The 144179-nt window shown below is 38.4% G+C and overlaps 5 protein-coding genes and 1 long non-coding RNA gene across 10 annotated transcripts; 4 read left to right on the forward strand and 2 right to left on the reverse strand.

Moving 5' to 3' along the window:
• Positions 1–25858: 25858 nt before the first annotated feature.
• LOC148846575 (Pentatricopeptide repeat (PPR) superfamily protein) lies at positions 25859–29720 on the reverse strand. The gene has a single exon (XM_088954385.1). It carries the CDS (start codon positions 28855–28857, stop codon positions 26002–26004), a length of 2856 nt encoding a protein of 951 aa, XP_088810511.1. The 5' UTR covers positions 28858–29720; the 3' UTR covers positions 25859–26001.
• Positions 29721–36023: 6303 nt separating this feature from the next.
• On the forward strand, positions 36024–36606 carry LOC148846576 (uncharacterized). The gene is made up of 2 exons (XR_016102155.1): positions 36024–36158; positions 36368–36606. It is a non-coding gene; the product is annotated as an uncharacterized LOC148846576 (long non-coding RNA).
• Positions 36607–38439: 1833 nt separating this feature from the next.
• LOC148846577 (uncharacterized) lies at positions 38440–81134 on the reverse strand. Of its 3 annotated transcripts, XM_088954387.1 has the most exons (6): positions 80935–81134; positions 80699–80824; positions 55224–56556; positions 54329–54598; positions 40599–40754; positions 38440–38843 (listed from the first exon to the last, which is right to left on the reverse strand). In XM_088954387.1, coding segments are annotated over exons 2-6 (1881 nt in total). In that variant the 5' UTR covers positions 80701–80824; positions 80935–81134; the 3' UTR covers positions 38440–38723. The 3 variants fall into 3 exon arrangements, with proteins under 3 accessions (XP_088810513.1, XP_088810512.1, XP_088810514.1); XM_088954386.1 differs by having other exon boundaries at positions 80699–81122; XM_088954388.1 differs by lacking the exon at positions 40599–40754 and having other exon boundaries at positions 80935–81110.
• A 17710-nt stretch (positions 81135–98844) lies between these two features.
• Positions 98845–106933, forward strand: AAH (allantoate amidohydrolase). Of its 2 annotated transcripts, none has more exons than XM_088953469.1 (12): positions 98845–99403; positions 99936–100033; positions 102049–102152; positions 102220–102304; positions 102408–102524; positions 103470–103579; positions 103660–103765; positions 103868–103954; positions 105903–106133; positions 106229–106354; positions 106432–106593; positions 106676–106933. In XM_088953469.1, exons 1-12 carry the CDS (start codon positions 99280–99282, stop codon positions 106796–106798), a joined length of 1473 nt encoding a protein of 490 aa, XP_088809595.1. In that variant the 5' UTR covers positions 98845–99279; the 3' UTR covers positions 106799–106933. The 2 variants fall into 2 exon arrangements, 1 of the variants encoding a protein (XP_088809595.1); XR_016101929.1 differs by having other exon boundaries at positions 98850–99403; positions 106229–106349.
• Positions 106934–120048: 13115 nt separating this feature from the next.
• Positions 120049–121176, forward strand: LOC148846579 (uncharacterized). Its single transcript, XM_088953470.1, has 3 exons — positions 120049–120576; positions 120692–120750; positions 120869–121176. Exons 1-3 carry the CDS (start codon positions 120183–120185, stop codon positions 120959–120961), a joined length of 546 nt encoding a protein of 181 aa, XP_088809596.1. The 5' UTR covers positions 120049–120182; the 3' UTR covers positions 120962–121176.
• Positions 121177–131973: 10797 nt separating this feature from the next.
• Positions 131974–137411, forward strand: LOC148846580 (zinc transporter 5-like). 2 transcript variants are annotated; one of them, XM_088953007.1, is made up of 4 exons: positions 132098–132888; positions 133241–133390; positions 137041–137135; positions 137237–137411. In XM_088953007.1, the coding sequence occupies exons 1-4, from the start codon at positions 132274–132276 to the stop codon at positions 137238–137240; spliced, it is 864 nt and encodes a 287-aa protein (XP_088809133.1). In that variant the 5' UTR covers positions 132098–132273; the 3' UTR covers positions 137241–137411. The 2 variants fall into 2 exon arrangements, with proteins under 2 accessions (XP_088809132.1, XP_088809133.1); XM_088953006.1 differs by having other exon boundaries at positions 131974–132888; positions 137041–137411.
• The last annotated feature ends 6768 nt before the right edge of the window (positions 137412–144179 follow it).

The raw sequence follows: 144179 nt of genomic DNA on the forward strand, positions 1-144179 counted from the left end.
ATGACGTCACTAGTGCCACATCGGTTAAGTAAGGTGTGAAAGGCAGTAGCACATGTGGATTATGAGAATCCTCGAGTAAAAGGAAAGTCAACCCTTGACAGATCTCATAAACACACGTCGCGAAACCCTAGCAATGTTCCTTAATGACCGACGACGAATCTAATATTCTCTTTCCTAGAAGAAAACGAGCACTTTTGGCACCTTCCTTTTTGGGACCTCGGGATCCCTGCCTATAAATAAAGATCCTCCTCATAACAAAATTCAGTCATTCAACCCTTGATTAACTCGATCATTGGATTCCCTGCTCAGTCATCTCATCACTCCCCTTACCCTAAACTCTTGATAATTCTCTATTCTCGATCTTCCTTCGTCCTTCAAGGAGACCACTCCCACCTAGCCCGACCACCTCCTACTTACACCCTTCAAAAGAAGGCACTGTTCATTGTCCTTTACCTTGAGACTAAGTCGGTTATCTTCAAAGAAAAAGAGAAAATATATGAAATATGATAGAGGGAAGCAATAACTAAAAGTAAAGAAATAATTACACAAGAATGTGTTTCGGATCAAAAGGTAGAAGACAATAACTTCATAGTCTGGAATCTCAAACACCTCAACCAATTCAATCACAAGGTAGAAAACAATCAATAGTGTCTTATTTAAAAGTTTGACATGTAAATCCCCTCTTCTTCTCTAGCCAAGAGAAGCACAAATAAGGGTGAGCATGGGTTGGTTCGATTCAGTTCCTAAAACCTACTCTATAAGGGTCGGTTTTAGGTTTTTTGAACTGGAACCTATCCCATGAAAGTCAACTTCAGGGTTAGTTCTAGGCTTGGCGGTTTTGGGTTGGTTCCAAGGTCTACTCATGGAATTTGTTATTTCTCTACTTTTCCTCCTTTAAAAAAAAAAATTGAAACATGTTCTTTAAAAATTTGGTTTTCAATAAATATAATATATAATTTAGAACTTATATTATTGATGTAGCGTAATCTGGCTACTCCCTGCTAGATACGATCTAGCTGCTAGTAACGACGAGAACTGGGGTTCCTGAAAGAGATGAGTCATAGATCCTGGGGTGGCTCACCCGGCGGGGACACTCCGATGGTTAAGTTAGAACACAGTGGTAGTATAGAGCTTGAAGATGATAACAATGAGAGAGCTAGAGAGCAATGATTACACACACAACAATAAAATAATAGAACGTACCTTCATCCCTGGGGGGGCGGAGTGTTTATATACTAGAGTCCATGCGGGTTGGTGGAACGGTTACTAGATCCCTGCTATGATGGGACTCGCTTGCGTGTTAGGTGGGTAAAATGCCATCAACTAGTAAGACTATCCCTTCCCGTCTGAACTGGGGAGTTGGTGAACTAATGTAACCATTACAAGGTATGGTCCTGTGGGATACAAAGTACGGAGGTGTGCTCCTCGAGGTTGCCATGTGTAGGTCTGAACGATAGGCGAACTGCCTGTAGGGTACCGGGCTGTTTGATGGCGAGCTGATTGGTAGCAAGCTTCTCGAGCTCGTGCTCCTTAGGTCCGTCCTGACATGAATGCCGAAGTGCCCTTGGATTGAGGTGATCCCAGTACGATCTTGTGCTGAGGTATACTTTCCCTGAAGTAGTCCTAACCGAGGTGGTTCATCAGTCCGAGCTCGACCTGTGACAAACTTGGTTCCGTTATCCTAGTCACGATCTGGCGCTGAGACGATCTTAGTTCGGGATACCCTTGGCTCGGGGTATCCGTAGTTCGGGGTATCAGGGTACCCGAGGTTACTTGTAGCGAACTGGTCATGCTGAGCTATCACTTGTTCCATGTCTCGTCCACGTGCCGGTCTGACCATGTCGAGTTATCGTGTGTGCCAAATCACATCCACGTGTCTCCCTGTCACGAGGTTAGGCCAAACTCCCCTTCATTAATTTCCCCCCACTCCTCGAGCTAGGGGTCTTGACCTAGTTTGAGGGGTTCACGATGTGCCAAATGGATTTGGCTCAAAGTCCGGCTGCTCTGTCAGATGGGTCACGTGCAGTTCACGCGCGGACGTCACGCAATCTATTGATTCCACGGACGCCAAAAAATGCGCTAAACTGTCTTCGACCTCGAGGGTCATGCAACTGGTTTTCTTAGGAGTCATTGGATTGCTTTGATCTTGACCATTGCTTCTTCAATTCATTGGCTATAAATAGGGAGACCCGAGACTCATTTCCTTCGCCACAAGCTTACTAGTCTTCGATCTGAGGTTGCGCTTAGCTTCTTTAGTTCGGATTTTCTAGTTCACCACTTTCTTCCAGTTCGGTCGTCCCTCTTTGGTGAGTCTCCTTTCACTTTCTTTTTAGTTTGGTTCAGTTCCATGTCTTCCTTTAGTTTTGATAGTCTTTTAGATGAGGCCGAGGAGGGTACCTCGGCCCAGGTCGGTAGCCGAGACGAGGCTACTTCGGGCCTAGAGGCAGTCCGTGGCCTTCCCAAGGTACAGACACCCCAGCAGGCGTGAGAGGCCTCGGGTAGTCTGGCATCCACCTCTCATCAAGGTCGGGTGCCGAACAACTTTGGCCCTTCAACAATGACCTTGGACTGGCTCCAGGCCTTAGTACGCCTATACAACATTCTGAGAGAGTTCTCCTACAGTCTCCCCTTAGTTAACTTCCCTTGGGAGCATGATCACAACGAGATTGTGATTTTTGAAGAGCAGCTCATGGCTGGTCTTCATCTTCCTTTGCACCCCTTAATTGTAGAGGTCCTGAAGTCTTTCGATATTACCATAAACCAGTTACACCCAAACTCCATCCGCAACGTAGTAGGGACCATTCACTTTTTTTTTAGTACTGTCTTCCCCTCAACCTCGAGATCTTTTCTTCTATTTTCTCAATTAAGAAAAACTCTTCTTGTGCTCTTCCCGAGCATAGGAGAACCTATTACCTGTCTCCTCGTCTGGGCTATAAGCTTTTGCATGAACTTCCCAACAGGATCCCAGCCTAGAAACGAGATTATTTCGTGGTTCGTAACCCTGAGGGGTGGCCTTTCCCAACCCATTGGAGGTCGGCGATTCGAGACTCTAGTGTTAGACTAGACCTGAAGACAAGGGCGACGCTCAAGTCTTTGGGCGGAGCTCGGCTTCCTCTACGCAGACTACCTTGCCGAGGACAAGCTCCTGCAGGCCGGCTTGAGTCCTGGTAGGTCGCCTTGGGTTTTTTGTTTTTTTTAAGGTTTTGATTAGTTCGTGGCTAATCTTATTTTTTATTTCTGTAGCTACCATGTCGGTCAATGCAAAAAGTCTCTTAAGGAGCTCCCGAAAGGGGAAGAAGAGGGTTGTGAAGAGACCGTGCCAGGAGGCTGGTCTTTCATCTGAGGTCTTATTCGTGGAGCCGATCTCCATTGGGCCTCCCTAGGAAGAGGTTTGATCTGCTGCTCCCGAGGCAGTTACAAATGAGGATCACCGTGAGGGAGCTCGCCACCAAGAGCCGGAGAGTTTGCCCGCATCCGTGGAGGCAGGTACTGCACCAGAGAGTACTCCTTCAAGCTCAAAAGAGAGCATTACGAACCACGTGCTCACCATGCGTAAGAGTCAGGATGTCGTCTTCCACAAGAAGTCGTGAGGTGGGCGGAGATGTCTCTGGGCTGTCTTTTGGGACTAGTTGCCAGCCACTGTATGGTGGTAAGCATTCTGCCTTTTTCTTCTCCCCCCCCCCCTTTTTCTCCCCCTTTTGACTGACCTCAGTTTTCTTTTGGTAGGCTAACACTGCTAGTCACGCGCTAGCTTGCCAATCGGCGATCCGTACAAAGGAAGCTTGTGATGCCAAGGCAGAGGTGCAGAAGCTCCACCGCGAGCTGGACCTGACTCGAGGCGAGGTACTTAGAGCCAAAATGGGGGATGAGGCCTAGAAGCATATGATCTTGACCCAAGAAGGGCTGATCTCTGCGCTGGCTGGGGAGAAGGTGCGGCTTCAGTGAGAGGTCGCGAACCTCGAGTTCACGGTCAAATAGCGCACCGAAATCTTCGAGACCGCCATTGCAGAAGAAAGGAAAAAGGCCATCGAGAGCTTCAAAGAGTCCCTAGATTTCAAGGCCCTGCAGGTCAAATACGACTTGTGCTTCTATCGCTATGGGTTCAAGCTGTGCCGGTACCTGGTCTGGCAGAAGTTCCTCGATCTTGACCTTGGCGGCATCATGATGACAGGCTTAGACTCTGGGGTGGCCAAGGCAGCGGACGAGGAGCCCAACTCCCCAGGGGAGGAAAGTGATAACTAGGTTGAAGTGGTGGACCCCTCCGCGTGATAGCTTGTTCTCTCTTTTTTCTTTTTGAATTGTGGATGTACACCCCAGGGCCATTGAGCTCAGGTCATAGTAAAATCCCTGTACTTGAACTTTTTACTAATGAAATATACTATTTCTGAGTAATCTTGAGTGCAAAATAATTCTGTGTGAGTGAGCCCCGAACTAGGCAATTTAATGTATAGGTTACTCGAACTGTCGAGCTACCAAGCTGGCAATGAGTAAGGATAACCATAAGTATAAATTATGTTACTCCGAACTGCACAGGTTACCCTGAACTATCGAGTTACCGAGCTTGGTAATGAGTAAGGGTAACCGTGGTGGAATTTTTTCCGTGTTTGGCCCTGAGCTGTTCACATACAAGGTGTTTGTTTAAGTGTTGGTTCCCTGATGGACCCGGACTACGATTGTTGCCGAGGTGGTATAGACATCGTAGGGTTTATACCTGAGTTGTCTTTACCTTAGGTGTTAGAAGTAGTTTATGCCAGCGAGGCAACCTGGTCTCATGCGGTGCCGAGGTCTCAGTTGGTTCGGCATTTTGGCCCTTAGGCTCTAGAAGCAACTTGTAGTCCACTCCTGAACTTTGCCTGTGCCGAAGAGGCAACTGGGTTTTGTGGTGGCCCTTAGGCTTTGGGAGCAACTTGCAGTCCACTCTTGAACTTTGCCCGTGTTGAAGAGGCAACTGGGTCTTGTGGTGGCCCTTAGGCTTTGGGAACGACTTGTAGTCCACTCCTGAACTTTGTCCATGCCGAAGATGCGACTTGTAGTCCACTCCTGCATAGGTTACCCCGAATTGCATAGGTTACCACAAACTGTCGAGTTACCAAGCTTGGTAATGAGTAAGGGTAACCGTGGTGGAATTTTTTTCGTGTTTGTCACCCCGAGCTGTTCACTTACAAGCTGTTTGTTTAAGTGTTGGTTCCCTGATGGACCCGAACTGCGATTGTTGCCGAGGTGGTATAGACATCATAGGGTTTATACCCGAGCTGTCTTTACCTTAGGTGTTAGAAGTAGTTTATGCCAGCGAGGAAACCTAGTCTCATGTGGTGCCGAGGTCTCCGTTGGTTTGGTATTTTGGCCCTTAGGCTTTGGGAGCGACTTGTAGTCCACTCCTAAATGTTGCTCATGTCGAAGAGGCAACTGGGTTTTGTGGTGGCCCTTAGGCTTTTGGAGCGACTTGCAGTCCACTCCTGAACTTTGCCTGTGCTGAAGAGGAAACCGGGTCTTGTAGTGGCCTTTAGGCTTTGGAGCCAAAGAGGCGACTGGGTCTTGTGGTGGCCCTTAGGCTTTGGGAGCTACTTATAGTCCACTCCTGAACTTTGCCCATGCCGAAGAGGCGACTGGGTCTTGTGTAGTGCAGAGGTCTCTGCCTGTGAGGTGTCGAGCTGCTTGTGAGGTGCAGAGCTGACCAGGTGTCGAGCTGCCTGTGAGGCATCGGGCTGCTCAGGTGCCAAGCTGCTTGTGAGGCACCGGGCTGACCAGGTGCCGAGCTGCCTGTGAGGTGTCGGGCCGACCAGGTGTCGAGCTGCCTGTGAGGTGCCAGGCTGCCTAGGTGCCGAGCTGGATTGATGAATTTCGTTGTTCTTTAGAGACATGCAAGGAACTAAATGTCAGAGGACCCGACTAACCCGGTGAGGTCACTCCAATGGCTAAGTTAGTACTCTCGTAGTAGACTGCGAGCTAAAAAATTACAGTCTGAGAGGTAGAACTTGCTTACTCGTTTCTGGGGCTGGTACCTTTACAGGTCACAATCAGAGGTAGTATCGCCTTAGGTTACCGATGTTCCATGCTTGAGGTACTTGCTTTTCTTCTAGGGTCTTGAACTCATACATACCTTCCCCGAGTATCTGCTTTACTCGGTAGGGGCCTTCCCAGTTTGGCCCAAACTTACCTACACTTGGCTCAGGTACCATAACTTTCCAAAGGACCAGGTCCCCGAGACGGAAGTGTCAGTTTCTGACCCAGGCGTTATAATACTGACCTACTCTTTGCTGGTAGGTTGTGGTCTGGATATATGCGAGGTCTTGTATTTCTTCTACTAGGTCGAGGTTGGTGCGGAGCTCGTCATCATTTCCTTTTTCGTCGTAGGCTTCCAGGCATAGTGTAGGTACCTCGATCTCGATTGGGATTACCGCTTCCGTGCCATAGGTGAGGTTGAAGGGGGTTTCTCCTATGGAAGTCTTGATGGTGGTTCGGTAAACCCGTAGTACGCTGGGCAGCTCGTCTACCCATAAGCCCTTGGCTCTGGCTAAGCGAGCTTTCAGTTCGCGGAGTATGGCTCTGTTCGTGACTTCTGTCTGCTCGTTCACCTGGGGGTGTGCTACCGAAGTGAAGTTTTGTTGTATCCCCATCTCAGCACACCAATTATGGAACTTGATATCTTCGAATTGGTTACCATTGTCAGAAACAAGCACTCAAGACAGTCCGAAGCGACATACTATGCTCTTCCAAAAGAAGTTCTGTACAGTTCAAGCTATGATTGTTGCTAGGGGTTCCGCTTCTACGCACTACGTAAAGTAATCCACTGCTACTACTAAGAATTTCCTCTGTCCTGTTGCTGGCGGGAATGGTCCAAGTATGTTGATTCCCCACTATGCGAAGGGCCATATTAACAAGTTTGAAGTTCTCTTCAGGAGAGAAACAAAACCTACAACAATCAAATCAGAGATGTATCGACAATTACCCAAAATTCCAAAAAAGAAGTGAATGTATGATATGCTAAGCTACGCTAAAATCAAGTTGCTAGCTAGTTAGAGTCTGAGGAAGATGACTCTGCAACTTCATTCGCACAATCACCCTCATTTTCTGAAGAATGTGCATCATCATAATCATCATCCCAAGGGCCATTAAAGACCACAAGTTGGTTACACTTATCCTCAAGATCTCCCTCTAACTTCACACTCCAATACCCTTGAATATCAAGGTGAGTAAGGGCCCTACGCTTGGTAAAGATGGAGAAGTTTCGGCTTTTTATCAGCTATCAAACGTCCAAACCCAAGTTCTTGTCCACAGATGACGGGGCGAATCCAATATCGTTAAGACCTAAGAGAAAGAATGGCATAGAGGAATTAATCAGGATGTCTTGTGGAAGAGTGGTTTCTATGAGAGTTGGAGAGTACATGTGAGAGTGAAATGGCCTGATGGTCACCGGTGCCGGAGGAGAAAGCATTGTTGCCGGTGGTTTCTCTGTTTCTGAAAAACCAAAATATCTAAAAAAATAAGAAAATGTGTGAAAGAGTTCAAATATGAGAAATGGAGAGTACCAGATAATCGCCGGTTGTCATTGTAGGTCGCCGGTGCCGGAGAAGAAGAAGAGAACTCGGGTGAGGGGAGAAGAACGAGGGGTCAGAGGACTGGCTGGTAAAGCACGCAGGAATGTGAAATGTGGAAATGAGAGTTTTGAGATTTGAAATCGGTTTTGGGATAGTTTTGGGGTAACGACCGTCCCGTTAGCCCCGCACATGGGACAAGCTAACTGCGTGCGAAGGGACAGATGGTGGAGCCAGTGGGTGCAGATTTGAACTCAGGAAAGGGTACTCAGGGGGGATATTCATAAATTGGGTTCGGCATCTGTCAACATATTCTATCAAAATTGGTTTCATTATCTCCTTCCTTCTAGTAGATAGTTGTACATACCTTATCTTCTTATCTCTTACTTCTTTCCTTATTGTATCTTCTTTAGGTTGTTGACATTGTCTCTCTATTGTATCCCTATTATAATTAGCTCTATTACAAATAGAACTGTAGCCTATTAAATTGAAAGACATCAAGAGAAACTATTATCTTTTCGATCCATCCTTCTTGGTTTCGTATCATGGTATCAGAGCCTGATCGGATCCGTCCCTCCACTTGAGCTTCACCGGTGCCCTCTCATGAGTGCACGCTATCGTCATCCTGTACACGACTTCCGGTGCACATAGATCAATTCTTATTTGCTTCTTCCTGTACACGACTTCCGGCCTTTGGCTGCTTTTCTGCCTTTGGCTTTTTCTTAGCCAATGCTTTCTCGACCACCTTCTCCTTCTCTTCGGCCGGCTTCTCAGCTACAGGCTTCTTCTCGGCCTTTGGCGCCATCAGAATTTCTTGATAACACAAACGAATTGGGGGAAGATGAAACAGAATTGACTGAAGAAAGCAAGAAAATGAATACGGGTCTAAGCCTGAGTGAGAGCCCCGGGTCTGCCTTGTTTCTTAAAGTCAGTATTAAGTTTTTCCCGTGATTTGTGTTGCTCCAGAGTCTTTTGTTTCTCCTCATGGATTTATCTAAAGCTGCTCAACATATCTCTGATCCCATCACTGTTACCTTCGATGGCTTAAATTATGATTTGTGGTCCCAGGAGATGTGTAGTTTTCTCAAGGGACGCCTTCTATGGCGATATGTGACGGGTGAGATTCCCAAACCTACTAAAATTGCTAATGAAACAAAAAATAAATTTGCTGAACGAGTAGAAAAATGAGACGGAAAAAATCATCAAATACTGACTTGGTTTTGCAATACTTTTATTGCAAGCATTAAGTTGGAATTTTGCAGATATGACTCTCCTAAAGAGGTATGGGATTTGTTACAAGTTCGTTATTCTATTTCTGATGATATGCATCAGTTTCACCTCAATAGGCATTTTCACCGTATGAAGTAGCAACCTGAACAGACCATTCATAGTTATGTATCTGAATTACAAGTTCTTTGGGATCGGTTAGCACACTGTGAACCTAAATAGGATAGTACCTCTGCAGCTACTACTTATTCCAAGCTTCGCAATCGCCAACGTGTTTGGCATCTTTTGATGATTCTCAGGGATGAGTATGAACCTATTAGTGGTACTCTACTTCATCGTAGCCCATTGCCTTCTCTTGAAGTTGTGATCAAAGATTTGCTTTCTGAAGAAACTCACCTAAAAACACTTCGAGATGAGTGATCCTTATTATCTACTGATGTTGTTCTTGCTACTCTGGGTACGTTTGCTACTTCTTCAACTAAATATTCAAAACGGAGTTTCTGCAATTACTGCAAAAAGATTGTTCACACTATTTTTCAGTGCCGCCGCCTGCAAGCCAAAAAGTCATCTGGACAGAAGTCCTCATCCATGGGTTCTCAGGCTTCGAGTTCTACAGCCGCTGCTGCCATAGAGGATTCTTCTGATAACACCTCTCCAAAATTTTCTCTTCGAGACCTCCAAGCCCTTCTTCACCAGCTCCAACCTGCTTCTGGTATGCCTTCTAATCCAGTCTTATCCGTCACTCCAGGTACTACCTCATCATGGTATTTTGATTCTGCCTGTTGCAATCATATGACATCCAATTCATCATTGTTTACTTCCAAGTCCCAACCTTCTATTGCACCAATTGTTCATACTGCTGATAGTTCAACCTTAGCTGTCAAAAGTATATGAACTATTTCAACACCTCATTTGTCACTGCCTAATACATTTTTGGTATTTCAATTATCTCTAAATCTTATATCTGTTGGACAATTATGTGAACTTGGTTTTGACATACATTTCTCAAGTCGCGGTTGTATTGTGCAGGGTCCACGGACAGGGAAGATCATTGGGATAGGCCGTAAGGTTGGGAGACTGTTTGAGCTATCATCTCTTCAATTACCATCTCTTGTTGTTGCTGTCACCTCTAGTATCTGACATTCTCGCCTTGGTCACATTTCTACCTCTAAGTTAGGATCTTTAATTTCTAATGGATGTTTGAGTCCTGTTAAAACAGCACACTTTGGTTGTGTTTCATATTCTCTTTCAAAACATCATGCTTTGCCTTTTACTATAAGTGATTCTGTGCACCTTTTGATCTTATTCATTCTGATATTTGGGGCCCTTCGCTTCATAATACCATGGGTGGTTCACGTTATTTTGTGATCTTCGTTGATGATTTCTCTCGATATACATGGATTTATCTCATGCGTAATAAATCTGAATTACCTGCAATTTATATTCAATTCCTTACAATGATCAAAACTCGGCTTTCCTCTATCATCAAAATTTTTTGCACTGATAATGCCATGGAATATAGAGATTCTATCCTTACCCAATTTCTTTCACAAAATGGAACTATCATTCATAGATCTTGTCCCTGTATCTCTCAACAAAATGGGCGTGCAGAACGAAAACATAGGCATATTCTTGATACTGTTCGAGCTTTTTTAATCTCTTCCTCTTGTCCTGAACATTTTTTGGGGGAAGCAACCCTCACTGCTGTTTATACAACCAATCACATTCCTTCTCCTGTTATTGGTAACATTTCTCCTTATGAATGATAGTATATCCATTGCCCTGATTATCAGTCTCTTCGTGTATTTGGTTGTGCTTGTTTTGTTCTATTACAACCTCATGAACATACCAAATTGAACCAAAAGCATGTCTATGTTGTTTTCTTGGGTATGGTATTGAACATAAAAGATATCGGTGTTGGGATCCCTTTCCCAACGATTCACATATCTCATCATGTTACCTTTTGGGAACACAAAATATTTTCCAGTCTCTCCTCATTTCGAGTTACCACGACATCTTCACATTTTTTTACTGATCCTACTATTTCGTTTTTTCCTGATGATTTACTTGCAGGTCCGACTACTTCTTCATCTGATAGCTCTAACAGTACTGCACAACCTGCAACCTCTCTTGATGCATCTACCTTGGTTATGGATCCTCCAGCTCTGTTTTCTTCTGAGCCCTTGATTCCTCCTGATGAATTTGACCCTGCTCATTCTGATGTTTCACTCCATCGCTTTAATAGGGTCACTAAACCTTCCATTCTTCTTCATGATTTTCATTGTTATTCTACTATTGTATCTTTATTTGAGTCTTGTACCTATCGCGAGGCTAGTGCTGACCCTCTATGATAGAAAGTAATGGTAGAAGAAATTCAAGCTCTTACAAGCACTCATACTTGGGATTTAGTTGACTTACCTCCAGATAAATCCGTGATTGATTGCAAATGGGTCTACAAAATCAAGACTTGGGCAGATGGTTCAGTTGAAAGGTATAAAGCTAGATTGGTAGCTAAAGGGTTCACACAGGAGTATGGCATTGATTATGAAGAGACTTTTGCCCCAGTAGCCCATCTCACTTCGGTTCGCAGTCTTATTGTGATTGCTCCAGCAAAGCATTGGCAGTTATTTCAGATGGATGTTAAGAATACTTTTTTCAATGGTGATCTTTCTGAAGAGATTTATATGCAGCCTCCTTCTAGTTATGATCATCTCCCTAATCAGGTTTGTCATCTCCGTAAGGCTCTATATGGACTTAAGCAGGCGCCTCGAGCACGGTTCTCCAAATTCAGCTCTACTGTTTGTCAGTTTGGTTTTCAATCTAGCACTTATGATCATGCCTTGTTCATCCGAAAGACCTCTCAGGGTTGTGTACTTTTCCTCCTTTATGTGGATGACATGATCATTATTGGCGATGATTTGCAAGGCATTTCCGCTCTTAAGACCTTTCTTAGCAAACAGTTTGAAATGAAAGATCTTGGTCAACTAACTTATTTTTTAGGCATTGAGGTATCCTCCAACTAATCGGGATATTATCTGTCTCAGGCCAAGTATGCCACTGACCTTGTTTCTCATGCATGACTCACTGATATTAAGACAGTTAACACTCCGATTGAGCCTAATACCCATTTGTCAGCCACTGATGGTACTCCTCTTAGTGATTGCACCTTATATCGACAACTAGTTGGCAGTCTTGTATACCTTACTGCTACTCGTCCTGATATTGTGTATGCTGTCCATATTGTGAGTCAGTTCATGTCTGTCCCCTCACACTACTCATTATGCTACTATGCTTCGGATCATCCGTTATGTCAAGGGCACTTTGTTTCATGGACTTCACTACTCCAGTTCTTCCTCTCTTCATTTAATCGCATATTCTAATGCTGATTGGGTCGGTGATCCTACTGATAGACGCTCCACTACTAGTTATTGCTTCTTTTTTGGAGATTTTCTTATATCTTGGCGTAGTAAGAAGCAAACGGTTGTCTCTCGTTCTAGTACTGAAGCTGAATATCGAGCTCTTGCTGACACTACCTTTGAGCTGTTATGGTTACAATGGTTACTCCATGACATGGGAATTACTCATTCATCTGCAACCCCTCTTCACTGTGACAATCGTAGCGCCATACAGATTGCCCACAATGATGTATTTCATGAGCGCACTAAGCATATTGAGATTGATTGTCACTTTATTCGTCATCATGTACTCGAGGATACTGTTCGCCTTATTCCTGTCCCTTCCCAGGATCAGTCTGTAGATATATTTACCAAAGCTCACTCTCCTCTTCACTTTCGTGCTCTTGTTGGTAAACTCTAGATGACTGATACATTACCATCTTGAGTTTGAGGGGGGATGTTATCGTATTCTATCAAAATTGGTTTCATTATCTCCTTCCTTCTAGGAGATAGCTGTACATACCTTATCTTCTTATCTCTTACTTCTTTCTTTATTGTATCCTCTTTAGGTCGCCGACCTTGTCTCCCTATTGTATCCCTATTATAAATAGAACTGTAGCCTATTGAATTGAAAGATATCAAGAGAAACTATTATCTTCTCCATCCATCCTTCTTGGTTTCGTATCAGCATCAATGATGCAATTGATGAATGAAGGAGATGTCGGTGGTGTTGTTCTCCGGTAGAAATAATTGTTAGTTCATGGGAAAAAAACGGATAGTTTGGCAGGCTATCTTGAGTCTTGACTCCTACGAGTTCTCTATTTGATCTTGATATGTTTTTTAGTTGTAGATTGTCTTCTAATAGAAACATTTTCCCCAATTTATATGCGTGTTGGTATTTGAATCGGTAAGCAGCTTTGGAGTTTGGAGGAGGATAATAGAAACCTTTTTCCCATCATTCAAGTTTTGAATCAACCTGTACATTTCAGACTGTATAAATTAATAGCAAAAAGAATAAAAAGATGAATTCATTAACTCATTCTGGGTTTACTTAGAGATCACGATTCAACCATTGAAACATGCAGTGATCAAGTTGAAACAAGAGAAACATTGAGTGAACTCGAGGCTCTTCTGCTTGTTCCTTTTTGGATTTTAGTCGTTCAGAGTCATGGATGTGGATTTTGATTTTTTTAGCAAAGTGTTCATTTCTAAGCTCTGTATAGCCCATTTTCTTAAATGGTTTTTCTCTGTTTTCCTCCATTATTGTTTTGAAGTTCTGGATGGGCTCCTTCTAGTGGACTTAGATTATGTCAACTAAAAATAAAATAATGGAAACTAATAACTATTATAAGGAATGAGTGCTATGTTGTTTAAAATAATTAATCTTTATTTTATTAATGCTATGGTTTAGTAATTTAGTAATTTTGATTAATTATATTAATTTTTTAACAAAAATAATAAATTATTGCTAATGATTAAATGTTTTTAATTTTTTGTTAATGTTACTTAAGAATAAATAAATATTCAAAATTAAGTTATAGCCATAATTAAATTAATCTATAGATTAGCTTTTTTAGTCATAATTAAATTAATATAAGCCTGAGCTCAAGGTTTATGACTTCAGGTTGGGCATTTATTAATTTTAATTAATAGGTTTCAAATTATAGTTTTCTGACAATTAACCAATTAATAAGATTTTAATATGAATAGGGATGGCAATGTTCCTCGTCCTATTGGGTACTCAACATCGGGTTGGGGGTGGAGATTGCCTTGGAAGGGACAACAATTGATAGTGATGCCCAACCGAGGATAGGGAAAAATATGGGGGAGTGAATTCCTTGCCCTGCCCTAACCCCAATTATATATAATATAATATTTATGATACATTTTTTATCTCAGAATATAGTTAAAATATTTTTATATTTTAAAAAATTTCCCTTATTTTAAGTAAATATATTTTATGAAAATAATTTTAATTTAGGTTCCCAACAAAGAACCCGTCTCTGTTAGGAACCGAGGATGGAGGGTCATATTTATCCCTGGTAGGGATCGAGGTCAATGACAAGGATTTGTTCCAAAGTTGGGATCGAGGACGGGGAGTATGGTCCCCACCCTATTGTCATAGTTTTGTAATTAACATGGGCGAGCCTATCCCTATCCCAACACCAGACAAATATTATTATGCTTAGGGTGTGGGCAGGGCTGGGCTACGTAGCTTATAAAATTGTTAATACACTCACTATAAAAACTTGGCTTGAGATCTTTTATGTTTTTGGTTCATTATGCTATATAATGGAGGTAGTTCAACCCCCATAGCTCCTTCCGGTTCAATATTAATAATTTTTTTAAAAATAATTAAAAACCCAAAAATAATGCATGCATGGGTTGTGCATAGATTTGATTTAGTCTAATTACAAATTTCACATTGCTCTTAAGGATGCAACTTAAGGGGTTGGGTCACCTAACCTAAAATCTTAAATCTTGAGCTTGGGTTTAAATTAATTTAATTATGACAAAAAGTTAATCTATGGATTAATTTAATTATAACATTTTATTATTAATTCAATAAAATAAATAAAATAGAATAGTAATGGATAATATGAAAAAATAATTATTTATTAAGTAATTAATAGTAATTATTTTTATTAAAAATTATTAATATAATTATCAATTTTCATTGTTTCACTTTTCCTTGATAAATCCCGTGCATTGCACAGGTCCCCGCTAGTTTGCCAACAAAACTAGAGGTTGAGACTCCAAACATGAATATTTCTTTTAAGAGTTTCATTGTTTACACGTTGAGGTGAAACTAGCACATCACTTTGGCAAAGGGGAGGCAAGGGTGCACTCAATGAAACACAAAACTTCTGTGTGAAAGTTGATATTACCATTATATGTGCATTGTGGTGGTTGATTTTGCTTTAGAAAACAAAATCATGTAATCCGACTGAACATCAATTGGTTGGTCATAACAGTTCCAGAAGTCAAAACTTTGCTGGTTTGGTAATCTTCTTATTCTCATCCTTCACATTAAAAGGATTTCTTAAGGCGGATGTTAATAAGGCCATGAATGATTTTCTTGAGCCTGGCGTATAGGTGCACAAGATGGGGAAGAATTGTGATTGCCAAAAAGAGAGTTTTCTGTATTGAGTTTGATAGAAAGGAAGTAGAGCACGTTTTGGAGATTGGCAGTAGTAACAGGGATTGGGGATGAAGAACTCAAAAGGAGGTCATTATTGGGTAAGATCATCTTTTAGGTCTTTTTGGCTGTCATAATGTACAAAAACAAATTTGAATTTTCTGATAGTCTAAGGGGGTGTTTGCCAACGTGAATGATTTTACTTTTCAAAACAAAAACAATTGCCGCTTTGCAAAAATATATTGATCTTGCTGTTGTGGTAGTTGTTTTTGTTTTGAAAACAAAACCAATCATGTTGCCGAACACCCCATTAGTTTCCCATTCAATTTTGAGTTGGACGCTTGTATATTTCTATATAACTTAGAGAATGCTTTTTCTTTTCTTTTCTTTTCATTTTTCATTTTTTTTTTATGGAGAAAGAAAATTTGGTATTATAATCCACAGAAAACAAACTCAAGATCCAACAAACTAGAGAGCCACTGTGAAGACCTGCCTATCCTCCCAGACCAAACGTGATTTATCAGTTTTAACATATTGAGATACACTGCTGTTTGATTAACCTTCATAGGAACAAAACAAAAAGAAACAAAAACTAAATCCTGAACAACATATTTAATTTTATCCATACAATAGAAACATCCTGAAGGAATACTGTCCGAACTACTTATCAAGAATTTGACTACCACTTGTGAATCAGATTCAATGATCACTGAAGTCCAGTTCTTTCTCTTGGAGAAAAGAAGGCCTTCATATATTACATTTAGCTTCTATTGGGCCATTCAAAATATTATAGATGTTAGACAGTTTTGTATGCCCTTAGCTTCAATCAAAATTGATGTACTTTATGAGTTTATTGTAAATGATTAAAAGTACATATTTGATTCATGTTCCCTTGGTATGTTTCTGTGTATTACCCTTAAACTGGACACTTATTGAGACTCGTGTTAGTTTTGAATGTTCACAGCCAGTGGGTCGGTCTGGGGAGACCTATCCTGACAAGGCTGACACTGTGGTGCCACCAAGTCGGTTGGGGTGGCTTGTCTCAGTTACCAGGGTGAGACCCTAGGCACATACAGTGTGGGATTAATTAAATCTTTGAACTAGACCAGATTTCCAGTATTGCCCTGGACCTTGGAGATTGATGGGCAAAACTAGAAAGTTACACCCGACCCCTAGACTCGATTATGATACTGCACTAGGTGTCGGATCGGGCTGTCTTTGATGTACCAATCAGTGAGATCCTTAGCGGGGGTCAAAACCTGGGTATGTTGGGACAATCCGAGAATTCATCTGAGTGGGTGATCATAGTGACAGAATCAGCCCCTTTGTCGGACAAAGGTAATGATCGGGGATGCACTCTCACTGTTGGAAACCAAGACTGTCGGAAGCCGATTTCAACTGTTGAAATTTTTTTTTGCGAAATATATTTTATATGAGATATAAAAGTATATACATTATGGTTTCTAAAATGTTTGCAAAAGGTTTTAATTCCCGGGATCCATATAAGTGGAGAGTGCAACACTATTCCTTGCAGCCGAGGGAGAGGTCCTCTCTTGTCGTGTAGTGTATGATCATTATGGGCTGAGAGGTTAAGTGTAAGACCATTGAGGATAATACCTGATGGGCTAATCTTGCATCTGCCCATAGTCCCTGGGTGTTACAAGGTGGTTTGGCCCCGGGACCACTTAGGGTAAGTGTTGGGCCCATAGAGCCCATTTGATGGGTTTCAGGGGGTGCACTGTCTTTAACAGTGTATTCAATCAGGCCTTGTAACAAAGGCTGGGCCGAACCCATGTGGCTGATGTGTAGATCAATGCTTGGGTCCCACACCATACAAGGAAGCCCAACTGGGTAGCTGTTAGGAAGGTTAAGTGAGCACATAAACTTAATGGGCCTAAAGCCCATTTCGAACTGGACTATTAATTTAGTTAATTAAAGGGGCGAATTCTGAGATGGATTAGCAGTTAGGATAGGGTCTTAATCCTATCCACTCAGAGAGTCCATATCTGAATGTGATTCAGATCTAGAAACCTCCTAATAAGATTAGGATAAAGCTAATCTAATCTACAGATAAGATAAGGGTTTATTCTTATCATTAGAAGAGAAAGCTGATCCAAATATGATTTGGATAAGCACCTCCTAATGGGATTAGGAGCTGATCTTTTCAAATTAACAAAAGGAAGGAGGGGGCGGCAGCCTTGAGAGAAAACAAGAAACACATCAGATCCTCTTTAGTGCTGAAATCAAGAAGAGAGAATTCTGCACCCTGCGAATACTCTCTTGCCGCCCTGTTTGCCAGTTTGATCTCCACCTGTGGGAGAAGTCAAGATTGGATCTTGACATCAATTCTTTGAGAAAGGATTGAAAAGGGAGCTGTGCTCACGTTCCATCTTGCTGTTTCTTACGAAGGACAGAGTTCTTGGGGAAGAACACTGTTGATTCTGCTCCATCCTGCACTGCGTCATATTCAGTGGGAGCAGTCTTTGGATCCTTCCTTAGGCGTGAACACCTTCGTTGGGAGATATTGCTTCTTTGTATCAGGTATCATTCTCTCCCATTCCTTTTGGTTCAGATCTGATTCAGTTTAAGGTTCAAGATTTATCATTGAAAATATGATTTTCTAAATAGGGAATGTGATTCCCAATTGAAGGGAGAGAAATTTTTTTGAAATTCGCCCCTTATTCCGCAATTTTTGGGCGTCCATGTGATGGATCTCTCAACCCTTCAATAGATACCTCCTGCAGCACAAAAATTAGCATTATCAGATCTAATAATAAATCCATGAATACCCTGATCATATTTCACAGTTCCTCCATCACAGTTAATCTCAAGGAATCCTTGAGGAGGGGGGGGGTTTCCACACAATATCAAAGTTGTTTGGAGGAGTTTTTTGATTAGCCTCATCTTCTGCCATATCTTCACATAAATCTGAGGTTTGCCAAAAAATTTCATGAGATTTATTAATCCCCAGCTTACATCAATGACTTTACCCCTGAAAATTCTTTGGTTCTAGCATACTATATGTAATAGAATGTAACAACTATCCAATTGAGAATATTCATGTGGTTACTAATATGAGAAGCACCATAAACATGGCTAACTGAACCAAAGAGTCACCATGAAGATGAATCTGCCCAAATACCCCGGGGCGAAGCAAAAAGAGTTTGCTTTGACAAAGGGGCAAGGCAAAAACAAATGATCAACAGTTTCAGCATGACAGTGAAACACCACACAGGATAGCTTAGAGAATGGTTACAAGAGAGAATATAAAATTTAAGCTGTTACAGAAGCAAAACTCCAAGAAGCTAGGATTGTATGGTCCAACACATTTTGAAATATTTGACTCATGCATGTTATAGGTTGCTATTTATGCTCCTATGCTACCTGTGCACTGCAATGGCTAAAGTACCATGAGCAGTGGGCTGCATCCATTACATTAAAAAAAAACTAGTTAATTGAATATCTGACATTAAATAATCAACCAAGAGAATAAATTCAATGCATTCCATCAAAATAAACATAAAAAAAAAAGAAAAGAGGCTGGAAATAGATGATTGCAAATATAACTTTTATATTGATTTGTGAAAAGAACAAGTACAATACTGACAAAAAGTTTATCGACTTGTGCAGACAGGACTTGGGCTTTACTTGTTGATGAGTAGGATGGATTTGATAGACAACCCTTTAAATAAGTGGTTTGGGTCTTGTTGGATTTGTTTATCTAGTGTACAACATGAATCCCCATTTTTCTAAATTCAGTACCAAAGCAATTGACAAGTAGCACCATTGCCATAGTAGGCAACAATAAGAAATCCACCAAATAAATCAATCTCATTGTTGAAGATTAATTAGTTTTATGATGTTTTTCTGAGTAGATGTTTTATGTTAGTTGTTAGATAGGAGGTGGGGACCACATTAGTTATATGAGTCCAAATTTTATTATGTTTTTTGAGTGTTATATATGCTGTCTTATGTTTTGCCGCCCTATAAGGGCATAGTTGTCTTTGTACGGTTCTATTATTTTAGTATAAATAATAAGTGAAGGGGGCGGCCAGATTATTGCTCTCTTTTCTTTCAACTTCTCTTCTTCTCCTTCTTTCTTCAAGAAACTAATTTCTTTCATATTTTTTAATTCAGTAGATTTCTACTGTCATAAACAAAATAAAACTCACAAGGGAGATCAACCATGGAAGCTTTCTTTCTATCAAAATTGATAGAGAAGTTCAGAGAAAAGAAGAGATCTCATATGGTATTCATCATCAATCTAGAGAAAGCACTGATCGAATTTCTAGAAAGAAAAGATAGTACAGTGGGTTATGGAAAAGAAAGGAGTGACAAATAGATTTGTGGATATAATTAAGGACGTCTTTTTTTTCTTATCAATAACAATGAATTTTATTCATGACTGAGAAGTTCGGAATTACAAGGGAGGGAGCTAAATTTTCTTAACTCCCTACTATCCAAAGTACACCTAGATCATGAAACAATTACAAAACAACCCAAAAGATAGTGTTTCTATTCACCCCCTGCCTAGCTAGCCCGTTTGCCGATGCATTTGCACTTCTTTTTATCCATGTACACCGAATTTCCATGTCCTTAGTAAGCCACTTGAACATCTTTTCATTGTTGCACTTTTTTTATCAATAACCACATTTCATTAATTAATCATAAAAATATTACAATGATGAAGATAAGCTTTCTTATCTTCTAGCTGGAGCTTGAGCTCCCAAGAACAAAAACGGAAAAAATTACACTTGTGCACAAAACATTAACTCCCTCTCAACTCCTTGCTTAGCTAACCCATCAGCAAAGGAGTTAGTTGATCCCTTCAGTGAGGAGTTTTCTAATATTCATCTCCTTAGCTCTTTGTACTCCTAGAACTACAAAAATCTCAGCCCTGAGAGAATCACCCACTCCAATTGGGCTTGAAAACAAGGCTAAAACCAACCCATTCTCATCCCTAAACACACCTCCAATCCCCGATTGTCCTGGATTCCCTCGACTATCAAAGTTAAGTTTTAAAAAACCGGTTAGGGGGGGGGGGTCCAATACACACTCATTATTGTTTTGGGCTGGGTGTAGTTAGCAATCTCACTCCACTTCTTCAATAAATCATCAAACAGCTCTAAAGATTTCAGCCATTGTACTGCCCTTATATGGATCAAATCTCTCAATTCTTCACTGTCCCTCTCTTCTTCAGAGAAGATCCTGGAATTTCTTTCCTCCCACAAAGCCCAACATACAGCAGCCCTCAAACATCTCCACATGGTTCTTCCCCTTTTCAATCAGCACTTGAAGAAGGAAGAGGAAAAAAGGCTTTGCAAATTTGTTGGAGGATTCCAACTACCCCCAAAGAGGGATAATGCCCACACCCAAATGGACTTAGCAAACTGGCAATTTACCAATAGATGAAAACCAGTTTCACCATCCGCTTTACATAGAACACACCAATTAGGGGATAAACAAGTCTTGGGCCTCTTCTTTTGGAGCAAGTCACCGGTATTGATTCTTTCCAGAAAAGCTTCCCAGCAAAAACCACCAACTTTAGGGGGGATTGGTTTGCACCAAACCTCAGTGACCGGGAAGGGAGGGGTTATAGGGCTAGGGGGCTGACTTAGTACTTTGAAAAAAGAGGCACAAGAAAAGGAGCCAGAGGGGGTGGGGCCCATATTCCAGAATCCAGCTTAGTAGGGTCCAATAAAACATTATCAAGGAGACCAAGGAGGCTCGAGATACTATTCAAGTCTGTATCTCTCACAGCCCTTCTCAAGCCCAGATTCCACCCAAACCCAGAAGATGAGGAAGAAGGGGTAATGAAAGAAGAAACTGGCTCATTCTTAAAATCAGAAAGGGCATACAAGGAAGGAAACAAATCCATAAGAGGGGCATTCCCCACCCAGATTTGTTCCCATAATTTTATGGAATTGCCCGTGTTCAAATCATACCTGATGAGAGGAGAGAAAGTTGGAAGTAGATTGTGAATGGCTTTCCAAGGTGACGCACTTGTGGTCCTGGCTCGAATTCCGGCATCCCATCCATTTTGCTCCATGCCATGTATGCTTACCACTATTTTAGCCCATAGTCTCTCCTTTTCTATTGGGAGTCTCCACAACCATTTTCCCAAAAGAGCCATGTTCCTTTTCCTGATGTTCCCAATCCCCAAGCCACCCAGATTTTTGCTTCTGCACACCACCTCCCAACTCACCCTATAATCCCTCTTCTCCTCCCCCGGTTCCCAAAGGAAATCTCTCATCATTTTCTCCAATCTATTGGATACCTTTGCTGGGATTTTGAACACAGAAAGGAAATTGATGGGTAAGTTAGCTAAGGTAGCCTTGATTAGTGTATCCTTCCACCAAGGGAAAGGTAATTCTTCTTCCAAGAGGCAAGTCTCTTTTCAAATCTTTCCACCACTAGATTCCAGAAACTCTCTTTCTTTGGGTTATCACCCAAAGGCATCCCTAAGTAGGTCAATGGCCATCTTGAAACTTCACAACCCATCAGTTCCGCGCTTTCCCTGATCTCATCCTCCTCCAAATTCACACCCACTATACAACTTTTCTCAAGATTCACCTTTAGATTGGACATTTGTTCAAAAAATTGTATCGCCAATTTCATGCTCCTGATGTACCCCAGATTCCCACCTTTACAGAACAAGATTGTGCCATCTACAAACTGTAAGTGGGTAAGGGGGTTTCCTCCCTCCCGATTGCAGATGACATAATCTCTTAACAGGCCCCTCGAATCTGCTCTATGAATCAATCTCCCTAGAACATCAGCAACCAGAGTGAAAAGGAAAGGAGATAGTGGGTTCCCTTATCTCATTCCCCTTACAGCTGGAAAGAAGCCCACCATTGTCCCATTCACTAGCACTGAATAATGACAGTTCCAAACGCATCCCATGATCCATTTACACCATCTAGGCCCAAACCCAAATTTGGACATAACATTTCATTGTTGTATTTCCAGAGCATAGAACTGTCATCTTTTAGCCAATTCACCACTATTTTAGAATCACCTTCTATGATCAATTTTTTAATATGCATTTCCTTGACCCTTTGTATCCCTTCAAGAGCTCCTAAGATCTCAGCCCTCAGGGAATCACCCACCCAAAGGGCCCTGGATTGCCCATGTTGCTGCCATAAAAAATTCAGTTCGATAAACCCATGAGGTGGAGGTGTCCAGCAAGAACTTGAAGTCTTCTTGGCTAGAATTGAATCCGTAATCTCCTTCCAATGTCTTTTCATCTCATCAACTGAGAACACTGTAAACAAGTCCAAAGTTTTCAGCCAATGTATCACCCTTATTTGTATAGTCTCCAGGATTACTTCCAAGCTTCTCTCCTTATTTGAGAATGTCCTTGAATTTCTCTCCTCCCAAATAGTCCAACATACTGCAGCTCTTACACATTTCCACATGATCTTGGCCCTTTTGGTTTGCCCATTAAGCATGGAAGTGAATAAGCTTTGCACATTCAAAGGGGGAGTCTACCTGCACCCAAACAAAGAAGTAAACCATTCCCAAATAATTTTAACAAACTGACAAGAAATTAGTAAATGGTATCCAGATTCACCATCAGATTTGCAAAGAATACACCAATGAGGGGACAAACAACTATTGGGTCTTTTTCTTTGAGGTAGATCTCCTGTATTATTTTTTTCCAAAAAGGATTCCCAACAGAAAATCCCAACCTTTGGAGGTATAGGTTGACACCACACTTCTTTAACAGGGAATGACAATCCAATAGGAGAAGAACGTAAAAGGGCCTTAAAGAAAGAGGCACAAGTGTAAGCACCCGATAGAGTGAGTGTTCAAATTTTATTGTCCATCTATGATGGCTCCAAGAAAACCCCTTCAAGGGAGGATAATAAAGCTGAGATACTATCTAACTCTATATCCTTGACATCCCTTCTCAAACCTAGATTCTAACTGAAGCCGGAATGTGAGTTAGAAGGTACAAGGAAAGAGGAAACTGGTTCATTTCTAAGGGTAGAGATAGAAAAGGTGCCTGGAAATTGGTCTTTCAAAGAGAAGTCCCCAACCCAAACATGTTCCCAAAAATTAATAAGATTACCTGAGTGCAAATCATACATGATCCATGGGGAGAACAAGGGCAATATGGTTTGACTAGCTTTCCATGGAGATGTTCTTATAGTCCGTGCTAAGATCCCAGAGTTCCATCCATTGTCTGCCAGCCCATGAATACTTCCCACTATCTTAACCCACAATCTTTCTTTCTCCAAGGTAAATCTCCACAACCATTTCCCTAGTAATGCTAAGTTTCTAAACCTTATGTTCCCAATTCCCAAGCCTCCCTCCTTCTTGCTCCTACATACAACCTCCCACCTAACCCTATGATCATTCTTCTCCTCCCTTGGCTCCCAAAGAAAGTCTCTCATTAATTTTTCCAACCTGCTAGCCACCTTATCCGGAATCTTAAAGATTAACAGAAAATAGACAGGAAGGTTAGCAAGAGTAGACCTAATCAAAGTGATTCTCCCTCCAATAGACAGATAATTTTTCTTCTAGTTGGCAAATCTCTTTTCAAACCAAGAGACAAATATAATTAAGGACTTCTATGAGAGTACAACTGATGTTAGAACAACTGTGGGAGAGACATCTAATTTTTCAAAGGGGACTTCACCAAGGCTCCAACACTTGGCCCTTATTTTATTTATTAGTCATGGATGAATTAACTAAACACAATTACGAGAACTCATGGTGCGTGTTGTTTGCTGATGACATTATATTGATTGATGAAACCAGTGAAGGATAAAATGCAAAATTAGATTTATGGACAAAGACCTTAGAAACAAGAGGTTTTAAAATAAGTAAGCATATATGTAATGAAATTTTTACAATAATAGGGATACCTATTATGGTACATTTAAAATTGAAGACCAAGAGATGACTCGGTGTGGCCTCTTTCATTACCTTGGTTCTATAATCTAGAACAAGGAGAGATTAAAGAGGACGTTGCCCATAGAAATAGAGTTGAAGAATGGGCAAAACAATGGAGTAAATATGGAGACTTTTGTAACAAAAGAATACCATTAAGACTAAGAGGAAAATTTTATAATAATGGTTGTAAGGCTATTGATGTTGTTTGCAGTAGAGTATTGGGCAATCAAGAAACATGTCCAAAAAATGAGTGTAATGGTAATGTGAGTGTTGAGATAGATGAGTGGGGAAACTAGAAAGGATAGAGTTAAAAATGAACTTGTACGAAGGAAAATGAGAGAAAATTGAATAAGATGGTTTGATCATGTACGGAGAGGACCATCTACAACACTTGTAAGAAGTGATCTATTACAAGTTGAAGTGGCTAGAAGAGTTAGGGGCAGACCAAAAAGGACATGGTTGAAGTAGTTAAAAATAGTTTAAGGGGTCATAGTTTAACAATGGATTTGGCATTCAATAGAATGGGATGGCAGAAGAGGATTCATGTAATTGACCCTGTATAGTTGGGATAAAGCTTAGATGATGATTACATAAATTTTAATATCTACTAGGTGGCAGATTTCTTAGTCCCGGTGGAACATGGAGCACCCACTATAGATGATCACATCTAATGGTAATGAAGACATAACAATTGAAAAGTCCATTAGAACATAAAATGTGAATATTTATAGCTCCAAACAATACTTTTCCTTCTTTGATCAATGCTCCAAAACAATTTTCAATAGAACCTAATGCAACAAAATTTTGTAGATCCAAACAACATGAATGTTTGAGCTAACAACTTTGAGCATCAAGTTAGTAACTTCTACTGCTTTATAAATCCTCAAACATATATTTGAAAACCTAGTATCGCAATACATATTAAACTGATGAATCAATAAAAAATTGTTTAAACATCATGACACCAGTTTCCATGCTTAAGCACCAAACTGAAGCCATTCAGGTCATTTCAATAACTGATCCAATAAATCCTTTCTCTTGCTTTTTGACCACACCAGAGGCAAAATATTAAACACAGAGCAAAACAATTTTATTTCTAAGGCACAAAAGGTTCAAATAACATGATTTCTCCAGGATGAAATACCAATTTTCATTTTAAATTCTACAAACCACATAAACCTTGTTAGCATTGCTGGTTTTCTTCCAATATTTCCGGGGGAAGAGACTAATTGGAGCAAACATATGCAGAATCATCACCAAGGGATTCCTTGGCATGAACTTAGTGTTTGAATAGACCTTAAATTCTCTTATACCAACTAGAAATAAGTGATGAAGTAAACTTTTGTCACTTGAATGCTAAAACAACAGAAAAAAGGACAAAAAAAAAAACAAAAAACAAAAAACAAAAAGCACAAAGAGTTAACATTCTTGATGACAAAGTACTATTCTTACCTTTCTTGTTTAATTTCTGTTTAATAAGAAAAAAAGAGAAATTTCTAGCCTATCTTTAACCCACAAAAATATTTTATTTGAAGTGCAAAATAAGGATGTTCTCCTATGCCATTAGAAAATAATATAAGAAGCTGGTATAATCTGAAAGTATAGATGACAAGGCACTAACTGACCTCAGAACAAATTTAAGAACTAATAGGTTGGGCCGGTTTATAAATAAATAGTAAACATATTTTAATAGAACTAGAAGTCCAAACTGGTGATTTAATGATTATTCTTCCACAGTGAGAAAGAAGGGAAAAAAACAAACAAAAGGTGGGGGGAGGGGAATCTTTTTCCTAACCATTTACATTTACCAATGGCCTCTGCATGAACAATCACCTTTCTTGAACATATGGTAGCGGTTTCCATCCCTCATAATAATTTCCCTGTCAACCACCTCGGTCACAAGCCTTATAAAGGTATGACAATCTTTGCAAATGCGTAAATTCTTAATTATGCGTATCGGGGCCCTTGATGTTGTACCAAGAAGGCCAAAACCAACTGCCAGCTTCTCACTATGATAAGAAGAACTGGCATTGTCCTTATATGAATACCCTAAACTATCTAGTCTTGCACCCAATGATTCTAACTTTTCATGAATCTCATTTATCTGTGGATGTGATCTATCTCCTGCTTTGAAGACATGGACCTTGTTCCTTATCTCTATCCAACTCTGGCCTGGATTCTTCCTCAAACCCCTCTGCCTCATTAACTGGCGTGTTTGATTGCCTAAATCTGACCTGCCAGCATCGTCATATATGTTTGCAAGCAGCACATAAATTGCTGGATCTGATTGGTCAAGCTCAAGAACTCGCCTTGCCATATCTTCGCCCAGAGCTATATTACCATGTAATCTACAAGAAGCCAGCATGGTCTTGTAGATCAAAGCATCTGCTGTAAAAGGCATGGTTTCTATCACATTTACAGCTTCCTCTAGCCTACCAGCTCGGCCAAGGAGATCAACTAGGCAAACATAATGATCAAGTTGAGGAATCATGCTATAACTTTTGCTCATAGAGTGAAAATACTCAAGGCCCTGATCAACTAAACCACCATGGCTACAAGCATAAAGCACTAATAAGAATGTAATATTATCGGGTTCTATCCCTGCCAATTTCATATCTTCAAATCTTGAGAGAGCAGAAAAGAAATTCCCATTCAATGCCAACCCAGATATCAGGCCATTCCATGACACAATATTTGGCTCAGTGATTTCCATAAAAATTCTGCAAGCATCATGCATGATACCACATTTTCCATAAAAATCAACCAGACCATTTGAAACTGAAATCCATCTGCATAAGCTTGATTTCACTGCATAACAGTGAAGCTGCTTCCCAGGCTCTATTGCAGCTAAGCTTGCATAAGCACATAAGAAGCTGGCTAAGCTAAAGTCATCCATTTTAACACCATTGTTATGCATGTTTGTAAGGATATTTACTGTCATTTCATGATTACCCATGTGATTTATCATTGTGGCCAAGCTAGTATATGTTATGGCATCTCTGTGGTTCATCATGTTGAAGACACGCCATGCATAATCCAACACCTGCAGTCTAGCATAGACATCAATCAGACCATTTGCAACAGTTGTATCAGTATCCAATTTAGTTTTAAGTATATAGGCATGAAGGCTCTGCACTTGATTTAGAGATCCAACTTTATGACAAGCCTTAAGGATGCTTGAGAGGGTGAAGGAATTGGGTTCCTCCCCAACAATTCGCATCTCAAAAAATGCCTGAAAAGCCTGACCTTCAAACCCATGTTGAGTGAAGCCAGCAATTAGAGATGTCCAAGAGATAACGTTAGGTGACAGTATTTCTTCAAATGCTTTCAAGGCAAAACCCACCAATGAGGAGCATTTCATGTACATATCCACAAGGGCATTTCCTACCGAGACATCATGCTCCAATCCAGCCTGAATTACTTTTAGATGGATCTGTTGCCCCAGCCTCAGGTCAAGGATAGAGGAGCAAGCATTCAAAACTCCAGCATAAGTGAAATTATTTGGCATGAATCCACGAGTATTCATCTTGTGGAATATTGCAATTGCCCCAGCAACATCCAGAACTCTAGTATAACCAGAAATCAGGACTGTCCATAGTAAAACATCAGCTTCAGGCGTTTGGATTGAAACCTTCTCAGCATCTCCCGTCCTTTGGCATTTTGAATACATATCTACAAGGGCTGTCTTTAAAATCATATTCAGTTTGATTCCCCACAGTATCACGTGGGCATGAACTAATTTCCCATGGTCCAAACCAAGAAAAACAGATGCGGCTAAAAGTTCCACAAAAGTATATTCATTTGGAGGAATTCCCATCCTAATCATGCGTGAATACAATCTTAGAGACTGAGTCCAATCCCGAGCTCGGACAAAAGAAGAGATCATTGCAGTCCAAGAAACCGTGTCACCATTTTCCATAGATGCAAATATGTCAGAAGCTTCCAAAAACTTGTTGCATTTAGAGTAGAGATTTATCAGAGTACTTCCCAAAACTGGATTTGACTCAAATCCATGCTTTATTATCCGTGCTTGTATGCAAGTTCCCAACTCAAATTCCCCCAAAGAGGAACATGACCTTAAGACACTTGAGAATGTAAACTCATTAGGGACTAAACCAGAAACTATCATCCAATTAAATAATTCAAGTGCCTCTTCATGCTTTCCGCTCCTGACATAAGCAGATATCATCCCAGTCCAGGAAACAACATCCTTGTCAGACATCCCATCGAACATCTTCCATGCTTGTTCCACTCCAAAACATTTCCCATAGAGCGACAACAGATTGTTGTTCAGGAGCAAGTCATCCTGAAGACCCAACTTGATTATGGGGGTGTGGACGCACATACCCTCTTTCAAAGACCTTGAGTTGGAGAAAGAAAGAACCCATGAGCAAACTTCTTTTGAAAGGTAAAACTTAATGGACTCTGGACTCTGTATGGGATGGTCTCTCTGTAAAGTAGAGTACACTGGACGAATCTGGTCAAAATGGGTGTAGTGTGCATAAAAAATGCTTGTCCTGAGAGAAAAAGAGATTACTTGTTGGATTTGAGAATTTGTACCAAGAGAAGGAACGAATAATGGTGAAACATAGAAGCAGGGAGTGACAAATTTGCCGAAACCAACACTATAGCTAAAGCACCAATTCGTTAGAACTCCCATAAAGAAGGCCTATCTAAATTCTGGAAATCTTGAGGTTTCCACATCAAGAATCAAATGTCTTTGGAACATTCTCTAATATGCAACCTATTGGAGAACCTTCCTTTCCAGGAACGCCTGTTGGGGGTGTTATTAAGCTTCTGGGCATCAATGAATCATTCAATCGTTGCTCTCTTACCGACCTTTTAACAAAGAACCTTCCTGCATTGTCGACTCTCCTTGTCTGGTAGAGGACCAACAGAGCACTTAGAGTAGATTGAGCTATATTAGAAGAAGTTTCTGCAACTCTTACAATTGAAACTTTATCCACGAAATAAGATTTAAGATTTGAACATGAACTCCTAGTAGATGTACAGAGGACTAGTGATAAAGGCAGCAGCAGAAAACGTTAAACTGAAGTAGATGAGAAGCGATTCATGATTCCAGCACCCACTCGATAAGAAATCGAGGAAAAGGTGAGGCTTTTACGGGTCGTTAGCTTGAACCGAGATTGGAACTCACGAACACGAACTGAAGAATGGGTTTAATTAGACTCGGAAGAGAACGGAATACTCCGATTCAACAATCGCCGGCCAACGACACGGAGACCAGAGTCCGCTGAAACGATTAAGAACTGTTCAGAAAGAAGTACATGAAGCTCCAACATTCAATGAAGGAGGGACACCTGTCCTCTAACACGTGCGTCCTTTCCTACGTGCAGACATAGAGACGGACTGAGACTGAGACTCCGATCTGTTGTTCGAGAAAAAAAAAATGGTTTAGTTTTTGTGTAGGGAAGGCGGTTTCCTTCTCTCCCACTCTCTCCCGCCGAAACCCCCTTTTCCCCGAAATCCATATCGACGCCGGCGTTATCTCTCCTCCTCCTTCCCTCCTTTCCAGAAAGAGTAGATGACGCTTTTATACCCCTCTCTCTTTCCTTAAACCTGCTCTGTTTACGCCGATTGCCTGCTAGGGCTCCATCGACGGATTCTTCGTTCCTTATTTCGAGCTTGGATCGTTCCAGGTATCATAAGAATTTCTTCTTTGCTGCTCCTAGAGTCATGATTTTTCTTTTTTGGAAATAGGGACCACGCATTGGAGAAATCAAGGCGTCTGAAATACTTGATTGGAGTAAAGACATCAATGGTTTTTTTTGCTTGTGACAATTAGTAATTTGGTAATAAAGATAAAATCAGCATTATTCTCTGTTCAGCTCTATCTTTTTATATATTGACAATTTGACATGTATTCAGGTTGTACCTTTGGTTTCATTGCAAAATCTCAATCTTAGTCTTAAGTTTGGTGTATTCCAGAGACCAACTCAGCAAAATAACTTCCATAGTTCTGAATTGCAATTGAAAGTAGTAGTAATACATAAGAGTTCTAATTAGGTTAGGGATTGGATAATGTATGATGTAATTTTTGTTGATTTTTGACTGATAGTAAGTGGAGTTTCGTTGTTGAAACAATTGAGCTTCATTGAGTTGGCTTAAGTGCCCTAACTGCTGTGGCCAATTTCTTTTGAAAACCAAAGGTCTAACCGATTCCTAGAATCTTACAACATATAGGACCAGTTTACTTGTGAAGACAGTGCAAACAATTAGAATTGCATATCTGGAATTCTGGATTCCCTGTTCATTTGTTAATTGTTTCCAACTAACTACCTGCTTGGGAAGGTAAAAATGTGAATTGTATTTCAGCTTACTTGTAGCTTGGCATAAGAATCTGGATTTTAACCAAAATGGAATCATAATATATTTTTTGTATCAGCAAAAATGGAAACATAATAAATATTTAAAAAATTCCTTGAAGTTTTGCTAAGATACTAACAATTTTAAAATAGAGCAAGTTGAAATCCAAATACTGATATAATACTGAAAATTTTGACATGAAAAATTTTTCAAAATTACTCATGATTGGAATGAAATGTGGAAACTCTTAAATATAAAACCTTTAACAGAGTCCAAAACTCCACCTTTGGCACCATAGTGGAATGCAGTGACCTTGTCGTTCTTTTGATTTCTTATCCATGATTACCATGACCAAAAAAGAAACTCTTTAGCAAAACATAGTAAAAGGAGTCATACACATCCATAAAAACAAAAGAACCCTTGAATTCAGTTGAATTTAGCAGCTCTATGTACTGTAAAGAGCCAACTTCTTTGTTATCTATGGCTTGGGTTCAGTTGAATCATGAGAAATGAAAAGTTGTTATTTTTATCATTTTTCCTATTTCTTTTCTTTATAATTGTGTCTATTATTTGTTTTTATTTTTATTATCTAAAAGTAATATTTGGTTTATGTTATCTTCAACGGCATAATTAAGGAACACATGGAGGCTGGGCATTCATCTTTACTCCAGCTACCCAAGTGACTTTTTGACCATGCAGTGATTACAAAACAGCCCAGAAAAATGTATCTCTATTTACTCCTTGCTTAGCTAGACCGTCAGCCAGTGCATTTGCGCTTCTCTTTATCCATGTACATTGAATTTCCATGTCTATGTCCTTGGTTAACCACCTATACTTCCTCTTTTCATTGCTGTATTTCCACATCATAGCACTGTCCTCTTTTGGCCATTTCACCACCATTTCAGAATCACCTTCTATAACCACCTTTCTTATATTCATTTCCTTCACCCTTTGAATCCCTTCAATAGCTGCTAAAATCTCAGCCCTTAAAGAGTCACCCACCCCAATCGGTCTAGAGTACATGGCTAATAAGTTCCCTGTTTCATCCCTTATCACACCCCCAATTCTGGAAGGCCCTGGGTTCCTTATGCTGCTGCCATCAAAGTTCAGTTCAGTGACGGTCTAGCTGGGCATTCATCTTTCCGTACATGGGTGCTTGAGTTGGAAGATTACAGACCTCAAACTCAAACTAATCTTGCCAGTGCTGGCTTGCCTAAAACTGATAAAATGCACAAATCTGATGGTATATTTGAGGATGAAGATGCACAAATTGGTGACAACTTATCTAAGCTTGACACACAAATTGGTGATAACTTATCTAAGCTTGACAATCCAATTGATATCCAGCTTGATGGTCCAACTGATACCCAACCAAGTGGTCCAGCTAATACCAAATCTAATGCTTCAGTAAATAGGTGCACTCAGTACAAGCATTCTCAAATGCCTGAGGAATGGATCCCAAAAGTTGGAATGGAATTTGAAACAGAAGATGATGCATATAACTTTTACAACAGATATGCTGGAAGATATGGATTCAGTGTCTGAAAGAGTAGTTTTGTATGTTCCAAAGTTACAGGTCAATTGCAGCATAGAACATTTGTTTGCTGTAGAGAGGGTAGACGTCATGCAGACAAGCATGATGTTAATGTAAAGCTGCATCATCCGGAGACAAGGTGCAATTGTGGGGCATTAATGAAGATATCTTTTCAAGAGACAAGTAATAAATTTTGTATTGTATTGTTCAACCCAGATCATAATCATTTTGTTGCTACTCCTAAGGAAGCAGTCATGTTAAGATCACAGAGGAAAATGTATAGCGGACGTGAGAATGGTGGGGTTATTGATGTGGATTTAAAAAATTATTTGTGTTCTTATCGGACGGGAAAAATGACCTGGGGAGATGCAGGTTGTTTATTACATTCTTTCGAAGATATGCAAGTAAAAGACCCCTCCTTTTTTTGAGTGCCGTGAAACACCTTGGTAATGATTTTTAACATTTGAAAACTTTTGCTAAAGATTTTAGCAAGTGCATATATGAATATGAAGAGAAGGAAGAATTCTTGGAGGCATGGGATAGTATGGTCAATAAGTACAATCTCCAAGAAAATGCATGGTTGCAGAAATTGTTTAGCAAAAAAGAGAAATGGGCATTAGTGTATGGCATGGTACTTTTTGTCCCAATATAATCACTACAATGCGTAATGAGAACATCAAAAGTTCTCTTAAGAATTGCCTCAATTTAAAGCATGATTTGTCACGTTTCTTTACCCACTTTGGTCGGATGGTTGATCATAAGCGTAATGAAGAGCTAAAGACAGAATACAAAGCTACTCATTCCACCCCAATGTTAACAAGGGAAGCAGATATACTATGGCATGCTGTTCATATATATACTCCAACTATCTTTAACATGTTTCAAGAAGTACTACAAACTTTGAGTTGTTACATTCTAAATCCTGTTGACCCTGGAACAAAGGTTGATTATAAAATCCGTACATCGAAAATCTGTGAACATGTGGTTACATATGAGTCAACAGATGGTTCAGTCCATTGTAGTTGTAAGAAGTTTGAATTTATGGGCATTTTTATGTTGTCATGCATTAACAATACTCAAGTTTAAAAATGTGGTGACTATTCCTCCAAAGTACATCTTGAAAAGGTGGACTCTTGAGGCAAAAAGTACAATGGAGCATTTTCATGAATCTTTCACAAGACTATTTGATCCAAAAGAAGAAATAGGAAGACACTACAAGGGACTGTGCCATGTGATGAAGTTGGTATCAGTAAGGGCTGCAGAAACTGAGGCAGCTTATCAATTTGTTCCAAGCTCCATGGAGAAGATAATGAAACATGTCAGAACAATTCTAAAGAATAGTAGAACATTGGATGAGCATTCATCTGTTGCATCACAAGGAAATGAATCCATATGCATTGACGACTCATACAATGAAGTTGGTAGCATAAGTGAAAGTTTTGTTAGTGGAGAAATAGATGAGGAAACAGAAGCAATGGAGGGTGAGCAGGAGAAGGTAATATCTAAAGGAGATAAAAGAAAGGAAAGCATTGTATGCACTTCCAAGAAGTCAAAGATTAAGGCCATTGAGAAAACCATTCAAAATTGTCAAAAAAGGTGTAAGAATAAACAATATCCAGAAGGGGATTTTGTTCCAATGCAGATATTTCCTTAGTTTTTTTTTACATAAAATGTCCACATATCCATAATGATTTTATTAAATAACTTTTTAAAACTTAGGAATCTGCAGTTGGTGCAGATATCAAAGGTACAGAATGAAAACAGCTGTTCTAGTGAAATGCCTTTACCAAGTCACCCACCCGGAAGTGCATCCACCAGTTAGTTGTCATAACCAATCTCCTCAGGTATTTTTATAACTCGAATTTATATGCTAGTCTAACATATCTATTTTAATTTGGATAACTTGGTGCTCCTCATAATGAAATCATGCAACCATAAGAATATGAAGTTATGGGTAATGAGTGAACATCTTGAAACTCAAAGACCATGTTCTCCATTTGTCTCTTATGGCCAATTTTCACAGGTATTAATTTTGAATGGTTTAGTTTTGTTTGTGTATTTTTAAATAACTCAATGATACTTGTAAAACATTGGTTTTGATAACTCATTTGAAGTAGTATTTACATTGAACATATGTAGGTTCAACATCCATATCTTTTGCTCGGCCTCGCAAGTCACGTGTTCATATGATTTAGAATCCATGTATCAGCAAGCTACACATATTAGTGTTCAACCTGCTATTCATACTAGGCCTTTGTTAATTCAGGTAGTAATGCACATATAAATTTCATATGATATGCATTTTGGCCTTTTAAGGTATATTAGTTATTATATTTATTTATGCTCTGTTGTTTCAGCCATCAGATGTTTCAATGTTTGGACAACCTACATCTCAAAGTAACCTTCCCAATTTTGGTACTACATCTCAAATGATACAGGTAATCATAACTTAGAAGGGGTATTAAATATATAAAGTTAACTTAGATATGTATGTGTTTTTGTTGTTTGTTGGGGGTGTGGAGTCTGGTTCATAATGGGTGGGCAGAGTTCTTATTTTTGTTTGGTCTGTTTGTTCTCTTGTTTGGCATTGGATGGTTGTCTGCAGTTTTGTTTGTGTTGTTTTTATTTCTTTTTTTGATCAGCAGTTTTGTTTGTGTTGTTGAGATTGGAGCTGTGATTTTTGGTGGGTGGAAGTTTTTTTTCTTCCTTCTCTTAGGTGACTTTGGTCAGCTTTCTTGTATTTTCCTTTTTTCTATTAATAATTTTATTTTACTATAAAAGAACTTAGATATGTATATGTCTTTCCTATACTGGAAAAATAAAGGTTCAAAATTTCAACATGTATTGGCCTGTATGTGGTCACAGACACAATAAAGCTTTGGGGGTTTGGCCTATTTCAGGGGGTAGACAGGCCTAAGACCTACCCCTGGTGTATTAAAAAACTAAAAAAAGGATTGGCGCAAGGTTCAAAGTACTGATACACCCCTTGCACCATATTGGGGTGTATATACTTTGAACCTTGGGAAAAATTACTTGTATTCCCATCAGCTCTTCGACTAGCCAGGTAATGAAACTCTCAATTATTATTTAGGCTTTGCCTCCAATTTCATTAATGCTCATAATTTCTGGTTGCAGTTTTTTAATCTTTAAGTTTGGTCAATGCCCTGGTTGCAGCTTGCAGGAACAAGGAACTGATATTGTTTAAAAACTTCAACTTGATGGGAAGGCAAAACATGTTCTTTGACTTAGGTAGTAACTGATTTATTTGCATTAGAATGATAGATGATGAATGCTCATGGAGCTTCTATTCCCCATTCTTGTTATTACTTTGATTCTTCCTAATCTCTTTTTTTTTTTTTTTTTGAATTTTGTCACCACATTTCACGTTATAGAAGATGGATGAAGATCACTCCTGGGGCTCCCACACCCTTTAGGCAGACTGTAAACCACGGGTATGTGTTTTCTATCCAATTAAGGCGACAAATGTAGAATCTCTTCAAAGATGCAACTGTCTTTGAATGGATCAAAATCCAACTCATTCTGCTTCTCTTACTGTTTTTCCTCCTTTTCTTATTGCAGCTTTTCTCCAAAAAATATCGGGTGACTCCTATTTTCTTTTCCCCAACTCAATGCAAACAAGAAACCAACAAAAACAGTTCAAATGAAGGGGCAACTAATGCAGCAGAAAAGAAACTGTTCTGCTATATATATTCTATTTGTACTATATTCTATTTGTACTACTGTTATCTTTAATATCAAGTTCGTCTCAGAAAGATGGTAAATATTTAAATATTTGGTTGTCCAACAGCTCATCCAGCCAACATCTTTAGATATTACAAGTGGAGCACATTTCTTTTTTATTTTCTAGCTTAGTCAGCTGGATCTTTGTTGAGTGTCTTTTCAATTAGAAAATGAAAAAGGATAAGGAATTATTTGGCTGTACATCAGTTCTCACCTGATCATTAGTAAAGGTCACAATCTTCACTTTTCAAAATCAAATTTTGTAAAACATCAACCACAATCTGGGTAAGGCTTGATGATTGACGCTGCAGATTGTGAGGAGCGTCATGATGTGAATATGAAGCTTCTACTGTATAACAGTATTTCCTTAGTCTTCGTTGATCTTTTGGAAGATAAATTTTGGTCTTTAAGCCTTCCTCTCCTCAACCCCAAATATATATGTTTATATCCTTCAAAATGATCATGTATATAACAGCTTGCTTCAAGTATGCTTTTAATTTCAAGTTTGTATATTATTTCGTTTTTGCTTGCTAGTTCTGATGAGAGGAGGTGGTCTATTGTTGTACAGGTGTGTTTCTGTGATAGCTCGTGAAAGAACTACAGAATCTTCTAATCTGATGACTATGATCTGATGCATGGATAGAGAGATATTAGAAACAAGTTGTTCTGCATCTGTGTGTATAAAATGGAATGAGCTAGTATGAACCTGATCTGCAGGTCATATTGCTAAAGGGGAAAAAAATTCATTTTTGGTTAGCATTTTTAACTTTCTAACTAATCATGCTGACATGGAGTTGCCATGTGGGCCCATAAGGTGTTTGACCCATGTGTTGGTAGAACATGCCCTGTATCTTCAAGAAAATTTGTATTCCATGTGTTAATAGAACATATAAGCTGAAATACCGTTGTTTTGGATCTACCGTTTTTGAAACATGACATCTCTCAAGTAAATATTGCTTCAGTGAGCCATAGCCTTACCAAGATGGGAACATGTCCCGGGTTCGGGTTAAGTGGAGTGCAACTTGGGTCGGGTTGGAGTGGGAATTTATTAATTTTCAATGGGCCCGATTACTGACCCGAATCAGATGGACCACTATTGAATCCTTGATGAATTGGGCTGAGGTGCTGTGGTTAGATCATTTTAACCAAGGCAGCAATAGGAGCCCAACCCAATTGCGGATCCGGCTAATCTCTTTCAGCCCTAATCTAATCTATTGTGATAATGCATGGGAAAAAAAACAAAAAACAAATACAGAGGAAGTCGGGTGGGTCAGTTGCTTCATGGGTTGTGTTTGACCAGGTTAAACCACAGACGGTAGAGTAGAACGATTCCATTTTAGACGTCGATAACACTTGAAAGCACAAGATCATCAGTAGTACCATTTATCTCATGGCTTTCAGTGCAAATATCAGTTGCACTAGTGTAAATGTAAGTGCAAATGATCTGAGTGCAAGATTGGTTTACTTTTGCTTCATATTCGACCTTGTCTTGAATGATTGTGAGAAGTATAGGCAAGGGGAAGGTTTTCTGTTGGGAGTAACGCAAAATGATGTGATCCACACTTCATATGATAGACAGATGGAGAATTAGGGTAGAAGGAAGGTGTAAATTTTGCATCAGTTTTTAAACGTAAAATTTGCTTGCCAACGAGTACAAATGAGACTAATGCAAATTTTGTGACATATAGAAGTAAACCACACTACCACAATCAAACACATAAGAGAAAACTAAATTGTACCACAATGTGTCGGTGCTTAACTGCTTACCAACCAATACTCATGGGCTTTCAGGGTCACCAATACTCTAAATAGGTGAAGTAAAACGATTTTAATTGTTTTGATCATTAATAGTTGATGCGACCTATCCTTTGTCAGGTTATCATATAAAAAAAAAGCAAGAAATCAAGTGTTTCAATTAGAACAATCTTTGTGTACCGATAGTTTGAACCTTGTTACAAATAGAGCCTTAATCACACATGATGAATTTATGCCTTCAAATGTGGTGAGAAACCAAAATGAAATCACCAACATTCTATTATCAAGTTAAAGCATGACCAACATGCATCACTGCATATTTTTCCTCTTTTCACCGTATCTGTTTGTGAAATGACAGATAAAAAGGTCAACATTGTAAAGGGGGAAAAAGTAAAGCTATTTTAGCCTGAAAATTTTTCTATCAATTTTACGTTGTAATAAATGCAGCCTGTATGATAATTGGTTGCAAAGCAAAGATATTTAACAACACTGTCAAAGCCAAAACCAATGCAAGTAGACTAGTTGGGTAGCAATTAGCAAACCAAGCCAACCCCCTCTCCTTTTTTTCGTATCTTTATTTCCTTTGGGGGTTGAAGGGTGAATCGGTGGAGGATCTGTGATGGAAACAGTTTCCACTAAGCCTGCGCTTCTCCCAACTATACAGAACTTGAAGTTGCGTCTGTACAAATTCCTGTGTCAGTTAGTTTTCTAGTGCAAATTCAACTATACTATACTGAGATTTAGGTAAAGGTTCAGTTCAGCTCAGATGACCCCAGTACCACATGGAAGATCTTATTTTAGGAATAAGAACTGAAAGGGTCACAACAAAACCGCAGAAAATAAATTGACACCTCAAAGACAATTCTAGATAGTATGAACTGGAAATGAAAAGAATGGCACTGCTCTATTTCTTCTCTCTGTTACTCCTTATTCACTGTAAATGCTTGTGAGATAAGGTGAAGTATAGTGATGCTATGACAATTGAAAACAAAATAATACAGAAAGGCATGGTTTGCCTACTGGAAATTTTGTGCAAAGAAAACATGGACCAGATAAAAAGGTGTAGAAAGATGGGAAAGAGACTTCTGTAAACGGTATGTATATTCTCTTTTATGTTATTTTCACTCATCGACAAAATTGTTTGAGAAGAAATGCTGACACGTGCCATTTTATGGGGCCATAAGTCCTTCGATTGTGTAGACGAGAGATTCTGCCCAGTCAGCTTTGAATAGCAATGTTTGTAATGTTTGCATCATATTATATCCTGGATCAAGTTTCCTCTGCCAGCCCTACATACACAACAAAAGGATAACAATAAGCTTCAAACTTTAATACATTGGAAGCCACTTCTTTTACATTTTTCCTTAATACTTTAAAATGACAAATATAGTATTCTGTTGATAGAGATTCTGCAATTATTGCATAATCCAGACAAGCACCGCACCTAAAGCAGATCGATAGGATTTCTTTCTACTGACTAGTCATTTATTTTATTACTTATTTGGATGTAGATTATGGATGGGTAATATCCAGAAAGTACATGTGAATGTGTTCCCAAATAAAACCTTCCAGATACCCATTAGAATTAGTGAATGTTTATGACATGTCAACAAATGCAGAAAGTAATAGTTTAAAAAAATATAAAAACTATCCACAAAAACATAAAAATAGAAAGGCTTTTGTGGACTTCATATGAAGGTAATGGTTTCACAAAATAAAATGCCCATGAAAAATATAAAAATAGAACTGATAGGTCATGCTCAAAGAGGAAGATTACTATGGAGAACAATAATAGTGGCTGTGACTTGGTGCATGTGGAAGGAAATAAATCTCAGAATTTTGAAGACAAAGAGGAGGTCCACTGAAGAGTTGATTAGAAGATTTAGGATCTTTACATATTCCTAGCTGGCAACACAGGATCGATTCAAAGATGCATCAGACCATGCTTTTTTCCATATAGAGATCTATGCCAGCTGTTGGAACAAACAAAGGTTGAAGGACCATTAAATTCATTAAGGGGCATAGATCAAGGCCTATTTGTTCGGTCAATACCAAAGGTGCAGCCAACCACTAAGGACAAGACCCCCAGCCTCAATTCTTTTGTATAATCCGGAGGCTGGCTGCCAAAGAGCAGTGGGGCATAGTGGCACCCTTGGGCACCATTCCCAGATCTAGCAGCAGATGGCAGGCCGGGGCTGAATTCAGACCAGACCAGACTCTTCTTTGTTTGAGCTGCACCCACACGTGGACCAGAAGACAAGGCTTTTGTGAACTTTCAACTTGGATTTAACCAAATAAACACCAATGTTTTGAAAAATGACTCAGAAATGAAACTGCTTCTCCTTCCAGGTGGCAGGTCAACAGTTCAACCGTCCAGCTCAAACAGGTCAACTCACGGTGTCATAAATGAAATAATAAAAACATAAAAAAAGATAAAATTGCATAAAATACAGAAATTTTGCAGAAAAAATTGGAAATCTTTAAATATTATATATTCATCATATTAAGCAAAAATAAATGTGATAAATGAGAACTACTGTTATTAATGATGGAAAGGGCAAAGTGCTGACAATTTATCAATGGGTATAGCACAGAACAGAAAGGAAAGGATAAACAGAATTCATGTAGCCAAAACCATAAGTTGGGATAAGGTTTAGATGATGATGATGATGCAAATGGATAAAAATGCAAATAAAAAAACAGAAAAAGAGAGTTAACCAAGTAAACAGTTTGGGGACTAAATGGGCGCAGAAACCTGGTTTGGTAACAGGTTGACCAGTCTAACCAGCCAGTTCGATTGTGGGTTGAAAACATCAATATATGCTGACATCGGTTATTGGCCTTCTGGTGAGGTGAACTGATTGATTTGTAAAGAGCCAAAAAGAGAATGGGGGAAGTTCGGTCTTGGCATATTCTTTTTAACCAAGACTTGGTTTTGATTTACTCACAATTTTTATTATCAGTTTGATTTATTCAATTTCATGGATATGAACATATGTGCCTAGTGCCTCTATTAATGCAAAATCCCAAGAAAAGGAAAGCACCTCAAGAACCAAAGTGGTCACCATCACAGTGCACACATTGCCATCAATATTGACTTTATGATGCCGGACTTGCTCAAGCAAGTGCTGCATGCACTCAGCAGGATGGACAGCATCACCTTCTGGAGTACCCCAGAAATCAAATGACTTCTTTACTTCCTATTAAAACAATGCAAGATTTTTAAATATATACATATCCAGCTAGAAGAAAAGTAGCAAGAATAATGCACAAACAGGCAATTAATATGACATGGTATTCAAGGTACATAAATTTTATCATGCATAGATTACATCATGAACCACAATTCAAATGTGAAATTGTGAATATTGCAAGAATGGGCATGTTCAAGTTATGGATAGGGGTCTCATGACAATGTAGCAAAAGTAGTGTGAAAATAAATCCCTAATCTCCAATAAGTAACAAGTCTTCTGTAATATCATTTCCTAATTAATAATAAGTTTCACAGTTTGTTAATATGAAGGATATACAAGTAAATGGAGGACAAGATCTCTCTTTGGAGCTTCTACTAATACAGTAGGATACCGTAAATAATTAATTAGCCAATGTGTAATTTCCTAGGTTAAAGATGTTCTGATAACTGCATTAGTGATGGGGGTAGATCTACCCTCCAACCATTTTTCAACACGTGGCAACATGAATGACGCTTTATGGCACTTTGTCACAACATGTGGCAAGACCGCAAGACAGCACATAAATAGCAGTTCGGACCACTAGTGGCAACCCAATTTTGGGTGTCCGGATAACAGTTGACCTCTGACCTAGAATGGGTTATGGGTCCAGAAATATACTTCCGACCCAGTCGCCCAAAGCTCGCTTCTGACCTGATCCGTTCAACCCAAGCTACCTCCAACCTGAGAGAGACTCTTCCAACCTTAGTCTGTCTCCAACCTGCGAGACGAGCTCATTCTTACCTCTAACATCAACACAGAAGGGCCGACATGTGCCTTATGCAAGCACAAAGCCACCTGGAGATGCTGGTATCCCACCTCTCCACTTTGCACGGAAGTGGGTGATGCCCGTGGATCACGGACGTGCCGCCCAAACATACCCCAAAAATGGTGGATGTGCTGCCATCAACCGCCTGGACATGCCCACTAAGATCGAACGCATCGCCCTTCATGGCCACGTTTGGCTGAGCCACAAGGCCTATATAAAGGTAAGTTGTCACCATCATCTTTTACCACCTCAGACAGCTTGGCATTCACTGACTTGATCGTTGGAGTCCATAGCCCGGGACATCCACCCGGGCCCTTGGACTTGTTGTCTTTTGCAGCTTTTACCACCAGAGCCTGCACTTGAGTTCGAGGACACTAGTTCCAGCAGGGGTCGAGATTCCACTTTTGATCTTCATCAATTAGCAACTAGAACATCTACATAGATGTGGTGTTTAAACTTTAAAATTGAAGAATGTTTGCTGGTTTACTAGAGAAGAACAAGAAGAGAGGAGAAGAGAAAAGAAGAGAAGAGTGTACGGGCGGCAGAAGCGTTCTTAGCCAGCCCTAGAAGATTATTTATATTAAGATTTGAATAATACAGAAAATGGACTAGAATGCCCCTGATTAGTGATGGGGCAACTAGAGACGAACAATAAAAACAGTTTAGGCCCAATAACTAAAGGCCCATAACAATGAAGAGAGATGAAACATAAATAAGGCAAATAGGCCCACTCAATACAACAAAGAATACAATGGATCTAGAAGCAAGAAAACACAAGTGCCACCTTTTGTTCATTCACCAGCAAGGCATGGCCCAACAGTTCTAACCGAAGCACAACAAAAAGCATTTCATGGGAGAAAAGAAAGAAAGTAGTGATTCTACCAAAAAAAGAAAGACATGAAAGAGAATGAAGGAAATCCTATCTTATTGATGATTCATGAATGCATCCCAACACAAGGGTTAGGGTACCAACAACGTAGAGGGGAGAATGTGAGAAGAGAAAGAGGGTTAGGCAAAATGAACATGAAACATTCCAATAAGAACGTAAGAAATTTGGCCTTAATGAACATCTAGTTCACTCTAGAGTGAATGACATCTGGCTTTTTTGCATCAAGGTCAAAAAGCACACTCAGATGGAATAATGGAAGCATAGATTGGACAGAAGGCCCCAGATTCCCCCTCAATCACTGATATATCCTTTCAGCCACCTAATCACCACCTTCGAGTCCCCCTCAATCACTAAGCATCTGATGCTTAACTCTCTTGCTCTTTGAATTCCTTCAAGAACTGCTAGAATTTCGGCCCTAAGAAAGTCACCCTCTCCAATTGGCCCAGAGAACATGGCAGTAATATACCCCTCCTCATTCCTGAAAACACCCCCTATCCCAGAAGGCCCCAGATTTCTTAAGCTACATCCATCAAAATTCAGTTTTATGAATCCGGCGGGAGGGGGGGTCCAAGTGGGACTACAGTTCCTTTTATACATAGCAGCAGTAGCAACCTCTTTCCACTTTCTCAGCAAGTCTGCCATAGAGAATTCAGAGAATATCTCCATTGATTTCAGCAAATGAGCAACCATTGAAAGTATCAAATCTATTAGGTTTTCTGTTCTTTCCTTATCTGAAAAAATTCGTGAATTTATTTCTTCCTATATTGACCAGCACATTGCAGCCCTAATGCTTCTCCACATAATCTTCCCCCTTTTCTTAGGCCATCCAAAGAAAGGAGAGAACAAGCATTGCACACTCACGGGGGGATTCCAAGTATACCCAAAAAGGGAAAATACCCACTCCCAAACAGTCAGTAACTGGATAAGTAACCATAATATGATAACCCGTTTCCCCATCAGCTTTGCAAAGAATACACCTACTGGGAAGTAAACAGCAATTGGGCCTCTTTCTTTGAAGCAAGTCATTTATGTTAACTCTTTCCAGGAAAATTTCCCAACAAAAACTACCAACTCGAGGAGGAATGGGTTTGCTCCAAATCTCGTTAACAAGGAATGACAGCCCAAGCAGAGTAGTAGGTTGGACTAATGTCTCAAAAAACGAAGCACAAGAGAAAGAGCCGGATGAAGAAAGGGTCCAGACTTTGGTGTCTCCCTTACTGGGGTTCAAGAAAACATTTTCAAGGATGGTTAGCAAAAATGACATACACCCCAAATCTGTATCCCTTATTGCCCTTCTCAACCCCAGATTCCACCCAAACCTAGAAGAAGAATCAGAAGGAACTAAGGAGGAAATGGGTTCATTTTTCAAATCTGACAAAGCAAACAATGATGGAAATTGGTCTTTCGGGGGTAGGTCCCCAACCCAAATTTTCTCCTTTGATTACCGGAGTTCAAATCGTACTTGATCCAAGGGGAGAAAACTGGAAGTAGATCATGAATGGCTTTCCACAAGGATGCACCAGTAGTCCTTGCCAAAAGCCCGGGATCCCAATCATTCTCATCCAACCCATGTATGCTATCCACAATTTGTCCCTTTCCAATGGGAATCTCCACAACCATTTCCCCAATAATGCCATGTTCCTTTTCCTGATATTCCCAATCCCAAGGCCCCCTAGCTTCTTGCTCCTATTTACCACTTCCCACCTCACCCTATGGTCTTTCTTCTCCACTCCTGGTTCCCAAAAAAAATCCCTCATTAATTTTTCCACCCTGTTGGAGACCTTTGTAGAAATCTTGAACACTGACATGAAGTAAACAGGAAGGTTGGAAAGGGTAAACCTAATCAAGGTGATTCTCCCCCCAAGAGAAAGATAATTTTTCCTCCAAGAAGCAAGCCTTTTCTCAAATCTCTCTACTACCGGGTTCCAAAAGCTTTCATTCTTGGGGTTATCTCCTAGGGGGAGGCCCAAATAAGTGATAGGCCACTCCAAGATAGCACACCCTAACGCACCTGCACAATCACTTACTTCCCTTTCCTCCAAATTCACTCCCACCACACAACTCTTACCGAAGTTCACTTTAAGATTAGACATCTGCTCAAAGAATTGTATTGTCAGTTTTAGGTTTCTGATCCATCTTATATCCCCACCCTCACAAAATAGGATTGTGTCATCTGCAAACTGCAAGTGTGTAAGTGGTACTTCCCCCCTTCCGACTCTCCATCCTCTTATTAAGTCTCTAGAATCGGCTCTATGTATCAGTCTCCCCAGGACATCTGCAATTAGAGTAAAGAGAAAGGGGGAGAGTGGATCAACTTGTCTTATTCCTCTCATGGCCGGAAAGAAATCCACCGCAGTTCCATTCACCAATATCGAGTAATGGCAACTCCTGATACAACCCCAGATCCATCTACACCATCTGTCTCCAAAGCCAAAACTTTTCATTACCTCCATCAAGAAGGACCAGTCAACTAAGTCATAAGCCTTCTCTAAGTCTAGTTTGCAAACCACTCCCTTTTTCTTGGATTTCCTAAAATTCTCTGAGCTTTCATTTGCAATCAAAATTTGATCAATGATCTGCCTTCCCTTCCCAAAAGCTCCTTGATTGGGTGTGATAATGGTTGGAAGAACTTTCTTAATTCTTAGAGACAAGACTTTTGCAATTATCTTGTACAGACTATTCACCAAACTAATCGGCCTAAAATCCCTTGGTTGTGATGCCTCTTTCTTCTTAGGGACCAATACAATGAACGTGGAGTTTAAACCCGGATTAATGATTCCCCTCCTGTGAAACTCCTCAAAAACCAACACTAGGTCCTTCACAATATCCCAACAATCCTGATAAAATGCCATTGTAAATCCATCTGGGCCTGGAGTTTCCATTCTATCCATTGAAAATACTGCTTCCTTTATCTCCTCTAAGTCAAAGTTTTTCTCTAACCCCGCTCTGGTTTCTAAACTAAGAGTTGGCCATTCCAGCCCCTCCACCCAAATCCTCTCATTTAGAGGCCTTTCAAAAATTGATTTAAAATAGGTTGCAAAAGCCTCTGCTATTTTTGTTGGTTGGGAAAGAACAGCTCCATCAACTTCTAGCTTAGAAATGATATTCTTCCTTCTTCTAGTGTTTGCCACAGAGTGAAAAAATCTTGTGTTTCTGTCTCCCTCCTTTAACATTTACATCTAGACTTTTGTCTCCAACTTATCTCTTCCTGCAATAAGAGATCCTCCAACCGTTTTCTAACCCTCCATCTCAATTCTCTTTCTCCAAAAGAACCCCTTTCGTCCTTCAAGTCCAGTTCCTCAATCTATTCCATTAAAATCTTCTTTCTTTCCTCCACTCTTCCAAATTCCAGACGGTTCCACTCCTTTATTTGAGATTTTAGGAATTGAATCTTTTTGTTGAATCTCATCCCCTCCCATTCAACTGACAGATTGTGTCGTTCCCACCATTCTCTGATCTTCTCTACGAATCCCGGATGGATCAACCACATATTTTCAAACCTAAAGGGAGCATGTCCACCTCCTCTTAAGTCCTCCTTACACAACACTATAGGCCAATGGTCTGAAGTGAGTCTAGGGAGTGCTCTAGAATTTAGGTTCCCCCCAATGCTCCTCCCAATCTGTTGAGAACAAGAATCTATCTAACTTAGAGCAGATTGGGTTAGATTGAAGGTTGGACCAAGTGTAGATATTGCTTTGGATCGGGAATTCCTTAAGCTCAAAAGTATCCACAAATTGATTGAAATTTCTCATGTTGGTTGTCACTCTTTGTCTGGGATTGTTGCTTTCCTCGGGAATTCCTTAAGTTTTGGGTCAGCTATTGCCACCCACCCTTTGTTACGGTCCTTTTTACACTATTACAAGTTCTTCGCTTGTCTGTAGACAAAAAAAATCTGGGTGTATGGACTTTTAGACAACAAATAAGGGAAATACTTTGCTTTGCAAGGGATGCTGGGGTAATTTTCAAAAGGGTAAAGAGGTCAGCCAACTCTGTGGCTGATTTTGGCAAAGCAAGGGGCCTTCAGGGAGAACCTTTTTTGGGTTGTATTGTAACTTTTGAACTTAATTGGGGTCAATACTCATTTTCTGAGTGGTTGACAGTGTATGATGATTAATTACTATTTTAATGAAAGTCACTGTTTCCAATAAAAAAAAAAGCAAACCTCAATACAACTGATTTCTGCCTTTTCCTTGCTTTACCAAAGTATCAGCTACAATAACTGATCTTAGTATCCAGTTAATAGTCCCAACTCCCTTGCCATCTATTTTATCTCTAACTATATTTCTATATATATAGGATTCCATGTTGTCATGTAATAGCCATCCTACTACAAAATGGGAGCCTCCTTCGACCATCAGATTCCAAAAGTTCCAAAATGCCAACTTCATCCTTTGTTGGATTGCCAGCAGCTCCACCCATGTGGAATCCCCTCAGCCAATAGGACCAGAAAATAGTGCTATAGTATGTCTATTGCTACTTCTGAGTTCTGAATAATAAAAAAATAAATAAAGGGTAAAATCATTTTTTACCCTATTTTTTTATCAGCCCTTTATTACCCTATTTGATAATGTCATTCATTCATTCATCCTAATAAAATATATTTTTAAAAGACAACTAAAATTTTAAAATCATTTTTTGTATGTATTATAATCTAATCTGCTCTTGAATTCTGTTAGGATAAGGATTGGAGAAGTAATAGAAAGATTAGAAGAAGAAGTAAAAGGAGAAGAGAGGAGAATAGAGAAGAAGAATTCTGGTTCAAACAAGAGAAATTAATCACCTCTCTAGTCGGCCAGGTTTAATTTATATGCCTCTATTCAAAAACAAAAAGACTCCTTTACCCCTACTTAAGTATGGGACACAACCACTAATAAAACATTACACATCATCAACTTTAAACATAAATATAAAGACCAAAATACCCCCACACAGTTGACATTAACACTCCCCCTCAAGCTGGTGAGTATATATCATATAGTCCCAGCTGGTTACATATGCAGTCCACTCTCCCCCGACTCAATGCTTTGGTGAACAGGTCTGCCCATTGGTTTTCTATGTTAACATGTGCAGTATCCATCACTCCACTAAGCACCTTCTCTCTCACAAAGTGACAGTCAACTTCTATATGCTTGGTTCTCTCATGAAACACCGGATTAGAAGAGATATGGACTGCAGCCTAATTGTCACAATAGAGATTCATTGGAGTGTCAATAGAATATCCCATCTCCTGTAGAAGGTTTCTCAGCCACACTAATTCACAAGTAGTATGTGTCATAGCTCTATATTCTACCTCTGCATTGTTTCTTGCCACAACTATTTGTTTCTTACTTTTCCATGTCACCAGATTACCCCCAAGGAAAGTACAATAGTCTGTATAGAATCAGCCCAACCAGCATCAGTATATCCCTCTATTTCAAGTTTTCCTCCACTTCTATATATCAAGCCACGACCAAGAGCCCCCTTTAAATACCTTAAATCCTTAGAACTGCACCCCAATGTGGAACTGAGGTTTCTGCATGAACTGACTTACCACACTAATGGCAAATGAAATATCTGGCCGAGTAATGGTTAGGTAATTTAGTTTACCCACCAACGGCTTGTACCTTCTAGGATCTTCAAACTCTTCACCCATATCACTACTCATCTAAGTATTTGATTCCATAGGTGTTTCAACTGGTTTGGCGCCAAATAATCTTGTTTCTTCCAACAAATCAAGAACAAATTTCCTCTGACACAAATTAATACCATGCTTAGACCTTGCTACTTCTATCCCCAAGAAGTACTTTAGTTTACCAAGGTCCTTTGTCTAAAAGTGTTCCTGTAGAAAGATCTTCAACCTATCAATTCCCAACCTATCATTCCTGGTAATGACAATATCATCTACATATACCACCAATAAGATCTTTCCAGCCTGAAAGTCATGACTGAAGACCGAGTGATCAACCTGACACTGTTTCATACCAAACTTCTTTACCACCTCACTGAACCTACCAAACCATGCACGGGAAGACTGTTTAAGTCCATAAATGGCCTTCTTTAGTCTGCACACCTTACCCCGCTACACGACTACCTGAAAACTCACCACACTACTCGAAACTCACTCACCCTTCAAACCACACTGAAATCTGCACAAACCCTAACACACTACAACCTGAATTTTCACCACACGACTTGGAACACATCAACCATTTAACTTACATTGAAAAACTGCACAAAATCACTTACCTAATCACCAGAAAATCAAGCTGCACTCGACACTCCACTGCATCACTCGAATCAGCCCTCTTCTCTCCATCGATTAGGACGGGCTTCCTATAAACCACCGCAAACACTCACGAACTTGCTGACCGGAGGCATAGAAACCTCCAAGGGAAGAGGGCGATCACTCCTTTTCAGCCCCTTTCCTTATCTCCCACTAATGACTAAGAAAAAAAATAAAAAGCCTAGGCTGGATGTGTGAAAATCAGAATTCTGGGCAGACTCAATTTTGTCAACCTGGCTCTGATACCATATTATAACCAAATTTGCTCTTGAATTCTATTAGAATAAGGATTGGAGAAGTAATAGAAAGATTAGAAGAAGTAGAAGGAGAAGAGGGGAGAATAGAGAAGAAGGATTCTGGTTCGAACAAGAGAGATTAATCACCTCTCTAGTCGGCCAGGTTTAATTTATATGTTTCTATTCAAACACAAAAAGACTCCTTTGCCCCTACTTAAGTATGGAACACAACCACTAATAAAACATTACACATCATCAACTTTAAGAATAAATATGAAGACCAAAATACCCCTACACAGTCAACATTAACAGTACGAATTAAGAATTTAAGACCCTAACATGGATTTATTTGGGCTTGCCTCAAGGGACTTGGTAGAAAGGCAGCTCGTAGAATCAGGAACTCAAAATATTTGACATCACACTAATCATTGAAGTAGTGCAATTGGGAAAAAATAAAGATATTTGAGAGTTTTACATCCTCGAATATGTTTTATATGCTATGTTTCATTTTATTTTTAAACTTTCATTTTGAATATGGTTCACATGTTATGTTTATGTATTTTAATTTGAGATGATAGATTTTTAAAAAATTAAATTTAAAATTTTAATTAATATTATGTATAATATTTTTAATATTTTTGATTTTTTTTTAAGTTTTGGCAATTTTGCACCTTGCTTCAAAAAGCTATGTGCCTTGCCTTGAACCTTGCACTTCGGGTGCAAAATGCCCTTTGTGCTTTTTTTGCACTTACAATTTTAAATCATTGCATGTAGTGAAGGCTACTTTTTGAGGATCAATTGCCAAAAGAGCTCAATAGAGGTGGAATTAGCAACAGTACTTCATAGTTTAAAACTAGGGAGGTCAATAGGGTGGCTGAAACAAGACTATCCAGTCTGGTGAAGACTAGTTTTAAAAGTGTATGGTGCATAAAAAGTATAAAGGGGCTTGGTCAGGGGTTTGGGGGCTCCGCCACAGCCCAGCCACCATGCTTCAAAAAGTGCAAATTTTAACAAAGGTTCACACCTGAGCTGAGGGGCTGAACCTGGGCCTAAGAGAGGTGCAGACCTCAAAATGCATTCGTCTGTGGTGTGCCTTTTAAATCACTCAAGGGATGAGGGACTTCTTGTGGGAGCCAATGGAAGAGAAGAAGGATCATCTGATTAGGTAGGAGATAGTCAGCAGAAGTAAGGAAGAAGGGGGATGGGGATTAGGTAACCTAGTTCTTAAGAATGAAGCTCTACTAGGGAAGTGGCTTTGGAGATGACCATTGCAGAGAGAGAGGTTATGGCACAAGGTGGTGAATAGTATTCATGGCTGTTCGCAAAACGGTTGGGATGTCGAGGTATCTCAACGGGCGACTCTTTCAACGCCCTGGAAGGCCATACACAGAATCCTTCCCCATTTTCTTAATCTGGTCAGGTATGATGTTAATTCTGGAAACAATGTTTTTTCTTGGGAAGACATTTGGGTAGGCAACCAACCACTTAAAGACCTTTTTCCCTCTCTTTACTCTCTTTCCCTTTATAAGAAAGAGCCGGTTTCCAGTTTTTTTTCCTTCCCAGCTTCTTCTGTGGCCCTAAACTAGGATTTGGTTTCCGTAGAGGGTTACATGATGATGAAAGTGCTTGTGTTTCAGAATTATTGTCTTCACTTGAGTCTATTTGTTTAGATCTCCTCAAGCCTGACACAAGAATTTGGACCCCTAGCCCGAAAGGATTTTTCACTTGCTCCTCTTTCTTCAAGTCCCTTTGCTCCACTTCTACACCCCAGAACTTCTCAGTTAAAGAATTCTGGACTAGACCCATTCCCCCAAAGATTGCTGTTTTTTGTTGGGAAGTTTATTATGGTAAGATTAATACCTTTGAAAACCTGCAAAAGAGGAGACCAAAATAATGCTTATCCCCTAATTGGTGTGTTATTTTTAAATCTCAGAATGAGGACTGTCACAACTTACTGATCTCTTGCTCCTTTGCTACAGCTTTATGGAATTGGAGTTTTATGTTGTTTAAGTGTAGGTGGAACCTACCACCTGATACTAGATTATTGTTTAGTCTGTCTATCTTTGAATGGCATACAAAGAGAGTGAGAATTATGTGGAAGAGAATAAGAGTAGCTTTGTTGTGGATGGTTTGGGAAGAAAGGAACACCATAGTTTTTTGTGAAAAAGAAATGAGCTTTTCGGAAGTTAAAAAATGTATTCTGACAAGGGCAATTTAGTGGTTGAAAACTCTAAACCTCTTTGATGCATACTCTTTTGATGACCTATGGAGAAGCTAGTTAGCAGTGGCTAATACTTCTACTAGGAAGGACAGACATGTGGTTGAATGGAAGACACCGGGGGAGGAGTTTATCAAGCTGAACTTTGATGGAAGTATCCGAGGTAATCCAGGACCTTCAAGCATAGGAGGAGTGCTGAGAAATAAAGACAGTAGCATTATATCTTTGTACTTAGGTCCTGTGGGTGTGGGACACTCTTTAAGGGCCGAATTACTTGTTGTTGTACAAGGAATCCAGCTCGCAAATCAGCTAGGCATAGAGCATCTGATTATTGAAGGGGACTCCCAGGTGATAGTGGGTTGGTTGAAGGATCCGGACTCTGTGATATGGGGTTTTAGAGATCTTATTAAAAAGATTAAATGGCTAACAAGGAATATAGCAATTAGAGTTCAGTGGGTAGGCAGATCAACAAATTCAATGGCTGATTCACTTGCAAAACAGGGGGTTCTTCAAGCTACTGTATTTTGGGCTTCATGTCTTTTGTACTTACAATTCTGTAACTAGTCTTAAAGGAAAGGTCGCACCTCATGCCTTTCCATGGGATGCATGTAACTCTTATTTGATGGTTTGATAAAATCTTACTCATTTATCAAAAAAAAAAAAAAAGACACACAGACATATGATAAGAGAAGCTAGGAATATGGCTAGGGAGATGAAGAACACCTTTGTTTGGACATGAAGATCAGTAAATGTAAAGGTTGATGGTCTAGCTAGACAGGGCACCAGTAGAGACCAACTGTTTTGGGGGATCTCGGATAGAGATATGGAATGATACATGTAATGTAAGGGACCATCATAGGGGTAAGCTATTAAGAGTTATTAGGGAGTTCTGGGCATTCATTGTAACTGCTTTTTATATATTTACTCTTCTTCACATATTAATAAAATTGAGCAAAAGTTACCAATAAAAAAATGTGTGACAGTGTGTCCATGAAATGAAGTGAAATGCCTCAAGATCCAATACAAGTTCTTTATTTTTGTTTTTTCTGTCGGGGGGGGGGGGGGGAGGGGGGAGATATTTTGATGTGGAAAACTGATGATAAAAGTGATGAGACAGAGACTCAGATAAATGTCTTGACTCTGTACTTCATAGCTCATAATGAACAACACTTCCTTTTTAAGATTCTTCCTCGTCTGGAGAAAGTGTTAGCTGAAAGAATGAAAGGGCTTTTGAGTAGTGTGATTTCTGAAAACCAATCTGCATTTGTTCCAAGCAGGCAAATGCCAGTGTTCTAATAGAAAATGAGCTTATTGACTCTATAGGGAGGGAAGGTAAACCTGGCTTGATTTGCAAGTTGGACATCGAAAAAGCCTACAGCCATGTGACCTGGAGATGTCTTGATTTTGTGCTTGAGAAGATGAAGTTAAGGTAAAAATGGAGGAACTAGGTTAAGGTTTGCATTACTTCTCCAAAGTTCTTTGTACTTATTAATGGGCAAACCACAGGTTTTTTTGAGAGCTCCAGAGGAATTAAGCAGGGAGATCCCCTCTTCCCCCTGCTATTCATTTGTCTCATGGAAATGTTTTTTCAGTCCAGCAAGTTGACTTCCTCGGCTGGGTTGTGGAAGGTTTTGAAATTTCTCCTGGAGGGGGAAAGTCCACTTCAGTTTGCTGATGATTCATTATGCTTTACTGATGCTTCCCCCGAGCAGTTGGAGCTAATATTAGGTATCCTCTACTGGTTTGAGGTGTTGTCGGGTCTCGAAGTGAATTTGGGCAAAAGTTTAAATCATCCCAGTGGGGCAGGTTGAAAATTTGGAGGAGCTGACTGGTGTGTCAACTTGTCAGGTTGACCATCTCCCAGGAAATACCTTGGGCTTCCTCTAGGGGCTAAATGTATTTCTTCCTCTATTTGGGAACCAATAATTGAGTGAATGGAAAAGAAACTGTCGTCCTGGAAGGCTAAACATCTTTCTTTTGGGGGTAGAGTGACTCTAATCAAAAGTACTTTATCCAATCTCTCCACCTACTTTCTCTCCCTCTTCCAATCCCTCTCAAAGTGGCAAACAAAGTCAGAGAGTTTGCAGAGAAACTTCCTTTGGAGAGGATGGGACGAAGAAAAGAAAATACACTTAGTTAAATGGGATCAAGTGTGTTTACCATTCCTGTGGCTGTTTTAGCATCAATCTGGGCTGAAAGAAATAGTCGAGTCTTTTATAACACTTGAAAAAGTACAGAGGATTTAACCTGGAGTGCTATGTACCCCAGCTGCTCAATTCTCAGTCTTTTGTGGAGTTTGTAAGCTGTTTCTTTTTTTCGTGGTTAGAACTCTCTCTGCCAGAAAATAGTTGTACTTCATTCTCTCTTTTGATAAAATTGTTACCTTATCTTTTCAAAAAAATAAAAAAAAAAAGGTTTTTGATCTGAGTAGCAGTTCTATGGGTTGAGCAGCAGTCATGAATCTCTCCATTGTACCAAAGAATACAGAGATCTTTCTTCCTGATTTAGTTCAGCCTTCTACAGAAATAGAGGATACGGCAAATCAACTTCTGAAGAGTCATGAGCATAAAAAGTTACTAAAAAATATGAAAGGATGAATAAATGACTGCACCCATACTTGGAAGTTGAAAGCAGTTTTTAAAATCGTAGTTTCTATTTTTTTTAAGAAAGAAAAAACAGTTCTTTAGGGAGTTTTCTCTTTTCAGAAGGTCCATACTAAAAAGTTTCCTATCTTGTTTAGGAAACTGTTATTTTAAGTGCAGTACTATTTTCCCAGTTCTTATTCTTAAGAGTATCTAGGAGTCTAATTAGAAGCCAGAATAAACTCATTCTAGTGGAGTCACAGGATTTTTACAGAAAGTATAACCATTGCATCAGCTGAGAGTGGTAATCTTTGGTTGCTATTTTTCATCTTTTTCATTCTTTGGCAATTCTTTGTCAAACTTCATGTTGTCTGTCCCCCTTGTATGTAATCCCCTTAAATATCAATTGAAATGATATACATTAAGCTACATTAGAGTTGTGTCAATAAAAAGCATATTGTTTTATGGAAAAAAGACAGATTTGTGAAAGAAATGTATGACTGTATGGTATAAGAAGAATATGTTCCATTTGGTAATGAAAACCAACATGTTGCCCCCTAGAAGAAATATTACTTTATTATGAATTACCTCAATGAAGGCCTCTGGATTTGGGCAGCTCTGTTGTTTTGACAATCTCAGAGTGCATTCTGCAGCAGTACGGCCATCGCGAAGGGCAACAGCCTTAAAGAACTCAAGCAAGTTCACCCGATCATTCTTAGAGAGCTCAGTCGTCATGCCTACATCAAGGAAGATGACATGAGGCTTGGATTTAAAAATCCGTTTAGGTGTAGATTTGTTTTCAGCTACTCGAACAAGGATATTTCCAGGATGCATATCTGCATGGATAAAATTGTCCACCTGTAAAAGGAATATGAAATGTCAGAATATTATCACAATTCAATAGCTCAAACTATACAATCTTCTGTTATAGAGACTAGTAAAGCTCACATTGAGAGGTTCATTATCAGCATCTGAATTTCAGAACCACAATAGAAAGGAATCAAGCACCATAAAATTGATAATACAATCCAAGTTTCTAGTATGCTACCAAAAGTTATCTGTGTGCAGGTATGCACCTGGATGGGTGAAGGGAGGGAGGAGGAAATATCCAAAGGCTACACAAAAGAAGATAGAAAAACTACATAGAGGTATAAGAACATAATTTATGGAAACAAATGAGATAAAATAATGTTCAGCTTAAATGAGATAAAATAATGTTCCTGGTTATGATCTGGTTCTGTAATTTACAGATGGGAAGGAGAAAACAAAGAAGAGAAAAAATAATAGAAATTTTGAAGAACGTAGAGGTGCAAATCCCTCCCTAGCACTGCTAAGTCTTCTATTTATTTATTATGCAAGGAACAGGGACCAGTACAATGACAGGATTACCCCTACTACAATGAAGCATACTTGTTATACTAAAACCACATCAACCACATTCCTCAATTATTATTTATACAGCCAGAGTATAATGAAATTTTACCAGAAGCATCTTAAGAAGTGCATGAGTCCCTATGTGAGCAAGAGCACTTTTAACTCGATTATTTCCCTCCGTCTCATCAACATAGTGGGAAACATTTTCCCCTTGCTCGTAAGTCTCTACTAAGACTGCAGGGTGCACAAGTGGATATAGTGGCCTTGGAAAGGATACATCCTTCCATCTTCGGAAGTTATATATAAATCTGTTTAATTGAGCAGCTTCCCTTGCAAGATCAACTTGAGACATCATAAATACAGCAAATTGTTGCACACTTTCATCCAGTCTCAACCACTTTAAAGTAGGGATGAAATTCGAGATTTTGGCAACCAAATTAATTATCATAAAATCCCTTCTAATTGCTTCACCAACACCAGGATGCCTAACTTTTACAGCAACAACAATGGGCTTGACTTGTTGACCAGGGTACCGAAATCTCAAAGAAGCTTTATGCACTTGAGCAATACTTCCAGATGCTACAGGCTCCTCTTCAAAATCTTCAAAAATTTCAGGAAGCTTGCGACCAAATGCCGACTCAATAGTTCTCTTTGTGAAGGCAAAGCTGTGTGCCGGTGCTTTGCTGTGAAGCTTGGAAAGTTCAATGCATAGATCTCTGGGGAAGAGATCTGGTCGTGTGGCCGCCCACTGGCCCCATTTTATGAATGCTGGGCCCGCTTTTTCTAGTGTAAAACGCACAACCTGAAGCCAAACTTTCCGAAATTGGGTTCCAAAACAATCAGCAAATGGTGCCATTGTCATGGTGGGCAAGAATAAAATCGCCAAATAAAACGATCTCAGAAACACAATAAAACCCTCTAGGAGAGAGAACATGAGTGAGGTCAAGTAAATATGTCCATCTTGTGCATTAGCATAGAATGCATTTCTGTGGGACAAGTGTTCAACATCTGCCCAAGTTTTCTGTGCCCAAGCTACCTCTCCAATAACAAAGGCAAAGACACTAGGTGCTAAAACGTGTGATCTGCTCAATGCCAAGCTCACAGCACAAGCAATCCTACTAATTGATGGGAAAGCTGGACCTCTATAAGAACATATTTGTGAAAGTCTTCTCCAAGCATCTTGGGCATGATGTGTCATAGCAGTACTTGCTGAGGAGACAAAGTGTCTTCTGGTACAACCATTGTGGTATAAGTTCCCTTTGGCCTTGTACAATGTAAATGAAGCATATCCTCTACTAGAAGATTTATACTGTGAGTATGGTCTGCATGAATAGGAAGGTGGTTGATGTCTAAAAAGTGCCCCATGGTTATTTATTTCTGAATAGCTGCTTCTCTGGCTCAGAAGGAGGTTTGCAACTCTCCTAATGTTAAATGTCAAGGACCTGCATTTCAACAATTTGTCAGACATCCACCATGCAGTTTTTTATAAGGTGAAGTACATACATTGGTATCAAAAAGAAAATGGTCCTCTATACAATGAGATGTTGTACATGTATAATCTATTTAGGGACCTCCAAAAAGTCCAACCTCAAAGAAGAAGAAGAAAAAATGGCATATTTAAATACATTGTGTATAGACATCCAATTCCTAAGTTCCTCTAATACCAGATTAACACCCCTGCTTCAGATGTTGATTTTTTTATCAAAAATTCTATTGTACCAAATGGCTCGCTTTTTTATCAGTAACTGAAAATTTTATTAATCAGTAAATTGTAGAGTAAGAAAGAGTGGATCAAAGGTCAGCCTCAGTAACCATCCTTATAAGATTAGTATCAGGTACAATTCCTCCCTGCTCCCTTGGTGTACTATTCCCCAATAGATTGAATTCCTTCTTACCCCATATTTTTCCGGCCCATCAGCTACGCTATTTGTAAACCTTAGTTCCCATTGGATAACTGCCCTCAATCCCTTTAAAAGCTCTTTAGCATCTCTGATTTCACATCTGTGCTTCCACGGCTCCTCCTCGTTACTTCCCAACAAGCCTGTTATGACCTTGAAGTCACCTTCTACCATTAACTTGCTGTACCACATTTCTTTGGCCTTTTTTAAATCTGCCAATACAACTTTCAAATGGCCCACATAATCGCAAGTGGTATAGTTGATCAGCAAACTTTCGCTTTCTTGGACATACCAAATAACTCACATATCCCCAGGCATGTTTTACAATAGTGGATTATAAATAACTAAATTTAAACCACATAACATAAAATTTCTTAAAAAAGGTTGTTTCTTTCAGTCAATCATATAAATTCCATCATCTACCAGTGTGCTGATCAAATATCAATAATGAAACTTCCATGTTTTAAATTTAAGAGTACAAGTGAATTGACAAATGAGAAGCTATTCCTTCTTAGCTCTAGGGTAATGGATAGAGAAGAATCAAAGGGATTTCATATGACAAACATGAGAAGATCCTGCAAGCTGATTTGTATCTTCTATCTATTTTATTTTTTTATAGATATTTTCTTTTCTTATTTATAGATAGAAAAACAAACTAAACAAATAAATAAAGCCTCCTGGAGATCTTCCAATTTTCTACTAGCAGACCTCCTAGGAGAGTTAATCTTCTCCCCACCTCCATAATTTGATGGGTGTAAGAACCTGGTTGAGCTGGCAATAGGAAGGGCTTCCCTCTAAGCTGATTGGACCATTTTCTGGATCATCAAAAGGCCCATGAGGGATACTAATTCCACTAGTGGAACTTATATATCTACATATGGGGGGCTCGAGTTGCCAATAAGTCATTGTTCTCACTTCTTATCGAAGGAGTTTCAATGTCTGTAACTCATTTGTGTAAGTGGCCCTTGATGATTGGCGTATTACCTTAATGAGGTTAGAGGTTATGGAGATATTGACCTTTAATTCAGTTCAGATAGAAGGACGTAAATGGAACAAAACTTCACAGACAATTGCTAACGGATACACTAGAATCTGATATTGATGGTTAATCAACTACCAACCAATATGTATCTCGGCAGTTTTAGTATAAGCTGAAAATGGAGAAACAAGAAGTTTGGCACATAGATAATATAAAATTATAGTTCGATGTGATAGAAATGATAGAAAATGATTGGATTTGTTGGAAACATGTTAGTTCAGAAGATATGTAGGTTCAAACACTACTGAAAAAAAAAATAAAAAAAAAAAATCTGAATGAATTTGGGAGGAATAGGCAGAAGGCACGGAAGCTTTTTTCTTTATTTATATTGCACATAAAGAAGAAATTTGAGATGAAAGTTTCATATGGATAGGTTTTGCACTTCCATATCAAAAAATGGAGTCGTTTGGTTGAATTTCTGAAGGCATTTTCAAAAAAAAAAAAGGCAAGAGTGGATGAGAATCACAGGGAGTCAGGGACCCCTCTCTGCTTGTGGGATTTACATTATTGCCATAGGTAATACATGTAGAAAACTTGTTTTGTTTGACTGTCAGAATCAGAAATGTCAATGATTTGACTGAAGTATCATGGTGTTGATGATATCACTGATGGCAATTCACATGACATATGCAGGTAAATTATACGAGTTCAGAATTCTGAATCACTACTGAAGGTGAGGTCATTATCCCTTCAAAGCAATTTCTTGTAATGTTAATTGAAGATCGAGAATACAATTGACGTCCTAGAGTACCCATAGGTGGCTTCTTGTCAAACAAAATCCTTAAATGGAAGCAGAGAGATTTTATAGATAGTTTGGTGGAATAGAAAGAGGATGTTCAGCAGGAAGTTAGGGATGCTGAGTTGGAAAGAGAGAAGAGTATTTGATGTAAACAGAGCAATAGGTGCTAATTCCTAGGTTATTTATTCTTGTTCTCATTTTGCAGGTCCATCCCGCAAAATAGAGGAACTACATCAACACTCAAGGCACTAGCTAAATCCTCTAAGGATAATTATAGTCTTCTAATTATTTAGGTAGTGTTAGTTTCATCAGTAGATTTATGATAAAGTTATCATCAGTTATGTAATGGAATTCTGTTCATTTTCTTTCCTAGTCTTTCATCTGGTTTCACTCTATTTCATACTTAACCCCCTTTCTTGCTTCCATTTCATATAGATTTCAGCTTGGACCTTCAGAATGTGGTGACAGCACCTTTTCTGTTCATGTAGCAGTCCATTTTTAACCATACTTGATCCAAAATTAGCCCTTGTTTCTTTTTCATTCTAATCACATTTTTGTCCTTGTTTTGAATAGATTTGCTTATAGTTGCTTGCTGTTACTATTTCAATGTTAAACCTCCTTGTTTATGCCCAGCGCTATTGGTTGTTACATTTAATCCAAGGATCAAACTGAACAGGTTGGGGGCCTCTGTTCTACCATCAACTTGTTAAAAATCTTTTTTTTATCAGTAACAGAGAGAAAAAAAAAAGATTTCATTAATTAGAAGAAAATAGGATTACAATAAGAAGTGGGAAAGAAACCAGCTTTAGAAGCTATCCCAATTCAGTATTACATTTGAGCCCAAAATATGTGTTCTATGCACCCCTTGCTTGGCTAAGCTATCTGCCAAACTATTGCAGTTCTCCACACCCATCTCACTCGGATTGACATGTCCTGTGACAGCCATTTGAATCTTCTGAAATCATTCCTCAAATGCCATGCCACTCCCCCTTAAACAGCCACTTAGCCACAGTTTTCGAGTCTCCCTCAACAATCAGCCTACTAATACCCAGTTCTTTTGCCTTCTCAACCCCATAAACTGCAGTCAAAAACTCTGATCTTGCCACATCACCATGTTGAAAAAAATCATCCTAATCACCCGTATTGAATTTTTTTGTGGTGAGGGTGTTGGTTAGTTCAGACCTTGTATTGTGCCAAATAGACTTGAAGTATGAAACTAGAAAAAGAAAAGAGAAACAGTAAATGTGAAAAGAAAACCCTTGGACTCTTCACTCCGTATGTAAAAATGGTGGAGGTGAATATGGAAACCATATGTACAATGTGCAATTGTTCACAAACTAGCCTATAAGAAGTGATGGCAATACAAAATGAATTTAGGAAGGTAAGTGCTATTTAAAATACCTAAAATGAAGAAATTTGAGATAAATAAATATTTTGCTTCATGACTACAATGGGATGGGAGTGATCAACCCATCATAAGTTCAGATAATGATGACTATAATTCCTGAAGCTCAGCCTCCTAGAATATTTCTGCTAGGTTTTCTACTTCTCCTAACTAGGAAAAGCAAGGATCACCCCTTCCATTTTAGGTGGCTGTCACAATTGTGGCCATTTTGGTTGGCTGGCTCTTTGTCTGTCAGATGGGTTTTGAGGGGATCTTCTGGTTCTTGTTTTTCTTTTCTGTATATACTTGGTCTTGGGTTCTCCCTGATTGGATTAGAGCCTTGTTCATGTATTCTTCACATGTGGAGGGCTTGTTTTTGGTGCAAGCCATGGGTTGATCGCTCTTCATCTCCTTATTTGTTCAGCCATTCCTTCTGCTGTTCATATGAAAATGAGTACAATATATGCATTCAAATGAATGTTTGTAATGCATATGTTTATTACATAATTTTTTATGGATTATGTTTATTACATAAATTATACGGCATTTTGCATATTAAATGATAAAGTTTGGTGTAATGGCAAACCCATTTATGTTTAGAAAATAATTGCAGATATGGTGAGCGAGACAAAAACTTAAATGTTTCTGACCAATTTGCCCTTGATTGAAAAACCCACCCATAAGACCATTTGTATTCCCTCTTCTCACTGTCTCTATAACAAAATCCTCTTCTCACTATCTTCAAAGATTTGAGGAAAAAAACTTCAAGCGATATATATATATATATATATATATATATATATATATTAAAACCCTTTTCAAATCTTTCATTAAAACCCAAATTGGCAAAAAAGTAACAAACACCAAGGTCTGCCCTATGATCAGAGAATGGTTAAACAGGGTTTCAGCAACCCTCACCATTTTCTTTATTATTTAATCAGTTAGTGGTGAATATATAAACTTCATCCTCCCATCTGACTGCTACTGATCCCACTCCGAACCCACCAACATAACACATAAATAGACTCACTTTTATGCTTTTTTTCTTTTGATCAGAGAAGAGATTTTTTTTATTAATTTAAAAACAGGTTACAAGTGCTTTAGCGACTTTGCAGCCCATAGTACAGCAATGTACAATTTGTCCCAGATTACAAGGATCATCATCTCTCTATTTTGATACAACCAGATACAATTTGGCCCAAATAGAGTAGGCCTATCAACTCCCTGTTTTGCTAGAGTATCTGCCAATCCATTTGTTGTTCTTTTAACTCACCCAAATTTAGAGTTAAAACTCTTTGCTAGATGGTCAATCTCCTTGAATGCAAATCTATACTTCCAGGGTGTTGAGTTTAATTGCTTAGCCCAAGAGATGACCAATAGTGAGTCCCCTTCTACTTCCAGCTCTCTAGCTTCTAATTGCACTGCTAGTTTCAAGCCTTGTAAGAGTGCCATTATTTCTGCCTAAACTGAGTCTCCATACCCAATTGGTCCTGAGAACAAAGCCATAACTTCTCCAAGATCGGCTTCAGTCAGTGCAAGGTCCGTTCAAACACCGCTCGAACAGCCTTTTCAACCTTCCACTGGGAGTATCTCCATACCTATGTACCTTATCTCATGGGGAGATATTCCCAATGCAAGGCCATAAAGGCTGTTTGAACGGGCCGTGCACTGACTGAAGCCAAGTTCAACTTCTCCATGATGATTTCTAAAGACTCCCCCTATACCTGCCCTCTCAGGCATAGTTGTCAAGGTGACACCTAGGCAACAAGGCGCCCTTGGAGGTTCGCCTAGCAGTTTTGTATACTGTCTTATAAAATACTTTTATATTGTTACTTTTTTGAGATTATAATTATAAAATAGACATTATTAAACAAAATATTCATTTTTTGTGTTTATAAACTAATTCATTTTTATTATTTTCTTATTTTTAGGGTTTAATCAACACAAGCATTGCTAACTGCTGTATTGAACCCTCAAAGACTTCAGAATTTGAACCAATAAGTAAGGGGAAAACTTAAAGTTTTGTCTAATCAACACATTTCTTCTTCCACCTTTTCTTTTCTTCTTTTCCTATAACAAAAATAGGGGTTCAGTCCCCATGTTTTTTCAATTTCCTTTTCTTTCTTCTTTGTCTTCTCGTGAATATGTTGATTTTCTAGACATAAAAAGGAAGTTTATGTCTAGAATATGTATTAAGGAAAAGGAAGTCCCCATGGGGTTCAGTCCCCGCGGATAGTTATTAAGGAAAGATGGTTATGGAACCTAGGGAACTACCTAGGATATGTATTTTTCACTTAAAAAAATCCATCGCCTAGGCGACAAGGCGCCCCCCTATTGCCTAGCCTCACCTTGGTGCCTTGAAAACTATGCTCTCAGGGTTACCAAAAGAGCTACAACCAAAGTTCAGCTTCAATTTATTTGGCTTTAGAGGTTTCCAATCCATCTTGATAATTTCTTTGTGTATCCATTTGTGCCACTTCCTTCCATTTCCTTATTATTTCATTTGTTGAGACATCTTTGAAGATTTCTACAGTTTTTACCTAGTGTGCGGATCTGATTTTTATAGTATCAATTACTTCCTCCTTAGGTCTGCTCTTCTTATTGAAAATCCTTTGAATTCTTTCTTCCCAAATGGTCCATACCATAGCTGCTCTTGTTACCCTCCATAAGCATTTTCCCCTTTTCTTCTGTTGCCACAAGAAGTTGGAGCTGAATAAGCTGACATCTTGTGGGGGCATAGTTGTCAAGGTGACAAGGCACCCTTTGAGGCTCGCCTCACCAAATCGCTAAGCAGTTTTGTACTATGTATCGTAAAATATTTTTTTATTCTTTATTTTTTTACATTATAATTATAAAATAGGCAGCATTTAACTAAAATGTTCATTTTGTGTGTTTATATACTAATTTCTTTTTATTATTTTCTTATTCGTTAGGATTTAATCAATACAAACATTGCTAAATGCTGTACTGAACCCTCACAGACTTTAAAACCTGAACCAATAAGTAAGGAAGAACTTAAAATTTTGTCTAATACTCTAATCAACACATTTTCTACTACTTTAACATTAACTCTATACTTTTTCTTGTGAAAATTATGAATAATTATTAAGGAAATATGGCTATGGTACCTAGGGAACTACCCTAGGATCTATGTTTTCTATATAAAAAAATCCATCGCCTAGGGAACTAGGCAACAAGGTGCCCCCTGACGCCCAGCCTAGCCTTGGCGCCTTGAAAACTATGTGTGGGGGATCCCATCTGCAACCAAGGAGTGAAGAGCAGTATTCCCAAATGCAAGACACAAAAGACGAGATTAGTAAATGAAGAAAGGTCTCACCACGAGCCAAAGTGCCAAACAGAGGAAACAAACGTGAGGAGCGAGGCACTTAACTAGCCTTCTTTTCCGTAGCATGCCACAAGTGTTAACCTTTCCAAGGAATACTTCCCAACAAATAATTTGCACTTTAGGAAGGATTGGTTTACACCGAATTTCTTTTACCGAGAAATTCTCTTCCACAGGTTCTAAGTGGGTAAGAAGCTTGAAAAAGGAAGCACAAAATAGACCACAAGGGAGGAAGACCAAACTCTGTTGTCCAAGGAATTTTGCTCCAAGAAGACCTCTTCCAATTTTGAAAGTAGGAGAACTAGGTATCCGCATTCATTATCCCTCAAACCCTTTCTAAAATCAAAGTCCCAGTTTAAAACAAGCTCTGAGGATAAGCCGAACCTAGCAATAGCCTTAGCCTTATAGTCTGACAAAGCATAGAGTACAAGGAATTGCAGTTTAAGGGGTAATTCCCCCAACTAAAGGTCTTCCCAAAAAAGAACTTTCTTTCCACAACCCACATCTCAATAGATAAAATTAAGAAAAGTTGGAAGTACCTCAAGAATTACTTTCCAAGGGGAGTTTGAAGCCGCATGAGGCACTAGTTTTGCATCCCAGCCATTGTTCACTACACCATGGATGCTTCCAATGACCTTATGCCACAACCTTTCTCCTTCTAGGGGAAATTTCCAAAGCCATTTTCATTGGAGAGTTGTATTCCTCTTAACCAGATTCCCTATGAATAGGGTTGAATCAACCTCTGAACACCGAAACAACCTAACAGAGATCACCGACGTGGTGATTCTAGTGAACAAAGGAGTGATGAACCAAGATAGCCCATTGTCCTCTGTAACAGCCTAACAAGGATTGACAACTATTCTTCTATGCGACGAACCAGGATCGCTGATTGTCTTTGTCTATAACAGTGATGGAGATAGAAAAAAAAAAAGAAAAAACAATAATGAAAGAAAAGGAGGGAGAATGAGAAAGAGATAAAACAAATGAAGACTTGGAGAGATGGGAAGATGGGGAGGAGTATTAGCGACATTCTTCTTACCATCGCTGCTTGTGAAGCATAGCAGGTGTGCCACCTTTGAAAACGAAAGAAAAACACTTTTTAGAGAAAAAAGTTCTCTCTTAACTTATGTACACACCCCTTTCAAAAATTAATAAAAAATGATTGATCCCCCAACCCCTGTTTTCCTTTTGCACGCCATTAAGCCCCATTTTAATTTGTTTATTTACATTTTTTTCTCTTTTCTCTTTCTTTATAATTCTAATATTTTCTATAAAGAAACTAAGATGATTCTTTATTAATTTAATTTACTTTTTTTAATTTTTTTATCATTTTCATTTATTGGTTTACTGTTTTTTAATATTTTGTATTTATTTTATGGTGTTTAATTATTTTATTAAAATATTCGTAATATTTTAATTATCCTTAATAGTATATTTATTTTTATTTATTGGTTAAGAAATTTTTTATATTTTATGCTTTTTAAATAATAAAGGCAAATTTTATATCTTACATTGTTTTTTATTAGTATTATTATATTTTATACTTATTTTATAGTATTTTTAATAATATTATTTATTATTTTTACTTTTTAAAAAATATATATTATTTTTATAATATTAATCTTTTTTATCATTCTTTTAATGTGTACTTTAGTCATTTTCATTTATTTTTTTTATTTTAATAACAATTTTGAGGGGTAAATTTGTAAAATACACAGTTTTCAAACATTACAACATTCAGATTACTGAATAACTCCACTATATTCAGATGTTTGCAAAAGTGGAAAAACAAATTTTCCACTGAATGCTTTCAGAGATTTTCCAGAGGTATTTTTGCTTTTCAGACTTCAGACTTCAGATTTACTGCACACCACCTTATTCCTCCTTGATCTTTAGATTTACAGTTTTACACACATGTTCCCATTTTACCAGATGATCTTTCTTTTCATCTCCCGGCCACTTTCATGCTTTTCTTTTGCAAGTCTGGTAGTCAGTGTGCCACTTCCAAGTCAAGGGTTTCTATCTCTTCCTATACTTCAACAATCTAGGTTTAAGTCAAGCTTGTGCAACCATCTATCTTCTTTCTGTCTAATTTATTTATGCATTTCAGACCATCTTGAAATACAATGGAAGCATCCGGTTTCAATAGTACATTCCTGTTATCAAACTAGAAATGTAGCAAGGTAGGTCCCACAGAAAGCTATGAAGCCATATTTGGTGAAAACCCTGGGTAGCAAAAAATAGGCTCACATGAGCTGAGAAATCAACTTACCAGTGAAGCTATTTTCATAGCTTCTCAGAAGCGGCTCAGTCAACGCAGCTCAATCAACGTTGAAGCCCTCCCAAACAGGCTCTCTCTCTCTCTCTCTCTTTGTTCCTATTGAAACTTAAATATAGATGCATTCTTTTTTTTTCCTTGTTCTTTTGGTGGATTGTTAAAGATACTGTGGTCTTGTTTTTGAGATGTTTCTACCTTGATGACTTCTTCAATGTGGTTGTTCCCTCCAAAGTAATGCATGTTTTAGATAACTTCATTCATCTCTGTTAGATTAGGTCTCTTCTGGAGACCATTTTTCCATGGCTGAAACAAACCCTAGATTGAAATGAAGAAAGCTTGGAGGATCACCATTAAAGGTATAATTTCAAGATATTTCAACAAAATCTTATCACATACTCAAGGGAGTCAAGGAGAGACATTTTCTTTTATTCTGCTCTACTTTGAACTCTATCACTGGAAATAGCATGATAAGAGAAAGAGACAAGGGAATTTTTCACTTTTCTTCCTGCTAACAGTTTTAACATTATTTTCCAAATGTAACCAAATTTGTCAATTTAAGAAACTTCCTCATCTATTTTGCAAATTGTCCTAAATTATAAGACTGTATAAAGTCGCCTAGGCAGTCAATCTCCTAGCCCTGGTGCATCAATTACACAAGACAACCATGTCTGAAATAATGAAGAATAAGAAATTGAGAAGACCAGGGCCATCTGGCCAGGGGGGTTAGGTCAGCCGGGTTTATCGAAGGTTGCCCTCAAGGAATCACTTTTGGAATGCCTGAGAGAGCTTAAGTTGGTGCCATCTGGCCAAGACTTAGGGGGTGGGTGTCGAAGCAAGGAAGGGCCTACTGGAGTTAAGCAGAGAGTCTTCTCTGCTGGGGAAACCAATGGAGGGAAAACGGGTGTGGGTACCCAACCCAGAGAAGTTATCCCACTTGAGCTAAGAGACCCTAATGACGATGACTTGAGACCTAAAGTATTTTATTCAAGGGGGGATAGTTGAGGAGAGGGTCAGCCCTCACCCTCGAGTGATCCAAACTGGCTGAATGAATCAGCTCAGGTCTTAAGAGAGAATTTGATGGGTAGGCTCTTTAGAGGTAGAGGGATCTTTGGAGGAAGGACCACGCAAGGAAATGACTCAGTAGTTGGCAAGGGTGTTGGAGTTGGCTTCACAGTTGGAGGTGATTGATTCTGGTTTTCCATCACTACCATTGATCCCAGTGGAGGTGGAGCCCACTGAAGTCATGCACCTAGCTGTGGTTGAACGTGTGTAGGCTAGTTCAAAGTGCTGGTTGCAGGCAATGCAGGTGGAGGGGGGGGGTGTTGTAGCTCCTTTAGCAGCAAAGGAAAGTAAGGGGGGTGAACAAGAAAAGGGCAGGCATAGATTCTTCTTCTTCTTGGGTTACTTCCAAGATGTTGGGTTTGGGCAAATTCCTAGGGGTATCAAGTGAGCGTTTGTAGGAGACAGCAAGATTTCTGGAAGGAATTGAACAGGGATTGTTGGAGGAAAAAATAGAAGTTAAATGCTAAAACGGGAGAGACCTCTCTAAGGAAAAATAGGGAGATGGTGTGGCTATCGTGGGGGTTAAACGATAAAGCGGGAAGGGAGGAAGGGGCTTCTAATTAAGGGGGGTGGAAGGAAGGTATAAGGTGAGGTAGGCAGGAGTAGGGGAGAAGTTTTTCCTTTCTTCTTGTGGTTTTCTATGGAGTTGAAAGTTTTGTCTTGGAATGTGAGGGGATTGGGTTCATGGCAATTCTACCCTACCTGGCAGGTACCCGCCCCAACTAGGAGGGTTTTTTGTTTGAAAAACGGATTTGGGGGGTGCGGGTTTTGGGATTTTACAACCTGTACAGGTACGAGTAGGGTATGGTATTAGGCAAAACCTGACTCTCCCCAACCCGCATATTGTTGAAAGACACATGAAATTGTGTATTAGTTATTGAATTTAATAATGTTTTTAATTTTATGTGAAGGATAATTGATAATTTATAATATATATGTTTTCTACATATTTTAATCAAATAATTAGAAACTTTGTTGTTTGTTCATGTTATGTTACTTGTTTATTGCTTATATATAATAGGAAAAAGTAGGAAAATAGATGCAAGTCCTAGACCCAACCTGCCAACCCAGCCCGCCCCACCCTCAAATGCGGGGAGGGTTTTCCATTTTCATGTGTGGGGAGGGTTCAGATTCTGAAAATCTAACCCGCTACAGATTTTGGGGAGGGTACAGGTTGGGAGGTCTAGAAATGCAGGTAGGATCTAAATTTATAAAACCCTTCTCGAACCCACCCCATTGCCATCCCTACATATGGTGGTGTTTGATCTTCTAAAAAGGTGGAGATCCGAAGTGGTGCTCTTTCAGGAATCAAAATTAGATCTAGTTGGGCTGCCGGTGGTTAGAAGTATTTGGGAGCAGGGGCAGGTGAGGTGGGTTGCCAAGCCAGCAAGGGGAAGTGCGAAGGGGGTGTTGACTATGTGGGACCATTTGAAGTGTACGTTGTTATCTTCTCATGTTAGGGAATTCTCAGTCATAGTAGTGCTTGAATTGGAAGGGGGGAGTGTTTATCAAATCACAAATGTTTATCGTCCAATGGAAAATGAAGATAGAGAGAGGCTCTAGGCTGACTTAGCAGATGCCAGAGGCATCTGTACCTATCCCTGGGCGATGGTGATTTCAACACTGTTAGGTGTAGGAGGTCCAGGGCTATGGGGCTGCTTGCTGATTTTGTAAACCGGTTTAAGCTAATTGATCTTCCTATGACGGGAGCGCAATTTACGTGGACAAATAACCAGGAGAATCCAATTCTGGTAAAACTTGATAGATTTCTAGTCCCACCGGGGTGGGAGGATCTCTTCCTGGATCTGAAACAGGTAGCTCTTCCTCAACCTATTTCAGACCATACTTCCGTTCAGCTCTCTTGTGGGGCTCAGGTAGCCAAGAAAGCTCCTTTTAAAATGGAGAATGCCTGGTTTGAGGAGGAAGATCTTATTCCATTGTTAAGAGAAAAATGGTTTGAAGTGCAATTAGAAGGGTCAAGCTCCTTTATTCTTATAAAAAAGATGGAAGTGATTAAACAAGTCTTGAAAGTTCAGAGGGTTGACAAGTTGGGTTGCTTGGAATCAGAAAAAAGAAAATGTTTAGAGACAGTTAAGGAAGTGGAGTTAGCCAAAGAAAGGGGCACTACTTTTGAGGAAGACAGAAGTAGAAGGTTGTTGGCCAAGATGGTGATGAAAAAGCTAGCTTACAAGGATGAACCAATGAAGTAAAATGGAGACAAAGAGCAAAGGTCAACTAGCTTAAAGCAGGTGATAAAAATTTGGGTTTCTTCCATAGAATGGCAAATGCAAGGTACAAAATAAACTCGATTTGCAGGTTGGAACATGAGGAAAAGGTGGAGGAACAGTGGCTGGAAATGAAATCCATTGCCACCAAGTTCCTTTCTGACTTATTTAAAAAGGGTTGGGCTAGAAAACCATTGTTGACTGGTATCAATTTCAAGAGGCTCTCGAAGCAACAGAAAAGAGAGCTAGAAAGTCCTTTCTCAGAATTTGGCAGGTGGTGAAGAATTTAGACAGTGATAAATCCCCAAGACTAAACAGGCTGACAAACCTGTTCTTCAAGAAGTGTTGGGAGGTGGTAAAAAGCCAATGTGTTGAAGGTCTTCCAAGTTTGCCGTTGTAGTGCTTCCCTGGAGAGGAGTCTGAATGCAACATCCATTACCCTTATTTCAAAGTTACAATGGGCTACAAATATCAAAGACTTCAGGACTGTTAAAATTCAGGTCTGCCTTAGAGTTCGGCCTGACTGAGTTCAGTTATGTAGAAGAAGAAAGAGTGATAGAGAAAGAGAGAGAGAGAAAGAGAGAAGAGAGAATTCTGGTTCGAACTGAAAGAGTCAACCCTTACTTCTCCCAGTGGGCCAGTAAGTATTTATATTATTATTAAAACATAACTGAAAAGACCTATATGCCCTTACTTAAGTTAAGAGCACATGTTTCAACACAACATTACAGATCAGCAACATCAATCAAGGTATAAAGACAGAAATATCCCTACGCTAACACTCCCCCTCAAGCTGGTGAGTATATATCCCAGCTTGTTACATATGTAGTCCACTCTTCCCCGACTCAAGCCGTTTGTAAATAAGTCAGCCCACTGATTTCCTGTATTAACATGTGTAGTGTCTAGCTCTCCATTCAGCACCTTCTCCCTCACAAAGTGGCAGTCAACCTCAATGTGCTTGGTTCTTTCATGAAACACTGGATTAGAGGAGATATGAACTGCAGCCTGATTATCACAATAGAGCTTCATTGGAGTGTTAATGTTGTACCCTACTTCCTGTAGAAGGTTCCTTAGCCACACTAATTCACAAGCGGTATGCGCCATAGCCTTATATTCTGCCTCTACACTGCTTCTTGCCACAACCGTCTGGTTCTTACTTTTCCATGTCACCAGGTTACCTCCCAGAAACGTGCAATAGCCTGTAGTAGACCGCCTATCAGACATAGAACCGGCCCAATCAGCATCAGAATACCCTTCTATTTCAAGTTGTCCCCCACTCTTGTATATCAGACCGCGACCCGGGGCCCCTTTTAGATACTTCACAATTCTCAGAACTGCATTCCAATGAGGAACCAGAGGTTTTTGCATGAACTGGCTTACCACACTAACTGCAAATGAGATGTCTGGTCTGGTAATGGTTAGGTAGTTCAGTTTGCCCACAAGTCGTCAGTATCTGCCAGGGTCTTCAAACACTTCACCCATATCACTGCTTAGCTTGGTATTTGTGTCCATGGGTGTTTCAGCTGGTTTGGCACCCAACAAGCCTGTTTCTTCCAACAAATCAAGCACATACTTCCTCTAGCACAGGTTAATCCCATACTTGGATCTCGCTACCTCTATCCCGAAGAAGTATTTCAGTTTACCCAGATCCTTTGTCTGAAAGTGATCCTGCAGATAAGTCTTCAGCCTATCAATACCAATGTTATCATTCCCACTAGTAACAACATCATCTACATACACCACCAACAGTATTTTTCCTCCCGGAGAGTCATGACTAAATACAGAATGGTCAACTTTACACTGTTTCATGCCAAACTTCTTTACCACCTCACTGAACCTACCAAACCATGCTCGAGGAGACTGTTTAAGCCCATATATAGCCTTCCTTATTCTGCACACCTTACCATCCTCCCCTTGAGCAACAAACCCTGGAGGTTGCTCCATGTAGACCCCCTCGAGTAAGTCACCATGCAAAAGGCATTCTTGATATCAAGCTGATATAGTGGCCACTCATACATGGCTGCAAGAGAGATCACAACACGAACTGACCCTTCTGCAACTAATCGCGCTTTCAGGCATTCAACACTACCATCAGGCAGATACTTAACCGTATAAACCCACTTAAAACCAATACTTTGCTTCCTAGGAGGAAGAGCAGCGAGGTCCCAAGTATGATTATGATGAAGGGCTGAGAGTTCTTCTTCCATGGCACGGCACCACCCTGGAGAGGCAAGGGCTTCCTAGACATCTTTAGGAACAATAACTGATGATAACATGGTAACAAACTGGCGATGGGAAGCGGAAAGGTGAGTAAGAGAAACATAATTAGAAATGGGATGAAGGGTGCAAGTACGTTTACCTTTCCGCAAAGCAATGGATAAATCAATCTCAGATGCCAAGTGGGGTTTTGGTGCCGGATCCGTCGACGGAGATGTTGCCAGAGGAGTAGTAGCCAGTGCACGTGGGCGATGTGTATACACATGACGGATAGGTGGGCGTTCAACAGGTGGTGGCACCGGAGGCAAGGATTTGGTCACAACTGGAACAAAGGGAGGAGGATCGACAACGGGAAGTGAAAGGGGAGGAGGTGATGAGGAAGAAACATCACCAGACCCCAAAAAGAACGGAGTAGACTCAAAAAAACTGACATCAGCACACACAAAGGACCGTCGAGAACCAGGATGGTAACACCTATACCCTTTCTGGGTCCGAGAATAGCCAAGGAAGATGCACTTGATAGAACGGCCATCAAACTTGTCATTCCTAGGACCTAGATTATGGACAAAATAGACACACCAAAAAACTCTCGGCATAAGAGGGAACGGAGACAAAGAGGGAAACAAGACCTGAAACGGAGACTGACCATCAAGGATGAACGTGGGCATCCGATTAATCAGAAAACAAGAGGTAAGCACTGCATCACTCCAAAAAGGTTTGGCAACATGCATGTGATGCATTAGGGATATTGCTGTTTCAAGGAGATGGCGATTCTTTCTCTCAGCCACCCCGTTTTGTTGTGGGGTGTAGTTACACGAGGTCTGATGTATAATGCCGTGTTGGTCCAAGTATTCCTGAAATGATGAGGATAAATATTTGCGGCCATTATCAGAACGAAAAACTTTGATGTGGGTACCAAATTGGTTACGAATTTCAGCATAAAATTTTTGGAAAATGGTAAACAATTCACTTTTTTCTTTCATTAAATAGAGTCACGTCATCCTTGAAAAATCATCCACAAAAATGACAAAATATATGTATCCATTATATGACATTACTTTATAAGGACCCCAAACATATGAATGAACTAATGAAAAAGGACTCGACACACGGTTAGCAACCCTAGAACTAAAGGGAACAGATGGTGTTTCCCAAACTGACACGACTCGCAATCCAAAACAGAAAGCTGACTCAAGGAGGGAACCAAGGACTTCAAGACTTTGAGCGACGGATGACCAAATCGGCAGTGCCACTGGAGAGGAGAAAGAGATGACTGGAGAGCTGTTGAAGTTCTACCACCACCACCGTCAAGATCATACAATCCACCTGCTTCATGCCCTCCACCAATCTTCATCCCCGTCTTGAGAACCTGAAAGACACACATAGAAGGATAAAAGGTAATGGAGCAGTTAAGTGATTTGGTCAGCTTACTAACAGACATAAGGTTAAAAGGCAATTTAGGAACATACAAAACTGATGAGAGGGATACAGGATCTAGGTCAACATTACCAACACCACAAATTGAGGATGTGGAACCATTAGCAAGGGTGACAGATTGTGATATTGAGCAATGAGATAAGGAGGAAAACACACCTGAAGTTCCAGTCATGTGATCGAAAGCTCCAGAGTCAATGATCCAGGGATTGGGTGTAGATGCCAGACAAGCCATACCTGAGTGAGCAAAAGTCGCCATATTCTGTTGTGATTGGATAAACCTCTCATAATCATCACGGGGAACACTCACCATCTCCTTCATGGGACCATCTGTGGATGTAGGAGGCAATTAGTCAGATGAATGATTATCCTCTTTAAAGCTGGAACTTGAGTCACCGTTCGCGGCATGATTGGCCCAGGTTGAGGGAGGACCATGTAAATCATAACAATAGTTGATGGTACGTCCATCCATACCACAATGAGTGCACTTCCTCGGGCCTGAACTACGTCCTCTACCACGGGCTCCCTGAATATCTGCTCCCAGTACAACCACCACCACGATTATAAGTAGACCCACCATTGCCACTTCGGCCATATGCAGAACCACTACCAACACCATGGCCAGACTGAGCTCCCCGAGCTCCACCTCTACCACCACGGCCTTTCGATGCAGCAAAGGCAGATCTATCTGAGATATTAGAGTTCTCAGTAGATTCGATAGAAATCCTCCGAAGTCGAGCAAATACCTCTTCTAGGGACGGAAGAACTGATCCCCCTAATATCTGAGCCCGTACTGGTTCATATTCAGACTTTAGTCCCACCAAAAATCTAGTCACATCAAGTTGCTCTCTCTGTTGTTGTTGAATCTTGACATCAGAAGTGAGAGGATGATAGACATTCAACTCATTACATATGTTCCTCATGTTGGCATAGTACTCCTCAAGACTCTGATTGCCCTGTTGCAGATTAAAGTACTCTTGATAAAGCTGATAGACTCTGGTTGTATTGTTCTGCCCCGAATACAATTTTTTCGCATGGTCCCACACGTCTTTGGCAGTATCAAGGAACATGAAGTTCACACTAATCCAGGGTTCCATACTGTTCCACAACCATGTGATGATCTGAGTGTCCTCTTGCTCCCAATCTTCATACTCGTGAGAGTTAGAGGAGGATTTCTCCTCTCTGATATGTTTTACCTTCTTCTTTGCCTTTAGAAAGACTTCAACGGATTTAGCCCAAGGCACATAACTCTCTCCATTTAACTTAATGGAGGTCATCTAAACATTCAGGTAGTCTGTAGGCACCATCACACTAGGTTTATAATCATTACTGTCTCCCATTATGTTATCATCAATTTTGCACACTTGCTGAATTCTATTATCACTGAGATCTGCACACTACACACCACTAGGTCACACCTGTCACACTGATTGCAGCACTAATTGTTGCTGGAATGTGTGCTCTTTACACCACAAACCCTGCTCCTACAACTACCTGAAATCTCACCACTATATGATCATATCTCTTCCTTCAACATGCACAAAGAAACCAGCATAAACCCTAGCACTTACTGGCCGGATCACTGGCAAATGGTCTGAAATACACCTCCTATTTAATCCATAATAGATATCAAGAACTGAAATCTCTTACCTTATCGCTGAAGTAACACCCATGCGAGCAGGAGAGCAGTCCACACACAACAGCCGCTTCACACACAACAGCCACACACAGTTCGGCCCTCTATTCTTCCTCTACTAGGAGAGGGCGATCTCAGAAATCACAACAACCGACCACATACGACCTGACTGGAGGCATAGAGACCCCCAAGGGAAGAGGGTGATCACTCCTTTTCGGCCCTTTCCCTTATCTCCAATCGAACACAGAAAAAAAAGAGGAAAACCCTAGATAGGGTGCGCAGAGAATGAACCCTAGGCAAGCAGAAATCTAGGCAAATTTAACCTGCTCTGATACCATGTTAAAATTCAGGTCTGCCTTAGAGTTCGGCCTGACTGAGTTCAGTTATGTAGAAGAAGAAAGAGTGATAGAGAAAGAGAGAAAGAGAGAAAGAGAAAAAGAGAGAAGAGAGAATTCTAGTTCGAACTGAAAGAGTCAACCCTTACTTCTCCCAGTCAGCCAGTAAGTATTTATATTATTATTAAAACATAACTGAAAAGACCTATGTGCCCTTACTTAAGTTAAGAGCACATGTTTCAATACAACATTACAGATCAGCAACATCAATCAAGGTATAAAGACAGAAATACCCCTACGCTAACAAGGACAATCAGCTTGCTAAACAGCTTTTATAAGATTTTGGCAAAGGTGTTAGCAGAGAGAATGAAAAATGTGCTTAGTAGTGTGGTGGCTGAGAACTAGTATGCTTTTGTTCCAGGGATGCAGATGCTGGACGATGTTTTGTTCCAATACAGCTGGGTGAAGAGGAGTGCCAACTCATTTGCGGATGGGTTGACCAAGCAAGGGGTGAATAGGGAGTCTGTCTTTTGGGCTAGTTTTTAATTTTTTCTCTTTGTATTCTGTTATTGGGGAACTAAGATATTTTATCTCCCCTCTTGTATCCATAATCCCTCTTTTCTTTTAATTTAATGGAGCTGGTGTTATTGATGAAAAAAAAGGGAGGAGAAACCTGGTCTTATCTGTAAATTGTATTTGGAGAAAACTTATGATCATGTTAACTGGAGATATTTACGTTTTGTCCTTGATAGAATGAATTTTGGTCAGTTATGGAGAAACTGGATTAAAGCCCGTATCACCACTCCTAAATTTTCTGTCCTTATAAATGGTCAATCGGCTGGTTTCTTCAAGGCTTCTAGGGGGCTCCACCAGGGAGACCCTCTCTCCCATCTTCTTTTCATTTGTCTAATGGAGATCTTGACTCTTTTAATCATTCAGGTAGGGGAGGTTAAGCTTTGGGAAGGTTTTAAGGTGGTTCCTGGAGGTGAAAAGTGCAAGTCCTGCAATTTGCTGATGATACTCTTTTTTTCATTGATGCTAAAAAAGAGCAGTTAGAAGTTCCATTGGGTGTCCTTAGTTGGTTTGAAGTGGTGGCTGGTTTAAGGGTTAATTGGGTTAGGAGTTGTCTGTTACCAGTGGGGAATGTGGAGAATGTTGACTCTCTAGTTGAAGTCCTTGTTTGCCAAGTGGGCTTTCTTCTGACTAAATACCCGGGTCTTCCCTTGGGAGCTAAATGTACCTCTTCTCTGATATGGAGCCTGTTTTGGAGTGTCTGGAGAGGAAGTTGTCTTCCTGGAAGGCTAAGTACCTCTCCCATGGAGGTAGAATCACTCTTCTAAAGAGCTTTCTAGAAAATCTGCCCTCATTCTTTATGTCCCTCTTCCGTATGCCAGGATAGGTGGCCCAAAAATTTGAAAAATTGCAAAGAGACTTCCTTTGGAATGGTTGGGAAGAGGAAAAAAAATCCACCTAGTGAATTGGGATCAGATTTACTCTCCAGTGGATCAGGGAGGGTTGGGGGTTAGGAGGTTAAAGATTTTCAATAGTGCTCTCCTTGGCATGTGGATTTGGAGATTTGGGGTGGAGAGCTTTAATTGCAGCCAAGTATGGTTTAGACAGATGGGACTGGATGACTTCCTCATCTCTGCCCTCCTTAAGCTGCTCAATTTGGAAGAAAGACTCTCCGCTAACGTTTTTTGTAGGGGGCTGAGCCCAAAACTGGGTAATGATGAAAGGTTGGTTTTCTAGAAAGAGAATTGGTTCAGTAGCTGCCCCCTCTCAGAGATCTTCCCACAGCTGTTTCAGTTAGCTGAAGATCAAAATGCTATGGTTGCAGAGTGTTATGAGTATAGTGGAAATGTCATTGTCTGGAGCCCTTCTTTTCGAAGGAGTTTTCAAGACTGGGAGATTGCAGTTTAGTGGAGTTGTTAGATCTTCTTTCAGGCCAGGAGGCAGATCCAAGTCAAGAGGATAGCTGGAGTTGGAACTGGATTGCAATGGGCTATTTTCAGTCAAATCTTTTGCCCTTAAGCTGGTGGATTGTAACAGGGGTACAGTCCCAGCCCCAATAATCTGGAATCTAATATCATCTTCAAAAGTAAATGCCTTGGTGTGGGCTGCTGATCTGGATAGATGCTTAACCAAGACTATTCTGATCAGAAACGGGGTGCAGATCCCTGACCAGAGTTGTACTTTAAGTGGGCAGAATGTAGAAGACACAAAGGAAGATCTATGGACAGTGTTTGATGAATTCCACTCTAGAGGGGTGATCAACCCAGGGCTGAACTCCGCTTTTATTGCACTGGTTCCTAAGAAGAGGAATGCATGTCACCCAAAGGATTTCAGGCTGATCAGCCTAGTCAACAGCCTTTATAAGATTATCACCAAGGTACTATCCATCAGAATAAGGGAAGTGCTCCCAACAATTATAACAGATAATCAAGGAGCCTTTGTGAAGGGGAGATAGATAACAGATCAGATTCTGATAGCAAATGAGAGCTTAGAGGTTTAAGAGATCCAAGAAAAAAAGGTTGATTTGTAAACTGGATTTGGAAAAGGCTTATGATTTGGTGGATTGGTCTTTCTTGATGGAGGTAATGACCAATTTTGGTTTTGGGGATAATTGGTGCAGATGGGTCTTGGGTTGTATCAGGAACTGCCATTACTCCATACTGGTAAATGGGACAGTGGTCGATTTCTTCCCAACCTTGAGAGGGATTAGGCAAGGAGACCCCCTCTCTCCCTTCTTATTTACTTTGGTAGCTGAAGTTCTGGGGAGACTAATTTATAGAGCAAATTCCAAGGGCTTAATCAGAGGTTGGAGAGTTGGGAGGGAGCTTGTGCCACTCACACATTTGCAATTTGCAGATGACACCATACTCTTTTGTGAAGCAGGGGACCCTAACAGGGTTAGAAATTTGAAGCTCACTATACGACTTTTTGAGCAAATGTCAAACCTTAAGGTGAATTTTGATAAGAGTTGTATAGTTGGGGTAAATATGGGTGAGGGGGAGATCTCTGAAGCTGCAGACATCTTAGAATGTGCAATAGCAAACTGGCCCCTTAATTACCTTGGTTTGCCATTGGGTGACCCTTAGAAAGATGAGTTTTGAGTTCCGGTTGTGGAGAGGTTTGAAAAGAAATTAGCAACTTGGAAGAAAAACTACTTGTCTCTTGGAGGGAGAACCACTCTAATCAGGTTTACTTTAGCTAACCTTCCTGTTTACTCTTTGTCAATCTTCAAGATTCCAACAAAGTTGGCTGGTAGATTAGAGAAACTAATGAGAGACTTTCTCTAGGAGTCGGAGGAGGAGAAGAAGGACCATAGGATGGGGTGGGAGAGTAAGAGGGAGGGAGGTTTGGGTACCGGGAATTTAAGGAATAGGAACTTGGCTCTTTTGGGGAAATGGCTTTGAAGGTTCTCATTGGAGAATGACAAACTTTGGGTGAAGATAGTGAAAAGTATTCATGGGGTTGCAGCAAATGGATGGGACTCTAGGATTCTGGCAAGGAGTACAAGAGCATCTCTTTGGAAAGCTATTCAAGCTATTCTACCTTTGTTCTCTCCATGGATCAGGTATGACTTGCACTCAGGCAATCTCATTAATTTTTTGGAACATGTTTGGATTGGGGAGTCCTCCCTAAAAGACCAATTCCCAAGCCTTTTTGCCCTTTCCACTTTTAAAAATGAACCGATGTCTTCATTCATTGTTCCTTCTAATTCTATTTCTGGGGTCGGCTGGAACTTGGGCCTACGAAGAGATATCAGGGACACAGAGCTTGATGGTATCTCATCATTGTAATCCATTCTTGAAGGGGTGTTCCTAGAGCCAACAAAGGCAGACAGTAGAATTTGGACTCTCACCCCCTCTGGTTCTTTCACTTGTGCCTCTTTCTTTAGCGTTCTCACACATTCTTCTTCTACGGGCTTGTCTTTCCCTATTAAAGAGGTGTGGTGTCATCCTATACCTCCTAAGGTTGGGAGTTTCTGTTGGGAAGCCTTTCTAGAAAGAGTTAACACAGCAAATTTACTTCAAAGAAAAAGACCCAATAGTTGTTTTTGTCCTCACTGGTGTGTCCTCTGTAAAGCTGATGGTGAGTCTGGATATCACTTACTAATCTCCTGTCAGTTCACTAACATCATTTGGGAGTGGTGTACTTCTTTGTTTGGGTGCAGGTGGACCCCCCCCCCTTCGAATGTGCAAAGTCTATTCACATGTATGCTGTTTCGGCCAACAAAAAGGGCCAAGTTTATGTGGAGGTGTATAAGGGCTGCAGTCTGTTGGACTATTTGGGAGGAGAGAAATTCACAAATATTTACAAATAAGGAGAGAAGTTTGGAAGCAATGTTGGAGGTCATCCACATTAGGGTTATATACTGGATGAAAAGTTTGGCTCTGTTCGCAGAATTCTCAGTTGATGAACTGCAAAGAAATTGGAAGGTGATAGTAGAATTTTTCCAATGAGGAAGGCCTCAAATGTTTGTTGGATCCCCCCACCCCATGATTTGTTAAACTAAAATTTGATGGAAGCAGCTTGGGCAATCCAGGGTCATCCGGAATAGGAGGACTAATAAGAGATGAACAAGGGAAGTTGTTAGCTATGTATTCTGGACTAGTTGGAGTGGGAGATTCTTTGAGAGCTGAGATTCTTGCAGCTCTTGAAGGGGTACAAAGAAACAAAGATATGCATATTAACAGGTTGATCATAGAAGGAGATTCTGAAGTGTGGTAAACTGGCTGAAAAAGGATAGTCTTAGACTTTGGAATTACAGTAATGAAAAGAGGAAATTCAAGTGGCTGACTAAGGACATGGAAATCCAATACAAATGGGTAAAAAGAAGTGCGAACTCTTTGGCAAATGGTCTAGCTAGGCAGGGGGTGAACTGACATTCTATTTTTTGGGCTGTCTTGTAATTTATGTTCTTTTGATGCTCAATGGTTGTTCTTGGGAGCTAAGATTGTTTAGCCCCCTTGCCCTGTAATTTTCTCATATTTTTAATATTAATTCAATCCACAGTTATTGATCAAAAAAAATGTAGAAGACACAAATCGTCTCTTCATCCACTGCCGTGTGACTTCCCGAGTCTAGTGGCACTTTATTTCTGCTTTCAGTTTGGGTTTGGGTCTTGCCAAAAACTGTTCTGGATCTCCTTTGGAGCTGAGAGGTTCATGGGCTCTCAAAGTTTGTCAAATGTGTTTGGAACACTATTTGGGCTGAAAGAAATAGAAGAACTTTCCAGCAGGTTTCTAGGGAGGCGGAGGAGTTGATCTCCATCTCTTTTGGAAAGCTGGTGTCTTGGATCTCAGCTGCTTACTGATAACGGTATTCAGCAGTATAGTATGGTGGCTCTTTTGGGGTCTAGAACCATTTGGGAGATGTAATTTTGTAATTCTGCTCTTGTTTTTGCCCAGCCAGGGTAGTTTCCCTTGGGGGACTGTTGTATTTTGTTTTGTCTTTTCAATAAAAGTTATCTTACCTTTTTCGGAAAAAAAAAATGAGAAGACCAGGGCAGTAGAACATAAAATGCAACAATATCTGTAGCTTCGAACAAAATGAATATCCAAGCAAAAAGCTTTAAATACCAAGTTAACTTGGAATCTTTTGCACCCAGTACTTAAGAAATTTTTAACCATATATCTGAAAAGTATGTGGTACAATAGATGTTCAACCGGCAAAATAATCAAATGTTGGCTCAAACATCATAATGTCAACTTGCCAAGGCAAAGGAAATTGGTAATTCAGAACCAGTTAAAGAAATCAATTCTCTAATGCTGTTCAAACATAATTCGTGGTGGAAAAAAGGCGCAATATTAATCACATGGCTAGAAACGTTTACTTCTAACACAAAGAAAATCATTATTAGAATGGTTCATATGGTCAATGAACATTCAACATATGCAAAGCTCTGGCATCAAATCCGTATCGATCAAAAATCAGAAATCAAGCTACTCAGAGTAGAAAATGGAAAAATCAGAAATCAATACATCTTACATCGTGAAGCTAAATCTTCTCTGGCATTAAACAGATTATAGTCTTCCTGATCGATCATTCCTCGATGGCATAGCCACGAAATTCCAGAGTATAAGATAAACAAAACCAGAAGTTCGGGGTGAACGACTGCAACCCATAAAAGAGGTTCAAACCAAACGGAACAAAGCTCTGGCAGAAGCCACAAAGAAATCTTGAAAACCTCCGATTGGGAACTACGGCAAGAGGGCGAAACCAACCTCAGAAATCAAATCACAGACGGAGTTGGTGGGGAGATATAATTCACGTGAACCACGCCGGCGAATAGCAGAGTTTAGCGAGTCTCCATCTTCGCCTCCATCTGCGACTCAGCTCATCAGCCTCCGGAGTCGCCTCTGTCTTGTCCTTGAGAGGTACCAAACTTCTCAAGACGACTGGCGAGTTCGGTGCCTTAGAATCCACACCAGCCGTGAACTCCCCAAGTTTCAACTTTCCACGTAGATTGCACGCAGTCGTTAGATTCGGCCACATCAGCATACGGATCTCCATTTCCAGTTCTGGAACTGCTGCAGCTAAATATGTCCCAACAAGGTTCCAACCTTATCTGACACCGCCCATGTACGATGGAACGAGTTAGGGCTATCAATGGGTCGGATCTAAATCGGGTTTAGGTGGTCTCAGTCCCAGACTCTTAATCGGGGCAATCACATTCCTAAAACCGGATCTATTAATAGTTGGTTCCTCACCCGATAGATTCACTTATACTGAAAATTATATTTATTCATTTAAATAATAAATTAAAAGGAGAATGACTGATCAGTCTAGGTCAGAATTTTGTAAGCCCACCGTATGAAGGGATGAATCGTAACTGTGAATTCTGCAGTTTATGGGATGGGCTACTAATAAATTACGGGGGACTGTCATTCAGAATTCTGCAGAGTACTTAACCCTAATTTAAATTTTCATTTTAATAATATAAATTTAATAAAATACTAAATTATTTATATGTTAATAAATTAAACATTTTAACTAAATGCCCCTTGCACAGGTTAAGACATTGCACGAGTCAAAGGATGCGTGGCACATCCTCACGGTGTGTGAACAATGTGAGCATGTGCTTGCAGTGACCAAAGCCGAATTCCCCCCACCCCACCCCACCCCCACCCATCAATTCTTGTCTCTATTCCTTTCCGAGACCGGACCAGCTCCTCACATAAAACGCCTAACATCGACTTTAGACGCACATCCTACCATCATGCATCGGAAACATCTCCCTACTTATAAATTATAATTCACGGAAGATATTCCAAAATACACGGTGGATGTACCTCTGAAGCGGCCATGTCAGGAGCAGATTCCGTCACCTCCTTGTCGAGAAGAATCAAACCTTGACCGCCCTAGTACGGTTCATGGTGAGATGTGTAGTGTCCATCGTTCATGTTGGAAACGTTTTGGGAATTCGCATGAGTTTTGCTGGGAGTAGATCCCAACTCCCATATCCATCAAAAGAATTGGAGAGGACAGATTCAATCCTCACAAATTATGATTACATCGTTCTCACGGTTCTTTTCAGCTGCACATTACGAACATCTTTATATTTGTATATTTATTTGTGAGGAACAAATCCCATCTTAGAATTTGAAAGTATGCCTTGCGTGTTGACATATGTTGTAAGGTGGGATGTGGTGTATGGTTTTAACTAAGATTCTAATCTGACGTCAGTAAGCTTCCGCCCGGCCCCACTCCACGAAGACAGATAAGAGAAAAGAAGAAAACATATGGAATGGTTAGTGTATGACCACGTCTCGGTATCCATACCATAAAAGTGGATCGTGATAGATTCACCTTCGGTTGATAGCGTCCTCTTTAAGCTAAAACCCTTTGATTGAGTTTTGCACAACTAGGGAATGATATTTTGTGTTGATAATATAGGTTCAGGATGTAGCTTGAGTATAAGATTCCCACTTTATAGATGGTCCTATTATCCTTTTTGTATACCCATACATGACACCGATCCCCCTAATTTGGAAGTTCCAATCAAACATTGGATTCAACTTTCTTTTAGTTGAAGTTGATAGAATTGGAAGGGTGTCTAAAGGCAAAGTTAGAGGCGTAAATCCGGTCGTGCCACCTGCGGCCCAATATGGCATGATTGTGTAGGTCATGCTAGGCCTGGGGTTTTATTTTCATGTGTTAGGTTGGTACGATATGACCGAGCAGGTTGTGTTATTTGCGGCACGGTCCATATATATTATTTATATTATATTATATATATAATATTTAGTATATAATATATTAATAAAATAAACAATTATTAATTTATTTAATTATTGTATATATAAGCAATTGTATACATCAACATTCATATAAAATTAAAATTTTAAGTTTTTTTCAATTTTTTTAAATAAATAGCTTTGGCCCTGTCCATGGCCCGGCTTGACCCACAGACCAGCCCGGCCCATGGTAAGACACGGCATAGTACGGGCCCGCATGGACTTGGGATGTGCTGGGCCAACTCTCCAAATTATCCCAATGAAGGGTGGCATGGCCTACAGACCAGTATCACACAACCTGCACTTTGCACGACTTGTTTTACACCTCTTGGCAAAGCTAAAAGTTGAAAAGTTGAATGTTGCACAATCCACAAGTAGGGGATATTGTTGGTTTATGGTTGCAGCATAGAAGCATCACAAGTAGCAACGAGAACGAGTAGGGGTGAGCAAAAAAAACAGAAAAACCGAATTGAAAAATCGATTAACTGAACCAATTGGTTCGGTTTCGGTTCGATGTTTTTGAAAAACCGAAGGTATCGGTTCAGTTTCGGTTAACCAATATAAAAAACCGACGGTTAACCAAACCGACCGGTATACATATATTCTATATATTTTATATATATTATATTATAAATTAATAAATATGCATTATATATATATTTATAATTTGTTATTATATATTTATATATTTTTTATAATATATATTATAAAAGTTGAAAAACCAAAAAACTGACGATTAACCGACTAGTTTCAGTTATCGGTTTTCCAAAAACCAATAGTGTCGATTCAGTCCTAAAAAAGGTTCCATGGTTCGGTGAGCACCCCTAATAATGAGTCTTAGTCATTACAATCCTTTTAATACCTATGAAAATTATGCTATTGCAGCAAAAAAAAAGAATGAATTCTAACAGTCTATTAATTTATTTTATTTTAGTTTGATTGTGCAAAATGTATGGTGCATGAATTTCACGTGAAACTAAAAACTATAGGGATAAATAGACTGCACTCCATCTCAGGGTTCCGAATTCCACTATATATCTACAACAATTCAAAATTTCAAATACTTTCACCTAAACATCAATACCCACCCATATATTGGCATCAATTATGAGTTAGCACCTACCCCAACTGTAATATGGACGTGGACTAAACAATAAAAACCCCAAAACTTTAATCAATAATATGAGAGTTGAATATTTAATGTTATTAATATTTATATTAAATACATTTTATAAAACGAAACCAATAGAAGGTAAATAGACTTAAGATTTCAAATTTTGTCATCATATGTTGGATATGAAGCATATCATATCATATCCTATCCGCACAGTATTAATATATGGTTTTTAAGGCTTTGAGTCAAAACTCGTTTCTTTTTTTTTTTTTTTTTGAAGCAGCCCTTTGGCTAAATTCATTGCACCAAATCCTCTTCTTGTACAGGAATAAAAAAGTCAAGAGGTAAGGGCCAAGTAGTGATCCTACACACATGACAAGCAAATTTTGCAATTACATGGGCAGCCCTATTACCTGTACGAGGGATAAAGGAGATTAAAACATAATGAAATTCTTGCAAAAGATTCATGCAATCAGCAATAACTGTGTGAAGTCACCAAGGGACACCTCAAGAGGCGTCCAACAGGATATATGTTATCTTTTGCGCATCTCCTTCAATGTGAATATGAGAGAGGTAGAGTTCCTTTGCCAATTGGAGTCCAGCTTTGAAAGCTCGCGCTTTAGTAATGTTAGGATCTGTCCTTTCCATGCAAATGACTACTAAATACAAAACTTCCAGTGTGATTTCTCAAAGTAATGCCAATCCCAAAAAAAGAATTTGTATTTGCACCATCAACATTAATCTTTAAGAATGGGTCAGAGGGAGGAGACCATCTACAATGATTGCTGATAATTTGGTTGTTTTGAGAGGCAAGAATGCTCTCCCTCCTTTTAAGTGAAGTCAATTCCTCAATATGTGCATGATCCAATGAAATAGTTTTAACTCAGTTGAAATCTTTATTCTATATTGCCTTCTTGCATCTACTTTTCCAACAGTGCCAAAGGATTATAGCAAATTTGTTGAATAGACCAAAATCATTCGTTGGATTATCTCTACTCTGTCCCACCAAAATGGCATCCAACCAATAAGGGACCAATCTGTTTTTTCCTCCGTGCACTTGGCTGAAACCAAAATGTCTTTAATATGATCGGTTGAAGACTTTGGACCGTTGAAATAATCATCAATATTGAAGTTTTTGAATTTACTTCTTTGAATTTATCAAATATTCTAAAGTATGTTTTAGTTAAAATACTTTAACTATTAGATACAAATTTTCCTACTTAATTACAGTTTATATTTTTTTGATAATCCATTATAGTTTATACTAATGTCCTCATTTTGCAACTAAACCAATTAGTCAAATTTACCCTATTACCTCGACAAATTTCTAAGTTGTTTAAACCTAAATCACTATTTTGCAAGAAAATCATTGGTCATAAACAAGATGACATGATTAGTTGAACTATTGATTAGGACATCATTTTTCCTTTTCTTTTCTTTTCTTTTTTGTATTTTTAGCCAATTTTAATCAATTTTACCAACACATTGCTTGTCCATTTGACTTGGCTAGTTGAACCATTAAACCATTTGACTTGGTTAATGAGGTCATGAATTAAGATAGTTCCTTTTTTACTTGATTTATAGTATTTTACTTTCATCATTACTAAAAAATTACTTATGACACTTATTTTAATTTATAATATTATGGATGTGTCCATTTTTTTTACAATATTTATATATTTCTATACTTTTTATTGTTATCTATTTTAACATTTTATTTTTTTTTTAATTATGACACATGGGTTGGCCCATTTGACTAGGCAAAGGCAATTAAAATGATAATCCACTAGTAGGGTGGAGAAATAGTTTTGTGTTCAATCCATATCTAAATTTTGTATATATTTCCATCGTTAATAAAATAATTCTTTTTTTTCTCACTTATTTGTATTTTATATGACAAATTTATATTAGAGATGTGTCCGAATATTTTCTATAAGTTCCAATTTTTTTTTTGTTTTTTGTGTTTCGATCTTACTTTTTAAGATTTTTCTTATTCATTTATAACATCATGTGTTGACCCATTTGATTCAAAATGTTGAACCATTGGCTTGCTACTCAGACAAAAAAAAAACAATTTTGCTTATGGGTTGGTTTTAAGTTTTTTATTCCATTTCCATCATTAACAAAAAAAACCTTATTTAAAACACATTTTTATTTAACGTGATTAATATATAATAGTAAAGATGTTCTCTATTTTTATATTTTTTATTTATTTTATTTTGCAAAATTTTATTATCTATGACATCATGGATGGTTTGACCCATTTGACTTGAGTAATTGAATCACTAACCTACCACTCAAATTAGAAAAATGCATGTGTTTTGGCCTGGTTTTAAATTTTATATTTCATTTCCGTCATCACGTACTTCTTATTTGCCACACTTATTTATATCTAAAATGATGAATATAAAATATTATAGAAATGTCAATTTTTGTATGAAATTATTTATTTTTTAACCTTTTATATAATTTTTAAAAATTTATCATTTATTTTTGGCATCATGGATTAACCTATTTGACTCAGGTGGTTGATTGGTTTACTTGCAACCCAGATTAGGAAAACTTCATTTTTTTTAATATTTTAAAACTTAGATTTTTATAACATTAAAAATATTAGGTGTATAATTAATGGAAACTTTCTTAAAGTATAATAGTGTAAGAGCATGTGTAATGCATGTGTGCATTGAAGTATTAACCATGTATCATACATGGTATTTGGATCTAACTTTTATGACTTGCACATAGAGGCAAGTATTGATTTTATATATGGTATACATACGAATAAATTGCATATTAGTACCCTATATTTCGGTGTAGTCTCACTTTAGTAGCTGAACTTCAAAACATGTCATTGCAGTACCTAAACTCCAAATAACTTCCAATTTAGTTTAAACATTATACCCTTCGATTTTTGAATAGGCGAGAATTATGGTGGCAACATTGGCCCTCTTGGTTGCTACTCGCAAACCATCTAAGAGCACCACTTTGTAAACAAAACGATAGCTTCCCTTGTTTAGTTCATTGAATCCTTAAATTGATTAGTAGCATCCTTTAGTTCTAAGAGGTGAAACACTTGGGTTTCCCTATGCATGGAGCCATGCTTTGAGGGAGCTTATGGATCAATATTGATGTTAGCTTTTACCTTTGATGTACATTGGATTTCCCCTCATTTTTTCCTTAATTTCTAGTTGCAATTACACATTGAATAAGGAATCACCTAATCAAGATCAAGGCGAAATCCAACACAATAGATCCAATTATGACACCCAATATCATGATTTGGTGTTGTCATTACTTCAAGAAGAAGAAGAAGAAAACCCATAGACATCTTGTTCTAGAAAAGAAACAAATCGTACAGACTTTGTCAATATCTTCGATTCATATACTAGATGGAAAGAAGCCTTTTGAACAATTCAACCCACAAGGTGAGCAAATCTTCAGCTCTTTTTGAATGCACAAGCTTGAAAAATCTAGCACATTGAGCATGTTGGCATTGAAGGCAAACTTCCCCTCACCACATGAATCAATCATACAAAATCCTGAACTGCACAACTACAATGGTGCACTATAACCTGGTTGTGATGCCCTAAAGGGCTTGAACCCTCTAGTAGTCTAGAATGAGATCAACTTCCCAAACACCATAGGTAGTGAAATCAGATAAAGTGATCACCATAAACCCTAAACATTTAGGAATCAATGACACATTGACACTATCCAAACGCTCAACCCCATGATCGTCTTTTTGAATTCCACAAAAATGGTGAGCATTGGAAGTTAAAGCCTTTTTGTTCAAAAATGTTTTATCTCTTTTGCAATTGCTCATTCAACCTTGAATGAAATTAAGGAAGAACTTTAAGTTTTAATGGATTTAAAGAAAATGAAAAATGGTTTAAAATTTATGAGAAGTGTAGTTATGGCATTTTTAAAAGTTTTAAGTCACACATGTCATGCGATATAGATAATGGACAAAATGCTAACAAGTAACAACAAAGATGACTAAATTGGCAGTTCTTAAGAGTTCAGGTAATGCAATGTCATGTTTTGAAGTCCAGGTACTAAAATGAGACTATCCCCAAAGTATAGGGCACTAATTTACAATTTACCTTATAGATATTTAATTAATAGAATTTAATGGTCATAAACAAAAATACCTTAAAACATAGGATTAAATGTGAGAAAATGAGAGTTAATACATTGAACTTCAATTTATTGGTTATAAGTATAAATAGTTTTTTCCTACACGTTAGATTGGTTTTATTCAACAACTCAAAACTAGTTACAATTTACTGTCCATTGTCTAAAAATTTTGCTTTTAATATTACAGTCCATATAGTTTTTGCAATAGGTTTGATTTGGTAAGTATAAATAGTTTTTTGAACCATACTTCTGAAAAGTAAGACATGGCTCGTGTATGGAACATTTTTGGTCTGATTTAGTAATAAGCCTGTGCCCTTCTTTTTTTAATATTATAGGCTCTACAAAAGTAAAAAATAAAAAGCAAATTTGCCATTTTTAGATATCCGATATGTAAAAAGAGCTTTTTTTCTTTTTCAGATGTCAAACTTCAAATTTGTTAAATGCCATCTAAGTAAGCAAAAAGAAGGGTATAAGATCACATATATAAGAACCAATATTGGATGAAGCAATTTAGGCAACATGTGAGCAACCATGTTGCAAGATCTGGGAGGTTATTTGATTACTCAAGAGTTTGTGAGCTTTAGGGGTATACACATTTTTAAATTGAACCGCTCCCTTAAGTTTTTGCGAAGTGTCAAACCAAAACCAAATCAAATCAATCGATTAATAATTAGTCAATTTATTGACTGGTTTAGTTTTCTAGCTTTTTTCTAGGTTAATTAAAAACCGAGCAGGTACTTTCGATTTTTGAAAAATTCCAAACTGAAATCGAATCAATTAGTTCAATTAGCCATTTTTTTTGTTCAATTTGTTTGATTCAGTTTGGTTTTTCATGATCACCCCTATTGGGATTTAATAAACCCCTAGAATCGATAGAAGAATTATCCTCCAATAGTTTAATCCTTCCCAAAAGGTTGTTGCTTCTGATTTCAATTACAAAACAATGTCGGACTGTTTTAGAGAATAATCCATCATTGGCTTTACCAAATTTGAAGTAGGGGTGAGCATTCTTCTTCTTTTTTTTTTTAATTTAAAACCAAACCGAAAAAAACTAAAATTTTTAAAAACCAATTTAATCAAGTGGTAAATCGAAATGCACCAAAATCGATCAAAATGAACCAATTTTTTTTTTGTTATTTCAGATACTTCTATTAAAACCAAACACAGAGCAAGCAAATTCTAAGATGAATTCTTGTTTCTAAAGAAATAAAAGATAAAAGAGGAAGAATAAAATCCTCATATTGTAAAGCCATTTTCATTGATGGTTATCAATAAAATCTTTAGTAGAAAAAGCTTGTATCAAATTGGCAATCTGTAGCCATTGTTGGTTGATAATAAATTAAACTTCTGGCTACAGCCTGTAGGGTAGGATAGTTAGTAGGGGTTTTAAATTACAGATTCACACCCTAAACTCGCGAGTCATGGGGTGGTGATGACAAACAACAAGATAATGTACACAAAACACTGAGCATAAGGACTGATCAAAAACATGTATGATGTAAACTGAGTTCTAGATTTTGGGTTCTATCAAAAACAGAGAGGAAGAAGAAGAAGAAGAAGAAGAAGAAGAAGATGATGATGATGATTTGTTTACTTGTAAAGTTGTAGATGAATGTGAATACCTTACGCCTGAGCCCTAAAGAGAACGATAAGTATTGAGTCTTTACTTTAGTCTTGGCCCTTGGCCTCTGGGTCTTTGTATTACTATATCTCTAAAAGACTAAAACTGAAAGTTTTTTGAGCTTTGAGTCTTTTTGACTCAAAATAGGAGACTAGGAGAGGAAGAAGCCAAGAGCCCAAGACAACGGTAGAGTTCTAGTCTTTTATGAAAAAGGAATGCATGCAATAGAGTTGTAGCTTGTAGAGGACAACAGTCAATGGCCCAACGCCCTAACCTATTCGTTCGACTATTCATATTCCACACTCTACAGTCTATTGACTCCACTCCACACTAATAGAGATGGCTCTTTTATTTTATTTGACTTTTGAGTCTTACCTGTTGGCAAACATGATATATTGATATATAACAGGGACTGTATAAGGTCCATAGTATTTATGGAGAATTGAAATAAATTTCTTTAGGTTTGATGTCCAAAAGTTTTTCTTCTCTAGACTAACCACTTCAAATATTGTCATTGTATTAAATTAAATACTTCATGATTGACCCAGGAAAAGAGGTGTATCTCCTTGTCTTATTATTTTTTATATTTTTCCCATTATTTATGAAAGTTAGTTGTATCCTAATAAAATCTTACATCTATGTAAAACAAAGGAAAATGGATGATTCCCTTGTAAAAAGGATGACATTTTGAATCAAATTAAAGAAATCACATTTGCATTTGGTTGAAATGCAAATTTATTTGCAGTGATGTAAAACTATGGTAGTGCAAATTGTAGAGAGACTAGGACGAATGGGCCTTAATCCTTTAGTGTCATTCTTATTAGTTCCTTCTTGTTATGTTTTCTTATTGGGCCTTTAGCTTCTGTTTCATTTTTTAAGTGTATTGTTGATGTGGATGCCTACTTAAGGGCCTCCTTGTAAGTTATGTAACTTAAATAGGTTTAATAAAAGATCATAGTAGGGGAAAGAGGAGATTATCGAACTCCTCCTTTCTTTTTCCTTTCTTCTCCATTTTCCCTTCTTCTTGTTGTCTTCCTCTTCTTCCTTCTTTCTGCTCTAATCTAAATTTTTCTGTTAACCTTATTGGTCTGAATCACATCTTGGTATCAGAGCAGGTCTTCCTTCGTTTTCCCTATTTTCTTTTTTTTCCCATACATTTTTTTTCTAATCGAAAGGTGTATGGAGTAATAAATTGTTGATCAATCAGAGATCTTGTTTGCCTAGTTGGTAGAGGATTTGGAGAGTTAGAAGTTGGCCAAAAATTGCCAAGAAAGTGGAACTGCAAAATTTTTCCCAAAACCCTAGCCGACTAGAGAGTTTCTAGTTACAAGTTGAAGAGATTGTTTGGGTGTGGTGCTCAAGGCTTGTAGGGTTTCTTTTTATCTCCAAAAGTGGGCGGCTGCAGTTGGAAGTGGTTTGGATTGCTTTGGTTTGAGTGGCTACCTCTTCTCTCTTTCTCCTTAGAGGCTGGGTATGGTGAAACCCTAGTTTTGGGACTTTTGAGTGTTTGACCGACCTTAGTTAGGTCTATAAAGGCTGAAAACATTATTATTATTTTTTCGTTTGATTGATGGAGCAATCTAGAAAGTGAGATAAAGCAGATCCAGGTGTTGGTGTTGGTCTCGTAGATTCTACTCTGAAAGAAGTGACTACAATTAAACTTGACGGAACAAATTACCTTGCTTGGGCATAATCTATTAAGATCTATGTCCATGGTAGAGGTAAACTAGGGTTTCTCATGGGTAGTAAGGTGATGCCGAAAGAGATTGATCCTATATATGAGAAATGGATGCATATTCTTATATATTTTAGCTTCAAATTTCACCTTATTCCTTTTGAGGTGTTGGACCACCCGTAGAACTGCATCACAATATGTGCACAGAATAGCAAAGCTCAGGTTGTGTTATAGTAAGATAGATCAATCTTCCTACTAGACGTCGGTATTTTTCTCGGTCATCAAGCAACTTCCCGTCGGCCAGTGCGAGCCGATGATTTTATTCTATGGGCAAATGAGTTGGTTTAGCTCCCAACAATCCTATTTCAGAAATAATATCTAGTGCATACTTTCGTTGATAGAGATAAATGCCCTGATCTCCTCTATCGACTTCAATGCCAAGAAAATACTTCAACAACCCAAGATCTTTCATGTGAAAGCACCAACTCATATACTGCTTGAATCAGTGCATCATCTCCCCATTGTTTCCTCCTACAACAAGATCATCCACATATACCAAAACACAGAGTGTAACTCCTTCCTTATGGTAAGTGAATAAAGAATAATCTGAGTGTGATTGAGTAATCCATACATTTTCAAGGTCGTGCCCAATTTGGCAAACCAATTTCTGGGTGCCTGTCGTAATCTGTACAAAGATTTTCGCAAGCGACATACCTTTCTTGGATGTGTAGATGAAAACCAGGTGGCAATTGCATGTACACTTTTTCTGCCAGGTCATGCAAAAATACATTATGCACATCCATCTGATGAAGCTCCCACTTTCGTGCTGCCGCTACAGCAAAAATACATTTCAACCTTCTTTACAATTGTTATCCATTACTTAAACGCATGCTATCTTAATTATGCTTTTCTAATTAGATTATGTGGTTAATTTCTTCTAGGATGTTACGACCGGTTCCGTGATGCCGTGACCAGTTCAACAATGCCGCATGTTTCATGCACAGGCTCTGGCAACCCTATGCGCACACTCATTCCCTGGCCGATTCCAGGATGACACTGTCAATTCCGCGATGGCATGGCCGGTTCCACAATGCCGCATGCTCCATGTGAAGGCCCTAACAACCCCAGGCGCTCTCATTCCCTAACAACCCCAGACACACTCTCATTCCATGGCAACTCCAAGCACGCTGATATCACCTGGCAACCCCAGACTTGCACTCACATCCCCTGGCAACCCTAGGAGGGCTCTGACAACACCAGATATGATCTCACACCAATCCATGAATATAGATGCTTTATTATCTGCAAATGCGATTGTCTAAGAACTAAATTCAAATCACCACACATGAAGGACCTTGCCTTCTTAAGGCACAGCAATCCTCGACCTTTATATGGGTGGCAAAATGCAATCCCCCTATAAAGTAGCTCAACTTCCAAACTAAGGGGCACATATGATTTCCCTTTCTATAGTAGTTGTCAATTAAAGGCCGATTACACTTGCGATGGTACTCGATTGTGATTAACTTCCAGAATACTTATGAAAAGTACTTATTTGTGACAGGATGCACAGTACAAAACGACCAACTGTAAATGATTTGATTAACCATTCGACATTTGCATTGATACAAGTTACAATAAAAACTCATAGACCATGCAACTTCCAAGCTACATCACACACAACTTTGATTCAGACTCTTTTCTACAAACTAACATGCGATACAAATTTTATTACAAAATCGAAAAATTCTTGACGAGCGACAAAGTTGTCTTGGAAGTCATTGCGAAGGCTCTTTCATATGGAGCTCTAATATAATGGGAAAACTTTCCTCTACATTTAAAGTTCTCTATGCATGAGAACCTGGAACGTAATACTCCAAGGCCGATAACTCACTGATAATGCGATAAAGGCACTAGCACAAAATAAATTAAAGCACTTAGACATTGGCATAAGAAAAAAGTTTCATCTATTCTTTCCACAAATGTGATTTACATAATGTGTGGCTATGAGTGTCCATATAAGTCCAATCCTTTTTCATATCAACTATATTTTCTAAAACCTTGCCCATGCACCTTGAAGTCCATCAAATCCTTCACCTTCACTTTGTATTTGGCCACCACCTAACTTAAGTGTTTCTCGATAGAAGACATTCTATCAAGATATAGGGGGGTGAACATTAGAGTAGCCAACTATTCATTTCACTTGTCTCTTGATACAATGACTTCTATCAAGAAACAGGGGGGCTAAAGTACAGAAAGTATTGAGCTATACTTTATAAAATGCTCCTCCAAATAATTTTTTTTCGCACGCAAAAACTTGCAGAGCATCTCATCAAGAACATGAACGATCACCAAACCTAATGCAAAAAGATTAGAATGCCACAACATCTACAAAACTGTTCCTCATCGCCCCATTGCAAAACCCCAAAGCAAACACGATGACAAAAAATGTTTATCAGTAAGTCCCCACTTACCGATAAGTAGGGGCTAATGTAGGTGCATAGTGGTCACTTAGACCAACAAAGTACAGAGTGTGTCAAACCAACGCTATATGGACGCCTGCAATGAATTTAGAACCCATCGCATGTTTGCAATGAGTTCATTGCAGATCCACGATTGCGATAAACTCATATCTGGGACAGGTCGCAATGAACTTTGACTAGCACGAATCTGCAATAAAGATAAGACACACGCTAGTCTGTGATGAACCCCAGACACAAACGGATTTGCGATGAACTTAAACACACGTAGAGTTGCAATGAACCTGACACCATTACAGAATCGCGGAATCACAATAGATCGGGAATAAATGCCAGTTACACGTACGTCTTTTAATTACGCATGCGGGTTTGATACGTCCACCAAATGATGACATCACCCACACCACATCAGTTTTATAGAGTCGTATATGGAGAGAATCCAAAAGGGATAAGATTCTCTGATAATGATCCCTTAATAATCAAATAAAAGGAAATATCTCATTCTCTAACAGAAAATATCTTCTTTCCTAATCGGAAAGAACTTCTTCTTGGATAACCTTAACTTTCTATCTATAAAAGAGGGAGAGCAATTTTTCCCTAGGGACAACACAATATGCAACTTTGGCCTAGGATTTCTCATAGGAGACTCCCTTCTCTCCTCTCTCCTTCACTCTTCCTCATGTCCTCTTTCTTTCCCATCACCATCTCCGAACTTTCAAAGAATTGACCAATTGCAGGAATCCACGATGAAACAATTGTTATATGGCAAAAGGCATGTTGGTTAAAAATAGGCACATGGAAACAAAGTAACATGGAGACACACATAGACCTATTCTCTGCCTCATTGGTTTCCACACATTAATGTTTGTATCGTGCACTATACTATTGTGTATTGCAACAGGGCTTGACTGCAAGTTGGGTTTTCTAATTTCAACAATCTCAACATTAGGCTCGGGATAGGGTTTTGGTCCACTGAAGATTTAATTAACAAATTAGCAATTCAATCCAAGTTACATATCCTATGCCCTAGTTGTAAGAAGATTCTTTGACTAGTTGGAGATTTTTTTAACCCCTTCCACAACAAAAAGAAAAAGCCAACAACCTTCACTCCAAAAGAGGCTGAAGACATGTCCAATTTGGAAGTAGTAGATGGTTGTTCGGATTCAACCGATTGACCAGTTTTTGGTTAAGCGGTTCAACCATCTGGGTCAAATTGTTTGACCCGTAACATCATAAATAAATTTAAAAATATATATTTATAAATAAAAAAAAATAGTATAAAATTAACTAAAATAAGAAAAAATACAAAAAATAAAATTATCTAAATACAAAAATCGGTTTTGTATTTTTGAACGAATCGGGGAGTTGATGAAGAAGCTCTTCTCAAAGGCCTACCCATGGATCTTCGTAGAGACATCAAGCGCCACCTCTGCTTGGACTGAAGGGGCGTGCCTAACGCGGGAGGGTAACCCAGCGAATGAGATGCTCTTTATCATCCGATGCTCCTTTGAGTCTAATACTACCAATGGTGGTCGTACGGGGTTCTTTAACTCATGTCGGTGGACCTGCTACAAAATCAACGCTGGCTGCCATAGATGAAGCTCACCGCCATTGTCGATCACCGTAAATTGCCGTCGGTTGCTGTGTGTCTTTGTTGGACGCCGTAGATCGTAGCCGTCACAGGTGGTCGGTTGGGTTGGGTGTAAAGGCTGAGAGGAGGGAAGGGTTAGAACAAAAATGGGGGTCGTTCTAACCCTAACCATTAGTAAGATTTGGGGTGGGGACATGAAAGTCATTATATTTTTTTTGTTTTTTCTATATTATTTAAATCGGCAAAAATAAAAAATATAACTTGCAAACCGCTGCCCGGGTCGAACGGTTTAGTGATTCAACTGCCTGAGTCAACGGCTTTTTGACTTTTTCAATGTTTTTCAGGAATTTCCGGTTTATAATATAACCAGACCTGAGGGCTGATCATTTATCGTTTTTCTGGTCTAACCATCCGGTCTGGTCCAGTTTTGAAAATCATGACAAAAAATAGAGCTTGCTTCTCTTATGCTTAGCCTAACCGTCTAGGTAAGGTCTTTCTTCAAATGTACTAGTTACCTTGTGTGGTAAAGTGAATTAATAAAAAACAAAAAAACAAAATTCTGACTTGTTTATTCGGACCATTGAGTAATGCAATACATGGCCCCCTCTGCTAGTTATTTTTTTATTTTGAGAAGTATTTACAAGAAAATGATTGATGGGACTTGTGAATAACTTACATCTAAGCCTATAAAATCAAATAAGCCCAATTATTAACATGGTTGTTGGTTTTGGGTCTGGTATTTACAAACATGGTTTAGGACTTGATCTATATTATTATGAATGTTTTCAACTCGCCATTGATCTAGCTGGTTGATCCGTTTGAATTATCACCCGGTTAGGACTCAAGGTCCGGTTTAGTCAAGACTTATCAGATGATAAAAAATCGTTGATTTGGTCAAGAATAGTTTGACCCTATCGGTTCGACCATTAATCCGTTTAACCCAGTGACTAGGTTGTGGGTTGCACATTCGATGCATGCAAAATTTTCGAAGGCTAACTTTGCACTTCACTGCCCGATTGTGGTGAATTTTGTTTTTGATTTTAGGTAACTTTTCGGGATTTATGCATCCCAAGGTGCCATACCTACCCCGCTATTTTAATGAAAAAACCCTTTTTTGGCTTAAAATTTCAATTTTCAATATTTTTATAATAAAAAAATAAAAAATTGAATTAAAAATATAAATTAAATATAAAATAATACATAGAACATATCTAAAACATATTTATACATTAATTATTGCTAAAATATATATAGGCTATTTGAATTGGTGACCCGTGACCTAGAGGCAAAAATGATTCGACCTTGAGTTGGGATCGAGCCTAACTTGACCCATCATAGGTCTGACCCATTGACAACTCTATGCTTCGTCATTGTTTCAATCTATTATTGACCTATTCAGTTGGACCGGTGGCTCAGTCATAGTTATAGTTTGGGTCAACTTATAATTAATCCAGTAATCCACTATATTACAAAAAGAATTGACTTGGCCAATGATTCATCGCTCCAGTAACCCACTTGGCCCATTTAATGGATCATTACTTCTTGTATTGTTTTAAAGCAAAATCTATGATGCATGAACCACAGTGTGAATCAAAGAAGTGTAAACTAGGGATGGCAATTTCCCCCGCAAAACCGGGGACTCGCCCCGCCCCGCCCCAAATGGGGCAGGTTTTTCCCGACCCTAAACGGGGATGGGGTGGGGACGGGGGAAATATTTTTTTCCCCGAACCGGGGTTGGGGTGGGGATGGGTTCTGTTTATACTTCCCTGAACTTGCCTCAAATCCGAAGGTAAAATTAGTAAAATTGATATTTAAAATATCTCTAAGTTTTCCCTAAATTATTAAAATCATAGAATCCCATAATTTCATTTTTGAAGTATCCCCAAATTATTATAATTCAATTCCTAAATACCCCTAAATTTCTATATTGTATGTGTAAATTGTCCACAAAATAAATAATTTTTAAGAAGTTGCCTTGGAGTAGAGATATTTCGGGGATTACCCATCCCCAACAAGGAGTGAAATGCCCTGCCCCGAACCCGCCCCGCAATTAGGGACGGGGCAAAGTATCTTGACTATGGGGCGAGGACGGGGAGGGGGTGCCCTGCCCCAAGCCCGCCCCATCGCCATACTGTAAACTAGTGATAAAACATGTCATAATTGTTGAATCATGATTAACATCTTCAACATTATTAAAGTTTTGATATTTGCACATCTTATCTTATAAAATGTGACAGAAAAAAATAAAGGAGTTTTTATGATTCAGTCCATCCCTAGGTGGAGCTAGGATTTCCTAGAGGTGGACTGAATCCTACCCGTGGATTGATGTCAAATTCACGAATAGGATGTGATTTATAAGGGGCTACTAGTAGACTAGGAGGGGGCTGCAAAAGAAATTTCTCGAAGAATATGGGGATTACAGTCCACAAATCCCAAAAATAAATAGATGATGTTAAATCTCTAATGTGATAATTTTAATTTAACTAAATATTTATTAATACACCATAATTGTCTTGCAACCCTAATGAAAAGTAATTAGACGAGTCGTTTGAATTTATTGCAAATGTGTGGAATTTGTTGAGGGGTGCAAGCTATCGTGCTAAGACTTTTTGCTGATATGTATTCGGCAAGGGAGGGTTTTATTGAGATGTCAAAGAGACGATTCTTGAATCGTCTTACTGATCTTGAATATATTATAAATATAAAAAGCTGATTTCTTTTTGGGATCTCATACAATTATCATTTTATATATTATAATAATAAGTTAAATCACTTTAAAAGCCCCATCAACCTATATCTCGATTTTTTTTTTTTTGTGTTTTAAAAAAAAAAACAGGCAAAATGAAACACTGTGAATTGAGGCCTACTTGTGAAATGGTGGAATGCTTGTGAAATGCTCCGATACCAAACACCTACTTAATTCTTATGGAACCACAAACTTTTGGGCCTAATGCGAACCTGGGCCAACGCACAAAGCCTAAGCCCGAATGCTCAAAAATTTTCGGGCCAACCGGGCCGGGCCTCAGGTCCACACCACCATTATTTTATCATTCTCCTCTCCACTTCAATCGTCACTGCTTTGCAGAAACGCAGAATTACAGGCTCAATGGACCACGCAAGTAGTGGGATCAATCAAGAAGGAAATGCCGAAATGCCCACATACAAACAAAACAAACATCAAATGGAATCTTTGGTATTAGCCACCTTTTGTGTCCACGTAATCAATATAAAATACCCAAATTGCCCTCTTCTTCATTAATAAGAGAGAGAGAGAGAGAGGAAGAGACGTGTTGAAGCTCGAGACTTCCATCTCTGGTGCGGTGAGTGGTGGCCATACATACAAACTGTCGCACCGACTCCTCGGCCACTTTGTTGGAAAACAAAACAAAATGAAATGACGAGATTCACTGACCTTTCCCTTTGCCTTTAGGTCCAACACCAACAGGCGTCCCACATGCTGTGATTTAATAGAAATGGCGGTGGAGCTCGCACTGCAGCGTACGTTAACCACCCAAAAAAAACAAAAGAAAGTTGCATTAGCTGTGTTTTGTTGCGGTCTTATTCATGATCCGTGACTAAGATACGCACCATATATAAAGGGCGAACAAGATTCTAGAATCACAGAATCGGTTGCAATCAGCGGCGACGTCTGAAACCACTCGTTCCACCTCCTCCTCCTCTGGCTGCTGTTCCCTGCTCTTACCAGCAGCAGCAGCCATGGCGTGTTGTACGGGAAAGGATAACGTTTCTGTAAACGTAAACTTGACAACTACTTCACTTCTGTCTCGGTTTCTTGTTCTCTTTATTGTTTCATCCATTGCCTTTGCGTCTCATTTTACAGGTAAAACGGGAGAAAGGTGGTCCTTGGTTCCGGGAATTTTTTGGATCGTCTTTGTGGAATCCGATTCGAATTTTAACAGATTTTCTTTATTTCCCCGCCCAGTAACGATTTTTTTTTTCTTCCAGTATAGTATCGTGGATATTGTTTTTAAATGTTTTCGATGTTCTTAGGCTGGTTTTTCCAGGGAATATTGTTTACCATATTTTGGGCAAAATGCAACTTGAAATCTATGTAAATGTCTTACATATTTCTTGTTTCTGTTGCTGGACTTGAGATATTGAGTCTGTGAATGATGAGTTCTAGCCCTTCATTTTCGTTCCATTTGATTAATAATTTAATACCAATACTATTTATTTTGGTGAATAGTTTTCCATTTCATGCCTTCTATTGGCACTGTTATGATTGCTGAAAAGTGAAAACAACACCGAAAATAACATCAATGTTGTCATTATCAACGTTATATCTACCTAGTACTTTGAAGTTCAGGGCAATAGTTCTTTATTTATTTTTCTGACAATTTCTGTTTAATAAGGGGGCATTGCGCTGGATGATGCAAAGACCAGGAAAAATGGTTTGTTTCCAGAAATTTTAAGAGATGAGGCAGTTGCTAGGCTCAAAGAACTCGGAAAGGTATTAGAACAAGCTTCACTCTGTTAAAGTTTTTGCCTCAATATTCTATTACTTGTGAGATGGATAAGGCCATAAGAGTATTCACAGAGAGAGAATCTTTGCATTACTAACGTGGAATCGTATAGAGTTTTCTCTTAATTTGTTGGACAGTTGAGATATATTCTTCTTTCTGTGTATAATTGGCCGAGCATCAATCTTTGCATTACTAAGTGTTATTCAAGATGCTTATATTAGTTGCTTGTGACCGGTAATTGGGAAGACTATTTTATAGCTTATGTGATTCCTGGAATATGGTTCAGTGGTAAAGGGGAACTTGCATTTACCGTCTGGATACTGAGCACTTCTGTTTGTGTGCCACATATATTTTATAAACAGGAATCTTACAGTAGTGCATAAACTGAACGTAAAGTAATGGAATCATCTGAATTGTAAAATTGTACACTTAATGCCACTAAAGTAAAAATAGACATGCTAAATTTCATCCAACGTTGATTAAAGAAAATTGGGGCTGCTCATAGATAGGATTTAATCTGTAAATCTGAATCTGGTTCGTCTAAGTCATATTTGGACATCCATTTAATTAACCATAATCAAATTTGAAAATAATGATCCATTTATTAATCAGGTTGACTTTGGGTTTTGCTTGATCTGATCTATTAGGACCAGTTTTACATGGACACTGATCCAACACATGTCCAGGAGTCTGACTTATCAAGACAAAGAAACAAGGACATGCGGACACATTTATAGAAAAGTATAAACTATTAAAACAGTTCATATTTTGATGAATTTAACATTGTAAACCTATAGAAAAAGATCTAAAAGAACATTTTTGTCAATAACATTTTATAAGAAATATAATCTGTTAATTTATGTTGAATAAACAAGGAGAAAAATAAATAAAAATATCACATAGAATTTCCTTCAAGGACCATGCAGTTTTGGAGTCCAACGCATATCCAACACAGACACTTCATCCACTTTGGAGAGTCCATGTAACATTGGCTAGGACGTTATTCAATTATATATAATTATATAATATGTATACATGCATATTGACTATTAAACCATTTTGAATTTTACTTTAAAGTTACTTATGATTAATTGGGACTTGGGATTTAGATAAACCTATATTTGTTTTGTACGGGTTTATTGAGTTTCAAATCAAATCAGATATCCGAATAAATAAATGGATCAAAGTTGAATCTTGTTTCATATATCTGTTAAATATCAATAGAATTTGGATATTCTGGATGCTTATAGATTGGATTCAGATTTACCTTTATTTGAATCCAACCTGATCTGTTTGCAGCCCTAATCAAAATGAAGCTTGTGTCATCATGCTGGTGCTTCAGCTTTGTATTCTGACAAACTAAAACACATAAGTTGCATGAAATGGATATAAATTCATGAAGGTAAGTAGATAATAATAAAATATCAGCCTTCACTGTATGGTTAGAAAGGGATACACTATAGTACAACCTTTAGTGGGTTAGAGAGCATATAATCTAAAGCGATAGTTTAGATAAGAAAGTTACTGAAATTGACATATGTTTCTCGTTCCCAGTGCCACATAGAAGGATGAGCTTGTAAGTTGTCCAATTTCTTACTCCACGTTGCTACTGGTTATACTGTTCAATTACATTAAGATATTATAATTCTATAGCTGAATAACTCTAATTCTGGAACAGATCATGATGAAGTTTGATAATTGCTTTATTTGTAATCAAATTGCTAACACCATGAAATTCATTTTCCTCTGGATGGATATCCATGATGAAGTTTGATAATTGCATTGTTGTATCCATGATGCATATCCAAATTATTAATATTTCAAATGACCTGATGCTAAACTGCAACTTTGCTATATCCAAATTCCTCTGGTTCTTTTCTTAACTAAAATATAGGTACCATATATAACAATTGAAATGGCAAAGTCATTTTTCTGATGATATTTTAAGGATTCACTATATGTATCAAACCATATGCCCACTACTTTTTATTCCTTTTAACAGGTAACAGATGCCGAAGGATATCTTGAGCGAACATTCTTGAGCCCAGCTTCTGCAAGAGCTGGGGATCTTATTCGGAGTTGGATGGAGGAGGCAGGCTTGAGAACGTTAGTTTCATATCTCACTTTGTTCCTACAGTGTTTTAGCAATTATTGATATCCATGTTGATTTTAGGTGGGTGGACCAGATAGGCAACATACACGGTCGAGTTGAAGGAATGAATGCAAGTGCTGAAGCTTTGTTAATTGGTTCTCATTTGGTGATACATCTGATCTCTTTCTTCATCCTTTTCTTTAAGAATGTTTTATATGAAGTATGCTTTCTACATCCTTCTGGCTTATAGTTACTTTATATTCAAACAGGATACTGTGATTGATGCTGGAGTATATGATGGGGCATTAGGTATAATTTGTGCAGTGTCTGCATTGAAGGTTTTGAAGTCCAGTGGGAAGTTGGGAAAATTAAGTAGACCAGTGGAGGTTAGTGGTGTAGTTGGATTCTTCTACTTTTATCATGTTATCTGATGGTGAAAACTTGATTGAGTTGTCCCTTATATTATGTTCTGTCATATGGATTTGGTTACTCTTTTCCAGATTGATCTTTTCTTCTTAATTATGAATTACTAGTGGTTTTGTTTATTGAGTTTAGTAACAGTAATTCAGTAAGTGAGAGTTTTTGAAGGTTTGTGGAGACCTCAGAAGCATTCTTTTGTTGTTGCAAGTAATCTTTTGATGGGTTGGGCTTTGGCACTTGATGATATTAGCAGCATTACATGTGGAGGCTTTCTGGAATCTTGAGGACAATAAGATTTCTATGTTTGTACACATTTACAGACTGGGCATGACCTCCCATTAAATGGTGAAAGAATGGATTTTTGTATGATTACAGACTTAGGGGCCGTTTGATAATAGTTGAAGTGGCTGAACTGAAAAGCTTATAGCTTTGTCTTTTAGAGATAAGTTTTGAAGGAGCTTGTGCGCTCCTTAGTGCATGAATCTGAAATTGGGTAGATTACTATACCTTTGAATATTTTATTATTCAATTATTTTATCTTCTAAAAGATAAAATAAAAAATCATCCTGTTCAGAAACTTCAGCTGTTATCAAATGGTCTCTAAGATATCTAAAGATGCAATAACCTTTGAGCATTAAAAAACCTCATGAACAAGTAAGGAAGAATAGAAGCGTTTATTTATATTAAAGAAGTGATCCAAGTGATACTTGATTTAGCTGGCATGCTTTCCTAGTTCACATGCTGTTCTTCTAAACTTTGAAACGTATGAGGTCCTGAAAAGAACTTACTTTTCTTGTACTAGTATTACCTATCATATGAATTGATAATTTAAATCAGTTGGAACCTTGGCTGCATGATCATTTTTTTTTGAAGTTCAACCTTATTTTTGTATTATTTACTGTAAATTGCAGGTGATTGCATTTAGTGATGAGGAGGGTGTTAGGTTTCAATCGACGTTTTTAGGGAGTGCTGCTATATCTGGTATTTTACCAATCACAGCATTGCAGATATCTGACAGGAGGTAATTTAATTATCTGAAAACACATACCTCTCTCTAACAATGCTCTCAAGTACTAAATTTGATATGCAAGATTTATTCAGTGGTGTGACAGTGAAAAATGTTCTTAAGGGGAACTCTTTTGAAGCTACAGAGGAAAGCCTTCTTCAGATCAAGTATGACCCAAAATCAGTCTGGGGTTATATTGAGGTACTTCTGCTAGTTGTGTTTATCCCACTGGGTTATTTTACTGTCATATTAAAACGTGAATTGTTCAAAATTTACTTCCCTTTTGTCTCATGGATGCCACAGGTTCACATTGAGCAAGGCCCTGTACTAGAGTCACTTGGCCTTCCTCTTGGGGTGGTAAAAGGTATAGCTGGACAGACACGTTTAAAGGTATCTGTCACATTTCATTCATATATACATCACATTTTTGTTTCAACCATTCAAATTAAATGTGAAGTGGACGTGGAAGTAAAAATTATGCTATTGTCAGAAAAAAATTTAGAGAGTTAAACCATTTTGTGAAACAAGGTATATATTTATCAAACAAATAAAATTCTAAGAAATATGAAGTGTAATTGATATCTGGTAATAGGTCATAATGTCTTGTATAATCATGGAGACAAGGTGCTAGTTAAGATTACTGGGTAGGATACATCTAAAAGCGCATATTTTCTTTATCTTCATTTGGTTATTTGTAAAGAGTAAGAAATTGAGGAAATCCTGTTGATGGAATTAAAGTTGGGCAGCTGAAACTGTAAATTTAGACTGGGATAGGGTGTTATCTGACTGAAACATGCAGTTGAACTAAAAAGAAGAATTATGAGATAGAAATTAGGCCATATCTGCTTTACAAAGAAGAATGTTTCACTTAGCTTCAAGAAAGAGTTCACTAGTTTGATATTATAATTTGCTTTACAAGTTGCAGTAAATCCTAGGCCTACTATTTATAGTGAGTCCTGTTTTTGTTAGGTATAGTCTTTCAGAAGATAATTGAATTGTGTAACAGAGTTAGGATTATGGTAATTAACTTTACAGTTAGGTTATGATTTTGGTCATTCATTTTTCTAATTCTATAACTATGTCAGTGCTTGGTAGATAAGGTGTGAGGAACCAAAGATAGATCTTGTATCCAGGTTATTGCAGCAAATACTTGGCATATTTACAATTTGACAGTGTCTATTGTTTTAAAACACATATAGTATGCTGAAATTCATATCAAAATAGCCCTTTCCAGTAGAATCTCATTCTTTTTTCTTTTCTTTTCTTTTTTGAGAAAAATGCATCCCATTTGATGCTTTCTTTCCTTCCTTGACCACTGTTCCCTCATCAGTATCATTAACACATGTTTCTTCATTGTTTATAGTATCACTAGGTATATTTCCTACCACCTTCTCTCATAAAAATGACATCAATTCCACCCTTCTATCTAACATTATCTCTAGTTTATGACCTATTAAAGATAGACAAATACATGTTGACTTTCACTATTGAAGAGCAACTCCAATTTCTTTCTGAACTTAAAATTTGGTTGATGACGCCGGAAATTATGGTTCTTTAGAGATTTTTCTGGATCAATGATGCTTTTGGGTCATTAAAGATTGTAAATCACATGGAAAGTTGTGTGGATTGCAGGATGTTTTTTATAACAAGGTTATCGCTACTTTCTATTAGAAGTTGCTGATGTAGGACAGTTCTTTGAAGTGATCCCATGGGTAGTGGGCTCAATAAAGTGATTAGGTTTATAGCTGTAACTATGGGCAGTGGGCTCAGAGAAGGGATTCCAAATCTTAATTATTAGGCCTCAAATCTCCATGACATTCTTCTGCAACTGTAACTCAAAGAAATGGGTAATAATCAAGGAATATTATTATTCAAGGTCTTTACTCGCACAGTATTTAATATTTATCTAATAGAAGCTCTCGATTTTCATCCAGATAAAACTACCAAAATCTCTCCTTAAACTCAGTTCATCCATCTATTCATAGATTGAAGAAAAAAGATTTCCTAATCAAAGATATTTTGGACAAGTAACTAATATCTTGAGAAGATTCTACTGAATCTAGAATATAATGGGGATTACAAGTAAATGAAATTGTGGAATGATTTTTCTCTATGAAATGGGTTAATTTCTTTAAAGAATAAAATTACATGTTTTCTGAGCCAATCAGGGCACTTCCCTAAACCTATATAGCAAGAACTCACTAACTTCGTTGTGGAACAAAGTTAGAAATTAGACTAACTAAATAAAACAAAATCCTAGCAGAATAGTTAAACATTTTTTTTCTAATCAGATGCCACTCAAAATTAATCGAGTAGCTTTACTTGCAAACATTTTCAGGTTACAGTAAGAGGCTCACAAGGGCATGCTGGAACTGTTCCAATGTCTATGCGTCAAGATCCAATGGCTGCTTCTGCTGAACTGATTGTATTGTTGGAAAGCCTCTGTAAACATCCTGAGAATTTTATCTCATACGATGGCCATTGCAATGGATTTACAGCAGAATCTCTTGTTTGTACAGTTGGAGAAATATCTACCTGGCCAAGTGCAAGTAATGTAATTCCAGGCGAGGTAATTACCCAGATCTCTGGTTGCTCTTATCGTCATCTTTTTGTTTGATATGTTTCTCTAAAATGAAGAATGGTACATGAATTTTATGGTTGCAGGTAAACTTTACTGTAGATTTACGTGCAATAGATGACATGGCACGAGAGTCTGTTCTGTTTGAATTAGCAAACCAGATTTATCAAACATGTGACCGGCGCTCAGTTTCTTGTGTCATTGAACGTAAGGTCTGGGAGTTCCACTCATGTTGTATATCTTTACAGTTTGCATAGTCACTGACTTCATCTAGCTTGGGTCATTTCAGCATGATGCAGAAGCAGTTATATGTGATCCTGGACTCAGTTTGCAACTGAAATCAGCAGCTCATTCTGCAATGAAAAGAATGGTGAGTGAGATTCAAGATGAAGCTCCGGTGCTGATGAGTGGAGCAGGACATGATGCAATGGCTATGTCCCATTTAACTAAGGTTGGTTTCCTTGTTCCTCATATGGGATGAGTTAAGCATGATTCTGGTAGTGTTAGTGATGTCTGCACTGCTATTTGATCAGGTTGGCATGCTGTTTGTTCGTTGTCGTGGAGGAATTAGTCACTCCCCTGCAGAGCATGTTTTGGATGATGATGTTTGGGCTGCAGGTTTAGCATTTTTTGCTTTTCTTGAAATGCACTTGTAAGTAAAACAATGTGCTTCTGATCTGCATAGTTGTTTATATAGCATGTACAGTAGGTCTTTCCGGACCAAATGTAAAATTGATGGAACACATGTTGGAATTTCATTATCAAATAATCCTAGTGGATGGTGCTGCGTATGTGCTAATGGACCAAGATGAAGTTACTGGTGAATCCACTAGATTTTCCCTTTATCATATTTTAGTGGATCTTTCTCTGCAAACATGCATTATCACAGTTTCAAACTAATGGAGATTGGAGAATTTTCCTGCTTAGAACATATTGGCAGATCTATTTTTTAGCTTTTTCTTACAGCAACATGTGCTTGGTTATACTTTTGGTCTCTTTCTTCCTTTTAGATTCATTAGCTTCTTTCTGAGATTCCAAAGAGGCTGAACTGATCTGACCAAGCACATATTGTTGAATCACTTTTGTTGTCTCTGAATGATGTAATATTAGCTTCGCCAACAAGCTGTGCTCAGAGCAGATCTAGGTAATTTGCATTTCATTTTGTGAAATATAAGCATATCCTCTGCATTTATCGGTTAAACATACGTTATATACAAAAACAATCTAATTGCATATTTATTGGATTGAATTGTGGTCGGATTTCAATCAAGTGATTTGAATATTTGATGGATCTGAACTTGGATTTTAATTCTGCTTAATTTAATAGGATTTGAATTAGATCAACATGAATATTAGATCCATTGACAACTCTATCACATCCATTTTACACAACATCATGGTGAATATTTATATAAATCTGAACCGATAACGTATGCTTGATCATTTAACCAATTTCTTCTATTGACCCACTGTAAAGTGGAATTTGATGGCACCATCTACCTTCATTTGGAGCACATAACATGGTCCTCTCTTCAACTATTTTGATTACCTTACACAAGGTTTATTCCTCTATTATATGGCTGGATGGTGATGCTTAACATGAGATGATCCTTCTGAGGTTGGTGTTTCTAAACATGAGTTTGTAAGTGGAAACTTTCTGTGGATTTATTACACTGTTTAGGTTGCAGACACATTTCATCTTCTCAAACTACTTCGCAACAGTCATCCCTGTTGTTTAAGAATCCTTATTTACATGATCAATTTAAAAATTTTGCATGATATCTATCCCATGAAATAAGTTTTATCCATCCCCGAGCAAAAGCTAACCTTCAAATAATAATTAGTGACCAACTATTTTACATGGGTGCATGTTCAAGTGTTGATACTCAAGAAAGACATGGGATGTCTGTTGGAACCCAAGAGACAACCCATAACACTTCAGCCCAGTCCCAGGCCCAGGCTCCAGTAGCTTGATCAGCAGACAGATGATGTCAACCAAGGGAGAGTCATGCAAAGCACACCCCCTCTCAAATTTGTTTACTCAAGAATGTCACCCCAATTAGAGTGTGTAGATGAGTTCCCTCGGTTGTAAAAGGCTATAAATAGCTAATTGAATTGAAGAATAAACCATATCTGAATTATTTTTTTTTTCCTTCCAAATCTCTCTCTCTCTCTCTCTCTTGCTCTCATCTTCCATTTTAGGATGCACATCTCCCTCAAAGCAGCTGAACTCAGAGCAAACATATCAACTGGTATCAGAGCTGCAATCCAGGATGACTCACACCAGATCCATGTCATAGGAGGAGAGAGTTGATCGGATCGAGGTGGATCTCCACAAGATGGCTGGAGATATGAAGGATATCAAAGAAACTCTCTTAGCAGTAGTCACTCAATCCGAGAGGATGACAACTTCAGACAGTGGCCCAGTAAGGAGAGTGATACTGAAGGATCGAGTTGTGTAAGCGCTCAAAGAGGAGGAAATGTCGTTAGACAGATTGTCAAACTTGGTTTTCTAGTATATTCAGGTGAGGATCCAATTTCGTGGATATATCATGCCAAATGATACTATGTATTTCATGAGACTCTAGCTTCACAGTGAGTCTTTATTGCCTTGACCCACTTGGATGGTGAGGCTATCATGTAGTACCAGTGGTACCACAGATCACATCCACCAAGGCCTTATGTGTTAGATTTGGCCCCTCAGGATTTGAGCACTTTGTTGAAATGTTGTCTAATCTTAAACAAACTAGATCTATTAAAGAATCAAATCGAATTTGACAGGTTGGCAACCAGGGTTCATGGTTGGCCAGAAAAATCTCTCGCAAGCTGTTTTATCGGGGGGATCAAGGGAGTACATTCGCTTAGAGGTGAAGGTCATGCAGCCAACCTCAGTGATGACTGTGGTTGGGCTTGCAAAGCTACAATAGGCCATTAAGACTCCTCCTTGAAGTCAGAACAGGGCATGGGAAGCCTGTTGGTTCCACTTATTTACCATTTAAGAAGCTCTCATGGACTGAAATGCATACCTGACCTGAGAAAGGCCTTTGCTATAACTAAGATGAAATACTCATGCTGGGGCACTGCTGTAGGGCCCAACATATTTATCTTTTACAAGTAGATGAGATGACTGAAGAATCAGATGGATGTGAAGTGGAGAATCACACTAGATCTGATAAAGATGGTATGGGAAGCGATACCGTGAGATCTCACTTCATTGGGCTAAGCTCCCCACAGACTATGAGAGTGTTGTACCTGATCTTGGGCTGCGAGGTATCAATTCTTTTTTTTTTTTTTTTTGATCAATACGAGGTATCAATTCTCACTAGTGGGAGTTCCTTGAATTTTATCACCACTATACTTACTAAGCGGTTGGTTCTAGCTGTAGAGCCCATTTCTCCCTTCTCAGTCCATGTCATTGATGGAAACTATATCTCTTATGATGGAATACGTAGAGTGGGCCTAAAGATTAAAAAAAATCAAGTTTCAGTGGACCTCCATCCCTTGGACTTCACTGGTGTAGATGTGGTTCTTGGAATTCATTGGCTCCATCAGTTGGGCCCAATCTAACTATGGACTTCAATTTAATGGCCAGGAGATACATCCAACCAGTAATGGAAAGAGAAAAGCTCAACCCCACTTGAGGGAATGGCTTAGTTACTTAGATTGTGATACATGTTCAAAACCTTAACGGTGTCATAATGTTTTCATCATCCAACCTCAGACCCCAAATGTACAACAGCCATAGTTGTCAAGGATGTCTAGGTGGGTGGTCTAGGCAACAAGGTTCCCATGGAGGGTGACCTTGCCCAAGTGCCTAGTTTCTAGTTGCTTTTGTACACTTTTGTATGGGAAAATCTATGATGCTGGAAAAAGATGGTACCGAAAGAGTTTTGACCAATAAAAAACCCACCTGTGAATTTTGATAAATTCCACTCGATTGGTTAACACATTTATGATACTGGTTGATTGGTTACAAATTTTTTGGATATCATGTCTTTCTGGTATCATAGTCGAAGCCATATAGTGATATTATAATATTACAATATACATTATTACACTAAATTATTTATTTTTATAATTCATATACCAGTTTCTTTTTACTATTTTATTATTTAGAGTTAGATCAAGACACAAGAGCAACCAAAGTATGTTTCCTTCTTCCACCCCTTTCTTTTCTTCTTTTCCTGGTAAACAGGGTCTCCACCTCTCCTCCCTTTCTTTTTTCTTTTTTTAAGACATAAAAGGCTCAACCCCTTTATTGTATGTTTTTTCTTTTTTCTTGTTTTTCTTCTTATGAACATGTTAATCTTCCATGTTTTTCTTCTTATGAACATGTTTTCTATGGAGTTTATACTTGTTTGGTCCTATTTGGTGAAGGTTATTGATGATTATCAGGCCCTGTTTGCTTGCAGTGTAAATCTGAGCCAAACACAAAATTTGCACCCGGTTCAGTTTTATATCTGTTTGGATCAAAATTTGTACTTTTTGCTCAGTTTGGAAGGAGTGCAAATACAAATATGTACAGTGAAAATACTGGTTTAGAAATACAAAACACAAGGCTTTGTACTGTACATATTTGTATTTGCACTCATTCCAAAATGAGCCTTTGCCTCATTTGCACCCTTTGGCAATGCAAAATTTGCACCCCAAAAACTGATGCAAAATTTGCACCACCTTCCCCTTACCTCAATTTACTCTCATATAAAGTAGTGACCTATCATCTTGCTTCCTACCTCACTCCCAAACAAATAACCCTCCTACCTCCATTCTTTTTCCTATAAAATGGGGACTACTTCATTAGTTCATTTTACTTTGTACTTCATCTCTCACAAACAAATAAGACAGTTAAATCTGAGGCAATATACCTTACCTTTCTTAAAAAAAAAAAAACATAAGTAAACCAGAATTTAATTTGTACAGCCTATTTCTACTCCCATGCATTTACACCAGTGCAAATGAAATTCACACTGCAAACAAATTGAACCTTATTGAAAGATGATTTTCTATGAAACTTAGGAAATTACCCTAGGGTTTAGGTTTATTCTTTTAAAAAAATCCATCACCTAGGCACCTACGGTGACAAGGTGCTCCTTAGTTGCCTAGCTTCACATGGGAATCTTGATTCCATGCATCATAAGCATACCAATGCTTGGTGCAATGGTAATACCTCAGGATGACAAGTGTGAGAATTCAGGTTTGTGCTTGACACCCATGTAGATAGGACTTGCATTGGGTAATGACCTATCTGTTTTCAACAATTTTATATACATGTACATTTTTTTTACAGGGATACCGGCCATTTACATTTGATATGTCAGAAGAAATTTTTGTATCGGTATTTTATGCTAGGGAATCACACTATATAGAATAGAAACTCTGGCCTCTTTGTGCTAAAAATGCTGAACCTCAGTCTGTATCCAGTCCACTCCTCCCAAGACCTTGGGTTGTTAGGACAAGCATTAGGTAATGAACTTCTTTAGAAACCTAGGATGTCATTTGCTCAATCCTTGTCTGTTACTTGTTTTATGGATTACTTATCACTATTTTAGAATCATGTTTTTGGCTTGGTAGGAAACTGCATTGATTTCAATGCATGCATTTCCACTTTTTTATATACCAAAAAGGGCAATATGTGGGAAATAGAAACTTGGGATGTCTTTATCTCAATCATTGCCTACATCACATGTTCTATAGATCATCATCTATCATTACATTAAAGGCATGTAAGAGGGTGCAACAATCAATGTTAGAACATGGGAGAGACATCAGAATTTATAGTCATGATGGGACTTCACCAAGGCTTAGCACTTAGTGCTTATTTATTTGCACTAGTAATAGATGAATTGACTAAACATATTCAGGAGGATGTCCCATTGGTGGTGGTTGTATCCTGATGACATTATTAATTGATGAAATCAACGAGGAAGGTTTAAATGTAAGACTACATTTATAGTCAAATACTTTGGAAACAAGAGGTTTTGAAATAAATAGGAGTAAAACAGAATATATGCAATGTAAATTTAATATTTAATAGGAGAGCAAATCAGGGTACACTAAGGAGAGGTTGAGGAGGATTTCTCCCATAGAATTGGAGCAGGATAAGCAAAATGGAGGGGTGAATCCAGAGATTTATATAATAAGCAAATACCAATTAGGGTAAAGGGAAAGTTTTATAATGGTTGCAAGTTATAAAATTTTATAAAATGTTGTTTGGAGCAGAGTGTTCGATAGTTAGGAAACTACATCTCCAAAGATGAATGTGGCAAAATTACGGATGTTGAAATGGATGAGTGGGAAAACTAGAAAAGGTAGGGTCAGAAATGAACTTGTCTAAAGGAGCAACATAGAAATGATTTCATTAATTAAAAGAAAGCATGGTTACAACGAGAGGTTGTGAAAAAAAGAAAAAGCACAGCTTTTGAAAAGCTGACCCAACCCACGAATTACAATTGAGCCCAATACAAATGAGTTCTTTGTACCCCTTGCTTAGCTAGACTATATGCCAATCTGTTGGTTGTTCTCCTCACCCATTTAACTCGGATTTTCATGTCCTTTGAGAACCATTTAAATCGCCTGAATTCATTCCTTAGATGCCATGTCACCCCTCTCCCTTTTTCAACCAGTTCACAACAATTCTTGAGTCACCCTCGATGATCAGTCTATCAATACCCAACTCTTTAGCCTTCTCAACCCCATATACTGCAGCCAATAGTTCTGAACTTCTGATCTTGCCACATCACCTTGTTCAACAGGTCCTAAGTATATATCTATGATATTTCCTTCCTCATCCCTAATGACCCCCATGCTTGAGGACCCGGATTACCCACACAACTCCTATCAAAATTCAATTTCTTCCAGCCACATATTGAGGATGACCACTTCACAACAGATTTCTATCTTCTAGATGATAAGGAAGCAATAACACCCCTTGCCCTAAAAAAATCTTCAACCTTAAAATCTGAAAAAAGTTTTTTTTTCCTTGTGTTCCACTCTTAGAGTTATGATTTCTACCAAGGATTCCTTGCTTATTTCTCTTTCTTCAAATATTCTTGAGTTTCTTTTCCCCCAAATTGTCCAAAGCGTTGTTGCATTAGTACATCTCCCCAAGACCTTGCTCCTCCTTTTAGTACAACTAAAAACAGTAAGACTAAACAACCCTTCCAACCTGTTAGGAGAATACCATCTGCATCCAAAGAGGGAAGAAAACCAATTCCAAATAAAGCTAACAAAAGGACAAGAGATTAGGAGATGAAAGACAGTCTTACCATTTAACTTGCACAGGACGCACCAGCTAGGGGACAAACACCAAGCTGGTCTTTTTCTTTGAAGCAAGTCAAAGGTATTAGTACAACCATGAAAAACTTCCTAATAGAAAGCACTGATTTTTTTGGGGATGGGAAAGCACCAAGCTTCCTTGACTGGGAAAGAAGGAGAAGGGGAGGTGGCTACCAAGGAATTAAAGAAAGATTTTACAAGAAAAACAAGCCATTAGGATTTAGTCCCCAAACCCTAGAATCCAAACCACCTTCTCCCAGAAACACTGAATTCAACAAGTTTAACAACTTAGACACACAAAGAATTTTAGATTCAATGAAGTTTTTGTTAAAGCCAAGGTTTTAGTTCAGCCCCGAAGGATGAGGGTGCTGGCCTAAGAAGTCAGAAATAGGTCTACCCTTAAACTGGAAAGAGTAGAAAGAGAAGGAAACCTCTCACCCAGAGGGATATCCCCAATCCAAACATCCTCCCAAAACCTAATTTTCTGACTCAAAGCCAAATAATACCTAACATGATTTAGAAAAGTAGGAAGAATCTCATGGATGGCCTTCCAAGGAGCTGCGGTAGTAGCTCTACGGAGATAAGCAACATCCCATCCTTTGCTTGGAATGCCACGAATACTTGCAACAACTTTGTGCCATAATTTCTCATTCAAATTGGGGAACCTCCACATCCATTTGCTAAGGAAAGTTAGAATCTTCAACTTGACATTACCAATTCCCTATCCCCCTTTTGCCTTTAATTTCACCACCTTCTCCCATCTAATCAGATGATCGTTCTTTTTTCCCCCAACTGCTTCCAAATAAAATACCTCATGTCTTTTTCAAATTTCCTCACTGGAAGGTTTGCAAGGGTGTACTTATTAAGAGTTAATCCCCCCTCCACCCAACTAAGAGCTTCTCAACCCTCTCCACCATTGGGGTCCAAAAGCTAGTGGATCTAGGGTTGTCACCCAAGGGTAGCCCCAAGTATCTTGTAGGCTATTCTCCCTCTCACATTCTAGAGAACTTTCTATTGCCCTCAAATCATCTTCTTCTATGTTGATTCCAACAATTAAGCTCTTAAACCAGTAATCCTCAAGTTGGACAACCTCTCAAAGAGTTTCATCACTAATTTCAAAATTTCCACCTCATCACAGAAAATTAGGATATCATCTGCAAACTGCAAGTGAGCAATCAAAATACTATCTCTCCCAACAATCAAAAGCCCTAGGACCACATGGTTTTTCAATGACTTTGTACCAGAAATGTTGGGATTTTTTGAAAACAGACCTCTTGGAAGTCTTTAATAATTTTTTTCACAAAGGGGAGATCTCCCTGGGTAAATTCCACTTTTATTGCCTTGATCCCAAAAAAGAATGGGGCAAAAACCTCAAAAGACTATAGACCAATAAACCTAATCGGAAATCTTTATAAAATCATCTCAAATGTCTTGTTTGAGAGGTTGAAGATGGTCCTTCCCTTGGTGATCTCTCCTTTTCAAGGGGCTTTTGTGGAAGGAAGACAGATTGTGGATCAAATTCTGGTGGCTAATGCATGCATGGTAGAAAAGAGGAAAAGTAGAATGAAAAGTCTAGTTTGCAAGGTGGACTTAGAGAAAGCCTATGACCTAGTAGTTTGGCAAGTGTTGTTGGAAGCCCTACATAAATTCAGGTTTGGGCCAAAGTGGAGGAAGTGAATCAAGGGGTGTGTTAGGTCAGTTCATTATTCAATTCTTATTAATGGAGTGGCAAAAGATTTCTTCCCAGCCAAACGTGGTTTAGACAAGGAGTTCCACTGTCTCATTTTCTTTTCACTATACTGTCAGAGGTTCTAAGTAGGTTGGTGATAAAGTAGATCTACAGGGTTTGATTAGGGATGGAGAATTGGAAGAAATCAAGTGGTAGTCTCTCACCTCCAATTTATTGACGATACAATTTTGTTCTGTGAGGGTGCAGATTTGGAAACAGTGAGAAATCTGAAGCTGTTGATTGATGAATTTGTGGGACTGAGGCTTGAAATCAACTGAGGCAAAAGTGGGATTTCAGGAGTCAACATGGACGATAGGGAAGTGCAGATTTTTGTTGAGGTTCTAGGTTGCGAGATTAGAGATTGGCCAATAGTTACTTAGGTTTGCTGTTGGGAGGAAATCCTGTAAGTAACGAGTTTTGGAAACCAGTGGTGGAAAAGTTTTGCTAGGAAATTAGCCTTGTGGAAGAGGAATTACATATTTTTGAAGATAAATAAAGAAAAAATTTTATAACTAAAAAGAAAAAAAAGTACAATATAACTAGGTGACAAGATGTCATCCCCACCAGAATACAAATGAGACAATACAAAAACCAAAAAAAATAACGAAACTTTCAGTATCAAAACAAACATCCACAATCCTTTTATGAATTCAGAGAAGTTCAGAAATTAACACCAAAGTCTTCTTTCTTCAGCCCTTGAAACTTTGGAAGCAGCAGCACCCAACCAATAACTGTCGAACCGATGACAGCCACCACCTCTTCCATTCTTTTCTTTGTCTCCTAAAAGATTCTTCTGTTTCTTTCCTTCCAGATTTCCCAGCATACAAAGGGAATACAGGTCCATAAAATCTTAGTTTTAACACCACTTGGGTTCTTGCCAACAACTAAAGATTTCATCTGGATCTGACATAGAGCATCTGTCCACCTTGAACAGCTTGAAAAAATAGGACCAAACTGGAGTTGTAAAGCAGCATTGAAGCATTAGGTGAAGAACATCTTCCTATTTTTTTTTTTTTTTTGAGCAAAGGTGAAGTATAATTGTATTGATGTAAAAGACCCTTTGTACAAAGAGAAGCTGTACACACCAAATCAGAAGGACCTCAGAAAAAGGTCATCCTCAAAAAATTACAATCAGAAGTAACCTCTTTAAAGTCAGTAAGTATAGACAACCAACTTCTCACACAACCTAAAGCCGTACACCTGCTTGGGAACTGAAAACCTCTGAATTTTAGTTTCTCATGAGTTAATATGCAACCTCTAGCAATCAACTAAGCAAGGGCTTCAGCCCTTGGTGGCACTGATGGCCCCCAAACACCCCTAACTGGCACAGCCTCCACCTGATTTCTGATTAGAGCCGTATGCATGACTTGACTGTGAACTTCACTTCCTTACACTCTTTCCATAATTTGATCTGTCAACAGCTCCAAACACTGCACCTCCCAATCGATAAGAGGTCTTCTGAAATTTGGATTCCAAACCACAGCACCATGAATTACTTCATAGCATTCTGAAATAGGCACTTCCTTCTTGCCTAGATTGTGTAACCTTGGGCAGATTTCACAGAATTCCCCAACCCCCGACCAATCATCTTCCCAAAACCTTGTACTACCACTCTCCACTTTCCATGTATAAAAAGGAATCATCAAAGAGTTAAATCTCACGATCCCTTTCCATACACTAATTCCATAGAAGTGTCTCACTTCCTTTGAATCCCACCAAAAGTTCACCACCCTATTCTTACAAGTCACCACTCTCCTCCAAAGGGCCTCCCTTTCTCCCCAAACCAATAAAGCTCTATTGAAGATTCCGATCCTTCTCACCCTTAACCCCCATCTTTTTTAGATCTGTACACCACCTCCCATTTAACCAAGTCAAACTTCTTTCTCTCAGCCCTTACATTCCACAAAAGTTCTCTCTGAATTCTCTCAATCTCTCCCACCATAGCATCTGGAGCCTTTGGTAAAGATAGATGGTAAACCGACAGATTTGAAAGAACACTTTTTGTCAAGGTTATTTTCCCCGTGAAGGATAGGAATTTCCCCTTCCAGCCCGCTTTTGTCTAAAACAGGTTGCCAAGTAGATGCAGAAGCAGCTCTAGCCCCAATTGGAAGTTCAAGATAAGAAAAAGGAAATTCCCCAATCAAGACACCCCATGGCCATAGAACAATCTTCAGGCACCGACTGCTTGATATCTTCCACCCTATCATTATTCTCTTACTTAGATTAATCTTAAGACCTGATAAAAATTGGAAGCACTTGAGGGTACTTCTTAGAGAATAGGCATGCTCAACTGATGCACCAATGAAAATTACAAACGAGATTTCCTACTCACTTTTCCTACCCACTCTCTACCCGCCGTGAATTGCAGCCACACATCTCTATTATGAATTGAGAGATGTGTGGCTGCAATTCACGGCAGGTAGAGTGAGTAGGAAATCTGGGTTCTGAAAATTAAGGTGTCATCAGCATTTTGCAAGTGAGAGATGATTAAATCTTCAATTCCAACCCTGAACCCTGGTGTCATTAGCATATGGTATAAAGTGGACCATGTAGGCCCTCCATAGTGCAGCCGGTGTTAATAAGTCAGTTTTGGAACCGATTAAAGAAGTTGGTGATGACTTCTATCATCCATTTCCTAAAATCATGGGCATGGATACATGTATGGGTCTCCCATTTATTATGCTTGTATCCTGCATTTGTATCTATTTAGTATTTGAAGCTAAATTTCATTTCTCAAGACTCATGCCTTGCCAAATTTAATGGAATTTCTAGCATGTGAAGATTTTATGTTGGTCCCGAAAACAATACCCTATTTCTAGTAGTTGACTACTTCATGAAGAGATTTTGTAGTAGTCAACTACCATTAGTATCTTGTTCCTAGTAGTTGACTTCTACATAGAGATTTCCTAGTAGTCAACTACTACCTTAACAGAACTCGAAGTAGTAGCAAGAATAAGTTAGAAATAATAGAAAATATCAAGGCAACCAAGCAAAGGCAAATAAAACAAGCACCACCAAGAATACAAAGGATTTATGTGGTTTGGCCTTACCACCTATGTCCACAGGAAAGACGAAAACTGTCATTCACTATGAAAGAAATGAAAAACAATACAGGTACCTTGTGGCTTGCAACCCAAACCAACCCTTAACCCTTGTACACCCATTCTCCTTTTCCTCTCTCAACCCCCAAAACAAAAACAAAATAAAAACTCCACTCTTACACCAAGAGCACCCTCTCTCTCTCAACCCTACACACAAAAGAAACCTTTTATATGTAAAGTCCTCTTTAACCTAAGGAGGGACCGCACCAACCGTTAGATTGGATCGCTAAGATACTACTAGGTTCGAGTTTGAGCTCGAGTTCGACTCAATTATATTTTCTGGTTCAAGCTCAATTCGATTAAGTATTCAATGAACTCAAGTTTGGCTCGAGAGCTCAAAAATAAATATATTTGTATATTTTATACATATGATATTTGTTTATAATATATAGTATATTCTTCTATTATACAGAATATAAAAAAATATTTTTATATATAGAATATAAAACATATTTTATAATATTCTTTATAATATAATTGTAGAGAAGATGGGTTGAATGGCCCATAGGCTGTTTGTCTTATTTTATCTTTTTAAGTTCTTTGCTGTAATGGGCCTCAATTTGGGCCTTTATTTCTCTTATGTTATGTTTTTAATTATCTGCCCAACCAGGGGCCTCTCTGTAAATTACTAAAGTTTAAGTTAATGAAGTAGGATTAGGGGTGTAAGAGGAGATTATGTTCAAAATCTCTCTTTGAACCCTTATTGCCGCCACCTTCTTCTTGAAACCTGATTTCTGCTACTCTAAATCGATTCTCTACAATATTTTGAACAGTCCTTTCATTTCAAAAGGCTGTTTTTCTTCTTGGTATCAGAGCGAGCTCTTCTCTTTTTCACCTCTTTTTTCCCATTCATAGTGTGTGTGGAGAATTGAATTGGATGAATAGTTAAAGAAACCTGTTTCAGCCCAGTTGTTAGTGGTTTCTGGAGAGGAGACTGTTTTTGTTGTCCTCCTGAAAGCTTCAAGCGTGTTGCTCGAAACCCTAATTTTCTAGAGAAATTTGATTGCGGGCTCCAATAAGGAGTTTGACCTGGGCGCTCAGTGATTGAAAGACTTCTTATTCTTCATCTTGAAGATTGATTCAAGTTGCTTGGTGTTCTATGAAGTCTACAAGGTGCGGTTGAGTTTTCTCTGTTTCTCCCGACTTCTGGGTTTGACGCAGTTAGCAGGTACAGCTGCATAGAGGTTGATTCACAACCCAGTTTTTCTTCTATCTTCATTGATTGTTATTTAAAGTTATTAGAAGTTACTTTTGAAGTATTTTAAGAAGATGGACCCTTCAGAAGTTGAAAACAAGCATGTTGCTGAATCCAGACAGGTTCCAGGAGCCTTTGTTGACTCTTTACTGGCTGCGACCACAGTCAAGCTAGATGGAACTAATTATCTGGCTTGGTCACAATTAGTAAAAATTCATATCTGTAGTAGAGGCAATGGTGTTATATCTCCGGGAGCAAAAAGGCTCCCCCGAAAGATGATCCATCCTATGAAAAATGGATGCAAGAAAATTATACTATAATTGGATGGCTCATGAACTCAATGCAACATCAGATTAGTCAACACTATTTGTGGATGAATTCAGCAAAGGAAATATGGGATAGTGTTGCTGAAACCTATTCCCAGAAATTAAATGTAGCTAGAGCATACAAGCTGAGAAGTGATGTGAAGAATTTGAGACAGGGGGAGAAACCTTTACTGTTTATTTCTCAATACTGAAATCTCTATGGCAAGAAATTGATTTGATGGAAACTGTAGCCTGGGAAAGCACTAATGATGCCGAGACCTATAGGAAACTTTTTGGGAGAAACAAGGTGTTTGAGTTTCTGGTAGGGCTGAATCCAGTATATGATATCACAAAGCAGAATATCTTATCCAAGGATAGTGTTTCACCATCTCAATCCATGTTCAAGGGGCTGGTCTAAATGATCACTTTGCTAATATGGGAGTGAAACCTAAGGGAGTTACAGGAAATCTAGTTGGCTCAAGGAAGAAAGAAATTATTTGTGAGTACTATAAGAAACCAAAACACACAAAAGACAAGTGTTGGAAATTGCATCCGGATCTTTTTCCCCTTCATTTTCAAAAGAAGTCTGATAATATGAAGGCATGGAGTGCCAATATTGTTGCTGGTCCAGATAGTGACAGATGTCTAACTGAAGAGAAGATTTCTAGTGAGCAGTTAGCAGCTATGAAGGCAGAGTATGAGAAGTTTCAAAGAATGATCAGTCACCTAGAGGGTGTAGCCTCTACTTCCAACCCTCCAGGAAATTCAACCTCTTCTTCATTTGCTCATTCAGGTATACGGGCTTCTGCCAATCATGCAACTATCTCAGGTAATCGTAGGATCCTTTGGATTATTGATTTTGGTGCTTCTGATCATATGACCAGCCTTTCCCACTTTGTTTGTTTCTTATGATTTACTCCTTGGCTGTGACAAAATCACCCTAGCCGATGGATGTCTTGCTCCTATCTCTGGAAAGGGAACCATCAAGGCTACAAACTCTTTGGTACTTCCTTCTGCTCTTCATGTACCCAAACTAAATACAAATTTGTTATATGTAAGCAACCTAACTAAGTCTTTGAATTGTTGTGTAACATTTGTTTCCTTCCTACTGTATTATTCAGGATCTGGAGTCTCAGAAAGTGATTGGGAGTGGCCATGAGGTGAACGGAATATATCTATTGGACACTCCTGGACAGGGCCATGGACAACCTTGAAAAGCTGCTTTTGGATCTACATCTTCAGAGTTTTTCAGTTGTGTCATGTTATGTCATTTTCGTTTGGGTCATTTTTCTTTTTCTGCATTGAGTCATTTATTCCTAGAGCTATTTAAGTGAATTAATTTGTCTAGTCTTCATTGTGAGTCTTGTGAGTTGTTAAAACATTGTAGAAGCAATTATCCTTCAAGTAATAACAGATCTTCTCCATTCCATATTGTGCACTCTGATGTGTTGAGGCCTTACCACTTATCTTCTATGGGTGGCTACAAATATTTTATCTTGTTCATTGATGATTTTTCATGATTCACTTGGATATTTTTGATAAAGTCCCGTGATGAAGTTCCCAGACTTGTGAGGCAATTCCATGAATTTGTTCTAACCCAGTTTGATACTAGAATTAAAATTTTCAGATCCGACAATGCAAAAGAATGTATTGAGAAAAACCTAACCTGTTATTTCACTGATTTGGGGGTTACTCACCAAAGCTCCCGTGTTAGGACCCCAGAACAGAATGGAGTTGCTGAAAGAAAAAAATTGGCATATTGTTGAAGTTACAAGAAGTATTCTTTTTGCCTCACATGTCCTTACAAAATTTTGGGATGATGCTGTTCTCACTGCAACCTACCTAATCAACCATATGCCATCCAGGGTATTGGAGTTTAAGTCTCCCTTCAGTTTTCTTCATCTGGGCAAGGACCTTTTTCCTATTCCACTCCGTGTCTTTGGCTGCACTTGTTATGTACATATATATATATATTTTTGATCAATAAAAATTTCATTAATTCACCAAAGAGGTTACATAAGGAAGACAAACACACTTATCTTCCAAGTACAACCAAGAAAACAAAAGGATAGGTAAAGACAAAAAATTACAACTTAGCCCAAAACATTGAATCCCTTTTTGCCCCTTGTTTAGCTGAACCATCAGCTAGAGAATTGGCTGATCTTTTGACCCAACATATTTTAATTTCCATCTCCCGCACCAGCCACTCAAATTTCCTCCTCTAATTACTGTACTTCCATAAACCATTGCTGTCTGTATTCAGCGACTCTATCACCACCTCCAAATCCCCTTCAATTAAGAGTTTTCTGATGTTCATCTCCTTGGCTTTCTGGACTCCTTTCATAACTGCAAAGATCTCAGTTCTAAGGGAGTCACCCACTCCAATTGGGCCTGAGAACGAGGCAAAAATGACCCCATTCTCATCCCCAAAGACACCCCCAGTTCCTAATTGTCCAGGGTTCCCCCTACTACTCCCATCAATATTTAATTTCATGAACCCAACAGATGGAGGTGTCCAAGACACACTCATGAGTGTGTCCAAGACACACTCATTACTGACTTGGTCTGTGTGCACTTTGCTATTTCACCCCACTTCCTCAATATGTCATCCACTGTGTAACCTGTGAATAGTTCCAAAGATTTCAGCCACTGTACAACCCTAAAATGAATGATAGCCTTCAGTTTTTCCACCCCTCTCAACCGCTGAGAATATCCTAAAGTTTCTTTCTTCCCATATTTCTTCACCTCACAGGAGCTTTTTTTTGTACATATTCCAAGTGTCTAGAGACATAAATTTGAACCAAAAGCCCACAAGTGTATTTTCCTTGGTTAATTCCCCCACACAAAAAGGTTGTTTTGATCCGAAGGCTGGAACTCGGTATGTCTCAATGGATGTCACCTTTGATGAGCTTTCTCCGTTTTATGATTCTTCCCAGGAGAGGCATTGTCCAAAGGGGGAGAATTTGTCATAGTTGTTTGCTCTTCCCCTTCGTGTCCCAGTTGAGCCTTCTTTTGAGCCTCTAGTTCGTGTCCCAGTTGAGCCTTCTTTTGAGCCTCTTCCTCCTTCAAATGAGTCAAGGGAGGATCAACCATTTCATTCTCATTCCATTGTTCCTATCCCTCATCCATTACCTCCTTGTCCTCTTTTTAATCCCAACTGTACCAACGACAGAGAACTAGAAGTGAACTGGTTGTTTCCCCTACACAACATGAGCCTCCTGCACTTCTAGTCATAGAAGAGACAACAGGTATTGATATAGCCCCTTTGGAGCCATTCTTCCCAAACCTTGATATCCCTATTGCTATTAGGAAAGGAAAAAGGAAATGTACTACACATTGCATTTGGAAACACCTTTCTTATAGTTTGCTCTCTCCTTCATATTTTGGCTATCTTTCTTCTGTTGCTTCTAACCCAATACCCAAGTCTGTGTCAGAAGCTCTTACTATTCCAGAATGAAGGGATGCTATAATAACAGAAATTGATGCCCTACACAAGAATTACACTTGGGAAGTGGTTGATTTACCTGAAGGGAAGGAACTAGTAGGTTGTAAGTGGGCTTTTTACCATCACATATCATGCTGATGGCACCATTGAAAGGTACAAGGCTAGGCTGGTTGCAAAAGGTTATACACAGACATATGGGATTGACTATCTGGAGACCTTTGCTCCTATTGCAAAGATGACTTCTATGAGAGTTTTGCTATCTTTGGCTGCACACTCAAACTGGCCACTTTACTAGCTGGATGTAAAGAATGCATTTCTGAATGGAGAATTACATGATGAGGTCTATATGTCTCTTCCTCCAGGGATGTATGAAACAGATATGAAAAGGAAAGTCTGCAAGCTTAAGAAGTCTCTTTATGGACTTAAACAGTCCCCTAGAGCATGGTTTGAAAGGTCTAGGGCTGTCCTTGTTAACTTTGGCTATGTATAGACTTAATCTGATCATACCCTCTTTGTGAAGAGGAGAGGATTTTTGGCTGTATATCTGATTGTGTATTTTGATGATATTGTTGTGACTGGTAATGATGTATTAGGGATTAATGATCTTAAATTTTTTCTTCATACAGAGTTTGAGATCAAAGATCTAGGGGAGTTGAGATACTTTCTTGGCATAGAAGTTGCTCGATCTAAGGATGGGATCCTTATCTCTCAGCGAAAGTATGTATTTGACTTGCTCTCTGAAATAGGGAAGATTGGTGCTAGACCAGTTGCTACTCCTATTGATACTGCTCACGAGAACCCTGGCCATGTTTATTGCAGTCACACATGGAGAACATCTCATCCTCTGCATAGTATTATGCAAGGGGGAGATGCTCCCAATTCACGGAGGGTGGTGTATTATGAGTAGGCGTGGGCAGGGTTCTCGTGGGCAGGAGATCCGGAGTCCTATTGATATGAGTCATAAATTCTCTGTCTTAGATGGAGTATTGTTGAAAGATAAGGGAGTCTTCCAGAGGCTACTTGGGAAACTACTCTATCTATGCATGGCTCGACCAGACATTGCATATGCTGTCAGTTGCATTAGTTAGTTCATGCATGCTCCCAGGGACACTCACATGGTAGTAGCATCCTGGAAAGGGAATTCTATTTGCTAAGCATGGTCATATGAAACTTGAAGCCTACACAGATGCTGATTAGGCCAGAAATATTGATGACAGAAAGTCTACCTCTGGATACTGTAGCTTGGTGGCAGGTAATATTGTTTCTTGGAGAAGCAAGAAACAATCAGTTGTTACCAGATCTTCAACCGAAGCTGAATGCAGAGCCATGGCTCATGGAGTTTTTGAATTGCTGTGGTTTCGATCCTTGATGGAGGAACTGGGTATTGAGCATGATAAGCCATTGATGTTATACTGTGATAATCAGGCTGCCATCAACATTGCTCACAATTCAGTGCAACATGATAGAACCGAACATATTGAAGTTGACAGACACTTCATTCGAGAAAGAGTGGTTTCTGGAGAAGTTTGTCTACCTTTCATCACTTCTGAAGGACAGTTAGCTGATTTCCTCACCAAGGGCATTCCCAAGGCTAAACTTTAGCATGATATTGGCAAGCTTGGCATGATTGACATCTATGCTCAGCTTGAGGGGGAGTGTAGAGAAGATGGGCCAAATGGCCTATAGGCTGTTTGTCTTATTTTATCTTTTTATGTTCTTTGCTGTAATGGGCTACAATTTGGGCCTTTATTTTTCTTATGTTATGTTTTTAATTATCTACCCAACCAGGGACCTCTCTGTAAATTACTAAAGTTTAAGTTAATGAAATAGGATTAGGGGTGTAAGAGGAGATTATGTTCGAAATCTCTCTCTGAACCCTTATTGCCGCCACCCTCTTCCTTTTCTCTCTTCTTGAAACCTGATTTCTGCTACTCTAAATCGATTCTCTGCAATATTTTAAACAATCCTTTAATTTCAAAAGGCTGTTTTTCTTCTATAATATATATGACAGTTTTATAATATATAGTATATATTTTTTATATATGTATGTATTAATTGGGCCAAGCTTTTTATTGGTTGAGATCGAATAACTAATTGAACTTACCCCAAGGTCTGAACTCGACTCGAGCTCGATTAGAATCGAACTCGAATTGAGCCTAATCGAATTCAAGCCCGAACTATTCCATTAGAGCTCGATTTGATTGCAGCCCTAGTTTCATCCATAGAACCTGCCTTATATACCATTGTTCGTGTGGTGCTGTGTCAAAAAGTTCCATTCTTTGTTTAATATGGGGAATTTGTGTCAAAGAAATTGCAGTGCATCAAAGGGGACATTGCTGCAAGGGTTTTGGCATATAGCTGAGTTTATTGCACCAAACTTTATGTAAAGCTTTTCCATGTGTCATCTTCATGATAGGGAAACCTGTATGATGTATGGTAGTAGGCCCTTCTTGAAATATATTTGGGGTTTGGATGTAGACAGAAGGATCAAGCCCATAAACCATGGCAAGATCGTGTTGGCATTGATGGAAGACGAATGATTCAGTGTAATTGTATCAAACATGAAATATGATTATCTTGTTCCCCGTAGCCAAGGAATTTTTTTTTCTCTATTTTTATTGGGGGGGGGATAGGGTGCGGGAAGTGCGCCATCTGAGTTCTCTCTCTCTCTCTCACCCCTCTTTTGATCTTTTGCCATTTGCTTTTATAGATTGGAAAATTCTAACATATACTGTGCCACATTGAACATGAAGAAGATACCTTGGATAAACAAGAGAACAACTATCAAATTATACAACGATTTTTTTTCTGTTTTTCTAGCATCCTAGATCTGCTCATTCAGTGCCGGCTTTTGGATATCAAGTTGTAGAAAGGCTCTGGATAATTTAATATTATAGATAATATGTTGTATGGGTTTCTTGATATTAGCTTACCAGTTACTGACATACGTGGTTGCGCATTATCCATGGTGTCTTTTGTGGAGCACTTGCCTGTTTATTTACTGGGCCTCCAAGAAAACTTTCTCCATTTCAATGTTTGCCACATACATAGAATAGTAGTACAGTACCAACAGGGAAAAACATCTTCAACTCTCCATATGCTACTGCTTAAATTATAGCTTTGCTTTGCTTGTTACAATTCAATAAATGATATACTATGCTGCTCCATTATTATTCTGCGAAGTGATGTTAGAGCTATGAGCTCAGCTGCGTTACAATATTTATTTTGGTGTTTCACAATCTTTTCATTTTGTGAAAGTAGGAAATGCACCCTTGATGGCCTTTTGATACTACTGGGACCTCTGTTACTGTTGCGTTCATATTTAAAAATAAGGGTGATTTACAAAGCTGTAACAATTATTGTGGAATTTTTCTTTAATAAAATAATTACAATGGAATTAAGCTCATGAACCACCACTATGAAACTTTTGGGGAGAATAATCAAGCAAAGGTTTCGACATGTAACAAGTATACCAGAAAATCAATTTGGGTTTATGCTAGGGAGATCAACAATGTAAGCTTTTTTCTATTAAAATGATTGATAGAAAAGTTTAAGAGAGGAGAGATTTTCATATAGTTTTCAATTTTTTTAGAGAAAGCACATGATGAAGTAATATAGTGGGTTTTGAAAAGACAGGAGTTCCAAATAGGTATGTGAAGTTAAATAAGGATACATATGAGGGTGCAAAAACCGATGTTAGAACACTTCTGGGAGAAGACGTTAGATTTTGCAATTACAATGGGTCTTCACCAAGGGTCAACACTTAATTCTTATTCATTTATACGAGTCATAGATGAATTGAGCAAAACATATTTAAGAATAAGCCTTGTGATGCCTGATGTTTGTTGATAGCATATTAGTGGATGAAACTTGTGAAGGATCAAATGCAAAATTAAACTTATGAAGGATCGAATGCAAAATTAGATTTATGGACAAGTACATTAAAAGCAAGGGGTTTAAAATAAGTAGGACTAGAACAGAATGTATGCAATGTAAATTTAATAATAATAGGAGGGCAAACTAGGATACACTTAGGATTGAAGACCAAAAAATAATATAGTGTGATATCCTCCATTACTTTGGTTCTCATGACAAAGGGGAGATTGAGGAGGATGTTGCTTATAGAATTGGAGCAAAATGGGCAAAATGGAGGGGGTGCATTTGGAGTCATGTAATAGGCGAATACCATTCCAGCTTGAAGGAAAATTCTATAAAATAGTTGTCTGTCCAACTATGTTATATGGAGTAGGGTGTTGGGCAGTTAAGAAATAGCATGACCAAAAAATGATTGACAGAACTGTATAATCTTTAGATGGATGAGTAGTAAAACTAGAAAGTATAGGATCAGAAATGAAATCATACAAACCTAGGAGTAGCTCCAATAGGTGATAAAATAAGAGAGTAGACTGATGTGGTTTGGTCATGTGCATAGAAGACTATCTGCAATTAGAAGTAATCTGTTACAAGTTGAAGGGGTTAGAAGAATTGTGGGAAGACAAAAAAGGACTTGCTGGAATTAGTAAGAAATGATTCAATTGTCCATAATTTGATGATGGAATGGTAAAACAGGTTTCATGTAAGTGGCTCTATATAGTTGGGACAAGGTTTAAATGATGATATTTTTAAACAACGAGCCATTAGCATCAAACGATTGTACATGATTGATTATTTATGATCGCGTCTGTTCAAGGTAGTTTTGCGGGTTCAGAAATCAAGGAATGGTGGTTCGTTGTTTGAATTGTCCAGGATTTTTTTTCTTTATTTTTACTAGGCAAAATTAGATGGGCGGTCTTGGTACTCATTAGGGGAGAGAGAAGCACAAGAAGGGAGCCTTAATATGGAATCTTGGGTCAGCTTTGTACACTCGTGTGTGTTGGTATAGTGTGTAGCTGAGTGGTGGTGAAAAGTTGAAAGTCAATATGAAAAGCAAAAAGGATTGGATCACAATCATACAATGGGAACCCGAAACCTCAACTAGTTAGTTTGCTCACTGTTCTTAAAAGCCCATTACGGTGTGGCCAAGAAAAGTATTGAATTACATTTCAAATGTTGCCAGTTTTAGACTTTTGCCATCTTAATCTGTTAATACTTCCTTTCTGATTTTATTTAGTGTTTCTTTATTCTCAAGATTCTCTGCTACTGTACTGTCTCTCATAGATTGAAGAATTACAGAATGATAGAAGATTGGGATCATATCACATGGAACAAGAACATTTTATTGCTTAAAGAAATGTAATCATTTATGGGTAATTTAATCTTATGAATTACTAGTCTAACACGTTCCACTTTGATGACCAAAATGCCCTCTAAAGAGAATGTATAACCTTTAATTATCAACTCTTAATCTTTATTTTTTTTAATCCTTTCCTCTCTTGATGGTCAGTAAGAGAGAGAGAGAGAGAGAGAGAGAGATTGGTGGACAAAAGGAGACGAATAAGAGAAAAGATTTGGACCTTCCATGTCTCGAGTCTATGGAGGATAAAGATGAGAAAGGCCTTGTTGAGTGGAGTACCGTTGAGTGGCCACGATGTGCTAAGTGGTGCTAGTATGCTTGCTCTTGGCCTTTCCTTTTTCATTAGACAAGATACTATCTTAACATGAATGGAGGTCACCCGTCTTATCTAATATTCTAATGTGGTTGTTCCTCTGTTATCTTTGACACTATTGTCCATACCTTTAGGCAAGGATGATCTTTGTCATGGATAATGCCTTATCAATTCAGAATAATAAGAAAAAATGCCAAAATGCTATGAAAACAGTGAACAGAAAATGATCAGGAAAGGCCATAAGGGCTTTCTTGTAACATGCATGTAACAAGCTTCATCAACTTCCTTTCTTTCCTAAGGCTATGATAGCGAGGAGAAGCTTTGAATTGGACACAAAGGCCCCAAACCAGTAAAACATCTATCTATTAATGTAAATATGATGAGGTAGTAGAATATGTGGCCGCCTAGCCTTCGGTCCTGCCCTCTCGAGTCTCGGCTGACAAGTACTAGTTGTGGACCTCAAAATTTCTTATCTAAATACGTGGAGGCCTTAAAAATAAATGGACTTGCTGTTTTCTGTCGATCAGTTCCATCAAAGCTTATCAAAGATTTAACTATTCCTAGTGCCTCAGTTTTTTGTTCACGTATTTCTCCAACGTTTTGGTGGGATCAAGTGGCAAAAGTGCGACAAGCCTATACAAATGTTGATGGGTTCTACTAGTGCCTTTAATTCCTCTCTTAAAATTGGGTTTATTGGAGGAAACACCAATTTATTTTTGAGCATGGCTTCGGGTCAACCATTTTTGACTATATGGCGATAGATCATAGACATTTAGCTTGCCTTTATTCAAATGCCAATCATCCTCTCTCTCGTGACTTTGTCTGTGTGTATTCAAGGTTAATCATCTGGATTAAGGCAAAGGCATGTCATTGAACAATGTTTGTATTGTTGTTTACCAAAAAAAAGTCAGCATTAATTGCTTGGTTTCCAAGAAAAAGAAACACCATAAAAATTTCAGTTTAACAAACAAATAACAGTAAGAGTTTGGTTCAAGATTTCATTTTAGTATATATCTATACTACTACTAAAAGTGTCAATGAGAGTGAAACTTTTGTTTGAACAAAATGTCACAATTTTTTAATTTGGTCACTTTTTAATTGTAAGGTGTAATTCAAAATTTTGAACAACTAATTTTCTTCTCACTCAAATCACCATCATTAAGTCTTATATTTAAAGTATTAACTCCCATACATTCATTGAATCCTATTCTTGATTAGAATACCTCTATTTTTGAAATTGGTCCCTCTTTAATTGTAAGGGAACAAAATGTAATTTGAATTATTACATTTCTCCTCATTCAATTCACTCTCATTAAGTATTATGTTTAGAATATTAACTTCCATTCTTTTGTTCAATCCTATATTAATTAACCATTAATAATTGTCATTATTGATGATAGAACAAAATACAAATTAAAAACCAACCCAAAAAATGGAATTGTTTTCCTATTTGGTGGTCAATCAATAATTCAATCTTTTGGGTTAAAATGTGTCAACTCTTGATGTCATAGTTAAGCAATAATAAAAGTAAAAAAAAAGATGAAAATACACAAAAGTAAAAAATACAAAAATTTTATAAAAAAATATTTGAACATTTCTTTAATATCATATATTCATCATATTAAGTGTGACATCTAAGAATAACTTTTATACATAAAAATATAAAAAATAATTGTAAAAAATTTTGGAAGCATCTTATTTACTATCATTATAATTATTATAAAAAATTGTCACATGCAAAGCACGTAAGAGTATATTTTTGAAAAACACTTGTACTACTTGTCATGGTTTATATGGAATTGTATGAGTGTTTGTATGTAGTGATACATATCTTGCACATATATGTATATATTATTAATACTAGTGTAAGAGCATGTGCTATGTACATATGTACGAGTAAGTGTTAACCATATATGACATGGTATTTGGATATTTAATTTTTATGATCTACATCCACCGTGTATAGTATAGATTTATATTAATATAAAAATACATATTTTTACTTTAAGAATCTATCATATCTAGAATCCAAATTAATTATTGGTATATTAAGTATTCTATGAAAATTGTATTTTCTTTTAAACTTTTTTGAATTCAATGCATTCAATTTTTTCTTGTTTGATTTTGAGGACATTCAGATTTAATGTGTATTATAAGAAAATATAAATGTTGACAGAACTTTCTTACAAGGTTGCCAAGGCAAGGTTTTTTGTATTTATTGTTGTAACTAATGACTTTATTTTAACCATAGGAAGGGAAGGTTAGCTTGTTTTTTTTTTCTTTGTTGGTAGGAAAGAGGTTTAATGATGTGGTCAACATTCATTGATAAATTGATCTATTTAGGTTGAGTGCTATAAAGTCATCAGAAGCTATGGGTCATCTATAAACATATAAGGCCTTGTTCGTAACAACACAATTTACTTGGGTAAGTACACTTATCCATGTTCCTTTGATTTTCAGGATTTTTAGGTAAATAATAAAATGATATTTCTATTCACAAAAAATAACTATTAAAATGGGTAAAGGGGCCATTACTTAATGCAAAAAGAACATAAAAAGTTGGTCAATAGGAAAAAAATTATTCATTGACCAACTTTCCTATTCATATTTACATGTAAACAAATGGGGCCTAAGAGAAAAGAAAGAAAGAAGGGAGAATGACGGATCAGTCCAGGTCAGAATTTTTTATCCCCACTGTACAGGGGGATGAATTCTGACAATGAATTGATGCCAAATTCATGGGCAGGATGTGGCTTATTGGAGGGTGGGGGGGGTTACTAGTAAATTATGGAGGCTGTTATTCAGAATTCTGCATTGGTTTGTAGTGTACTTAACTCAAGAAAAGGGGAAGAAAAATAGAAGGTTGAAAATAAAAAGAAAATGCTCCATGCGTCAATGCCACTGAGCTGAGAATACCCTCAACCCGTTCCTCTTACCAGATAAAACTGGGCTATGCAAACTGTTCGACCTGTGTTTTTGAAGTAAATCCAAGGGATTATCCTGTGGCATCTGATAAATCAATCTGGGTTGATTGATGAATGCTTTTCCTTACAGGGAGAAACCACAAGGCCGACACTCTATCTAGATAATAAGGCCTATTCCAACGATATCTTATAAAATAGAGCGCCAGTAATGCAATAAATCAATAACATATTATCAATTTATCACAAAGGACAATTACGGAGTTGACTTTGCCAGTTAATATAATGAAAACCTATGCACTGAAATCCTAAATACTCTATTTTCAATTGCTTGTATGACAACATCGTCATTTTGTGTCCAGTCCACAAACATTTAATAATCTTCGTCTCAGTTTAAATTCTTTTATTATCTTAATATTCACTCACTTAACCCAACGCTAATTTCTACCTTTTTCTGTTGACAACTGAATTCAAACAACTATATTCCTATTCTATTTTTCACCTTCCTCGTTCCTTTGCTTATATAACAGCAAAGCCCTTTGCGTTTCATCATGCATCTTCGCAGTATTTGATTCAACCCTTCACCTTCTTCAATACCCATTCTGGTTGTCACCATGAGTAGGCTTCCAACTTGTTCATTTAAATTCTTGAAAATCTCAACTCTGCTCCTCCTCCTCTTCCTTGTTCTTCTTCCTTCCTTGGTATCTGGAGAGTGTACATGTGATGCCAAAGAAAAGAACCATGACACAGGGGAGTCCATTAAATATAAAGTAGCTGGTATTGCTTCAATTCTAATTTCAGGTGCAATTGGGGTCTGTATTCCAGTCTTGGGGAAGGCAATCCCAGCTTTACATCCTGAGAATGATATTTTCTTTATCATCAAGGCCTTTGCAGCAGGTGTGATCCTAGCAACTGGGTTCATACATATACTACCTAATGCGTTTGAGAAATTAACATCACCATGCCTCAAAGGGAAGGCATGGCAGAATTTTCCCTTCACAGGGTTCATTGCAATGATGTCTGGAATTGGGACGTTGATGGTGGACACTTTGGTCACTGGTTACTATAAGAGATCAAACTTCAGTAAGGCTCAGCCACTGAATGGAGATGTGGAGAGAGCTGGTGAGCCTGCGGATCATGTTCATGTTCATACACATGCCACACATGGTCATGCACATGGGTCGAATTCAACTTCTTCAGATCTTCTCCGGCATCGTATCATATCACAGGTATTCTTCTTTTCTCTCGTGATTTTATTCCTATTTCATTCCAATGGGTTGTTGGAAAATCCTGTGTTTTATCTGGGTTTTTAATTGTTGGTATTGTTTCTATAATTTTTTCTTCATAAATCGTGGTTTGCAGTGAATAATTTTCAGTATTTTTGCTCTATTTTCTTCTTTGTTATATTTTTCAGTATTTCTACTCAGATTTATATGGTTCCCTATTTTTCTTGAATATAATAGATTCAGATTTCAGAGCTCCTCCTACTTTTTCTTTTTCATCCTTGAGTTCTTGTTCCAGTGGTTTTGAATTTTATCCTAAAGAGCTTCATTATTGATAGATCAATAGTTGTGGTAACAGGTTCTGGAGTTGGGGATCGTGGTACACTCTGTGATTATTGGGATTTCATTGGGCACTTCTGAAAGCTCTTCTACAATAAAGCCTCTTATTGCTGCTTTGTCCTTCCATCAGTTTTTTGAGGGAATAGGACTTGGTGGTTGTATCACTCAGGTATCAATTCTAATAGCACTTACTTTATTCTGTTGATCTTCTCTGATCAGTTTCAATGTATCCTTTTAACTCTTCTTCAGAACCACCAGTTCCTTCCTATGGGGGAGTTGGGGAAGTATCTTATCTTATAATTAAGCTGTTACATCAGTTGCACAGAATCATTCTTGAACACTGTAACAACTTGGTTTAGTTCCTTTCCAAAAAGTAAAGTATATGGAAGACAAACATCTTGGGTAAAAAACTATAAAAATCTAACAATAGAACTAAAGAAATCCTTGTAACTGTTCTTAAATCCTCAATCATTCTGCTCAGCTAAAAACAAAAACCATTACAGTGAAAGCTAAGCAACTGACTGAAGATGAAAAAGGACACACTAGCACATGGTTTCATCTGCAGGGTCCTCTTTACGGTTTAAAGCTTTTCCTTTTAGCCTTTTAGGCATCTCTTTCAGTGTGAGAAAGATGGTTCCAGAGTTAGTTAATAACTCAAAACTATCTTAGTAGATGAGTTTGAAACTTTTTGGGGATACATGCATGCATGGAGCAGGGTTTACTTGACACCTGGTCCCCTGTGAGCACGATCCTGTTAGAAAGCCCATCTTCCCTACTTCGATGTATGCCACGTGTCAATTCAAGTGGGAAAACACGGACTGGATTGGGTCAGCCTTTCCCCATAATTTCTACTTTGAAAAGACAGCATGTATGCATGGAGAGACAAGTGGGGCAGTATCCTACGATTATGTTAATACTTAACAGAATAGCACAGGGGCTCTGGGACCTGTTTTGGAGGTTTATGCAGTTGCTTCTTTGACTTTTTTAAATAAATGCCAAAGCATGAAGAAGCCAATCATGCACGTTTGGTGAGAAAGAGAAATTCAGTGTCGGCTTCTTCAACACTGTTTGGAGGGATATCCTTTGGCCACTTCTTAGCTTTGGTGAATTTTAATCTTCAAGACATAAGAAAGCCATAAAGCAATGTTTGGTTTGAAAAACTATGGAGTCAGAGGTGGTTATTCAATCACTTAAAATTATTCACCCCAACCACCTTTTTTGTAGCTTTGCTTAATTTTCGGTGTTTTTTTTTTTTTTACTTCAAAAAAGCATTGTATACACAAAGCAATCTGAAAATCAGTTTTAAGAGATGTATTATGTTATGCTTTATGCATGGGTATGTTGGAAAAATTAAGATACAACATAAATACATTAGGGAGTCAAAGAAATCCCAAAATAAAATACATCAATAAGACTTAGTCTAAGTTGTAGATGGCTATAAACAAGCCATATAGTATATACACATAAGAAGCATATGCTTTGATGGTTTATGTGAAGTTTCTCTTAGAAAACCAATATAATACAATTATTATTAATACTAAAAAAAATAAAGATTTTGATAATTTATCAAAATAAAAAATTTTTGACACAGACATTAACAAGAGAAAATTCTGGAAGTCAAAATTCTTGTTATAAGGGTTTCTTTGTTGCTATGATTGCTATGTAATTAAATCTTGTTATAAGGGTTTCTTTGTTGCTTCTTAACAAAGGGTTGTAATAGCTTGTGAGAGTCCAGAGTCATCCGTCATCAAGTAGTAGGACCTGGGGTCATAAAACTGACAGATATGCCAATATAAGGAGGGTTGTATCGTCACGGTTCACTCACATAGCCCAAAGTCTGATTTTTTTTTTTTTCAATTTTATGTGGTTTTCTTGAACTTTTTCATACAAATATTAAAATCCTTCCTATCTTTTCAGAAAGGACTGAAACCTCCCTTATTAGGTGATGTCATTGAACAAAATACCTCCTCCTCCATTAGCAATCTGTGGAGATCAATTTGCATATGACGTATATTAAATGTGGCTGAAATTTTTTCAGTTTCCAATTTTAACTCTCCATGGTCCCTTTAGCAAGCAAGAAAGGAATATCAAAGAAGAATTGAATATCCTTGCTTCTAATTATTTCTGATGGACGTTGAAACCATGATGGCTGAGGTATGAATGGGATGATCTAGGAATGAAAACAGTTTTCAATTGAGTAAACAAAATCAAGCCTAGTGTTTGATCTTTTATCTTAGTCAAATATGATTACTACAAGTAGAAAGAAACATTTGGGAAATGTTTTCTGGTGGGATTAGAAAGTTTACAGGTCACTTTTCTAGTGAGAGAGATTCCATTGTTTTGAAACTATGCATGACCCCGTCCTAAGTACGGACCCATGATCTGAATTATTATTTCATTTTTTTTCTAAATATTCTATATTAGAAATTTTGAACTATCTATTTGTGGTAGTTTTAATGGTTCTTATTATATGCTTCTTCTTCGGTTGAGCATGCATTTATTAATTTAAATATTTTGAAAGAGTAATTTGAATTTTAAATTTTATTTGAAATATAATTAATTAACTACTTTTAAAATATTGTTTTATGAAAATTAAAGTGCCACGTGTTTGAATAGAAGGAGGCTTCAGCCTAACTACCACCTTTCTTTAATATATAGATAATAGATTTGAAGAATGGAGGGAGTCTAGGCCATGTTGGCCAATTTTGTTGGTATAGCATGATGGAATGGCACAAAAAATTGGCCATTCTGGCTAGGGGTACAACTCGGGTTGACCTAAATTAATATTTTACACTATGTCAGATTCGGGTTTTGAATTGGTCCATTCAAATTTTGGTAAAATCTAAAACCTATCAAACCCAATTCACCCAAGTTGCACTCCTAAATTTCCAGCCCTGCCCTATATCGATATATATTTCCCAAAAACTAATATGTATTGTATTGTCTGATATATATATATACCCCAATCTAAGCTTTTAGAAGCCGCAAAATGGACATTTTGATGAAACTATCTCACTTAGCTTCTCCAAAACAGCTCAATCAATGCAGAAGCCCTCACAAATAGGCTCTTAATAACAAAATCAATTGCTTGACTCTTTCCATATGCTAACTCTAAATTTGTTAAAAACAAGACGTGTACAATGGACTATATACCCCAATCCAAGGTTTTTAAAACCGATTCGGACAATGAACTGGTCAGGGGTCTGGTTTCCGGGTTGAACGGTTCGACTGTTCGAACCGAATGGACGGCCCATTCTGACAAAAGAAAAATAAAAAACAGTCAAAATCATTGAATCCAGATCAACGATTTACTGACCAAATCAACGTTTTTAACAAAAATCTAGTTTTGAGAAAAATCAGAATCGATCACTTAACCATTCCCCTTTTTCCGATCCGACCATCTGGTCCGGTCCGATTTTGAAAACCATGACCCAATCACAAAAAAGTGAAAAACACTCAGCTTGTTAAATTGAGAGTTGAGACAGGCAGACAGCCTATGAAATGAGCCCTTAGATTACTTGTAAAAGAAGTTGCTTGGCTCAACTACCACTGGTTCATTCATTCTCTTTCTATTATTATTGATATGACGGTTAATATATATATATATTTCTGAAACAAGCATCTCTAATTGTATATTTTTATACTATTAAAGAAATAGACCAGCTTACTAGTTGACAATAGAAGAAAAAAAAGGGTCAAGTGGTTATGTTGTTTACATCAGTGATGAGGCTGAAGGCTAAATAATTTAGTATTAATTTTGAATTGCAGTTATAAGATAAAGAAACATTGTTATTTTTTTTTTGCAAATGCTGTCTGCAGGCGAGAATCAAGAGTAGTGCGGTGGCAATTATGGCAGTCTTTTTCTCTCTCACCACCCCAGTTGGGATCGTTGTGGGTATAGGAATAACAAATGTGTATGATGCAAATAGCTCAACCTCTCTCAGTGTTGAAGGGGTCTTTGACTCTGCATCATCTGGGATCCTGATTTATATGGCTCTTGTTGATTTGCTTGCAGCTGATTTCATGGACCCCAAGATGCAAAGCAATGGAAGGCTTCAGATAACTGCTAACATCTCACTTCTTTTTGGGGCTGCTTGTATGTCTATCCTGGCCTATTGGGCTTGATTGTTCCTTTCAACCCAATATATAACTATACTACTTCCATTAATTCATGTCACTATTTTAAAATATATAGATTATTTCTTCTTATTCTTCTGTATTATATAATACTAGTTGGAACCCGTGTGGCACGGTCTTTATAACGCAAAATTGAAGTAGAAAGGGCCTTTGTGACATTTTTAATTGATCTAAATCAATCTAAGCCAAGTCAAGTATTATATTTTTAAGTTATGCTTAATTGTTTTAACATAAGGTGTAGGTTTGATTAGGGTCAAGCTTATTAGGGTGTATCGTCACGTTAGAATTTTGATTATTTAACCCAAATAAGGTGTAGGTTTGGCTAACCTGGCTAACCCAAATAATAAAATTTTCAATTATTAATTTGAATAATTAGAAGTCTTATAATTTAAGTTTCACTAAACTAAATTACCAAAATCAGTAATTTTTATTAATTAAATTACCAAAATTACTAATTATTGCTCAAAAATTGTGGTAAATATTGAAATTACTAAAAATGTAAAAAATAAATTTATATTTATTAAAATTAATTTTCCATTGAAAACTATCAAAGAATTTTAGTTATTATCTACTAATATCATTAAATATTAATAAATTGACCAAAATTACTTAAAAACAATAACTAATTATTACTAAAAAAATTACTGATAATATCAGTTATGGAAAATGTAAAAAAATAAATTTGTATTTATTGAAATACTGATAATTTTAATTATTAAATTTTTATTTATTAATATTTTAAGTAATTATTGATTTCAATAATTCATTTTCAAAAATTTCTGAAATCAAATTACTAAAATCTACTTTTCAACATGCAATTTTTAGTAATTAAAATTCCAATTTAGCAAAATTACAGAAAAATATAGTTTAGGTGTTAATATTTACTGAATAATATTCAATAATTATTGAAACCGGTCTGGTTTCACAAATTAATTTAACTACCCAAAGTATAAGGTAAACGGTTAGAATTAATCAAAGAACAGAGAAAAATGGTGCTGGAATGGAAAAAAAAAAAAAACAGAAAAATCCTAAAACCTCTTAAAATCCTAGCTACTCAGTAATCACGTTCTCGAAAACTCTATTCCTATATACATTCATTCATCCAAAAAATGGGATTCATGTAAATTACCTGATGACTCGACAGTTCAGGAGTTGTGGGAAAGGGGAATGGGAGCATGGGGGGTTTGGAGCAAGGAGAGGCCATCTGATGGACCACCTTGTTTTATACATAGGATAAATGCGTGTCACTTAATGTACAGTGCAGTGGGTGCTCTTAATTAGGTCAGGTTAGGTAGAAACCTTTCAGCCAAGCTAGATAGCTTGTGTATCAACCTACTGTTGCCTTGTGTTACTTGAGGGATATGCGCAAATTAGAGCTGTTCATGGGTCGGGTTGGGCTGGTTTAATAGATTTATTTTTTCAATTGATCTGACTTGGTTGGGTTAGTTAAAGAGTAAACCAAAACTGACCTGCCATTAAGCAAAACCGACCCAAACATGAAGGGTCAGTTTACCGGTTTAATTGATTGGTTTATCATTGGATTCAATGTGACTTGGTCCAATGCATACCAAAACTAGAAGATTCAGTTCAAGTTTAATTTTTGGCCCATTACACACCATGATTAAGGCTGCATTTGCCATTTGCATTCATAGATACTCAAAAGACCAATGGGCTTGTGATGGGCTGAATGGTTCAGCTACAGGATAGGGGTTACCTAGTTAGGGAAAGACTAGGAAATCAGAAGCTAACTAACTCGGTTCAGTTCACTTTGGTTTTGGTTTTCACACATGAAAACCTAAACCGAACTGAATTATCGGTTTATTCCTCTTCACAATCCAAATCCAACCCGTGGTGATGAAAAATTGACCAAATCGGGTTGGATCGAGCCGGTTTGGTTGGTTTGACATTGTTTGTGAACAACCCTAGAACAAACACATGCATATGAGATAAAAAATATGGTGAAAAAAACTCAAACATCACTTATGCATCAGTCATGTTCGGGTGATGGTTGAGTTGGCCAAGTATGCCATCTGGCAATCTTTGTGGTCGTCCCCTCTCTCAAGCCACGTCGATACCACGCATAATGGAAGGGCACCATTAAGAAGGAGTGTCCTGTATAGACAAGGAAGCGGACTCCACTGGGGAAGATGAAACCTCTCGAAGACCTCAGCGAACGCCCTCATCCCGACAACCCCGGAAGCACTATCCATCTGGGACATGGACACCTAACTATAAATAGGTATTCCCTGCTCTAGGTAAGGGACTTTTTGGAAGAACACTCTTTGAATACCTCTTTGTACTATCTTCTTGGCCCGGACTAGCATTATCTCAACCTGTTCGGCCCGACCACATCTTTCTCTACCCAACTGACTTGACCGTCGGAGTACCTACCCGGGGAACAATTCCTTGGGCCTTTAACCTTTCTCTTGGTTGCAGATCTCGGTGCGCGGCTTTGTCCTTCCACCTCGGCTTCGTCCAATTGGAAAGACTATTTGATTGTGTCCTCGGATCAAAACATTTCGAATCAGGCAGCATCAAATTGGTGCCGTTTGTGGGAAACAAACAAAAAGTCATTTCCCAAACCCCTCTCCGTGCACTAAAAACAACCATGCCTAAGAATACATTCAACCAATTTGGAGCCTGTTCCCCATCTAGGGGATCCTTCCCACTTCGCAGCTCTTCTCCTCGAGAGCCCCATCATTAGACAATGGTCGATCCCACACAGTTCCTCACCATACAGTAGAAAGTTGACCATATCCTCATCATGATGGAGACGTTGGGACAACTAGCACACGCAACCTAAGCCAGTTACCTTGCCACACAGGTGCTTGCCACGATTGATCCTCGCATCGAGGACTCCAAAAGGTGCCACATAGGTTGGCACGGGGCCCAGTCTGACTGCAAGTGTCCGCAGCCATCTTGGAGGTCTGACCCCCCAACTCGGCCTCATGTGCGCGACGCCTGCAATAAATCACATCGCTCTGACACAAGGGTTCTAGTGTGAGAACGACTTGGCTAGTGCGTGCAACAGCTCCCAATCTTGATAGCCGAATCCAGATTAGTCCAAGATTGGCAAGCGGCTCCAAAAGAAGAGAAGTCCATCAATGTGATGCTAGTGGGAAGGGACGCCAAAATCAGGGACCTATGAAAATGATTGGCCAAGCTTGAACACAGCCAAGCGGATCGCAGTGCGGATCCTATGGTGGCCCAACCAATAGAGCAATGTCACAGTTAGTAGCCTACAAAAGAGCCTGTCTTTGTCCAAGAAATCGTCGACGAGCTTTTTCCAGCCAGATGGCGACCTCCTCAGTTTGAGAAGTACGATGGGGCCTCAGACCCAAATGACCATATTGAAGGGTTCAAGGCGATTATGATGTTGCACAACTCCTTCGAGGGCCTCATGTGCAAGACCTTCGTCGCCACCCTCCACGGAGTCACTAGATCCTGGTACGCTTTCCTTCCGTCTGGTCCATATCCTCCTGGGAACAGTTGGAGACACAGTTCCTGGCATATTTCACTGCAACCAAAGGCACTAGAAGACATTGGCCAGCCTCATGCAAGTATGACAGAAGAAAGGAGAAACCTTGAGGGAATACTTGACGAAGTTCAACGCTGAGGCCCTCCAAGTCCGGACTTTAGACCAGTTGGTGGTCGTGATCACCATCATGAGTGGGTTGGGCTTCTCGATGTTCAGCTTCTTTTTGCAAAAGAACCCTTCACCCAACCTGACCACGCTCATGAAAAACATACAGAAGTATATGGATGTTGAAGAGGTCCAAGCACTACGTAGGGAGGATGAAGACTAGCATGACCGAAAGTGCTGAGGCCACAATGGCTAAAGATCGGACCGAGATTCCAAGAGGAAAGATCACTGACCTAATCGTAGACTGAGGACCTTGCCGCTGAACATATCATAACTTCACTCCACTCAGTGCTCCACGGGTCAACATAATGATGCAAATTCGTGACCACAACTTCGTCAAGTGGACAGAGAAGATGAAAACCCAAGGAAACAAGAGAAATCGAGACAAGTATTGCAATTTCCACCGATACCATGGCCACAACACCGAAAGTTGCCAAGACCTTCGCCACCACCAAGAAGACTTCATTTGACGCAGATACCTTTGTGGACAAGAGCATAAACCCTGAGAAGAACTGAACCGCACCGACGAGCCCCTAGCCCGAGCTCCCACAATTGGGGTCATCATCGTCATCTTAAGCGGGATGAACCTTAAAAGGGGAAACTAGGCGCAGGAGCCAAAGTGTCAAGACTAAGATGTACACATGACAATCGGCGTTGAGCACAAACGACGACCAGGCTATACAAATTCAATAAATAAAGAATTTTCTTCAAGCACAAACGATCAAGTGTCCGCAAATAACCTGGCTGAACTCCAGTGGCCGAACTCCGCGTTGACCAACAATCGCAACATGACAACCACACGAAAGACCCGACCGACTACAAACGGTTGAGGCCATAACAAGCCCCCGACTAGAACCGTGTGAACGGCATCCCCGCCACATTATGGCAAGAGGACGGCCATTGAACTTCGTGCACCCTCCCAACTTGTAGCCGGAGCAGAGCTAACCGGGGACCACAACTAGCCCAATCAAAGAGCATGAAGCTCTCTAAGACTAGGTGCCACTGAGCTCCCCGACAATGTTGAGAGCTTGGAAGCACCTCGGCCAGCATAAGACCAAGGCCATAAAGCCGAAGACCTTAACCAACATAAGACCGAGTCTACTAAGTCAATGACCTCGGCCTGATAAGAATTACTAATAATATCAAAGTTACAAAAAATGAAAAAAATAAATTTATATTTATTGAAATAAATTTTCTAATAAAAGTTTACTAATAATTTTAATTATTAAATTTTTATTTATTAATATTTTAAGTAATTATTGATATCAATAATTCATTTTTAAAAATTTCTGAAATAAAATTATTAAAATCTACTTTTCAACAAGTAATTTTTAGTAATTAAAATTCTAATTTACCAAAATTACAGAAAAGTATAGTTTAGATGTTGATATGTACTGAATAATATTCAATAATATCATAATTATTGAAACAAGTCTGGTTTCACAAATTAATTTAACTACCCAAAGTATAAGGTAAACGGTTGGAATTAATCAAAGAACAGAGAGAAAGATGGTGCTGGAATGGAAAAAAAGAGAAAAATCCTAAAACCTCTTAGAATCCTAGCTACCCACGTTATCAAAAACTCTATTCCTATATACGTTCATCCAAAAATTGGGATTCATGTCAATTACCTGATATACAGCTTTCCATAACGAAGTGTGAGGTGGAATGAGGGAGATTGATGACTCAACAATTCAGGAGTTGTGGGAAAGGGGAACGGGAGAGAACAGTATGGGGGGGTTTGGAGCAAGGAGAGGCCATCAGATGGACCACCTTGCTTTGTATATATAGGATTGATGCGTGCCATTTAGGGGGTGTTCTTTTTTCAGATTTTGAGAGGGGGAAAAGTTAGTCAATAGGATTTTGGTTCCCATTAACCAAGAATTTCATGTTCTTTTTTTCAGATTTATGTGGGGATCAGAGAAAATTTATTTTCTTAGGTATCAGTTGATACCCATCTCCTAGGTGGGTAAATAAATTTTCCACTTAGGGGGAAAGTTGCTAATACTTGAATGGGACAAAAGTGCCACTTTTAATAATGGATTTTTATAGCTAAAATGGTCATTACCTTATTTACATGAGAAATAAAAGAAGATGAATAAAATGCACTTATTTAGACAAATGTTTCCCAGGAAAAACTTACCAAGATAACTGCATTTACTTCGATAAATAACTTACCAGTGGGTGCTCTTAGTTAGGCCAGGTTAGGTAGAACCTTTTAGCCAAGCTACAGAGCTTGTGTCTCAACCTAGTGTTGCCATGTGTTACTTGAGAGGGACACGCACAAACGCATGTGCATATGAGATAAAAAATATGGTGAAAATATTCTTGAAACAAAGAAAATAAAAACTCAAATAGGATTATCATTCACTTATGCATCAGTCTATCTGAAAGTATGTTTTAATAGAGTTTGACATAGGATTCGAAGTAATTAAAAAAGGGAAAAATATGATTGAGTCGAATACAAGGTGCTCACACAGTGTAGTGCTATGTGCTCATGAAAAACCAAAAATCCGAGAAAACTGATAGAATTTGAAAAACCAAACCGAAAAAAAATGTGGATAATCAAATTGACCGGTTTGGTCATTTTTCAAAAAAATTGTTTTCGATTTGGTAAAGCAACGTGGTCCACATCGTCATGTTTCTCTTTGCTCTAAACCCTCTTTCTTAATTTCCTTTTTTTTTGAATTTTTTATTTTTTTCAGTTCCACGTAATTGGCCATTAAACCAATAAGAAAACGTAGGTTAAATTTTCTCTAACAACCAATAGATAAAGAAAGAGGGATTTGCTTTTGTAATGTCTAGCCTAGTGGCACCACTGTCCTCCATGTTCTCCTAAATTTTCTTTAATTCCTATTTATTTCCTAAATTATCTCTAATTCCTACTTATCCACTCCCCTACTTTTTATCTATATCTATTTAAAAAAGTTTGAATTAAAATTTTTAAGAATTACATAAATATTACAATGAAATTACATAATAACTTTAAAATATTTGTTAAAAACACAAAAAAAAACAATTATAATAGATTTAATAATATTCATATAAATTAATAATTTTATATTTTTACAAAATTCATCACGAAATTATGTACTAACAATTTAAATTATAATTTTATGGATTATTTACTTTAAATGTTATTCAAATAATAAAAATTTAACATGAAGAAGTAAAATAT

The sequence above is a fragment of the Nelumbo lutea genome, chromosome 7 (assembly GCF_056320005.1).
Source record: "Nelumbo lutea isolate HS-2025 chromosome 7, American lotus-T2T, whole genome shotgun sequence".
Taxonomy (NCBI): Eukaryota; Viridiplantae; Streptophyta; class Magnoliopsida; order Proteales; family Nelumbonaceae; genus Nelumbo; species Nelumbo lutea.

What these genes read in the sequence shown, in the direction of transcription:
- LOC148846577 (XM_088954387.1), bottom strand. An exon ending in CACTTCTTAAGATGCTTCTG is followed by an intron (nt 54,599 to 55,223) that starts GTAAAATTTCAT and finishes TTCCTTTTACAG; the next exon opens with GTGGACAATTTTATCCATGC. An exon ending in TGACCACTTTGGTTCTTGAG is followed by an intron (nt 38,844 to 40,598) that starts GTGCTTTCCTTT and finishes TTGTGTATGTAG; the next exon opens with GGCTGGCAGAGGAAACTTGA.
- AAH (XM_088953469.1), top strand. Translation starts at nt 99,280, where the DNA reads ATGGCGTGTTGTACGGGAAAGGATAACGTTTCTGTAAACGTAAACTTG. An exon ending in GGCTCAAAGAACTCGGAAAG is followed by an intron (nt 100,034 to 102,048) that starts GTATTAGAACAA and finishes TCCTTTTAACAG; the next exon opens with GTAACAGATGCCGAAGGATA. An exon ending in TTGCAGATATCTGACAGGAG is followed by an intron (nt 103,580 to 103,659) that starts GTAATTTAATTA and finishes AGATTTATTCAG; the next exon opens with TGGTGTGACAGTGAAAAATG.
- LOC148846575 (XM_088954385.1), bottom strand. Translation starts at nt 28,857, where the DNA reads ATGGGAGTTCTAACGAATTGGTGCTTTAGCTATAGTGTTGGTTTCGGC.
- LOC148846580 (XM_088953006.1), top strand. Translation starts at nt 132,274, where the DNA reads ATGAGTAGGCTTCCAACTTGTTCATTTAAATTCTTGAAAATCTCAACT. An exon ending in GGCATCGTATCATATCACAG is followed by an intron (nt 132,889 to 133,240) that starts GTATTCTTCTTT and finishes TTGTGGTAACAG; the next exon opens with GTTCTGGAGTTGGGGATCGT. An exon ending in TTGGTGGTTGTATCACTCAG is followed by an intron (nt 133,391 to 137,040) that starts GTATCAATTCTA and finishes TGCTGTCTGCAG; the next exon opens with GCGAGAATCAAGAGTAGTGC.
- LOC148846579 (XM_088953470.1), top strand. Translation starts at nt 120,183, where the DNA reads ATGGGAGTGAAACCTAAGGGAGTTACAGGAAATCTAGTTGGCTCAAGG. An exon ending in CAATCATGCAACTATCTCAG is followed by an intron (nt 120,577 to 120,691) that starts GTAATCGTAGGA and finishes AAATCACCCTAG; the next exon opens with CCGATGGATGTCTTGCTCCT. An exon ending in TCAAGGCTACAAACTCTTTG is followed by an intron (nt 120,751 to 120,868) that starts GTACTTCCTTCT and finishes TGTATTATTCAG; the next exon opens with GATCTGGAGTCTCAGAAAGT.